Source organism: Columba livia, chromosome Z (assembly GCF_036013475.1).
Source record: "Columba livia isolate bColLiv1 breed racing homer chromosome Z, bColLiv1.pat.W.v2, whole genome shotgun sequence".
In the NCBI taxonomy this organism is placed as follows: Eukaryota; Metazoa; Chordata; class Aves; order Columbiformes; family Columbidae; genus Columba; species Columba livia.
The window spans coordinates 39,774,153-39,918,331 of record NC_088642.1 but is presented as its reverse complement, the minus strand read 5'-3'; the positions used below and the strand labels follow the sequence as shown (position 1 = coordinate 39,918,331).

Below are 144,179 nucleotides of genomic sequence, written 5' to 3'. Positions count from 1 at the left end.
AGCTAAATTTTTAACTATTCAAGAAGAGACTCCCTCAATACCTGTAACTGCAGCCTCTCCCCTGTGGTGCAAGTTGTGCCCGCCCCACCCCCCATTCCCAGAGCAACGGCAAAATGCTTGGTTTACTGATGCCTCTGCTAAACGAGAAGGCAAAACATGGAAGCTGTTGCCCTACAAGTAAAAACTGAACAATAAAACAACATATAAATAAAAACTGAACACAAATGTTGCCCTACAAATAAAAACTGAACATTAAAAAATTACCGAGGTGGGGGGCGAGTGTTCAAGGTGGAGAATTGGTAGCTGTATGGAGTGCTTTTCAACATGAGGCACAATCTCTTTCTCCTGTCTATATCTACACTGACTCTTTTTTGCTGTATTCAAAGGATGCACTAAATGGCTCCTGTTTTGGAAACTGAATGGGTGGGAACTCAATCGAGTACCTGTATGGCAAAAGGAAAAATGGCAAGACATACTAGCCCTTGCTAAACAATGGAACTTCGCAGTCGCATGGGTAGCTTCCCACCAAACTAATGAAACCCCTGCTAATCAGTGGAGCAGTAAAGTTGGTGAACTAGCTCGCTTTGCCACCTTGCACAGTCAACCAATAGCAGAAGACTAGGAACGACTTCTAGAGTGCCAGCACCTCAAAACAGGACATACTGGAGCCAAGGATCTCTACAGAGAATCCAATGCTAGAGGCTGGCCGGTAACTCAAGAAAATGGCCAAACCTGTATCTCAGCCTGCAACCACTGTCACTGCTGTTTAGACAGATACTCTCTAAAGGAAACTCCCTTGCACCTGAGACAGGGAGAAGGACTTTGGGAAGCCTGACAGAGAGATTATATTGGTCCTTTTCTGAAGTCTGATGGAAAACATGATGCATCAGATTAGTTCAAACAATGGCATTTCCTTGAGCAGCTGAAGAAAATAATCACTTTAGATTGCTGGTTTGTCACTTTTCCCCTGTCTCAACCCATCTATTCAGATAATGGCTCTCATTTTACCTCCAGAGAAGTCCAAAATTGGGTAAGCAAACAGGGAATTGTGTGGGTTTTCCACACTCCCTATTATCCCCAAGCTAATGGGATAGTAGGGAGAAGTAATGGCCTGCTCTAACACTTCCCAAAAACACAGGAAACTGTGTGGGAAAACCACCTGTGAGAAGCTGTAACTGACAAGAAGTGAGTGTAAACCATGAGAAGCTGTAGCTGGTATTGTAAGAATAGATGTCCCAAGATCACGGCACTCTGCCTGGAGCCACTGACCATAATCCCAGTTCTTTCTGGTCCTGATCGCTCCAGGAATCCCTCCTACTACCCCAGATAACCTGTGTTAGTAGAACTCCCCACAGTGGGAGAGGTACCACTAGTACTTAAAGAGCCATTACACAAATACACCTGGAAGGCAAAAGATGATATTTGAAAGGAACACAAAATTAACACAAAATGGATTGTCCTGTCTTTTTAATAATTCAAGCCCAGTTCTCCTAGGATGAAAATACTCTCTTGTATTTTGACAGAGGAAATCTGTGAGATTAAATAAAAACCACCACTGCAAAGAAGGTTAATGTTAATCTCAAATAAGCTTTGGTAATTCTCAGGATGTCTAGCAAACTATTACAGATACTGCTTTGGTTAGTTACTTTCTCTGTCCTTAGCATCTCAGTGAACCTGCAGTTTGATGTCTTAAAGCATGAATGGGAAAATGAATTTATAACTTTGGGTCACCAGGCGGCTTATATGAATAACCTCACCAGTTGCTGGGTATGCAGAGGACCACTGGGCCTGGAAAGCTGGCCATGCACCTCTGTCCCCATCATTCCCAAATGGCTTGTGAGCAATTATAGTATAATTGGCAAGAATACGTTTTGGGAAGGAAGTGCACCATCACCCTGGCTATCCAGCTCAAGGTCAATATTGTCTAAATTGAACCCAAAAGGATGGTATTTCTATGGGAATGAGTAAATGAAATTGGACTTATATGCATGATGATCATTGTATTATTCACAGCTGTGTATCGATTGACTGTTCTAATGTTAACTTGCAGTCACTGAAAACTCTCAAGGAGAAAAAACAGTATTGTAAGCTGTATGACAGCAGCAACAATTCCCTATTACCCCATATATGAAACGGTCTTGGGTAAATGCAGCCAGACACCAGAGGCCGTTTGCCACTTACTGGTCTTCAATCAACGAAACAGCAAATTGTGGGGGGATTAGTATTAAATGTAAATGGATGGAAGAAGAAGACTGGTAGCTAGTCTTGCAAAGCCACAGATCTCAGCCACAATCAGACCATTCTACAGTCTAGTCCATTAGGAGGAGCTGACTCTACCTTCAGAACCCACAGACCGCTACAGATCTGTTTGAGAATGGTGCATGAGCCTTAAAAGGTTATTATTTGATTTATGGTCAGTATGCATACAAACTACTGCCAGCAAATTCGACTGGTGTATGCTAGGTCAGAGTAACCCATCCCTTATTCTTTCTGCTCCCCAGAACTGATGATAGAGACCTAGGTGTCCCGTTGTACGATGATCTCATAGAGGGCAAAAGATCCATTAACACCACTTTAATGAACGGCACTGGCCAGAAGAGGGGGAATGATGACTGGACCTCTCAATGGATCATTCAGTATTATGGGCCTGCCACCTAGAACCCCCATTAATAGTTTAGTGGTGCTCAAGAACCTATTTATAACCTAAATTGCATTATTTGATTACAAGCCATTTTAGGAATAATTACTAATGAAACTGGTCATGCCGTGAACCTATGGGCGGACCAGGCCACACAAATGCTAACAGCAATTCTGCAGCACCACATGGTTCTTGACTACCTGTTAGAAGAAGAAAGAGGTGTTTGTAGTAAATTAAATTATTCAAGTTGTTTAAAATTTGATGACAACGGTAAAGTTGCTAAACAAATAACCCCTAGAATAAGGAAATTAGTCCATGTCCCCATCCAGACCTGGAGAAGTTGAGAATTTGATTCCTTTTCATTGTTTCCAGGTACCCCATAGGTTTGTTTTATGTATCACGTGGCTTAGCAATGTTAATCTTTTTACCATGCATTATTCTGTGTTTAATACAACTAATCCAACTCATTGTAGTTAATTCACAGTTTGTAGCCATGTCATTGCCAGACTATGTCAAGTATGTCCAGTGGGTATACCAGCCAAAATCTTCAACTGTTGAGACTGTGTAAGCAGATGCCCTTCTCCTACTTCACCATCCTCTCCTTCTATCACTGCCTGAAGACCACTAAGACATTTTGCAAACAAGACAGCAATCTTTGAGCCACAGGACGGTGTAAGAGACAGTGCCTCTTAACACACAGTGCGAGTGTGGAAGACTGAGATATTGCAAATTATTGTCTCAAAGCTTGCTTGGTGAAATAATACGTTCAAGGCCTGCCTGTTCTGCTTGCTCACCCTGATTGCTTGATTTGGCCGGCTGTAAGTGCTTAAATACAGTGAGTTAAAGCAGAAAATGCATGATCACTGTGAACTGCTAAAATTCAAAGAATTTCAGCCACCAACATCTGGGACCAGGCCTGCAGTCTGCTGAGGGACCACCCGCCAGCAACTGCCATAAAATACCCAGGTTATGACTTGCAAGTGTGACCATCCACCATCGGAAGCAAAACCTGTCACCTGAGACTGGCAGACCTGAGAACCAAGCACTGCCAGCACTACTGAGACTTGTACTCTGATACCGGCATCACTCCAGACCTGCAAACTGCCAGTGCTACGGGGCCTAAAACCTGAGAGCTGCCTGATGGAAGACAGTGCTCCTATCCCTGGTGGTGATTATCTCTTATCTTCTTGCATACTTGCTCAAATTTCCTCCAAACCCCTTACCCCTCCCTTTATTCTGTTTTTAGGCATAAAAATAAAACAGATTGTTTAGCACCTTGTTTGTATCTTAATCTCACTCTTGGGATCCCCTTCCTGACCATGAGTTCGGACCAGGACTCCACAAGTAGTAATTGCCCAACTGTCCTTTTTCTTTTTTTCTTCTCCAAACCAGATTATTTTTGGAGGAGCAAAGCTTATTGTACGCTCCTGTGAAGAAACATTGGCAGCACTTTTATAACTAAAATCACTATTAATTTTTGATGTTTTAAAAAATTAGCAGCAGTAAATAACAATAAAAGACAGTTCAGTCTCCAGCTGTCTGATTGGCTGAAATCAATTTTATGTAGCATAAGTGAGGAGTAAGGCAAATGGAACTGATATGTGAATGGATAATAGTCTTCCACAGTAAGTTAAATGTCAAGGCACTGTAAGTAAAATTATATAAATGCTTAGGTGAGGCTGAGACATCTGTTTTCAAAGCAAGAGACCATTTTCCAGTTTAATTCCACTCTCACTGTTGCTATTATGTGAAGGGCTAATGTAATAAAATCAATTAAAAAAATGAAAGTGGCTTTGTATATCAGTGCAAGAGCTATCTGTGCCAAAATCCTGCATTTTGATTGTCTCAAGCTACAGGAATCTTCCCCATTCCATACATGCTGAAGCTTGTTTAGTTACAAGTCAGAGGTATGAGAAACAAAAACTCTGAGGTGAACTTCAAAGCAGTATAAATTAACTTTTTGGGAAAGGTCCTTAGATTAAGTCTGAAAGTTTTTCAGAGGAGGGAAAAAGTAACAAATTTTACAGCAGTAAGAGCCAAATCCAAGAACAGAATGTATCATCCAGTAATTAAGAAAGGTGTAATAGAAGGAGCCCAAACTGGTGCAACATACGTGTTGAGATAATTAGAAGATGCCAATACAGATTTACTTCCAAATTTTAAGTCAGAAAATGAATTAGAGTCTTAACTGAATAAAAATCTTTGTCAGAAAACACTATTTTTAGCTATTAATGGGTTCATGTGTGGACACTGGAATTTTAAATGCATGTGTTAATGATATAAGGTCATCTAGAAGTCTTTCAGTCACTGGAGTAAGTGAATAAAACACATTTTCTTCCCATTTGTTCTTTTTCTGCCTGAGTTACTGCTGTTTTCCTTTCTTCTCACCCTAACCATGGGGTGACCTTATCTGGTGGCAGCTTCAGGAAGAAAACACATGATCTGACGCACGAATATGACCCTACTAAGGGGAGGTTTTGTCTCTGGTTGAGTGGCGCTATCTCTCTGTAGCTTCCTTCGTGGATTTTGGCCCAGTGCAGATGTCCTTGTTCAGGGAGTTGGGCTTCTCAGTTTTTATGGGGCTATTGACTTCAGAGTACATCTACTGTTTAACACTGTCTGAAAATCAATTTCCTGTGTGAGGATATAGAACCAGTTTGCTGCTCCTCAGGGTTGTTATAGTTAGCTGGAGGTCTCTCCAGCCAAACCATAGTGTGATGTTTGAGCACAGAATTATATATTAACCTGAATCTAACCAGGTTGAGAAGTTTTCTCACAACTACATGTTTTCAGAAAAGGGTGTACTTGAATACACATGGGATTGCTAGCCCGTGCTAGGGCTTCTTCATTCTGTTTTTAGAGCAATTAAAGTTAATAACACATATTGACTGTCCAGGCCTGAAGGGCTTTAGTGTTGTCCTGGTTTTGTTAAAAACAAGTTTCTCTCTCAGTGAATTTGCCTGTCAGCTAAAGCCTTCATATTAACTGCATTTTCCTGGAGAACCAGACACATGTTTTGGTAAACCTAGCAATGGAATGCAAACTTATTGATAAGCACGGATGGACATCTCGCGAGAGGGGTGACGAGAAGCAAGTGAGCGAGAAACTGACCAACTGTGTATAACATCCCATTCATGTGAATACTTCATATAAAAGTGGGAGATCACGAGGATCTCGTTGGCTTTTCCCTTTTCCCTTCTGCTTATGGCTGACATTAGAAGAGGACCTTGCTAGTCGTCCCTGCGAACTGAGGCCTAGTGAGAGACTGAATCCAGCTCTGATTGGCTGCAGAGTCTAAGCCAGGACTTCAGGTGCCGGCTCTGCAGTTTCTGAGACTTTCAAGATTGGTTTTGTATATTTTGTATTATTTTCTCTATTCTTATTAGTAGCATTAGTAAAACATCTTTAATTTTTTCCAACTCTCTTCACTCTGTGCTTCTTTTCCTCCCAATCGCCTCTCCTTAGTGAAAAGGGGGAAGAGGGAGGGGGAAGTGTGGGAGGGGGAGAGGGGGTTAACAATACATCTGCCAGGGTTTTATTGTCACCCCGCAATCTTAACCCTCGACAAGTGTCAAACATGTTTCAAAAACTTGCTAAAATGTCTTTCTACATTTTATATCACAGGCTATTAGGCATTGTGGAAAACATCTTGTTTTTACTGCTTTCAACTGGTCATTCTAGAGAGGAGAAACGAAAGTTAATCAGAAACTGTGATGTGGCTTCAATGGGTCTTGCAAAGGTAACAGCATTGGTATTGAGAGATACCAAGTGACAGTGACACTGGAAGTTTGGCTTCCATTTTCATCTGTGCCACTGATGTGCTTTGCCATTTAGCCTTTCTGTGCTTCAGTGTCAAAATGCAGCTTACAATTATTGTGTTGGGATCTTCAGGTAAAAGGCTTTATGCAATTGAAAATGTCGATCTGGTGAAATCAGTAAATTACACTTGTTAACAGAATGCTTTTGTGTATTTTTTAAGCTACCCACTTGTTCCTGCTTTGTGATATGAAAATAACTGACCAAAAGTTTTTTATTTCATTAACACATTTATGGCAATAACAGTTTTAGTTCTAATTGTATCAGAATATTTCATAGCCAGATGCCTGTGCATAAACACAATATTATTTTATTTTGACAAAGACTGGTAAGGAATATAAACAACTTGAGGAAAAATGTATCTTTCAGCTTAGAGAAGAAAATCTGCTTTTGCTGACTTTCTTGACATTTTGGACTCCACTTGGGAGATGTTTCATTTCTGTGTGTTGATCAGGAAGCAGTTAGCTGAAAACACAAAGTGCTGTGTTTGAGGGGAAACACAGAGAATATCAAGAACACACACTGAAAGCAGGGAAAAGGTTAAAGTGGTTATTTTGAGCAGTCAGTCTTCTCTAGGAAATACTAAAGCAACAGCTTATTTAAAATATCACCAACTGGATCTTTTTTGACAAAGGTACAAACTTTTTTTTTTCCCCAGTGAAAAGGGTTGATTTCATTGGAAAAGGAGTGGTACATCAGTATCAGGAAGATCTGGGAGTCAGAATCAGAGTATTTTATTTTTGACCTTCAGTGTTTTTGGGAGGTTTGTGGAATAATTACTGAGGAGGAAAATTACTGAAACTCCCTATTGCAAGTACATCTGTTGAGAACAAAGTTCTATCCACATCCTTAGCAAATAAGGCAGCTGCTCAGCGTGCAAGGAATCTACTGTCAAGATGCTCTCAAGTATTCCATTCCATCCAAAATGCTAGTTGCTGAGCTAGCCATTGTGGGAAAATCTATCCTGTGGAGAAACTCTGCTCATTATAATCTCATTTTAATACCAAAACACACCTCCATCCTGAAAGATACATGCCTCCATGCTCCCTTGAGCATGCTTTCTGAATTCTTCTAAGTCTATACCTTTAAAATTGCAGTGAGAGAATTTTACACCAATTGATAACAAAGGGATGTATAACTAGAGTCACTCAAACTCCGCCTTAACACGTAAAATAGTAAAAATATCCTAACAATAGGAGAAAGTTAGGGAAGACAATGTCGCTGGGAAGTCAAGGAGACAGTATTGCAGACTTCTGGGATAGCTGACAGGCTGAATCTGTATTTCCCCTCATAGGGATGCCTTTGGGTAAAACTTGCACACTTGTTATACCAAGTGTTTCCCTGGGAAACTTAGACTTCAAGCTCGTATTTGTAATCATATCAGTAGTGCTATATACTCATCTTAGAGTGGCACCAAAGTGTGTTTTTCACAACTAAAGTATACTTTATCACTGGCAATCTAAAAGAACTTGTACCTGTTGCTTTAATAAACCTCATTATCTGTGGATCTGGTTGTGAGAATCTCTCATTGGATGAGCTCGAACTCACAGTGTATATTAAATTACTTGTGAATCTGTGTAAGAGCCTAAATTCAATGACCATGACTCAAACATTCACTATTGGTGAATCCGTAAATGTGTGAATTAAACATAATGCTGTACCGGCTGCTGAGCACAATCGGATCCATTGTGCCAACGTGAGGACATTTTGGTTTAACCGAGCAACACTGAGAAGCTGACTTCAGCTGCCCTTTTCCCCCTGTAATATACTGACGACAAGCTGGAATGCAAGGGGGTTTGGTTTCTGTCAAATTACTCTTTTAACGCCACAAAGTTTTTATACTTTTTTTTTTTTTTTCCTAACTACAACATGAAACCATTTCAAACGAGCTTTTGATTTGTTTTCTTAACCTCCACTATGTATTATTTGTGTGCAAGCCTCCTGAAGAACTTCATCTTTGCAGTCTACTAACGGTTTTGGCTTTCCTTCCATTTGTAAACTTAAGCTTGGTGTAACCTTCTTCTCTCTGAAAAGGATTTGGCTAGTGTTCTTGCAGCTTTGGCCAAAAAGAAACCATTGACCTGCAGTCAAACACATCTTTTATTTCACATGATGAGAGCAATAAAACCAAAAAGAATATTCATTGGAGAGCACACACTCTTTTTACTTCGTATGTAACAGTTTGCATTGAACTGCAGAGAATATTGTAACCTCTCTCTGGAAAAAGCAAAACACTAGAAATGTAAACGTTCAGTAAACAAAAAAGAAAATTATAACAAGCACAGATACACTCTAAATATTTATGAATTGTGTCTGAAATAATATATTTAGTAGATTGTATGAGTTTCAATCACCTCTAGAGTCATGCATTAAAATAAAATGAAATATATTGTAGAACTGCTGTCGGACTTCAGTGTCAATTTTTAGCCTAGGTTTCAATCATGAAATTCCATTAGCTTTATTTTATTTAAATATTTTTTCTCCAAGAAGTTGGTACCTTGCAGTGAACACCGAATTGAGGTCCAGCTGCTCTTTTGTCCACTGTGAGACATGAGGTAAATCATATCATCTGGACAGTCCTGTAAACAGCCATGGTTTACTACAAAGGCTTTTCAGTTAAAGATTTTGACTGAGTGAAACTTCTGCTTCTGGTTGCTGTCCCTGAAGTTGTTGTTCTTCTACTGCTTTGTTTTGATCTGTCTAGGAGTATTAAAACTGTTACTTCTACTGTTATCAACTTAAAGCTTAGCTTAAATTTGGTATCAAATTTTGAGAATGCCATTTGCCATCTGCTGAAGCCTTAAGGTGAACATATATTTCTAGCAATAATTCACATTGGAATATTCCCTAATAGCGATCTTCATATGTATAGCTGCATTCCATTCCCCAAATTGGTTTTGAATTTGCTTATAACTGACTCTAGTCACTAGAGCAGAGTGGAAAGCACACTTTGAAAGATCTGTCTCACTTTCCAGAATTGTCCATTTACTTTTTTTCTTCCTTTTAAAAAGGGAAACTCAGAGCCATATGCTGTACAGTTACCTGTGATCTACTGGTCAAACTCTGCTTGATTAACACGTCTCTCCCCACTGGCAGAGTGCTTTCTCATCAGGGTTACAAAAATGATAGCTTTGTACTCTTAAGCACATACTCTGATATCCCCATTCTTAAATTAATCCAAAGGACAAGAAAAATAGTCAATGAATTCTTCCACATTAGAAGCTCTGGTGTTTACTCTGAAGTAAAAGAACCTTTACAGTGGGAACTGAGATACACCTTTAACTGTCCACATAGTGGCTTCTGCAAGAGCCATGTTATTGGGTCATAATGACTAGGACATGGATTATTATCTGGTTAGTTTGTTTAGATTACTATGATAGTGAGTTAAAACGTCTCAGAAAGACAACATCTAAGTATCTCTTTTTATATCTCCCATTTATAACTGCTAAATAGCAGCTGTGTGAGTGGGGCACTACTATCCTTAAAGGCTTTTGTTTGAAAAAAGGAATCATTGAACAAAATAGGAGATATAACTACAAATGTAAGAGGTAGAAATATAGGAATAATGATGTATCAGGGCTGACAGTAAAATACATTATATGTCTAGACAATAGGTGAAATGATGGAAAGAATGAACACACAAAAAAAACCCAACAATCGCAACATAAACCCAGTACCTGACATAACATGTACAAGTAGGTCAATTATTCTCATCTGTAGTTTTAGTAACTGTATAGATAGGTTCAGCTGAATTCCTATTTCTTAGAAATGGGACTGCGAATTAGGAGGTTCCCTCATGGGAGAGGGACCTCGCTTAGGAGTGGGACTTGGGAGCCATATTAAATAATTTGTTGATTAATAAAAAGACACAAAAGGAAAGCTGTGCCCAAGACTTCTGAATCCCAACTCCAGCAAAACTACTATTTTGATAGAAAAGAATACAAAGTAAGTATGGAAAGCTGTTATGATGACTTCCTTCTTCATAACCATCATGAAGATAGGAGTTTCAATTTCTGAAGCAGTAATTGTCATGGAAGCTATATAATTCTATCACCAATCTGTTCTACCTTTGATAGAAAAATGCCCCACAGTATTTTCAGGAAATGCCATTTTGACATGTAAATGTGCCAAGGCGATCATAGAACACTTTGGGTTGGAAGGGACCTTCCTTCAAAGGTCATCTAGTCCAACTGCCTGCAATGAGCAAGGACTTCTTCATCTAGATCATGTTGCTCAGAGCCCTGTCCAGCTTGGCCTTGAATGTTTCCAGGGATGAGGCATCTACCAGCTCTCTAGGCAACCCACTCCAGTATTTTACCACCCTCACTGTAAAAAATTTCCTCTTCGTGTGTGGCCTGGATCTCCCCTCCTTTAGTTAGTCTTCCCTGAGATTCGGCTTTAAACCACTGCTGTCCTTCAAGGTTCTGATTTTCATGAAAATTTTAAAAAATTTGCACTTGTTAGCAATTGTATAGGGCTAGATATAGTTGTTTTCTAATGTCACTCTATTCTATGTTCCCACTCCTGTTTTCACTATGAAGATATTGCATAGTATGTGGGAGGTAGCCGAATGCTGAAGAACCTAATATAGGAACACCTCACACGTAAATGAAGGATTATTCTGAACAGCCCTCTTGACCTGAGTAGAAAAAGTGAGGCATAACAGGATGTTTTGGCATTCCCCTGTTGCGTCCTGGAAACTTATTAATAAAATCAAAAACATTTTACCTTTAGTGAAGTAAGAAACTCCCATTAACTCAGAAAAGGTGAGGATTGTAAGTTGAATATCTTATAGATGACAATGGATGAAAAAACTTAGACATATGCTAATTGTTCACACTGTTTAATAAATTCTGTATATTATGCTCTAAAAATTCTATAACAAATTTGGTTTTATTCAGCAGGTTTTGGAAGAGGTGTTCACATTTTATGGCTGTGTCTTACCAGCAGATTAGAGCAAGAAGTATCACACAGGCAAGACCATAAGGCATGTTGTGTTTTATTCAGACAATATAAGGATAACAGTTTAAACATCTATTTGAACTGCCTCTGGTAAGTCTGTAAAATGTCATATCAAGCATCTTTAAAGCAAATAAAGCTACAAGATACTACATATCTGCAAGAAAATATTATCTTCCTGGATAGAAAGTCTAGGAAGAAGTCAGCTGAAGAAATTTATTATGTAGTAAGATGTTCATAATGTGTGAGTGTAGCAGAATGCAACCCCCCCTCTCTCCCCCTCCCTCCTTCAGTATGGAAGGAATGGGCACATCTCCCTCTTTCTCTGCTACTTGAGGCTAACAGCTTCTTTTGTTTGGCCCCAGAGCACCCTGGCCAGGGCCATTAGGAGAAGGGAGTGCCAAGGCACACTGAGCCGCGGCCAGCGTGGGGGATGTTTGGAGGCTTCAGGGGCACCCACAGCCAGTGTGGGGGGTGCAGAGAAGCTTCTAGAGTGCCTACAGTCAGATCTGATCAGATAAAAACAGGACTCTCGTCGAGACTGCACCCATTGTGTGGGTCTCTCGGAGCACGAGCAAGATGCTGCCGCCGAGAGCCCCCCTGCCCGGGATGGGGACTCCACTTGCCTTGCTGCCACGTGTGTAAGTAAAACTCACAGGATTGTGAGTATATTTATGCTTCCCGTGCACATATGTACGTATAACTTTCCGTGCTCCATATGAGCGCATGTAAAATTAATCCTCGCAGAATCGCAGGTGTATTTTCCTCCCGTGCACACTTGCACGCGTAACTTTCCGTGCCCAACACGAGCACGTGTATAAATTATTTCCTCACACAATCGCGAGTGGCCGCCGAGAGCCCCTTGCACAATCCGAGTGTATTTTTCCTCCCGTGCTTCCACATAAGCACGTGTAGGATTCCGTGCACACTTGCACATGTAAGTAAATTATCTCTCGCAGGATTGTGGGTGTATGTATTATAAATTTACCCTCGCACAATCGCTAGTGTACGCTTCCCGTACTCACTACGAGTGCGTGTATCTCTTTAAAAATAATCCTGCACCGTATTTAGGCAAGTGTGTAGTCCTCCGGGACTCAGGGACGGCTCCGGCATTGTTTTGAGTGAAGCCACGTGCATGCACACTGTGGACCGCCTGTTGTATTAGTTGATGCCTCAATAATTTTCCTCTACTGATATCCGAACCTTTATTTAAGTCACTTTTGGAGTGCTAAAACCCTGTTTCTCACCGGTTTAATAAAAGTTGGTTTTAGACCTTGTTGTCCCTTAAATTAACCTACGGGGTACCTCCGTGACAGTGAGTTATGCAAACTCTTCAGAAATTGCAACAGAAAAAAAAATACCTTAAGTACATGAAGACATATATCAATTGTTCAACAATTTTTGATGGTGAGCAAGCTAGTATAAGAAAATGATACATAAGTGACGTTGATTCTCTTCCTGTCCTTTGTCCCAGACCTCCTATTCCCTGCCGAAGAATGTTCTGTAGCTCTTCTGCAATACTTAGTATTCAGATGAGGTTAACAAAGTCTGGTCTCCAGACTTTGGCTTTGTACTTCCCTGGAGATGCACTGTGTCTTCTGTGTTATATGGCAGTGGGTAAATGACACAGCCAAGTAATCTCTTGCCTACACCATGCTGCAGTCAAGTCTTTTGTCCCTGAACAGTATTCTCATGCTTCTGTGCCAGAGGGCACCATGCATATTTGAAATTCCAGAATGCGAGAGAGATGGGATAATATGTAGAGGGAGCCATTTATCACAAAGAAGGAGACAGCAGTTGGCCAGTGTTCTCCTTCCATATATTTTCCTGTTATTTGTTTCTTAATGAGATCTAAATACTAATGGGCCAAATGCCTCCTGAAATACATCTCATCTTTTTTTGGGGGGGATGGAAATAATGTACTGAATGACTATTCAATTAATATACCTTAGAAGAATGGTTTGACTTTTTTTCCTTTTTCGCAACAAAACTCCTACTGTGTCCTTGTTTTTAACTTCTTTTGAATTCTTTGCTGTTCAGTAATTTCAAGGTAGAATTATGTTATGAAAATGTCTTAATGGAAGTGACAAAGTTTATTTTTTTTGCACTTCTTAAATAGCCTGTAAGAAAAACAATGGGGATTGAACTAGCACTTCAGGAGAGGAGAGTAAAAAGAGGGAAAAAATGTAGGTGGCAATGGTTTTCTCTCACAGTACTTTTTTACTAGGAAAGAATGTTAAACATTGCACATGCATTTTATTTACTACTGCTCAGTAGTAGGGAATAGTAGCAGGGTCAGCCATTTTGGAAAACAAAGAGGAAAACTATTTAAAAAAATCTGTTTTAGAAGTAGAGAGGTAGTTGTTCTTAAAAGTGTTTTTAATATTTCTTTTCCACTGCCTTTTTTTTTTTTTTTTAAGTATAGCAGACATGGAGAAGGAGAACAAATATATAAGAGAGTTTTCTATTTTAGTTTGGATAGAAATGGGACTTTCTTTTGAAACTATATTAGTTCCAACTTAATTGTATTTTTAATAACAACAAACTTTTCACAAAAAATTAATTAATTTTGCTAGACCTCTCTGAATTGATTGTATAGGATTGCATTCTGACAGTTCATATATTACACATGACAAGATAAACTCCTAAACCAATTGGTAATTTGCATCTTCAAAAAACTGTTTTCCATTAACACCTTCAGGATTTATGACTGGTGTGTTTGGGTTCCTACCTTCACTCTCTTATACTGGACACAAAAAAACATACGGATTTGTAAGCTTCGAACTTTAACAGGAGTTGTCCTGATATTAACCCATTTCAGGAAATCTGTATATTATATTTAGCAAGACTCCAAAGACTTGGACTTAAGCATAGGTAGTGGAATGAGAGCTTGGTAGAAAATTTGAGCTTCAATAGCTCAAATTTTGGAATAAACTAGTAAATTTATTAATTTTTGGTAGTGTGGTTTCTAACACAGAATTTATCCCTCACTGCCACCATGTGACTTGATACAGAAAGGCATGTGCTCCAACCAACCATAGAATCATTTTAGTTGGAGAAGATTTTTAAGATCATCAAGTCAAATCATTAACCTAACAGCGTAAATTACACCTCTAAACTATGTCCCTAAGAACATCATCCATGCACCTTTCAAACACCTCCAGGGATGATGACTCCACCGCTTCCTTGGGCAGCCTGTTCCACCACCTGACAAAGTTTTCTGTGAAGAAGTTTTTCGTAACATCCAGTCTAAACCTCCACTGGTGCAACTTCAGGCCACTTCCTCTCATTGTATCTCTGGCTACTTGGGAGAAGAAGTTATTTCTTTCCCTCCCTTTCTCTTCCCCTTCCCTTTCTCTTCTTCCTCCCCTTCTCCTCCCCTTCCCTCCCTCTCTCCACCCCCCACCACCTCCTTCCTTCCTCCCTCCCTTCCTCAAAACCAAAACAAAATAACAAGAAAAAGACCCACAAACAAATAAACAAACCCCAAAACCCACAAACCAAAACCAAAACATAACAACAATACCCCAAAACAAACAAAACCCAACAAATGTAGGTGAAAGAATGGACCAAAACTTGGTTGTGTCTGTAGTTCTGTTTTTCAAGTAGAAGTTGGAATTCAACAGACTTAAACCACAGCAGTGTTCAGTAGAGGAAACTTCTACCTGTATGTTAATGTCACTGTACAGCATTATCAAAAAATAGAGCAGAAAATTTATCAGTCATTTAAATTGTATGTTATTTTTTAAGTAACTTTGCAGTAATTACACCAATTACTCCCTCCTATGAAAACACATTCTACCTCATCTGACAAGGTCAGCATCCTTGTATAGTATGTGCTTTGAGGAGAAGGAATTTAAGAATGTGTATCTGACCAATGTAAAATGTTTGTCAAGTAAACAGTACAGTTATAACATTCAATCAACATTTATTTCAGTGCATTTTGCACACTTTTTCCTACACCAGATTTCTTTCCTCTTCTCTTGCCACAATTCTTTGACTGAAACCAATAGATTATGTGCATACAGGGCAATGGCTGAATAAGTAATCATGGCTTCAGATGAAATTAGCTTCTATACAATGGTATTTTGGTATATTTTAATCACAGAGATGATTCTGCTTCACTCTGTGCCTATCTGATGCTCAACAACCAGTAAGCCTACTCTAGATACATATTAAGCCAATTTCTCTTCTAGACTTTTCTGCTAGGGAGTTTAAGAAAATTTAGAACTATAATTCTTACTTTGGTTGAATGCTTGTCTTTGTTTTTATCTAACAATAATACAGTTTAAATTTAGTTTAGACAAAATAAATCTAAATTAGTTATAAAATTCACTTTCACCAGATTAAAATGTCATGGGCACTCTACACTATCAATCTAGTTATAATTTATAGAGAGATTTTCTTTCTTTTAATCTTCATTATTGACTTAAAATTCAGATCTTTCCTCACTGAAAGAGCTTCTAATCTTCATTTAGATGGTGGAATGACAGTGGTTACAGCCACATGTGACAGTTCACATGTACCTGTTTTTAGGTTAAAACATAAAAGTTTTGTATACTCTTCAGAATAGAAGAAATGGAAGAGTTCCAAAAACATTTTCTGGTGATTTTACTTAAGCCTGAGTCTTAACAGTCAGCCTGAGAGATCTCTACTCATCTCAAAGTGTAAGGATATTGCCAGCTTTCAATTCAATCAATGCAGTCTAGTAAGAAAATCCGTATGTTTACTATAGTAATTTGTCCTACTCCCTTCCTTCTGTGAAAACCCCTTCTATCTGCTGAAACAGAGAAATACCCATGTATAGGGTCTCTTGCAAGCAGGAGGTAAATGAGAATATAAACGCAACTTTTTTTCTTCCTTATTAGTTCTTGTTCTGTTATGACAGCATCTGCCTTGTTGACTAGCTCCACCCATGCACATTCTCTGCAGGGAAAAGAAGTGGTATGAACCTTTTCATCTACCTAATGTTTTAATGAACATTCAGACAGATTCTGAAAATACTTGATCTATAGCTGTGCTGTCCAAAATTCTGCTGTGTGGATTTTGGTTCACTTGTATACTTACCATGAACTACTTCAGTAGATGGACCTAAGGTAATACCTTTCAAAAATAATCTCTATGGATCTTTTTTGTAGATTAATTTTTGTTTTAAATGTAAAGAAAATACATGTTTCCAGTGAAAAAAAACATCCTAGGCAGCAGTAGAAACTTTACCTTATGTCTAGCTGCCATTTATTGTAATGGCCACAAAACCTAATTTTGCTGAAATAATAGTATTACCAAGGCTTATTTTGGTTACATGTTATATAGCCTATCACTGCTAGAAGTTCAATATACTTGTTTTGTAATTTATATAGCAAGCCACTGGCCTTGGTTTGCTCTGAAGCAGTTGGTGATGTAGGGTACTTTTGCTTCCTGATGCAAATCATTACCAGGTACCTTTATTTCACCAGTTATTTCAGCAATTTTCTTGTAGGCATGCTGTTGATTGGTCCCACAGTGTGGGTGCTTAGCAACATCTACTGAGTCAAATTAGTTTTCCTATAATTGCTACTGTATTACCTACAGAATGAAGCCAATGGTAGGTCAGAACTTTGAATATTGCTACTACAATATAATCTGCAATTGTTTTGCCTTTTCAATAACATACGTATAGGCAACTGGAGCCTTTAGCATTAGGAGTTTCTGAAGACAATGAATTTCATAACCTTACTACCTGCTACATGAGAAATAATGTATTTGTGTTTCATATATTGTCCTGAGATTTTGTGGTGGAAGGGGCTGATAAGCAGCTGAGCTCTCTCTGCTCTGTTCATGACATCTGTCATTGTTCCCATTGCTCTTCTTTGAATGCTTTCCAGGTGTGGGTGGACCAAGGATTTATACTGACAAAGTGACATTCTCTGTCTTGTTTGTCTTGCAATATGACTTTTTTTAATCACTACTGGCACTACACTGATGTTTTCATACCAAAAAAGTCTTATTCTTGAACAGTAATGGTCAGCTCCAGGCCATTGTTCTGTATGTGAAATGAGAACTGGGTGGAGCAGTGTTCTTTCATATGTTGCTTTATGCCAATCTAAACTGAAACCATATTTCCCCTTTACCAAAATGAGAACAAGGTCAAAATTGACTATGAAACAAACCATTCAGTATATTGGAGACTTGGGGAAAAAAACAAAACAAAACAAAATTTAACAAAACAAAACAAAAAACACACACACAAAACTCCCAATGAAACAAAAACCCCACAGACAAACAAAACAAAACAGAGTAGTACTGGATCTTCAGCCTTTCTAGCAAACAGTCCATGGACATAACTGTAGAAGCACTTACACAGATGTGAAACATCTAAGAGATCTGAGGGCAGAAAATCAGGATCTAAAGGTTCTATATCTTAATTCCAGACTGTTCAGGGGAAATAACCTCTGAGATTTACCATAAAGATGTTTGCAGTGGGTATTCTGTGAGGTCTGCTTGCTAATAAATACCGTTTCTGTAACTAGAGTGTCTTATTGTTAGCTATATTCTGATAACAAATTTGAAACAAATTTCTTAAGATTTTTTATAAAGGAAGTTGGTGTCCCCTGTGAAGGTTGTGTGTGAAAGGGATCAACCCAATTGTGAAAAGAATGACAACAGATTCAGTCTGACTTAATCTGAAATATATTCAAGACATGAATGGTAACTGTAAAGAGGGCTGTCCTGTTTTGAGCTGGGATAGAGCTAGTTTTCTTCCTAGCAGCTGGTATAATGCTGTGTTTTGGATTTAGTATGAAAAGAATGTTGATAAAACACTGACGTTTTGGTTGTTGCCAAGTAATGTTCATACCAAGTCAAGGAATTTTCAGTGAGAAGGCTGCAGGTGCACAAGCTGGGAGAAGTCACAGCGAGAACAGCTGTCCAAAACTAGCCAAAGGATATTTGATCTCTTATAATGTCACGCTCAGTATATAAAGCTGCAAGAAGAAAAAGGAAGTGGATACATTTGGACCTATGGCATTTGTCTTCCCAGATAACCATAATGCATGATGGAGCTCGACTTTCCTGGAGATGACTGAACACCTGCCTGCTCATGGGAAGTAGTGAATGAATTCCTTGTTTTGCTTTCCTTGTGTGCACGTGTTTTACTTTATTAAACTGTCTTTATCTCAACTCATCAGTTTTCTCACTTTTACTCTTCTGATTCTCTCCTGAATCCCACTGGGGTGGGGAGTGAGCATGTGGGTGTGTGGTGTTTAGTTACCAGCTGGGGATGGGGCTAGACCATGACAAAGGCAAGACTTTATTACCTAGCACACTTGAACATTATACTGCAGATCAAAAGTCAGTGTTTGTTGTTACCCGTTCTCTGATCAGGAAATACAGATGCATGAAGGTGTGCAAGAAATAGTATATTGTGGCTCTGACACTTGAACATTTCAGGCTGTACTCTTGCTCCCACAGTTAAGTGAATTTTCCATTGTCAACTGGCATGTACCAGATGAAAAGGTTTAGTTAGAGGGCTATGCTCATTATAAAATAAGCAATTAATACAAAAGGAAAAGTCTAAGTATACACAAACAAGTACTGTAATCCTGAGTAATCCCATATTGTGCCACTATATAGCGTCACTGTCGGTGACAGGTGCTGTAAGTCAGAATATTGATGAATAACAAAAGTAGTGCAGAAAAAGAATAAGCAGACTTGTCAATGAAAGGCAAGAGGAGAGAGAATAGGTCTGAAGGGAAATCCATATAGACTAAACAGTCTTTGTGATACTCTTCTTATCAAAAAGGAGAAATGGGTTATGACCAAATATAATAATTTTGTTTTGGAGAAAAAATCTATTTCCAGAGAACTGGAAGTGAAATGTTTAGGTCACCACTAACTAAGGTATTAGTTATGAAACTGTGACACATAGTCTTTATTTAGCAGTGCAGCACCATGCTGTGCAAAGAAATTTAAACACATGAACACTGAACACAGCAGAAAGAGGCTTACAAGAAATTATTGAACTCTAATAGCTTTCCATTGTTGGTTAGTGGCACTGTCCGCTTATATGAACAACGACGGAGACTGACCAGTGAATAATGCTCATGTCAGCTAGACAGCACTTAACGATTCTATTAATATATGTGGGGTAGTATTATCTGCTGAAGTATTTAAAGCCCACTAATTAGTTGATTCACTGAATCCCATCACTAGAATGGACAGTCTATTGATTCCGTTTGGGAGGTGACAACAGTGGAAGGACAGCAATTTTATTCTGTGAACCAAGTCATTTGCAGGCTGCTGAAATGGCATACTAAGACCTGCCATTATAAACCTGTTTGTACATAAGAAACAGGTAGTAGTCAGTAGCACAACAATACAAATATGAGGACTCATGCTAAAACCAAACAATGTCAGCTGAAGGGTCAGCAATAAGCTCTGTGATTTGTCTCCCTGTGAAAGGTAGTTACAGTAATTTCTCCTGACATACATCACTTCTCACAATGTTCAAAGCAAAGTATCTTTCTGTTCTTACTCTGAAAGAATTAAGCGGTTTCACTGGAAGGCTGTCTAGTCCGGTTGCCTTATATACCCTTCTTCTGGTCCTAGCTATGCTACTGTAATTTCCCTTTTGCAATCACTGCAGTCACTGAGAATGTGCCTTTCCTGGTCTTTCAGTAATAAGAAATGCCAGTGCTCAGTTCTTGGTATGGACAGATATGTCTTGGTAGCTCAGAAGCTCTCTAATATTCTGTTCCACTGTCAGCTGCCCAGTTATTCCAACTCTGCTGATAATCTCCTTTTTCCCTAAGCATCACGCAGCAGAATTTAGCAGAGACATAAATAAGCAACTCTTACTTCTAAACAAGTATCTTGATTTGATACTTGTGATTATTTTATCCAGTGAAATACAAATGGTGAAAACCTATAGTGAATGAAAGAAAGAACAGTCTTGATGTTACTCTAAGTACTTTTTTTTTTTTTTTTTCTATTTATAAAAATGTAGATCTGGTGAAAAGTTAAAGAATACCAGGGATTTTGGACTCACAGCCCAGATAAGGAACTGGTTCTTTTCAATCACTACTGCACAGATACATGAAGTATTTTGATTGAAGTTGTTTTATTTAGCTTTTGAAGCTTAGAAGTTTTGAAATTTTCCTAAAGTATCAGATTGGAAATATTATTGCTTTTTCTTCTTTCTGCACCACTGTTTTTCTTTCTTACAGAATTTCCTAGATGCTAGTATGCCATCTGTTTTGTGAAATCTTAGTCATCAAGCATTAAGATTTATTTTCAGCACCTTCCTCACCACCTTTTCTGGATATCGCTGACTTGCGGTGCTGAGATGCAGCATATCATCCCTTCCACAGAACCACGTGCCAAGTGCAGCTAGTTGAACAGCAAGGTGTTACACGTATCAGCTGCAATGGCTGTTCTGAGGTCTGGAGGTATGCTTACAGTGTGTCTACACTCCTTAATAAAGCAGCCTTTTCTCATGAGACATGGAAGCAGAGTCAGGCCATTTTATATAGCCTGTGTCTTCTAGAGGGTTGTATGTGGTGTTTTGCTAGGCCTGGGCTATGGCAGTTATTTCTAGTGAGCGTTTCTTTCAGTTTAAAGTGGCTGAATTAATATGAGGGTTTTTTTGGTATCCTATAGAAGTCATGTTGGCCTAGCAATGAAACGAAGGTTGTGTTGTGTGCCTTCAGCTGCAAAATGAAAGATGACAAAAATGTCTGAAGATACAGAGCCTGTTGATAGACAGCCTGAGAGATCTGCAGGAGGGAAGAAGGAGCACATATGGCTTCTGCATTTTTTTTTGTACTGCTCTCCAGGAATGATCTTCTTGTGGATGCCATCTCCCAAAGCATGGCTGGACTTCATGTCAGAGAGATTTGTATTATTTTTATTTAGCAATATATAATAGATGTAGCCTCAGTAGGTTCTGCACTCGCAAGTCCCTTATATCATGCCCAGTCGTATAATAATGTTATGCATGGCCATTTTTATCATGAGGGAAGAGTCATTGAAGAAAATTCAAAGAGGCTGTTGTCTGTAGAACTTGATGAGATTTCATGATCACATGCCAGATTACATCAAGGAGTTTTTGATGGCAGAAAAGTGAGTGCATTAAGTAACAATACAAATGACAAAAAAATCTCCTGTAACAGTAGCAGCTTGACTGAGAGACTCACATTGTGCTGATAAGACTGCCCATAATAACAATACATGCGGTGATAAAAGTATCCATCACATTTTAATATAAATTGTCAGTAATAAAGTAATTAATGTAGTACTAATTTTTTTCTTACGTTATTAGTATGGTTGTTACGATTTTTGTGACAAAATTCTGTGAAACTTTCCTCATAAAGACTTTTCTTGCTACTTGAAGTTAATTGCAGCTTGACTGTATCACAGAAATAAATGTACCTCTGTCTACCTGAAGTATAGCTGAATTTCCCAAGGTCTACATTCCTCCACAGTACCTATCACAGCTTGCTTAGTCTGGAGGATTAAAGAGCCATTTTCTACACTAGGCATGGCTGAAATTTTTGATTACATTGTTCTTGTGGGGTTCACTATTTAAAGCTTTAAATATATTTTGTGGTGCTTCAGTGTAAAGATGAAACAACTATATTGTTAGAAATTAAGGATTATAAAATTAAGACTGTTCATCTCAAAATAATTCACATGACAAATTTAAAGAGGAAATTCTGCTTTCTGATGCATTCATACAAGTTGGTAGAGTTGCTCTGCATTTACACAGTTCTGCTATAATATCAAGTGTTATTTTGCTGTACATGCAACTACAGATGATCTCAAACTAGCGCTTCAGGACTAACAACCCTCAGACCTATGGTACAGGACAATTAAGTTTCTTGCTGTACAGATGTTTATACCTAAATTTGGAATGGCATGTGGATTTGAAGTTTGTAAATTTAAAGTTTTTGATAATTTTGCAATCAAAAGCATGTATTTTGCAAATTAAAGTGAGAGGCAGGAATAAAGTGCTCCAAGCTAACTAATAGATGTGCTTCTTTTCTATGGACATGGTCAAAGTTAAAATACTCATAACATTATGTATACATAAAATATGAAAATACTATTTTGCTGTCACTTCCGGACGGAAATGAAAATGGAGTATGTGAAATTTCCCTGCCACTCTCTTCAGCTCACTTCATACTGTTGCAATGCCTGCCTGCTATCCCTCTGCAAATCCCTAGTTTTCATATACTATCTAGTTATGAAAATTTTTAAAACATCTAAAAAAAGGTGTTTCAACCTACATACACACTGCTGAAAGTACTCTAATCAGATTTATTATGTATCTTACAGTATGTAAAAAGATTAAAAGTATTAGCAATGAAATTCAGTTTTCTTACAATGTGGTTAAGGAGGTTCATATTCAGAAAATAATTTAATCTTGTGTGTGTGCTGTGATTGTGTTATGTATCTTAAAATACCTAGACTTTTTTTCCTTCTGCTTATTCATGATGGGTCAGGTCCTAGAAAAGTGCCAAATATTTGAAACTCACATGGAAGACTGGTAATTGGGACCTCTAAGGACTTGGCCTTGAATTAATCTGACAGACATCGAGACAATGGATGCCAAAATGTTTGCACTCTAGAATGTAACATCTACCACATTATTCATTAAAACAGTTTTTTTAAAAGAATGCATATTCCAAATTACATGAATGAAATTTGCTGCAGAACAACTCCACTTCTCATGTATTTCACTTTTTCTCTGACTAATTATATTGAGGAAAGGATAGTCCCACACTTTGAACATTATGTAGGAAAATATTAGTGTTCCAAACTTCTCACTAGGTTAGTATGAATTAGTGAAGGTAAAATATGAAACATAATGTAATGTCACACTTTCTCTAAGCTAGTCAAACCATAACTTCTGCTTAGCCTTGAATAACAGAATCCATAACTTAACGTTCTCCTCAACATTTTTGACCTTGAATGGATTTCAGTACTTCACCTGTGGGAGATGCACAGTATAGGGATTCTATTACATACAAAAAAGTCTGGAAAACCTTTTTGATGAATTAAAGGAAGTACACTTAGGCTTTTGTGTCTGATCAATTGTATCTCCACACTTAGCTACTTCAGGAAATTTTGATGAAAGTTGGGAACAGATCCATGAACTACCATCTCCCCTTGTAGGGCAAAGGCTGTAGCAATGTCAAGATCTCCACATGGGCAACAAATAACAGAATGCTAGATTTATGTGAGATAGCTTCCTATGTCTTCTAATGCAGAAATGATAAACGTAATTGCTTTTCTTCCTGTGTGTGCTACCAGGGTGATATATTCACTTTCTCCCAAGAAAAGGGCTTACTAGCCCTCTCCATCCCACTGTCATCATTTTTATATCATTTTGATTCATCTGACCTCAGTGATTTTATTTCTGATTTTCTCTTGATGGAGTACAGTAACAGCAACATCTTCATCTCTCCTGTCAAACTCTACGAAGTTTATGGAAGAAGTAAAAACAAAGAATGGAGACTATGCCCTTGGCAGGGGTGCACAAGAAGCTGAGAGGAGCTACATCTGGACAGCTGACTCCAGCTGACCAAAGGGATGTGCCATACCATATGGCATCATGCTCAGCAACACGAGTCATGGGGAAAAAGGGTGAACGGGGAACGCTCAGAGTTACCGAGTTTATCTTTCCATGTGTGATGAAGCCCTGCTCTCCAGGAAGTGTCTAGACACCTGCCTGCTGATGGGAAGGGGCAAATGAATTCCTTATTTTACTTTGCTTGTGCATGCAGCTTTTTCTTTACCTTTTAAACTGTATTTATCTAAACACATGAATTTTTGCAGTCTTACGCCTCTGAGTATCCCCCATCCCACTGGCTGGGAGCAAGCACGGTGCTCTGTGAGGCGTAGCTGATGGTTGGGGTTAAACCAAAGCAGATCTTTTTGGTGCTCAACATGGGGCTTGAAGGTTTCGAGATAAAGGCAGATTTGATTGGATTGTGCTAGACTGAAATTATACAGCTGTTATAGCTGTTTAGCTACTGATTGACAGGCTCCTGGGGCTTGCTTGCCCATGGTAATCCTCAGCAGCTACATGTAAATGCACTATCAGACTTAGATGTCCCAGAATTACGAAGTTCCTCTGGACTGATGAAACTCCAAACACAGCCAAAGCAGGGGAAGCTATGGTGCTATTTAGATGCATCAGATTCATGCCACTCTATGTAGTTTCAAGGTTACGGGATATGCAAAACTCCAAAGCAAGCTGGTAAGAATGAAAAGGTGCAAACCTCTGATTATTAAACAAGGCTAACAGAAGAAGAAATCATCATTGCTTTTGCAGTTTTCTATTGCCAGTTGGGGGCTTTCCTGTGACTTCCATTCCATTGGCTAGATGTTACTGTCATCTGTCGTGAGGCCACGTTGTTTTTCTCATGGATCACTATCAAGAGCTGTAGCCTTGTAAATGGAGCCTGTTTTCTTTATGGGGAAAAAAGGCACAGACTAAATGTGAAATAGTGACTAATACAGCTGCTGCTTCATGTTAAATGGCATAATTAGATATTCCTTTTCATCTAAGTAACCTGGAAAATCAGAAAAAGTCAGAAAGCAAGCCTTTAGTTTCAAATCCAAGGTTGTATAACTATAGACCACCCCTTGCTCAAGACAGTTCACACAGTCTGTGGACAGACTCTATGGACTGGGAACTGTCTTCAGAAGTACCATTTCCTATGCACAAAATTTACCTCTGCACTGACATGCTTCCTGGATACTTTATTGTCTCGGGATGTTGCCACTACCAGCTGCTGCTCTACATAATGTTTGGATGTGAAGACAGTAATAAATGGCATTTATTTTGAATTTTTTCTTTTTCTAGTTGGCAACAGTTTATGGTCTCAGTGCTGCAGACTCATACTTGAATCTACTTTTGACTTATTACAACAGCAGCCATGAATGCAGCTACAGTAGTGTAGTATGGAATGCCCCTCTAAGTGCATTCTGCTCTGTGTACTATAGTCTTAAATAATGAGTCACTGACATTACATAACTGGTGGAACACTCTGTAGAAAAAAAAAATCAACTTAATTAAAATATTTTGAAATAAAATTGACTATTGTTTCAGTACTCTGATTTTAGAGTTCCTACTTTCTTTCTGTGTAGAAATATTTGGAAGAAACTAATTAGGTATCTTAGAAATTAAGATTGCCTTCCATGGTCCAGATTCTACCACCTTTTTTATCTTTAACTGACATAAAATACCAGAGTTAGCCAATCTGCTGTATGCTACACAGGGTGAAAAAAAATCTGTCAGTTTTTAAGATACACTATTCCTTTGGGGTACACTTTTAAAGACAAGCTTGAGGAACATCATAACACTAGCGCTGGTGCTTTACCTGTTGGCAGATAAATGTAAGACTGCAATTTCCTGTGGTGTCAATCTGGCCCTTTCACAGACCCTAAATGAAATGAAAGATAACCAAACAACTATTCACAGATAGGAAACCAGCTGAAAATCCCGATTTAGAAAATAACACTTAGTATTGATTTAACAGTCTGATGATGTAACAAGAAATGTGCACCTTAAAAAACACTGAACACTGTAAGGGAGAGTAAGAAAGAATTTTGCAGAGTATTTGATGATTAGTCCTCTTCATTTTACCAACATGCTTCACAGCATATAGTGCATATAACAGTTCGTTACTTTGTTACTTGTGAAATGCAAAGGCTAAAGATTTCACTTAAGAGTATGGATTGCAATAATTGTAATTTCTGAAATAGATCTGCATTGTAGAAAATAAAGTTATGTACAATTAATGGTGATGAGAAGATAATTGCTCCAGAAGACCTTAACTCTGCCTGTGAAGAAGAGTGTGTCGGTGCAGAAAACCATGACTAAGTATATGTTGGACTTTTCTCTCATGAGCATTTAACCACAACTTTCTCACATGCAGTATGTAGATTTGCAACATTTTTTTTTCTTCTCTTTGTTTGGCTTTCTTGAGATATCTGGAATTAAAGGTAGGAAAATCATTGTTCTAGGTTAAAATTACTTTCTTCTGTTTCAGCTCAGCCCTTGATGCTTCAAATTTAGATCTGCCTTATTGCTTGCCATACCTGTGTTACTCCAGGTTTATTTTCAAGACAAAGATCTATTTTATCTTCAAATACCTCTGCTTTGTAAACTTAGATTAAATTGGTTGAAAACATCTATTGAAGTAATGCAAATGAAGGAAAGAGGATGATCACATGAGAAGTCACAATGAAGAGATAGCCTGTGTGTACATATTAAAGCATAGATGATGTATGTGAAAATTAAATCCCTTTTTAAGGCATGACCAGCCATAGTAAAACCAAATTGCTTGAAAAGTGATATATATTTTGTAAAACAAAAGCAGCAGTTTAAGGTAATGGCCCCTAATGCTACGATATCACTATGTAAAACTGTAACTGGTTTATTGACATAAAAAGGTATTAGCTTTAGTGGGTCATAGGGTATTCGTTAACCACATACACATTATGGAAGTCATTTCAAAGGAATATATGCCAAATGTTATTATACAGTTACCTTGTGGTTGCCATTACTACAACAAATCTGGGAACATGAAGACCTTGTAGCGATCTCAGATACAGCTTTGTCACAGTGGTCAGTACAAACTCTATTTTTAGTGGTATTTCCAAGATATGAGTTATGGAGCCAAGTAAGTCAAGGAGATCAGAATTTTCTCCCAGACGGTTACTCTAACTTCAAAAATATGTTCAGCACAGATTGCATACAAAACTAAACAATACTGCACTGCATTTTCAAAAATGAGATTTTGTTCCTGGAATGCTTTTACCCAAAACCGTTACTATATGGTTATTTATTGAAAGCTAGACTTACATTTCAGAAAAGTAGAGCCAAGAACAGTTAAGTGACAGCAGACAGAAAAGCCTGTTGAGAAGAGTGCATTTCTTGCATACCTTTTCCAGAAGCATTATTTGGGGGGGGGCGGGAAAAAAAGTAAAAAAAAAAAGTTAAAAAAAAAAAAAGGTAACCTAAACCTAAACAAAATTAGCTACAAAAACTACAGAATTTTGATCTTACAAGCTATTACTGTGTGTCTTCTAGGGCTTTTATAGTATTTTCTAAAAAACTCTTGATAGCTTTTGCTTCATTTTACACTGTGACTAAATAGTTGTTTAAGTGATTCCTTGATTCCTTCCCTCCCTCCAATTTTTTCTCTTTTTCTTCAGACTTTTGCACACTGAATAACAGCTTTGTTTAAATCTTGACATGCAGTATTCTACTCTAGCTGAGATAATTCAACAGGAAAAGTTCATTTATATCAGCAAAGAGAGAATTGTGCAGAAACATGGAAGTATTGATCTAGGCAAAAGTTACATTGCTGAGCTTTACATGCCACAGTATAGGTTGCAACAAGAAAGACTTATTTTCGACAAGCTTCCACTGAAGATACATATATATATATTTAAATATATGCTTACTGAAAGGGATATAAAAATGCCATAATATCCACCTGTTTCATTAGAATAAACAATCTGTAATCTCAGAAATGGGCTGGCATTAAGCTGCTAACACATTATACCATTAGATATTATGTGATATTTGGAAGTTAACACATTTACTGGTTTGTATTATTGCTAGTTCTAGTTTCCCTATGCTACCACAACGTGTTGTCCAAACTCATTATGTGCCATTGTGGTCAACAAAAAAATAGAATAACTCACAACTGAAACTGTACTACCATGGGTATAGGAAATGATCCCTTGTGCAGCAGCAAATATTGTCTGTTCAGGAGTACAGATAACCTCTGTGTAATCCACATAGGAGAGTTGCATAAATAACATATAAAGTGTTGGAGCTGCTTAAAAATAAGACACACAAAATACATTTTGTCACTCCATTAAGGAGCAAATAATATGAATCCATCCTTGTTTCTTTCTTTCTTTCTTGTCTTGTTGCCAACTCAGCTTTCATCATTCATTAGGAATCCTGTTGATGCTGCTTTATAACATATATACATAACATATATAACATATATAACATAATGACATTGAAAGCAGTAGAAGGACTTTACCTCACCACACTTTTCCTCTATTATAAAGACTAGTTTAGCAGAGTTAATATCTGCCATAACTGATGATAGATGCATTTTCTACTATGGCACTTTTTGGAACAATAAAATCAAGATGAGTGGGTGTCATCTAGCATCAAACCTGTTTTTATAGTATTGCTTTGTTTTTTGCTTATTCTGAAAACACACAGGGTTTTTTTTCTGTGTAACTTTTTGCTTTTTAAGTCAGTAAATAAAATAGTGTCTTAGGCAGATACAGAGATGTCAATGAGTGACAACTGGAGTGTGAGTGATACAGTTTAGTATTGATAGTATGTGATGATCAATAAATTGTTTTCTAGGATTATCTGCATCTCCTAAGGAAGCTAAGAATAAAAACACTTAACTCCTTACACAGGTCTGAAAGCTGTAACTACCTAAAACAAGTCTTGTGCCTTGTTGTGAGAGAAAGCAGGCTCCTGAACTGGCTATAATAACAGTATGTTCCGTCTCATACTATAATAGATATAGTAACTTTTTGTCCATTTTCACATAAAATTGGTCTCAGGTAAAGGATTTTTTTTTCTCCCCCTTCATAATTCTTTCTAAAGTATCAATGTCAAGCATTTCCTTCCTTCTGAATATGCAGACAGTATATTTTATATTAGCCACAGTTGTGTAAGTGGTCACCTTCTAAATGCTTCAGTATTACTGAGTAAACAAAGACTAGAAGGATTATGTTCCTGAAAACCTTCTTTCCCACACTGCATCAGTAATTTTAATATAAGAAACTTCCTTTCTCTACAAACATTGACTCATTTTTACTGATAATTGTTATGAAGGAAGTAACCATTGCTTAATCTTATTGTCTCTAGTTAAGGGCTCCAGAAGGAGCTTTTAAGGACTTAAATGAAAAGGGAAAAGTTCCAGAGGTTCTTATGGCCTCTGTAGCTGGTGAGAGCTGTCAGCTTCCTAGAAAAAGCAAGTCCTTTGGCGACACGGTACGCCAGAAAAATTGAATCAGACAATGGTACTAATTTCAAAAACAGTCTTATAGACAATTGGGCCAAAGAACATGGTATTGAGTGGGTATGTCATATTCCATATCATGCACCAGCCTCTGGGAAAATTGAAAGGTACAATGGTTTGTTAAAAACTACACTAAAGGCACTTGGTGGTGGAACCTTTAAAAACTGGGATTCACATTTAGCAAAAGCCACTTGGTTGGTCAACACCAGGGGATCAAACAATCGAGCTGGGCCTGCCCGACCAGAAATTCTTCATACTGTAGAAGGAGATAAAGTCCCTGTAGTACACATGAAAAATATGTTAGGAAAGGCAGTCTGGGTTACTCCTGCCTCAGGCAAAGGCAAGCCCATTCATGGGATTGTTTTTGCCCAGGGACCTGGCATCACCTGGTGGGTGATGCTTAATGATGGAGAAGTGCAGTGTGTACCTCAAGGGGATTTGATTTTAGGTGAAAATATGCAATACTGAACTGCATGATGTGAACTGCCATACTAACAGTGTTTAATAAGTGTCTTTCACATCAAGACAGTGATGATGAAACCAGAGCTAACTTCTTCGAGTGGCGCCTGATAACTTCTTCGAAGTTGATGTCTTTAACCCACAAACAGTGGTCATGAGATGCACTTGTATCATTTTTCCTGCCCTGGGAGACTGTTGTGACAAAATGAACTTAATGAACTTTTCAAAGGATGGTCCACTGATTAATTACTCCTGTGTATATATGTACATATGTAAATATATATAGTAATAGTGATTAATTAGATTGTGTTGATAGATTGTATTGATAAGGTTTAAGTATTCAGTGAATGGCATATTATAAGGGGTGGAATGTCCTGGTTTTGTTAAAAAACAAGTTTCTCTTTTAGTGAATTTGCCGTTCCCGGCAACGTCCCCTTTATATGTTGAGTGTGATGTTCATGGTACAGAATACTTCCATTGCCCAGCTTGGGTCGGCTGTCCTGATTGTGCTCCTCCCCACACTATACACCTGCTTACTTGCAAAACATGGGAAACTCAGTAACAAACTTGGTTAACCTAGCAAGAATTATCAACATCAGTGAGTTCTTGCATTCTTTTGTACTAAATCCCAAACACTGGAAAACTACCTGAAGAAAACATTAACATTATCCCAGGGTGCTATCCATACTACCTTAGTACTCTCAAACTAAATTAAAAACAGAAAAACGCCCTAGCTACCAAGAAGAAAATTGGCTAACTGCATGGAAAATTACCTTGGTTAAGCCAAACCAGCACACCAGTACACAAATAAAAGCCTTTCTGTATTTTATCAGTCCATTTCTTAAATGCAGTATAAAATTACACTTGTCCTAGTAAAATATTTGTGGAGGATGTGATGGCAAAACTAACAGTTAAAATCTTTTACCATGTTTTAAGAGTGAAGTTTCAGCCTGATAAGATGGTAATGGTAATTCAGATCCCACACTGACTCTGTGCAGGTTTAGCTAAAATTTGAGAAGAAATACTTATTTCTGGCATAGATTCTACAGGTGAATGAAGACTGACATCCACAGCAAATAACAATTTTCATCCTAAAATGGCAAAAAAGAGATTTCTACTAGGAGAATTTCCAGTAACTGACCCCGATAAGCTGTCTGGAAGACCTGAAAGAGTGAATTTGACATTCTCTTGTGATACATTGAAAAATGACCTGGCACATCAAGTAAGGACAAGACTACACAGTACAGTTTTGAAACTGCCAGTGTTTTTAACAATACCTTTGATAAACTAAAACATTACTGTCTATTTTTGTAATACATGAGGAAGAATTCAGAAGAAAATTTCACTGACACAGGCAAGTTCAGACACTTACTTTCTCACCTGAATAACGTCTTCTAGCAAGATACTGTTGCCAGTGGGAGTAGTTTGAAGAATCAACTCATCATTCATTCTAAATCTGAAATATCTATTGATTTGATCATATGCAAAGCTTTACTTAATATTCAATTGTAGTTGAACTAGCAATTTTGTACTAATGCTTACAAGACCTTCACAGTCTAAACTAACCAAAAGAAATTAAGATACTAATGGAAATTATTCTGCAGAATTGTGGATTCTGAGAAGCACTCAGCCTGCTGTCAATGGAGAGTGCTAAATAACAACTTAGTAATGGCTTTTTGCTGCATGCAAGTGACTAAAATCGTTATTAGATGCCAACATCCTTTGGTCATTCTAGGAGCAGCTTGTTTTAACTAACGACTATATGTGAGATCTCAGAGGACAATTCAGAAATGGAATAAAACAAAAATCAAAACAGATGCAGAGATGGTTTCCCTTTAGTAGACTGACCCAGAATAGGGCTACAGTGTGGATAATTTGCATGACTAATGGTCATACTATCTAAATTTTGTAGAAGAAATATTTATATTTTCTAGCCAGGCATTCTGATACCTTCCAATAGGAAAAAGTTACGTAAATACAGTCCAGTCACAGCCATTACTTCTCACTCACCAGCTGACATGCTTGAAAAATCTTTTGTTTCTATAGTTTCTGTCTGCTTTCTTGTCTTTTCAAACAATAGATAAGGACCAGAAATTTACTACTCTGTATCTTCAAGCTGCAAGACTTTTGGTTGTGTGAAACATTTGCAGATCCAGTTTCAGAAAGGAATGAAATAATGAAACCACCAGGATGAAAACAAAAAGAATATTAGCAATATTAGGCAGTATGCCATCATATTTCCTTTTAGATATTTTGCAAAAATCACTTATTATCCTCTTGATAGTTTTATATGTTACTGTCCTAGAAAACACCATTTGTGCAGAATTATTTTTTGTTCTGTATTTAGAAATGTAAACCATCATTCTGCAGTCTTTGTAGTGTGCTGCACAACTGCTTTGCTTTGCTTTGAGACCCTGCTATTAAAAAGTTGTTATGCTTGCTTTGATAGGATATTAAGGTAAATACTTTTATAAAGCCTATTTAAAATAAACATACAGCAAAGCACTCACCAATTAAATCAGGTACAATAGTTTTAGTTACTCTTCTCATAATACAAAAGCACTTTTGTATACAAGAAAGTACATATTTAATCATATAAATTAATACCTACAGGTGCACCCACTCTGAAAACACGCAGTCATTTTCAAAGCTCCTTTCACAATATTTTTCAAACAGGCTAATTGGTGTGTTACAGAAAAAAGTCTTCTGTTTGTATGGTGTATGATACCTAGTCAGGAGACAGAATAATGATAGACTCACAGAATCACAGAATAATTTCAGTTGGAAGAGACATTCAATATCATCAAGTCCGAACATAACCTAACTCTAGTGCTAAACCATGTCCCTAAGAACCTCATCTAAACATCTTTTAACACCTCCAGGAATGGTGACTCCACCACTTCCCTGGGCAGCCTTTTCCAGTGCTTGACAAACCTTTCCCTGAAGAATTTTTCCTCATATCCAATCTGAACCTCCCCTGGTGCAACTCGAGGCCGTTTCCTCTTGTCCTATCTCTTGTTACTCTGGAGAAGAGAACAACGCCTTCCATGCTACAACCTCCTTTCAGGTAGTTGTAAACAGCAATAAGGTCCCCCCTTGGCCTCCTTTCCTCAAGGCTAAACAGCACCTGTTCTCTCAACCATTTCTCATAAGATTTGTGCTTCAGGCCCCTCACCAGCTTTGTCACCATCCTCAGCACTCTATCTAGTACCCCAATGTCCTTGTAATGATGAGTGGCCCTAAACTCAACACAGTATTCAAGGTGAGGCCTCATCAAAACCAAGCACCATGGCACAATCACTTCTCTAGTACTGCTGGCCGTGCTATTCCTGATACAAGTCAGAATGCTGTTGGCCCTTCTGGCCACCTGGGTACACTGCTGGCTCACATTCAGCCATCTGTCAATCAATACACCCAGATCCTTTTCTGCCAGGCAGCTTTCCAGCTACTCTTCTCCAAGCCTATAACATTGCATGGGGTTGTTGTGACCCAAGTGTGTTGACCTGGCACTTGGCCTTATTAAACTCATGTAACTGGCCTTAGCTCAACAACCCTGCCAGTCCAGATCTCTCTGTAGAGCCTTCCTACCCTCCAGCAGACCAACACTCCCACCCAACATCTGCACAGTTACTGAGGGTGCACACAATCCCTTTATCCAGATCATTGATAATGAGATTAAACTGAACTGGCCTAAATACTGAGCCCTGGGGAACACCACTCATCACTGGCCACCAACTGATTTGTCTCCATTTACCACAATTATTTGGGCGCGGCCTTCTAGCCAGTTCTTTACCCATGGAAGTGTACACACATCCAGCCTATGAGGGACTGTGTCTAATTCTTGTCCTGCTCGTGTTGTGTGGCATTACTGAGGCAAATGAAGAAAAGAAAAAGGCTGTATATTACCAAAGTAGAGGAATTCTCAAAACATATATAACTGATGTAGCCAGTTGCTATCGCATTCTCATCTTCAGTTCCTGTTACAGCATTAAGATTGGCCAGCATGTGTTGCTTTCAGGCTAATGCCAAATGAGAAAGAATTCTTAGAGAGCAACTGTAAGTTGCCAGAGCTTAAAATACCACCTGTGCTCTTTTAAATGTTGCTACTGCATGTGCACAATTTGATTCAGAATCAGAAAGTTATAGCTATATATCTGATGTACTGTGTTTCTCAGAAGAAAGTGGCAATACCACATAACTTGTCTTATGTGAGTTCAATGAAAAAAATACTCATTACAGTAGAAGGCACACAACACCATACTGTAGATTAGAATGTGTTCTTGTGAGCTCTTGATTGAATAGCTGAAGACAATGATCAAACTCATGACTAATTATGATTTGTATGAGCAATTTACTAGAAAGGCAGAAAATAAGAAGAAAAAAAAATATTTCACTTACTGCAACAATCTATTTCAATGAATAATTATTCTATCTCAGCTGTTAATTTTTTTGTATTAATTTATTCGGCTTCCCGGAGAAGCCGGTATTACCATTTTATTTTGCCACTCACCTTTTACTCCTAATGGCTAACATCAATAAGTCCCAAGACAACATCCTCCAGACAGGAACTACCTGGGATCCACCAGAATTCATTGTTGGCATATGTGGGACTAGACAGCAATTGGGATTGAAAAATACATGAAATTAGTAACATACAACAATTGATTCTCTGCTTACATTGCATTTTTGCTGTAAACTTATAACATGAACAAACAGAAATGAAACTCAAAATGCAACCTCTGTAATTACTAAACAGTGTATCAATAAGATCTTTGGTAATTGAATGTATATGAAATACAGAGGAGTAGATCCAACTCAACTTCCTGATACAGACTGTTCTAGATTATGATTTCTTTTACTCTGTGGGCAGATTTGAAACCCAGCAACGATCTCTAGTGAAGGTTGATTTAAGAATGAACGGTAATTTATATAGCGACTAGATAATAATAAAACTCTGGAAAGTTGCATTTGTACACAAAAGCAGCATTACTATGGCCCTAGTTCCCCTTTAACTGGCAACAAAATGAGATGTGCAATACTCTCCTCTGAACTGCATGAAAGTCCATAGACAGTTTTGGTTTGGGCTTTTATTGTGTTACCTTACTTAGTATCCAAAAGTATGGTAAATACTTTATAGAAATAAAAGCATGAAAGCCTCTACTGTCTAACTTCTGAATTAATGAGTTGTGGAATAAATGAAAAGGAAGTTTCACTGTCACAGTTGATTATGCAGTATATTCAGCTCTTATTCAGCCATAAATTGGAATAAGAACCACTCTACATATACTAAAGCAAATAACGGTCAAATAACAGAAGAGTGAAAGAGAAGATGAAAAGAAGTTCTCAGGTAACTGATTCCACTATTAGTAAGTTGCCTAGATTTTTCCATCATCTTAGAGAACTAGAATAGGTGGCTGGGTAGAAACATTTGAGGAAGTATCATTCCTTGGCAGAAGCAGCATAATTTTGGCTTGTGAGGGTCTGTTAGGTAATACAAGTTCAATGAAAAGTCTGCTGAGAAATTTTATGTCATAAGGTCAACCAACTACCTGATCCCTTGCTGCTTACATACAGTATAGGAAAGGAGAAGAAAGAGAGTGGGACTGTGAAGGAGTATCATAATGCCTTCAGAATATACATGCTCATAATGCTCATAAGACTTCCATATATAAAATAATAGTATTTGTTCTGGAGTTACTACAGTGGATGCAAGGGATATGAAATAAAAGTACATGTGCATGTAACAGTGTCACACATTTATACATCTTCCTTCATGGACAGTTGTTCACATCTTTTACAAAGAGTTCAGCATCATGATTCTGCTTAGCAGCTGGATCAACTGAGAGACACAGAAGGTTCCTCAGCAGGTCAAAAGCAGAGACAAGACTAGCCTACCTGCCCTGTAGTCTATTTAGTAGGTTGTGTCAGATTCACTTAAGATTGTAGGATCTAGGTTCTTTTTAGGCACTATTTTTTCCAGTAACAACCACCATTAAAAAAAAAAAAAAAACAACAAAACCACTACAAATTATTGCAGTGGTCGTTTTTGCACTGAATAGTCAGAAGGTGGAATTCTTTTTAGTAACTAGTAATTAATAGATGAAAGGTTTTATGTTAAACTACAATGCACATATACTGTGCTATTGCTTTTATAGTAAGACAAGAAAAGTATTTTAAAATTCAATGTTCTCTGTACTGTGCAGGCTCTGAAGGTGGTGTTTTTCTTGTCTGGAGTACAAAACGAACACTGTATTTCAATTTTGAGACCTCTTTTGAAGTTATCTCTCAAAGGGAAGTAGAGCTTCTCAGTCTCATTACTACAATACAGGCTCGTATCACACCTCCGCTGAAGATACATTTGTATAGGCAAAAGAAGAAAATCGTCAATGAAGCTGGAAGGAATTATATAATAGTGCTTATTTAACTTCTTTAATGGTGCTGAGATTTCAGACCTAAGCTGAAGCTAAGTGTGGCTTCATATCCAAACTCTCCATCCCCCCACCATTGTTATAAAGAATATCTACCTCTGTACTTCAATCCAAGACTAAAACTCATTCAATGGGTCTCAAGAAGTACTGCCAGGACAATGGTGTGTAAAAAATATTACAGTAAAGTGGTAGTTAAGCAAGGACTAAGGCTGAATAGGAATACAGTAATATTCAGAGGCCAGAAAGCCAATATATGCTAAATATGAAACCTTAGCTTCAGTTATAAGAGGATTTATTTATTTTTGAACAACTGGAATATTTAGGAAACTAAAACATGTAAAATGTTTTGGAAGGAACACCTGGTATTTTTTTACTCAGATGCCTAATTTGTCAGTTTTCTACTCATATCAGCTTCTGATTACTGCATAGCTATAGTACTGCAATGATGTCTTCTGACTTTGAAACTTCTAAAGGAAAGAATTTTTATTTTTCGGCTATGTGAAGTGCACCAGCTTCCAGATGCCACGTTAAGACAGCACTGTACCCTAGGTAATGCTCCAGGCTTTCACCCTGCTGAACAGTCATTACACTCTAGTGGCTACATAGTCTAATGTCAATACAGAGTTCAGTGCCCTTCAGCTGCACTGGTCTGAAAACACTGTATTAAATCTGTATTAAATGATGATGACCTTTGTTGAGGCCCATCTCTTCTACCATCCAGTACCTATGTATTTCTATGAAAAATAATATTATTTTAAGTACTTTGTTCATTCTGTTGTCAACATTTTCACAAGGTACTAAATAACCTACTTTTAATTTTTGTCCCAGAATTTTATTATTTTCCAACCTAAAATGTAAGACCAAAAAAACATTACTCAACTCTGGTTAATGTTGCTATTCTTTTTTTTTTTTTTTTCTATTTTAACAACTTATTTTCTCTGGCAATATGAGGAAATGAACAGTGGAAGCATAGGTATTAGATACTCTATTCAACAGCCTCAGTTATTCTACACTAATTGCTCTCAGTCTACAAAAAAAAATATATACTGATCAACTTTTACTTATTAGACCTTGCTTTTGTAAAAATCCATTTTTTCTTTAGACTTTCTCAATCATTACCAGTAAATTTATACCTGTTAAAATTTTTATGGGCTAGTGTATACACTGTGAAGTGACTTGAACATATTTTCAGAACAGCTGTCTCCAAATTAATAACAGTCACAGATTTGTAGTCCCCTGAAAAGCCTCCTTTCTTGCCATAAGAAACTTCTGAGAACCTATGCAGACCTACAGGAAACATAAAGGTACCAAGCACATCTCTAAATCCCTTGATACATGAAACCTCATCATTAGTTTAGTAAGTATAGAGAAGTATGTCACAGGGGAGTAATATGGGGTTCTGCTTAGATTTCTTAAAGGGAAGTGCGACCTTCAAGAGTTCAGTGGTGGGTGTGCTCTATTATTTACTGCATGGGGGGGACATATACCAAGCCAAATGTCACTTTCTTTCCAGGTGTGTGTATCCATCCATGAAGCAAACCTTCAGGCATCTTCTTTCCCTGATGAACGTTTGCTCCAGGGACTGTGTTTTGAAGCTCTAGAGGCAAACTCTCAGATGAATCTTCTATCTGTCATGATGCAAATGTTCAGGATCCATCTTTCCCTGATAACAATTACCTCTGGAGCCTGTACTTAGAGGTCTGAAGGCAAACTTTCAGGGAAAATCCATAACTGGATGCAAAGCAGATTTTCAGGAAACAAAATTCTCAGAAAATAAAATATTTAATGGAGCAGTGTAGCAGGAGGGCTGGCTCAAGCTGGGTACTTGCGCAGAGGTCTGCCCAAGTAATGAAAACTGCAAACTCCTATATCTTTACAGACCATTCACACCAACATCCAGTCCAATAGCAAAATTTCACCACCAGGTCCTTTGTTCCCCATTGGCTCCTTTTTCTCTGATTCCACATGGGCCTTTGTTTTGTTCAGTTGTAGACAATTTTTTCGGTCCATATCCTTGACGGTGCCGTGTTGTCTAGATAAGCCCTTTCTTCTCAGTGGAGTGCAAAATAGGCCCCGCTCTCTGCGTTAGCCTTGTTTTCCCAGTCAGTTCCATTTTTTCCAGCAAAATGCAAGCAAGACTTTGTCTTGCAGGTGTTTAGTGTAGTCTGCAGTTGCTTTTGGTAAATAAAAGCAGGACCCTACAGCCTCAAGTTTTAGCAAATCTAGTCTACCAAGTAACATCAATCAAAGAGTACACTAAAAATCAAACAACCTTGTATCTCTAAATAACCCATTACATTTGGTGTGCATCTACTTTAGCTAAATGATTAACATTGAACTTGAATTGCGCTCATCCACTGACCCGTGAGTAGTAAAACCATTGCCACACAGCTCACTTATTTAGCAGGGAGAGCTCAAAGTGGGCTCATCCAGGCTGCTGTATCTATAGAACAAAGTGGTTGACTCGTAGTCAAATTGCATACAGTACGAAAAGTATGCACGAGACTCCCTGTGCCCACAAGATACCGGCATTCGGTGTGCTGTTCCGCTTCCCTGTAGGTCTACTGGAAGGAGTTGTTGGCCTGGCTGGGGCTCAGGCCTTTACGTCCTCTGGAGCCTGGACAAAACTGCTGCTGGTTTGGCTGGGAGGGTCAAGTGCATCCACCACGAAGTAATGATCAGAAAATGAGAGTTTTTTTCCTCCTAGGAAAAAAAATATTCCCACGCAAGAACATGTAAAGCTGAAACGTTTTGGACTATCATAAGAAGTCTTTTGCCAAACGGGAAATATTTCAGCAGTGGTGCCCCAGTGCAAACCATAGTCTAATTCTCTCATGCTTTTCTTTACCACTCTGGTCTAGCTATGCTGGCTGCAAGGGACAGCATTGTCTACCTTCTGAGAGATACTTTGCCACTGGAGGGCAGAGGATCTATGTAAGAGTGACCCTAACACTTCCCTCCAGGTAGTACAGACCAAATTTGAGACAATTTTTGGATGAAATGTTTTGTTTTCAGAAGTAGTTTTTTAATAAAATGAAACATAAGATGAATTTCTTGATAGAAAGCACTTCTGTTTCTGTCTCTTTTGCAGACACATTATTTTTTTTTTTGAAAACAGAGTTTTCATTGAAAAAAAAATCATCAGTTCTATTCAAGGATCCTTGAGCCAATATTTAACTCTAACTGAAGACATTTAATTTACATGCACAATGCTGAAAATAATCCCTGGTTTTTAGTGTCTTTCACTGTGATATATGTCATGAGTAGTTGCATACACATTCTATATTAGACATGATTCACACAGCATCTGTCATTAATTTCAGTAACTATAAATATCTGTACACTGGGAAAGGTGCTTTGCTCTGGAACAAATCCAGACACTCTTTTTTGTTCCCAACTTTATTGTGTGGAAAGAAAAAATAAATATCTGTTGTACTCAATGCTAATCAAAAGTTCATGTACATTGAGTAAATTTAGTGCCAGTCAAAAGATGGATTTATTAGAAGAAAAATCCTGCAAGGATCTTTCAATCCATCTGCTTTGTTAACATTGAGAAATTTGCTACATATTTCACTGTAAGTCTCATTCTCTGCATCTTCCTTTTCTTTCTTAAGCTGAAATGTGTCACATTTGGGGAGACTGAGCTTTATCATTATTGCAAAAGGAGCATTTTCCTGCCAATCTTAAAAGGATCTCAGAGGAACCCTGTGTCTTTTTCAACCCTGTGGATTGAAAAAAACGTTTTCCAAAGGTTTTCTCTAGTTTGTATCCAATTAATACATGCATCCTACAGCTGTGTTTTCAATGCTCTGTTTATTCTGCTGCATTTTACGTAAGGTAGCTAGAAGAGCTCCGAAAGACATAAAATGATTATTCTAAATTACAGAGGTAATAAAAGATTTTTTAATCCCTTTTTTCTTTGTCCCAGTGCTTTGCTCCCTTCTTTAATTACCAATATGTATTTCCTACAGCGAAGTAACACTGACAGTAAGATACTTCAATTTTGATTCTCTTCACCCTAGTTTTCCAGAGCCTAAAACTTATTTTGTATGCAGTCTCACCTTCCCATTCAATATCAGTTCATTCTAACTAGTAGTGACCATCACAGTCTCTTGATACTTATTACTAATTTGCAGTTTGTCACCACTAGAGAAGTAGGAATGAAATTTTCAGGGGCACTAACATAATTTATATGACAGTCAATGAATTCATTCACTCAGTTCCCTATTCTCTTTGATTATTCAAGATTGAAGGACAAGACTAATTCAGTAATCTAGAAAGTATTCCCCTTTGAACCACGAATATATTCTGGATACATAATATTCCAGGAAGGGCCAAATTCTTCTGTTTCTGCAGCCTTTATGGGTGATGAAGGCTCATGAGAAACCATAGTAGTTTTCAACCGGAAATCTTTGCCCTAATCATACTTGTAACACTGTCCTAATCTTTCAAGAATGATTAGGATTCTGCTGGATTTCTGTGCCATGGTTTTGAACTGCTCTTTCTGACTTGACAGATAATTATGGGGCTTTTATTACTGCTACAAATTTTGGAGTTAGATTGCTAATTCGCTTGGAACTCGTTGCCAATTTTTGCTGATCTCAGTGCATTTAGCTGCCTAGTCTGAGAATGGAGGCTATGACTGGGCCCATATTTGCCCTTAGTTTCTCGCTTATGTTCTCTAGATGATAGCTGACACATAGAGTTTGTTGGAAGATGAATTTGGTCTTGCATTACATGGGAAGTATTCCACCTTGGGACAACTATTAACTTATTAAAAAAAAAATAAAATACTAGAGTCATTAATTTCTGGGGAAAATGTTGACCTGCCATCAAGGGCTGTGTATAGTTTGACAGTTGGGGACAGTTTTGTCCAAAATGTTTTATTTTTTTTCAGCTTTTCATTATTTTTTTTTATAGTTGTTGAAAGAGCGCAGGAGGAATTTCCTTCCTTTTGAAGTAAAATTTAGTTTAGCAAAAACCCTTTGATGAGTCGTTTCAGCAGAAAATCTTCAGCTAGACATATATGCAACACTAAAATAAAACAATAAAACCTTATCAACAGATTCCTCTAACGGTACACTTCACAGCTTGCTCAGTGACAGATGTCCAGGTTCCAGTATAAGCTGGGGAATGACCTGTTAGAAAGCAGTGTAGGGGAAAGGGACCTGGGGGTCCTGGTGGATAGCAGGATGACCATGAGCCAGCACTGTGCCCTTGTGGCCAGGAAGGCAAATGGCATCCTGGGGTGTATTAGAAGCGGGGTGGTTAGTAGGTCCAGAGAGGTTCTCCTTCCCCTCTATTCTGCCCTAGTGAGACCACATCTGGAATATTGTATCCAGTTCTGGGCCCCTCAGTCCAAGAAGGACAGGGAACTGCTGGAGAAAGTCCAGCGCAGGGCAACAAAGACGATGAATGGAGTGGAGCATCTGCCTTATGAGGAAAGGCTGAAGGAGCTGGGCCTCTTTAGCTTGGAGGAGACTGAGGGGTGACCTCATTAATGTTTATAGACATGTAAAGAGTGTCACAAAGATGAAGCCAGGCTCTTCTCGGTGACAACCAATGATAGGACAAGGGGCAATGGGTATTTGCTTCTTACAGCTTTTCTATGTAGGGTTTATATAAATCTGTCATACATGACAGTTCCTGCTACTCACAGCTCCTAGAAGAAAACCAGCCTACCACTTAAAACACCCTAGCTGGTGTTTTGTTCTTCTGAACAAGTAGAGGTTGAACAGGGATTTGCTTGCTCCAAACTGTTGACCGCAGTTTCTTAAACAGCATATATGCTTAAGCTTTTTCCTCCTCCTCCACATTATACTTTACGACACTGGTGTTTACCTGGGCGCTATGGAACCCATCAGTTCTCATGGTGTGTTTTCAACTTTATGTATTTTATTTTTAATTGAGACATTCGTACTGCACCCATTGACATCAAGATCAGCAATATTTTTTTTGTTTTTTAAATCATACCCTTGAAGTGTACTTTGTGAAGGCATTTAGAGTTACCACTTTGTGTATCATAGTAATCAAGGGGGTGCCATTTCCTTATAAAATGAATATGAGAAAGAAGGGCATTATTCAGTGCTGTGATTTGATTTGTATCATTTAGAGTAATGGCAATAGAAATTAAGGAAAAACTGAACATCAGATATCTATTGGAGTTTTCAGTATGACATCTTCCTAACTACAGAGACCACCAGTACTTACCAGAACATTAATCTGCTGCGAGAATCACTTAAAATACAAAATGGGGACATGAAAATGTACTGGAAATAGCAAAATCTGGGCAGTTTAAATACTGCAATACTTAAATGCATTGCACAGGAAACTGAAGAGCAAGTTACTGGAAAAAATAAGGAACATTCACACTCCGCAAATTTCTGTAAATTGAGGTCATACTGTTTTGGCTAGTTCTTAAGTTGAAGTTGGACACTTCGTAGACAAATAATAAATACAACAGACATATCCTGTTAATTGGTATACCAGTAGGAGGCTGACCTAGATTGCTTCTTTTTGGAATAAAATTTCCAGGAAGAGAGAAATAGACTATATTAAACCAAGCCTTTTCCAATTTATGTCAGTGAAAGAGAGAAGGGTACACTTCATTACCCATGTTATATGAGTTCACTTTTGGCTTGTACTGTCTGAATAGCCTTTCTTAAAAGGCAATTTGGGGGATATAAACATATACATTTTCAAACTCAGTGAACTTTAGTGCTCAGAGAAGCTTTTCCACACAGGTTTCCCAAGGCAACAGCAGCTGTTATTAAGGCCTCCCACGTGTGCACAGAGATAATTGTGCCAATTTATATGTTACGTGGCGATTTTCAGATACGGAAAAATGACTCATAAAGATAAAGCAAGTCGAAACAATATTCAACATTCTTAGATATAGTGATATTGTACAGTTCTCAGTAAAAGTCTCCAGGGGTGAAAGGTAATTTTATGAATCCTATACACATGAATGAAGATATTTTTTGCATATTTTACAGAGACTATAAGTCCAATCATATGAACTTTGTTTATAACAAAAAATTAATGCTCATGTAAATAATCCTATTAGCACTGCCCAAGGAAAGCCTACTTGTGTACATAAATGCTCTTATGAGCTATGCAAACAGATAGACCACGTTAAAAATCCTTTTGTTGCCTAGATTTTCCACACCAGTCTGTTTCTTCATTTACCTTGACCATCTTACCTTTTATACTGTGAAATCTTTTGGGAAGAGGTTGCAATTTTATTCTGTTTTTACAGAACCTAGCTTAATGACATCACCACACACAACAGAGAGTATGAGACGTACAGCACGAGAGAACATCATTAAGTAGCTGAAAATACAATCCATTCTTTTAATATGAAGCTTTCTGGAACAGAAAATCCAAAAATTGCATTGCAAAAGACCAAAATTCTGTATTGTAGACTGCGTATTAAAATATACTGTGATTTGATGACAGAAATTGCCATGTATATGAAAACCATAATGAGACAAAAAAAATTTCTCCCTCTATCTCTTCATTCTTCCTGCCCACTTCTAGATGTCCACATAATGGAATAAAACTCTTGAGCTTACATATCGATGCTTTATACCCAGCCATCTGCTAAGGAGCTTAATTAATCTCCCAGAGCTCTATCTTAAAAAAAAAAAAAAAAAAGTCTTATCAATTGTAATAGTAAGGATGGAAGCTGCCAATACTCATTAACATAGAACACAGAGGAATCCTGATTATCCATGTAAGGCTTTTTATTTTGCACTCCAAATACAGTGAAATCATAATCTTCATTATTTTCTCATAAAATTTAATGCTTTTCTCTCATAAATGCATCCTTCTTAACATAATCCAAAACATCTCAGATTTTATTCACAGCCCATTGAGAACCAAAAAGGCCAATTATAAGTGAGAATCAACTTAATAAAATCCCAACCTACACTGAGAGAATAGGGCTGTATACTGTATCTTTATTACGAAGATATAAAACCAATTTAATTTAATCACTTTGAATTACTAAGCGCTGCCAGAGTCACAGCCAGAAGAGTATAAATTAATTAATGCAATGCCTACTTTGTAGTTTATTCCCTGAACTGCACCATTACTGCATAGTTATTATATTTTTATTCACTACTGTAGTTACTGTTATGGAAAAAGGACTTAAAACAAAGTTTCACAAGAAGATATCCATTGTAGAGAGATACAGCAGTAATAAATTCTGCCTGTGCTTCTTCAGTGTATCTCAGATGTAATCTGAATTAAAGAAACAAATGCTACTTCATTCTCCATGACTTTTTAGCTTGAGGTATATACAAAAGATTTTGAAATCAACATGCTGTTTCCTACTGATTAAATATGTCGAGGACATATAATCAACAGACTTCCAGATTTTCGGTCAAATGTTGTTCATGTGGATGTGAAAATATATACCAGCACCTCCACAACTGGAAAATGGGTAGCAACTAATACCCATATGGGTTCCACACTGGCCACTGGTGATGGGCAGTGCATTGACATGCACTAGCTTGTACATATTTTCTTCCACCTGAGTGTTAGAGGCTGGTAGGAATTCATACTCAATATCTGGCCATTCTTCTGCTGTGAACCTAGGTATAAGACACATGCTGCCATACTGCATGTGAACTTAGATGCAGCTTCACAAACATCTGTTTGTGTAGCAGCTTTGATCCTAACCTATAGGTTTTGACTTTGATACTGTAGTTGTACATAGTCATATTTAAAGACAGCTTCCACTTTTAGGTCCTCTAGAGATTTAAGATGCGTGTTTAAAGTAAAGAATATCCTGGAATTCCTGTCTGAATGTGGAGGAAATGGGTAGGAGTGGACACTGTTACCAACATGGACTTCCCATCAAATTGGCCACCTCAGGGCAGTAAACCCCTTACCTATTAAGTATTTTAATAGTTGTAGTTGTCCAGTAAGTTACCTTATCCTGTATGGAAAATACTGAACTAATATGGTATGTAACAGTGGTGTGTTGACACAGAGATGAGTGCAGCTTTGTCCAGCCAAGTCAGTGTACCAGAAGACAAAATCCGCTTGGAGCACAACATGTAAAATAATGGTAGATTAAAAAATGAGGTAAAGATGCAATAAAAAGCATTTCTCCCTGCCTCTAAAGCTGACATTTCTGCTCTGCTGTGCCTTCTGAACTCCCACATATACCTGTCTAGGCATGAGAAACTCATTGTATGTCATGTTCTTGACATATCCTTGCTCCTACTCTATTACACATTACTAATGTAGCACTGAGCAAATGTGTTGTAATATTTGGAGACTCAATACCTGAAAGTCTTGTTGCCCATGGAATTGTATGTAGCAGTTGTACTCCTGATCTTCTGATTGCACTATGACAGGCTGACCTTAAAAAATTAATTGGAAATTACACAACATTACGGATTTGTCAACTGTCTTAATAGGTATTGAGAAACTCAGAGAAACCTTTGTTAGCCCTCCAGCCCTCATGATTCTGAATGGATTGCTCAATGACATAGAAAGGCAGTAGCCATTTCAAGGAATCAAAGTTATTATAGATGACAAGATGATACTTTTTCCCCCTTTATTCCTATTTTTAAAAAATTATTATTTTATAAACAAACGTGCCTGTTTGCAGCTTTGTCTGGATTTACAGCACAGCTGGTGAGATAATCCTTTGTTAGTGGATAGGAAAAAGGTGGATATTATTTCCAGACACTTCATTAAAGAATGCACAGTCACATTAGTTCGAACCAAATTCCTAACAATAATCCAAATCTCTTTGTAAGATCACACTGACAATATTCACTCTAAATGTTGCATGATTATGCTGGTTATTGCTTTTCTCTCCACTGTAAGGAGCACAGAGAGCTGAAGTGTGGTTTTAAATTTAAGTTTTCCCCAGAGGAAGATAATGGGCTAGCTTTTAAAACCAATGCTCAAGAAAAAGCCTCCCACTCCCCCCACTAACCAAGTACCCCTCCTCTTAATACATATAAAAACAAGTTTGCCCTCAGAAAGAAAAGAAAAAAAAAGAGAAAGAAAAATAAAAATCCATGTTACAGCAACTCAAACCACATCCAGATGCTCTCAGGAATTTTTTGGGGCATGCAGAAATGTCATTGTATTCATTATACTCTTAGACAGCACTTTCATTTTCAGTATGAAAGCTGTGCTGATATTGCCAGTCCATTAAACTCTAACAAGGGTCTCCACAGTTTCATAGTTCCAATTATGACTTCAGTTTACAGGACCCTAGCAATAAATACAGTTTGATTTGCTCCTCTGTGAGCTGATCTTTGCTCTTGCAGTTGTCAAATAAACAATGGGCTGGAGGTGAAAACTCAAACGTCTTTTTTGTTTTCAAAAGTATAGGAACACCTCAGATAACATGCAGGTAAGATACAAAAGGAGGCTTTTTTTCTGGGCTTCTGGTGAAGCTGATCACTTCTTTTTGGCTGATATGAAGACTTTATATCAAGTGTGAAAATAGCATTAGAAAAGGAACTAAACAAGCTTTCTGAATATGTGCATAGCATGTTCTACACCATGTGTGATAGCATACCATTATTGGCTCATAAAGAGAAATGAGCAGGTAGGCAGGTATGTACTGTATTATTCAAGTTATGATGTTAGAAACTGGGAGTCAGATTTTCAAAGTGTATATGTGATGGAACTAACACCTGATGTTCTGGTCTGTGGTCAGAAGTCAGGAAAAAGATTTGACTCTAGGGCCAATATAGTTAAGAAATTAATTTTGACCCAGAATTGTTGACTATGTTCACAAACATCAACAGGAAGACTAATTTAACTGAAGGTATAATAACTGAGTTGCAAAATTTGTGTGCACAACTAGCACTGCAAAAGAGAGATGAGTCTTATGAACATCAATAATTTTCATTCCAAATCTATATAAAAATTTTACACTGCCACCATAAGAAAAAATAGATTTTTTATGATAGTAAAGCTATAAGTAATATCCTTCAGAAAATGTGACCATGTTATCTCAGAGTGATGATACACATTTTTTTCGAAAGTGCCCTTAGGACATATTTCAAATATATTTAAGCCCTTACAAAATGCAAATAAGAGCTTAACTTGAGTTTCACAAACACTGAAATAGGAGCATATTCTCTGCCTAGTTCCCAAGAAAAACAGAGATATTTTGTCTGTATAGGGAATAATTATATATTTGTGTTGTGTTCTAAAATGAGGGGAAACTGATACATTAGGGAAAAACAAAGTAATAAATATAGCCAAAATACTATGGAATGATTAAGTTTTGTATATTCAAAAATGCTGAAGGAAAAATTATACTTAATCAAGTTCATAACTTCTGCCTTCAGAACAGCTGCCACAAATCCAAACATTTATTCTGTAATAGAGGTAATTATCTTAAACATTTCTCCAAAGCTCATCAAGCAAAACTGACCCACAATATGCTGTAGTGAATTCCTGAATTTATTTTTATAATTAGAATAAGAAAACATTGGCAAATATCATTAGTGGGAACTATGAATAAAAGGAAGATATAATCTCTGTGATTCTTGGTTGTCAGAAAATACGTGTTAATGCATTAACTCCCACACAGAAAGTTGGGCAAAGCTTTGTGAAGCTCAGGAATTATTTCAATTTCTAAACAAATAGAAATGCATGTCGTGAGAACACTTAAATAACAAGTGGTAACACTCTGCCAGTTTTTTGTGTATTGCAGTTTTATGTTTAGAGTAACATGTGAGTGCTATGACTGTAGTTCTACAAAGTAAATATGATTAACTTAATAACACTAAAGTTCTCCGCTCAGTTCAAGAGTCTGAACAACCTTGTCCCCCCCCACACCCCGCATGACAAAAAGTGGAAGCATTTCCAGAGTATCTTTTCTTTATATCTTCTATAGAGGCATTCAACTAGTGATTTATACAGAACTTTCATATACAATTTCTGAATGGCCATCACATTTCAAATCTGAAAGGTCTACAAAATGCGGTATGGTCATGCAGACAAATTACGTATCTTCTTTACAGGTATGTAGATTGCTTGATTATAAAACCTCCAAGATTAGTAGTCAGCCATGCAAGCTATACATGATCTGATGTGATATTCTGAAATTCAGTCAATAAAAATATCAGATATCTCTCAAAAAAAGAAAAAGACATGAAGAACTATAACAATAATACCCCTCATAAAAATCATGTTAAACGTTTATAGCAGGTTCATTTATACCTAAGGAAAAATACTGCCATAGGAAGTAAAACTGTTTGAATGCTTCCTTTGCAATTTTTTTTTCTTTTTTTTAAGCGGAATAAACTATATCATGGACATATTTCCATGAGATGCACATGGTGGAATTGAAGGACAGAAAGATAGGACTGATATTGATATTACAGTGTTAGAGTTTTGTCGTTTTATCATTATTAAAGCAGAATTACTTCCTTAACTACTTTTTCTGAATATGTTTTAAGTTTAAAAAAACTCATGTTGTATTCACTATTTTTTGCTCTCAGTTTCCTAAGCAATATCATAATTAGATGTTATGTTTATGTGCTTTCAAAGTTGTCAAATTTTTGATGTCCCTGCATTCTGTTTTTTTCTGGCAGAAACACAAGAAGCTATGTTTCACAATCAAAATATCAACACAAATCAAGTACACAAATGAAGTTCAATTTTCTTTTATTCCCCAGCTGCTCTTACTGTCAAAACCAGACAGTAAATAGAATGAATCCATGATCACAAATGCAACTTTTCAGATTTAAAACAGCCAAACTCACATGTATTCAAACAAGATCAACAGTAGGTAAAAATAAACTGTAATACCTTTTGGAAGCAATAAGTCCAATTAATTCAGAAGTTCAAATCCTTACTTACTAAACTTTTTGTGTATCAAATATTACTGCCCAGTTGAGATTCAATCTGTTGCATTTTATGCTTCTGTTACTGAATTTAAGTCAGTAGGCACTCTAGGCCTAGATGTCAATGAAGCTGAAGAAATTCAGGCAGAGATGACGAAGTGGGGAAAAATAACCCCATATAGATTGGAAACGGTGGGGAAGTTCATGAAGCTCTGAATATTACTCTCATTCTTCTGATAAAGTCTCTAGTGATTTGAATACAAGATTCTAAACCTGGATTTTTATTTTTTTTTTAATGTTTTTAGACCATACAACTCCAAAAGAACTTTATTTTCAGCAGAAAATAATGGCCAACAGAATGGCGAAAGAAGAGTGTTATTGAAGACCAACAACCACTATGGTAAACAGAACATAAATGTGTCACTTCTACACGCCAGGGCTATAGGAGGCATATGCTATGTGACCTCAGCGTTTCCCAGGTTCCTAGAGGTGACGTTCCCTATAGAACACTGGCAGATATTTTCTTCTTACTCAGGCCTTCTAAACACTCAGAAATTGCTGTTTCTAATGAGTGGCATTGTGTAAGGGATCCTATTCAACATATGCTATTTGAGGAGATCATGACCATTATTGTGATGGGAAATACGGATCAGTTATCGCCAGCACATTTTTTTTAATTGTTACTTGTGTACCTACTGCAGTTTGTTGTGTATTTTCTGCATGTGTATATTTGGTCTTGTAGACATAAGCAATTACAGCATTCAAATGAGTTGATGACAAACAATTATCAAGTCTCAGTCAAACATGCAGCTTCACATCCAAGAAATCTGGTTGAATAGAAGCAGAAAGGCGACAGGCTGAAGCAAGTCATCTACTCTGTTACAAAACCTCAAAATATTATCACTGATAGTATTAAACCCACCATATATAGACAATTGAGGGAACTTCATTAAATAGAAGCAACATTTAGGAAAACCTTCTAAGGTGAGCCCAAAAGAGAGCTGTGGAAGAAATTATGAAGTGAGAGGCCTTATCTGAGTTATATGTGTTGGAAGGTAAGCCCATTTTGTAGAACAGACAGGGTAGATTAGCCTTGCTACTAGTGTTTCAGCTGTCATTGAAGGTAACTTTTGATGTGGCTCAGCTGTGTAACCTTCGCTCAGGCAGCTGAGGAAATTGCCAAGCTGTGAGGAAATGCATAGACTAGAGCCACATATGATAAGTGAGGTAACACTGCAGGCAGAGCAGATTGTTCAGATAGGGCTAGTTAGCAGCCAAAGGATTCAAGTGGAAAAGCACTCCTGTCAGATGATATAAAATCCTAGGGTAAAAACAAACAACAACCACACAAAACCAAAACCAAACAACCAAACTGGAAATTGGATTAATGCAACTCAGGAACACTGTTGCCAGGAGAAAACATGTTGCTGTCCCCCTGGTACCTGACTCATGGCTGCCTGGCCAGAAAATACTCTTCACGGGGTTTCTTAGTAGGTGTACTAGTGATGCATGTTTTCTCTAGTCCTAGCCGTCTGCCCTGTGCTTTAGCCAATAGGGAGTTGCTTTGTACTTTCAAGTTGTGTTCAAACTGCTGGCAGTGTCCCTTCTCACATAGTAAAAGCTTCCCGCACATAGCAAAAGAGCCTAGGAAAATAGAGTTACAAACTGGTGGTTAATGTGGGCAACCAATATCCTTTGGCCTGGAGTGGTGTTATCTTGCATTTTTCAGCTTAGAAACTAGAAATATGAAAGCAGGATAACTGAAGTTAAATAAACTTGTATTTTGAAAGGAAAATGTGTAACCTATCATGGCATTGGGGGTTACAGTGCATTGTAGAGTGGTGCTAACTAATGCTTCCCTCCATGATTGTTAAACTAAACAATGAAACTCAAAAGAAGTTATGACAAAGCAGCAGCATTGTTTTACTGGAGTTAAAAGGCTGTTTTAGCTCCAGTATCATCGTAATCTACTTTTGCTGCACGTAGAGTGTATTTTCATTGCTTAAAAATGTGGCAACAATATTTCCAAGCTTGGTAATACAGATTCTCCCTCTGTAACTTGGTATGGTTGGCTGGCTCCTTTGACCTGTTTGTCTCTTTCTTTGAGCTATTTGTCTCTTTCTGCTTAGCTTTGTAAAGTAACAGAAGGACTTCTGCAATATTTTATTTATTTGAAAACAGTTTTTGCTTGTTGGTTGCTATTTTTGTGGGAGTGCTTCTGTGTCATATTAAGACCATTTTATACCTGCCTTAAGGCCACTTCTTAAAGCCAGTGAGAGAGAGCCGGCACTAGCATAATGGAAGAAATATATTTTATGCTAATGATCTATTTTATTAATCTAGAGAGTGATGATATGATGAAGAAAGACACAATTACACAAAGCTTTCTGAAAACAGTGCAAAGGTAAAAAATCAACCATCCAACCAACCGCCTGCTGTAAAGTCACTTCACTGTAGTTTCATTCCTGTTCTTTTCATTTCTGACTCCTAAATTCCATTAAGTGGTACAAACCATGGAACTCCATCCTCTATTTTGCAGGATTTTTAGTGGCAATAGTAGCAAAATCAAGGGTGCAGACAGAGGAACAGTGAAAACTGTGAAGATTTTCGAGGCTGTGATTATACAAGGAATCAAATAAAATGTTCCAAGTGTTGCATGACAGAAATGCAGAGGTTGGCCAATGGCACCTCAGCCTTAGAAAGGGAGATTGAGTAAGATGGGAGAACCTTTGAAGAAAAAGATGTTGGATAATCTGGTAGCTTTACTTCTCTAATCATGTTTTGGGCATTTAAAGTGATGTCTTTTTCTTTCCGTACTTCAGGTACGCTCCCACATAGTACTATGTAAAATGTTTTAGCTGAAAGAAATACTTTGATTCAACACTTCATATAGTTAATTCCATCTATACCTCTAGCTGTCCTCAAAGTAATTGTCTTCAGGATGTTCATATTCTTCCAGTATGTGCAGACTCCTATGATGCCCATGTTCTGGTGTCACTTAGTCTCCTTATATACATTAATTTAGTTCCTAATCTTCCAGCCTTCCATTCCTTTTTGTCTCTGTCCTCAGAACTCCCCTCAGTATCTCCCTAGTAGCAAGTTGTTCAGAACTGAACTCAGTATCCTAAATGTGGTCGTAGTGGAGTGGTATAGACAAGACCTGTTATCACATCATCTCTACAGAGCATCCCGGAATACCATTGGCCCTCTTACTGAAATATTATGTGAAATTATGTCTAAATTTCTGTCTCAAGTCTTTACTGGCTCGATTGCTTCCCGAGTTTCTCTGTTCCTGTCTGCTTGTTTTTATCGCTTTTTCCAGGTTACTTCTCCCTCCTCCCCCCACTATCTGCTATATTTTAAAATTATTATTTTCTACCTTTATTTCTATTCTTGTAAGATTTCTGTATCTCATTGCTCTCCACAGAAACATTCACAACACTCATGAAGCTCATCATGCAGATTTCACTAAGATGCCTTCTTATGTGACTTACATTCTCACATCTTTAAAATACATTTTTAAAACCAGCTTTCTATTTATATATACTCTTCAGTCTTCTAAAATGGCAAGCATCAACACTTATTGTTCTTGGTCCTTCAAAATATTTTTGGCCTGTTTCATAAAATGGACATTGCATTTCACATTTCTCCTGTGGGAATAGCGAGACATGCAGTTACAGCCACTTGGATGATAAAGGACGATCAATACTAATATGACCATCCAAAAGATGAGGAACAACGCATTCTTCCATGTTTTATTTCCTTCTTTTCAGGTAATTAATAACTCTTAATCATTAATTATAGTGATCAAAATAGATTGTGATATTTCCATTACAATTATGAATACGTTCTTCTCTATAATAAAAAACTGTTTCAATTTCTGAACCAAGTGTTCCTTTCCTTCCTAGGATAGACACATTTGAAATCTGAATCAAATATGATTCCTTATTTTTAATAATTACCAAACTTGTGGCTTTATAGATCCTAAGTTTTGCAGTCCATATCTCAGACTCTTGCTGAAAATTTCAGAGCAGAAAACAACGTGTGGCATCTGTCTATATATATTCAAAGTAGTAATTTTACAAAAAATAATTCTTTCCAGTTGTCCAGTGCTTGGAGAGATAGACCTGTACTCAAGATGGCTGAATCTGAGTACATCAGCTCAGTAGGAGTGACATTAATTGATAATGTGCTGTTAAAATTTATTTCGCTAAGTTAAAAAATAGCAAACTATTGGCAAAGCACAAAATATGAGGTTGAAAATGAAAAGTTCATTATGTTTTCAGTATCATTCAGGAACATGTTCACATGACACATGTTTAGTTATTTCATGTGCATGCATCCTAACATGCACAGAAAAAACCTGAATGAATTTCTATTTCAGAGGCACCAAGAGCTTAAAGGGAGCTGCTCTAGCTTCTCAGTTGTACATCCTTTGGTGAGATCCAGTGCCTTTAAGAGGGCAGTTGATGGCTCTTTTTGTGCCCCACTGTGCCTGTCCTCATGTATACACCTAGGATGATGCTGACAGTCATGTCATCCCCACAGCTGGGGACAGGGTGACTTCACCTCCATCTGGCTGGAGGGGTCAGGAAGGAAGAGACTCTCAGTCAGCTGACATGGTCCTCAACACAGGAGGTGCCCAGAGAAGCTGAGAAGTTTCTGGACCATGTTATAATGGCCATAACCAGATCTGACCAGGCTATAAAATGGGGTCCCTGCTGAAGACCCCCTTTGAGTGGTCATCTATGAGCAGCAGGCCTGTGAACTGGAGCCCTCCCCTTAGATTGGGACGCCATCTAAGGAGGCTTCCCAGGATTGAGTGCACCTCACCTCCTTGCTCGGTGAGTGGTTATTTTTCTCTGCTGGATATATCCCTGAGTGAGTCCTTGCCTAACTCAGGCAAGTGATTATTTCTCTTCTGGGTACCCTTGAGTGAAAGAGGCCTCTAGTTTTGCCTCTTGTGAGTGAATGTGTGCATGCTGTGGATCCTCATTATTCTTCCGTTGTCATACCCCAATAACCTCCACAACTGGTATCCAAATCTGTATTTTATGTTGTCAGAGTGCTAAATAATTTGTATAAAGCCTGTTACTAGTTGGTTTATTGGTTATATTTTCTGGCTAGAATAAAGTCTGTCTTAGAACTTGTTGTCTGCCTAAACTGTTTTCAGCATTGTTCAGGAACATGTTCACATGACACATTTTTTGTTATTTCATATGCATGCATCCTAATGTGCCTAGAAGGAAACCTGAATGAATTCCTATTTCAGAGTCACCAAGAACTTAAATGAAGCTGCTCTAGTTTCTCATGTGTATGCATGTCTAGTCTAATTTATAGTGATGTAGCTTTCCCTATCCAACTCAGAAACAATGAAGTTAGTACAATGTAATTTATTTTGGGGAGTCCTTACATTCATGCATCATTTTTACACAAACAGGCAAAATCATTGCAGTGGGCTGACCCTGACTAGCAGCTAGGTTCCCATTGAGTCACCTCCCTTTTGCCCCACAGTGGGATGGGGGAGAGAATAAGGACAAAAGTGTGAGAAACTCATGGATTGAGATAAAGTAAAGCAAACTGTGCAAGCAAAAGTTAATAAGGAATTCAGCCTAGAGAAGCAAAGGCTTCGGGGACACCTTATTGTGGCATTTCAGTAGTTAAGAAAGACCTATAAGAAAGATGGGGCAGACTTTTTAGCAGGGCCTATTACAATAAGACCGGGGGGCGATGGTTTTGAACTAACAGAGGGGAGATTCAGGCTGGATGTGAGCAAGAATTTTTTTACAATGAGGGTGATAAAATACTGGAATAAGTTGCCCAGAGAGCTGGTAAATGACCCATCCTTGGAAACATTCAATGCCAGGTTGGATGGGGCTCTGAGCAACCTGATCTGGTAGATGTCCATGCTCATTGCAGGAGGTTTGGACTAGATGACCTTCAAATGTTCTTTCTAAGTCAAACTACTCTATGATTCACTCCCTGTTCCCCATCTTTAGGCAGGTCTTTAGCCATTTCCAGGAAAGCAGGACCTCAGCACGTATGTCAGTTGCTAGGGAAGAAAAATGCCATAAACCTGAACATCCCTGTTTCCTCCTCTTTTCCCTGACCTTTTATTATTGAATGCAATGCCATACGATATGGAACAGCCCTTTGGTCAATTCGGGTCAGCTGTTCCAGCTGTGGCCCCTCCCAGCCCACTCACTGGAGCAGCTTGAGAAACATAGGAGGCCCTGATGCTGTGCAAATGCTGTTCAGCAAGAGCTAGAACATTGGTTTGCCATGAACACAGGTCTGACCATAAGTCTATAACATGGTATCATATGAGCTGCTTTGAAGAAAATTAACTCCATCCCAGTAAGATCCAGTACAATAATACAAAATACTAAAATTCAAAATCAGTTTTTCAAAGACTAGTAAACAAACTCAAGCCTATTGTATAGCCTTAATTCTTCCTCTTACATTTATATTTAATATATGGTATATACCAACTATTGCATTTATTATTCTATGTATGGATAATATAGATGCAACCATGTACTGTTTTATTCCATGGGAATCCTAGTACTTCAATGCAATTAGATCTCTAAGATTGACAGCATATTAGGATCTGGCCCTATTTTTATGTAATTATGTATTTTACTATACTTCCTGTCTCAGAATGATTTTCATATTGTGCATCTTCAGCTGATTTTTATGGTATTTTATTAAATACAGACATTGGCTTCAATCTCATATCATTCTGCGTATGTTGTCAAAGAAGATCAAAGTAGACTGCTGCTTTGCTTGATACTTATGGGCTAACTGACGCCTACACAAAGTTTCACTGCCCTTCTGATTCCTATAGCTGCATTCTGTGTTCCCATTTGCTTCACACTGTGCAGCTAATAGAGCTTCTCTTCTGAATGTTTCCATCTTAAATTTAAATGGGATTAATGCTGTGAGAAGTTCTTTTTAAATGATTAGATTAATCATCTGGAAATTATAGCTCCCCAAATAAAGCACTGTAGCTAGTACTGGTCTTAGTATTTATTGCAGTTCAATGCAAATGCGCGTGTGTGTGCATATGGTTACCATTTTCCCAGGTCATAATTCCAAGACACCCTGACTGTAGCCATAACCATGATTTATCTCCTTTTTATTTTACATGTGGAGACTTAGCAAATAATGAACATGTTCTTGATTGCAGCAACAGCTGCATATATTTCCAGAGGTCATATCATAAGCTAGATATCTGGCATCAATCTTGGATTAATTAAAATTTGGGTTACAGCAAAACTGACATCTCCATTATTAATTTCCAATTCATCTGAGCTTCTGGTTTCTCTTTAAACCGTATCAAAAGAAAAAAAAAAAGTAAACATCATTATTCTGAAAGGTTCTATCTTTGCTTGTATTGCAGTTAATTTTCCTCTTGAGAAAGCTTGCTTTGTTGAGACGATAGTGAGTGACTCATTACTGGGGACGCAATTCCTGTACTGGATATACCTAAAATTAACTAGATGCCTACATGCAAGATTGACCCATTATCTCTAATTTTGAACTCTCCTACCAATTTCTCTTTAGCATTTGAATTGCACATCACGTGAAAAATACAGCCACCTTTCCCAGGTAAGCATAAGTAGGAATATATGTTGAGTGCATGGTCGTAGTCAAGGTTTAGAAGAAATGAGAGATGTTCCAAAAGCTGGATTTATAGGCAAAAATGTGGATATTGCATATGTCTCTTTTCTCGCACTCCATTTCTGTGTATGGGTACATAATCCATCACTATGATCACAGTCACAACTTTTTTACATTGCTGTCTTTCAGTAAATATAAAAATATCTTCTCACACATATAATCCGTTTCCGCTATCAGAGCAAAAAATCAAATGCCTGAAGAACCACCATGTGTTGAAAGGTGTGCAAAATCCCATAGTTTTGTACACAAGTATGGATCTTCATAACCTATGTAACCTTGTGGCAGAATGCAACCCCCCATCCCTCCTTCAGTATGGCACATCTCCCCCTTTCTCTGCTACTTGAGGCTAACAGCTTCTTTTGTTTGGCCCAGAGCACCCTGACTCCTGGGACATTAGAAGAAGGGAGTGCCAAGGCACACTGAGCCGTGCCCAGAGTGGGGGATGTTTGGAGGCTTCAGGGGCACCCACAGCCAGTGTGGGGGATGCAGAGAAGCTTCTAGAGTGCCTACAGTCAGATCTGATTAGATAAAAACGGGATTCTCGTCGAGACTCTGCCCATTGCCGCGGGTCTCTTCGAGCACGAGCAAGATGCTGCTGCCGAGAGCCCCCCTCCCCGGGATGGGGACTCCGCTTGCCTTGCTGCCATGTGTGTAAGTAAAACTTCTCGCAGGACTGCGAGTATATTTATACTTTTAGGGCACATATGCACGTATAACTTTCCGTGCACATTTGCACACATACTTTACATTATTTCCTCCACAATCGCGAGTGTATTTTCCTCCCGTGCACATATGCATGTGTAACTTTCCGTGCACATTTGCACGCGTACTTTAAATTATTTCCTCGCACAATCGCGAGTGTATTTTCCTCCCGTGCACACTTGCACACGTAACTCTCTGTGCCCAATACGAGCACGCGTACTTTAAATTATTTCCTCGCACAATCACAAGTGGCTGCCGAGAGCCCCTCGCACAATCGCGAGTGTATTTTCCTCCCGTGCTTCCACGTAAGCACGTGTAGGATTCCGTGCACACTTGCATGTATAAGTAAATTAACTCTCGCAGGATTGCGGGTGTATTATAAATTTACCCTCACGGAATCGCGAGTGTACACTTCCCGTACTCACTACGAGTGCGTGTATCGCTTTAAAAATAATCCTGCACCGTGTTTAGGCAAGTGTGTATTTCTCCGGGACTCAGGGACGGCTCTGGCATTTTTGGGTGAAGCCACGTGCATGCACACTGTGGACCGCCTGTTGTATTAGTGGTTGCTGCCTCTTAAATAATTTTCCTCAACTGATATCCGAACCTTTATTTAAGTCACTTTTGGAGTGCTAAAACCCTGTTTCTCATCGGTTTAATAAAGGATGTTTTGGACCTTGTTGTCCCTTAAATTAACCTACGGGTGCCTCCGTGACAAACCTCATGAAGCCCTCGTGGTAGTTTGAAAATTATCTCCCCTTAATAAGTACCAGTTGAAGGACTAAGTTGTTTGTCTGGACTTAACTTTTCAAGTAAAGACGGGAAACAGAGGTCCACGTGTGGGGTTGTCATAGTTCCACGGACTCCACTGCGGTTACATCAACAGCAAATTTGGCCCAGTGTCACTGCTACCACTGCGGCTTTATGTGCTTGGAGATGAAACTTCAACTTGTACTGAGGTGATTTACTTTTATACATAAACCTTCCCAAATCACTCCCTTTCCATTTTGCCAATGTAAGCTGATCACCCATTCAGCTATATATACCCTAGTGAAAGAGCAGTGGGAGGACTGGTAGTAAGAGCCAGTCTTTAAAAATAACTATAAAAATTCATTTGAGGCTGATGGTGTCAGTAAGACATTACAGTCTGAATAGCCGACTGTAGTCTAGAAGAATTTATGAGATGGGTTCATCCTGGATGGAGTCTAATAAAAATTATACCCATTACTTAGCATGGTTAAGATAACATGCAGAAAAGCTTTATAATTCAATATTGAAATTTGCTGAGTCCCCTGTGACATAATATGTAACCTCTTGCTTAGCTGTGAGGACAAGAGTAGCTGTAAGGGTAATAAAACTTCTCATACGGCTACAGTTAAGCACAAAATTATGTGTGTTGCTGGACTGGGAGCAGACTGAAATGCATAATTTATTTTAAATTTCACAGCCTGCTCCCAAATTCTGCAGTTTTGGGGGTCCTATCATCACCAGCAGTAGAAGGAGTTCCTGTCCTTGTGTTAGGGCATGCGCATGTGCAGAGTGTGTTTAAATCTACTGGCATAGGATCTGGAGATGAAAATTTAAGATTGCTATTTTGCACGGTTTTAGAGGAGTTCCATAAAGTAATGAGTAACTTTGTTAAGTGGATATTAATGAGTGAAAACTGGTATGAAACTGGTATGTTAGCCCTGATACTTATTATAGCCTAACACCATCCCAGCCAGACCCAATACAGTAACAAATCCCTATATTAATTTCAGATGTCTCCTCTTGTGGAAAGTTGTGTCTGACTAAGAGATGTAGTGATGTTAACATGGAGTTTCCCCGAAGAATATGCATGTTTCTGAAAGCAAGAATTTGCCTACATCCTAGGAAATCTAAGCAAAGTCTTGTGTGGAACATCTGCTGTTTAAGAGTCTCAGTCTCAGGTATCTTTAAAGAAGCTTTTATTAAAAATGATTATTGATTTTTTAAAAATCAAGATCTTGTAATGTCTAACATATTTTAGAACCATTTTAAGGAAAGCTCAAAGAAATTACTCCTAAAATTGAACAGCTCCACTATGCTTGCGTAACAAAACCAGATATTAACTATTATGCCACCTGTTATTCTTTCAGCGTCTACACAATTCTCATTAAATTACTATTCTTTTTATATCCAGTCTCAGGTATTTATTTTTTACTAGTTAACACAGCTGACATCAATTATGAAAAAACTTATGATGAAGCATATTAGTAAAATATCCCTTGCGATCTGACCCCAACAAATATGAATCTCCTAGACATGGACTGAAGGCAGCTATGCAAACCAAAAATCAACAACTGTAATGATAAAGGTAATCTTATAACATCTGATAGAAGCAAGCCAATCTAAACAGCCAAACAGAATAACCACTATCAGCTAAATGGATTATCCCAGTCTCCAAATGCTGTGTTGAACAGCCAATCTGCTAATTAAACAACAGATCCATAATGATATGGCTTGGCTCCAGAAACACAAAAAGTCAAAAGAACAGAATAAGTTGAAGATACATTGACACTTTTTTTTTTTTTTTTCCTATGAAGCCCTGCTAAAAATATCACACAATTATCTCACATTCAGAGAATAAATAATAACAGATGCTGGGGTGTGTTTTTTTTTTTTTTTGTGTGTGTGTGTGTGTGTGAAATATTCAGATGATTTTTTTTCTGTGAAAAAGTAAAGCAAGTGAAGCTGGCACGTGCAGGATCAAACCTAATTCTTCCCAAACTGTTCACATGCTATCCACTTCATTAAGTCTCCTGTGTAAAAAAAGAGTTTTGCTCTTTGAAGTTTTTGCTTTCTCATTGACTTCTTTGATACAGTCAAATGATTCTCATTTTGAATCCCCTTGAATGAAGGAAATGCAATATATTTCAGTTATAGTTGGGCTAATCTGTCTGAAAAATTTACTGGTCTGTGTAAAACTCTGACGAGAGCATTGAATGAAATTGATAAAACTAGACATCTTTGGCTGAATTACTTACATCAGAATTACAAGTTTAGATGATAAAACTAATTTAAAGAATAGACTTTGCTGATCCCTACTTTATAGAAATATAAATGCCACCAAGAGTCAGTCCTGATGGATGACAGCATTATAAAAACACAGCAAATGGGAAACTAGCAGGGTCCATTGCTCAATTAGATTTGTAAATTCAACCATATGAAAGCAAGCTATGTAGCTCGCCCCACATTAAGAAATGGTTCACATTAGGGGGAAAAAAAAGAAGAAAAAAAGATCACGACGTCTCCCCTGTATTAAATTATCACATGCACTCCTCATCTTTCACCTTTGTCTCCATATCCAAAGGCTCATGGTTTAAGTATTGTAAAAGTCAGAGCCCCTCCAGAGACAACTAGTGTACAAGCTCCTTACATGAAACAGACTTGACTTAATGCAATAAATGCATTCATATTTAAACAAAAACAGTGATGATTTCTAGCTCAAATTAAGTAACAGAAGGTATTTCATTAGTGTGGTATATAACAGTAAAACAGTATGAAGAAATAGAACTGTAGACAGGCTGAAATTGTATGAATGAAAACGTAATACTTCTATTCCTCCTTGCCAGCTGAGTATGTTATTATAGCAAAAGAATGCAGCATTTACTATAGCTATTAACTGAAAATCCCATTCACTGGGCTCATCTACATAAGAAGCTCTATGATTCCTTGTGTTTAAGTATGAACCACTTTCTCTAGTGAAGATGCCTATGTCAGCTTTGTTATTATTAATCTAAGACCCAGTGAAGTCTTCGCCAACATTCACTGGATTCACTTATTTTGGAAAATTGGCTTAAAAGCTTAAGAAAACTAACCACCACTTCCTTTAGATATGAAAAGCTCTATAGCCACATCAGCTGAGTGGTCCACTCAGGTTAAAGAGCCCTACTGCTGACACTCAGGCTGCATGGCCTAAGCTGACCATGTCACACCGTGCAGGTCTTTCTCTCACCACTCAATTCAATGTTCATTTACGTCTCTGTCAAGGAGCACTGCATTGCACTGGGTAGGTGTATCCCAGATGTTTCTGTTAATTAAGCAGCCGTCTCTCTGATATGACAGTCTCTGAAGATAGGTAGGGGGTGGCTTGTTCCTATAACTTTAGAAATGCGGTAGTCTGAAACCTGATATGTTGATGGAAAGGCTGCTCCATCAAACTGTCCTTTTGGGTGCCTGTCACCTAGAATAGTGGTATCATTCTGTGTCTACAAATACAACTTTTCTGTTTCCTTACTAGGAACCTGGTCTTCTTTGTGGTTTGGCCTCTTACATCAGGCCAGACATGTGAAATCTAAAGCACTGGTAGGCTTTACTGACCTTTACTGTGACAACACTATGCAAAATTGCCAAGAAATAGAAAATGCGTTATAAATGAAGAGAGCAAAACCAGAAAGAGCCTGCTGTTAGAGACAAAACACACACACAAAACAGGAAAATGATAATCTCAAAACAAACTTCATTCTGACCAGAGTGGTTTAGTGGACAAACAACTAGGAAAAGGGTTTATTCAAAATAATTCAACACTCCAACAAGATTATAAAACACACATTCTGATACTGGTTGGGAGTTCAAATACTTCACAGCTGATTGTTACTTGGGATCCCCAAAACTTTAAAATATTGGTTCAAAGTACGAATTCACATACTCAGAAAAAATGAGGACTCTTAAGGGTAACCCAGAAGATAATACACTCACCAACGAGGCCAGGTGTCTTAATTCTTGAGGAGGCTTCTGTAGATGGTGTCCCAGATCTAAGGAAGAGTCCTCAAACACAAAATTTGCGCTTAAAGGAAAACCAACAGAAATAAAACCTTCAGCAAGCTCAATTTATACTCTAGTAGAATCTGAGCTTGTGGTCATTTATGGTAGTGGTCTAGAAACTTCTCTCAACCAAGGCATTTCATTGGCCAAGGGCCCTACCTGTCAAACAAGGGGCATGTACCTGATCATAGTGGTTTATCGGTCTGGAAGTTTTTGGTGCTTTCAAAGGTGGCAGGAAGTGTGCCCGCAAGAGGCATTGCTTTCTAGACCCTTCTGTCCTTGATTTTCTGACTAAATTCTTTCTGCTCCATCCCCACATCAGACTTTTGCTTTTTTACTTTTCTTATTTGCTGACAGAGGTTCAATTTGTGGAGCCAGAACAATGAGGTTCAGTTTCAGATGCCGTGGAAACTTCAGGCTGGCAAAGAAAAATAAACCCTACACTTGGCAAGCAATGAAGGAACAAAGTATTTTAAAACATTTTGGTTTAAATTGTCAATGTAGTTGCAATTTTAAAGTATTACACATCTGCAATCTTAAAAGTTCTTCTAACAAAAGCTTTAAATTTCTCTTTAAAATTTTATGTAAGGCTTGTCAGCTCTTTGGGTGTGCATTTTCCACAGTTAGCATTCACTAGCTTTGCTAAAGGAAAGACAAAAAACAATGCATGCCAATTGTAATAGAACAAAAAAAGATAATAAAATCCCAGTTCCTTTTAATGAATTGCTATTACTCAAACATATCCAGTTGTGTTTGTTTGTTTGTTTGTTTGTTACACTCCCAACATGCATACAATAGTTACAGTTTTATATTCTTTGTGCACAGTGTTTTTCATTGAGGGGGTAGGAGAGAGAATGGAAAGAGTAAAAAGAAGTGTGAAAAGGTAGAAAGAACAATTACATGACTGGAATGTGAATCAGCACTTTGGCTGAGGATCCAAACCTGGTAACTTTTCTGAATATAAGTACAAACACCCGGCTAATGATGCTTCAGTATTTCAAAAGCTGAGCAGATATAAACCAACAAAACCAGGCTTTTAAAATTGAAACAGTTGCCTGTGTTTGATTTGTTATTCCCATATAAACACACAACATGAAGTACTTCCCATTGGCACCATTTTTGCCATGAGGCATGAGCTGTATAATTTGGAAGCATGAAATGTGAAACAAGCCATTTTTATAGCAGAAGCCATGAGCTAAAACCATATTAATACAAAATAAGTGTTCCCTTTTCCTGTTCCGCAGTCATATGCCCAAAATGCACATTTTTTTTTCGATATTATAAAGCAGGACTTATCCCAAGTTATTTTGGGCAGGTTAGACTTTCATTTGAAGGGATAAAGTTAAAATCCATTGTGATGTATCATGATTTATATATGCATCTTAATATCATCCTGCTTTGTACTGTCATAAATTTGCACTATCTCAGACCTGTAATAGACTGCTCAAGCTTCTTCTCAAGTTCATAAACTAGAGGGAAGAGGAGCATATCCTTGGGCTCATCTCTACTCTGCTTCATACTACTGACCACAGAGATAAAACAATGCTTTTTAAAAGCCTCTATATTACTGTAGGTATAGGTCTGTTCAATGTCTGTGTACATAGCTATTTTTTTCTACAGCTTATGTTTGCTTTAGCCTTCTTAGGTGATCATGCCTGAATGTTTGGTCTTTCTGGAGAGGTCTAATCTTAGCAAAAGGATGTCTAATCATCCAGAATTGACTGAATTTTCAGAAACATTGCCTGGGCAGCTCATTAGACACACAGCAATTCTAGCATGCTGAATGTGAAATGGCTTCATATTTACAAATCAGTGGAAATGTAATTCTTCCTGGGAATTCTAAGCAATCAGTAGAATTTACGTGGTGAACTTGCATATTTAAAGATTTAAGCATCTGAATCATGGCTAATGTGACCTAATACCTAACATAAAAATAGTGGTGTGGAGGAAGTTTCTTGCTGTTTAAGATAGTGTTTTACTATGAAGCCAGATGGTCAGTAGAGCACAGGTCACAGCTGGACAGGAATTAAGTGGGGAAAAGGTGTAAAGTTCTCTATGAGCCACAACTACGGTAACTGGCTTGGCCATACACAGTGGTACTGTGTTTAAATATGACAGGGTTCAGTTCTTTCTTGAAGGAACTCACTGAGGGTTTTTCAGGAGTCAGAGTAAGTCTATGGAATATTCTTAAAGAAAGTATACAGCTAAGCATCACTGAGGATGCTGGCCTCAGGAGATATGATGATGTGCATAGTCTATGCCACTACAATAGAGAAAAACACCTGGAGATTTCTAGTGTAACAGTTTACTATGTCTGTTACCCTATGCACAGCATAACATTATTATTGTTCTCTTATCCTATGCATTGCATTTTTTGTTACTAATTTCATTATTGAGTATATGCATCATCTGTTTTTATAACTATTCCTCCTTACAGAGAAATGGATAATATTGTTCAAAGATATACTATATAATTTTGTGATTTCTCTTTCTGCCAATTTTATTATCTCAGTTACCTAATAACACTATTCCCAGAGCTGAAGATATGAATGCAAAAAGAGAGATATGTTGGCATGACAAGACATTATTATAGATTGAAGTTTTTATTGCTGTGTTATGGTTTAACCCCAGCTGGCAACTAGGAGCATGCAACCACTGACTCCCCAGCCCACCAAGTGGGGTGGAGGAGAGAATCAGAAAGGGAAAAAAAAACCTGTGGGTTGAGATAACAACAGTTTAATAGGACAGCAAAATATAATAATAATAATAATAACAATAATAACAATAATAACAACCACAACAACAACAACAACAACAACAACAAAACAACAACAACAACAACAACAACAACAACAACAACAACAATAATAATAATAATAATAATAATAATAATAATAATAATAATAATAATAATAATAATAATAATAATAACAATAATAATAATAATAATATAGCAACGACAACAATAGAATATACAAAACAAGCAAAGCACAGTGCAATTCCTCACTGCCTGCCACACTGATAACCTGTTCCTTGCCAAGCAGTGCTGTTTGCCTCCCGGCCACCTCCAGTTTATGTACTGAGCATGATGTCACATGGTAAGAAACACCCCTTTGGCCAGCTTGGGTCAACTGTCCTGGCTTTGATCCCTCCCAGCTTCTTGTGTACCTGCTAGAGCATGGGAAGCCAAAAAGTCCTTGACTACCCAGCAACAACCAAAACATCAGTACATTATCAACGTTCTTCTCATATTAAATCCAAAACATAGCTTCTAGAAAGAAAATTAACTCTATCCCAGCAGAAACCAGGACATGCTTCTAAACAAATTAAACAAAGAATTAAAAATTAGATAATCGTCCTGCAATTCACTGACCTTGGTAGGCTTGGTTGTAAGTTCATTTACAGTTTTTATGAACAGGTAAAAATTAAAGTAAAAATTAAAGGGTAAGAGTGGGGACAGAAAGCCTAAATGGTCTGACCAGATTAAAAAAAAAAAAAAAACAAACAAATTCTTGTAGGCTTTCCTTTCTTCCTCTGGTACTATATGAGGGTAACTCAATTGTTTTGAAAGCACTGCTGAAATCACAGCAGTTTTTCTGAACTGGCAGGAAATAAGCATACAGGAAACATAGAGGAAATAAGCTCCCTGTGTTTAGATGGGGCTCCCTTGTTTCCATTTCACTGACAGAATACCTGACCTGGAGTTGAATGGTGTGTGATGACGAGCAAGCACTATATTGAAGTAAATTTTACAAGTAATAATTTACTGTAAGATAAATGTACTTGAGGAAAACAGGAAGAGTAAGTCTACAAGGCTGTTAATGTGACATCTTTATGGAAGGCAGCAAGTAAGTGGAGAAATGCGACAACAGTTGTCATTACTTTTTTTCACAAACTGGGAAGTGCATGAGTCTTTCAGTGCACTCTGCCCTCTAAACTCATTAGCACTGGTTTTGTGTTTGTAGTTACCACTCAGAATAGATTGCAGATTTTGTTGGAGACTGAAATCATCTATATCTCTATAAAACATAGAGATATGGAGATAAAACATAGATATGGAGAGAAAATTCCTTTCCTAGCAAATATGTTACAGTTCCAAGGGCTAGGATCACCTGCAGAATATACATCTAGTCTCATGTCTTTTCTCTGACAAGTGAGAAGGTATCCCGTCAGTGTCAAATGTACTGAGAAATTTGTGGAGAGACACGTTTGTCCTTTGAATAAGACAAATACCCTCATCCTATCGAGTTATTATTAATCAGTACTTACATTAGATCAGTGACCTACAATGTGATTTTGTTAAAACAAAGCTTCCAAGAGAGCTGGCTTGGGTCCAAGAGAGCTGGCTAATATTCAGACATTGAAGTGATGGACTCGAAGCTCAAGACCAGTGCATCCCTGTGATCAAGAAATCGAGTAAAGGAAGTAAGAGGCCAGCATGGATGAGTAAGGAACTCCAGTCAAAGCTCAGGTGGAAGAAGGATGTTTATGAAATGTGGAAAAAGGGACAGACCACCTGGGGGGAATATAAAGAAGCTGTTAGAATATGCAGGGATGAGATGAGAAAGGCCAAGCTTCACTTGGAAGCAAATCTGGCCAGGGATGTCAAAGACAACAAGAAGGGCTTCTTCAAGTACATCAAGTAGCAAAAGGAAGGTTAGAAAAATGTAGGTCCGCTGCTGACGGAGGAGGATGCCCTGGTGACAGATGATACAAAGAAGGCAGAGTTACTGAATGCCTTCTTTGCTTCAGTCTTTCCTGCTAAGGCCAGCCCTCAAGTATCCCAGACCCTAGAGACAGGAAAGAAAATCTGATTAAAGGAAAACTTTCACTTGGTTGAGGAGGATCAGGTTAGAGATCATTTAGACCAACAGGACATTCACAAATACATGGACCTTGATGGGAAAGAGTCCGGAAGGAGTTGACAGATGTTATTGCTAAGGTGCTCAACATCATCTTGAAAGGTCTTGGAGAACAGAAGAGGTGCCTGAGGACTGGAAGAAAGCCAGCATCACTCCAGTCTTCAAAAAGGGCAAGAAGGACAACTCAGGAAACTACAGGCCAGTCAGCCTCACCTCCATCCCTGGAAAGGTGATAGAATAACTTATTCTGGACATCATCTCCAAGAATATGGATGAAAAGAAGGTTATCAGGAGTAGTCAGCACAGGTTCACCAAAGGGAAATTATATTTGACCAACCTAATAGCCTTCTATGATGGTATGACTGTCTTGGTAGACAAGGGAAGAGCAGTGGATGTTGTCTACCTTGACTTTGGCAAGGCTTTTGACACCTTCTCTCACAACCTTCTCATAGACAAGCTCAGAAAGTGCAAGCTGTATGAATGCATGATGAGATGGATCATGAACTGGCTGGATGGCAGAGCTCAGACAGTTGTGATCAATGGTGCAGAGTCTGATTGGAGGCCTGTAGGTAGGGTGATTCCCCAGGGGTCAGTATTAGGTCCAGTTCTGTTCAACCTGTTCATCAATGATCTGGATGAAGATACTAAGTGCACCCTCAGCAAGTTTGCTGATGATACCAAACTGAAAAGAAGGTCTGACACACCAGAAAGCTGTGCTGCCATTCAGTGAGTCCTGGACCAGCTGGGCCCCATCGGCCACGCTGGTGTTCCCGGTCCGGGTGACGGACGGGGGACGAAGGGTTCACACACCGTTAAACCCTAAGGATATACAAGCGATCATAAAGCCATCGCGGATAGAGGGCTTAATTCTGCCCTGGTTTCCACCCTCATAGACAGTATTTTTGGCGGAGACGACATGCTCCCGTATGACATTAAACAAACCTGCAGGCTGATCTTTGACGGGGCAGGGATGATAGTTTTTAAACAAGAATGGGAGGATAACTGTGCAAGGCAATTAGCCCAAGTAACCGGGGCGGATCACCCGCTACATGGTTCTAACCTGCAGCGGCTAATGGGCTCGGACCCAGCAATGATGACCCCCCAGTTACAGGCCCAGGGTTTGCGGGCTCAAGAAGTCACGGCAACTACCAGTACAGCCAGAGAGGCCATTCGCACAGCCTCTAGAGTCATTGCCAAGCCATCGCCATGGTCAACAATAAAACAAAGTGAAAGCGAGAGCTTCACGCAATTTGTAGATTGCCTCCAGGCAGCGATCGACCCCTCGACACTGCCTGTGGAGGCAAAAGGCCCAGTCACAGCAGAGTGCCTGCGCCAGCAGTGCAATTCAGTAACCAAAGGCATTTTGCGATCACTGCCGGCAGGGTCCAGTATCGCAGACATGATCAAACATGTCGAGAGAGAAGAGCACCTAGCCCCAATCCAAGCAGCTGTTTGCACCGCAATAACTAACATGATGATATGCTTTAAGTGTGGCCAGTTGGGCCACATCACAGCACATTGCCCTCAGTTAGGGGACTCGTCAACAGCCCCCCCTCAACACCAAAACCAATCTAGAGGGCCATGCTGGGCCTGTGGAAAGAGAGGGCATTTTGCCAGGGAATGCAGATCCAAGGCCCAGGGAAACGGGAGGGGGAGGGGGCAGTCGGGCCATGCACAGCCCTCTCCCACTTGGCATACAAGACGGCCCAATTATGCCAATCCCACATGGAGTGCAGCACTCCCAAACTCGGCGCCCCAAAACTTAGTGCCTCAAAAACCACTTCCTTCGAGCCCACTGCCTCTTCAACTGGTGACCAACTTCACAGCACAACCAGCTGTTCAGCCAAACCCACTGCCATCTCAGGGACAGCAAGCACCACCCCCTAGGGGCGAGACCCCAGGGTGGCTTTGGCCATAAAATGTGATACCCCACCAATGGTGTGGGGCATCTGCTCCCTTTATAACACCCCAAATAGCACCACCATTAGTGTCCCCTTCTTGATCGATACCGGAGCAGACGTTACAGTTATCCCTGAGGCGAACTGGCCTCCATGCTGGGAATTGGAAGAAGCTCCCATGGTAGGCGGAGTCAGAGGACTAACCAGGGCTCGGAAGAGTGTTCATTTGGTTGCAATCACACTCCACACAGAAAAGGGACCAGAAAAAAGCATTACTCTTTTCCCATTCGTCTTGCCAGGAATCCTACCCCTTTTAGGAAGGGACGCTCTAACCCTACTGAAAGCCAGGGTGACAAATTTATAGTGAGGGCCACTGCCGCATACCCACTTCCACCGATCAGACTGACATGGAAATCGTCTGACCCAGTGTGGGTCGAGCAGTGGCCCCTGTCAAAGCCTCAAATGGATGCTCTTCTCGAGTTAGTCGACCACGAACTGCAACGGGGTCACATAGAGCCTTCTACCAGCCCTTGGAACACTCCTGTATTTGTAATACCCAAGTGAACCGGTGAAGGGTTCTGGCTCCTCCATGATCTGCATGAGGTCAACAAGACAATTCAACCAATGGGTCCTGTTCAAATGTTGTTGCCCATGAACTCTATGATACCAGAGGGGCAACCTTGCGCCATCCTTGATATTGAAGACTGTTTTTTCTCAATACCTTTGCATGATGAAGACAAGGAGCGGTTTGCTTTCTCTATCGTGTTTCCAAACAGCCAACGTCCTAACCTACGCTTTCAGTGGAAGGTGCTGCCTCAAGGAATGGTCAATTCGCCTACCATCTGCCAGATCACGGTGGATCGGGTGCTGGAACCAGTTCGGCACACTGACCTGACCACAACAATAATTCAATACATGGACGACATCCTGATCGCCACACCGTCAGGAAGTCAGGTGGACCAGCTGGTGTTAACAGTCTCGGAAACCCTAAAAACAAACGGGTTTGAAATTGCGAGTGCAAAAATTAAAAAGGGACCATGTGTGAGCTTTTTGGGAGTGGGAATCACAGACTCTTACATAACCCCTCCTCAGATAAAAATCCGTCGGGACGTGAAGACGCTTCATGATGTGCAACAATTAGTGGGATCTTTACAATGGCTCCGTAACATCTTCCTGATTCCTCCCGAGACCATGGCTCCCTTGCACGATCTTTTAAAAGGAAAAAACCCGTGGGAACAGAAGACCCTGACAACGAAAGCAATGGACTCTCTCGATTTTATCGAGCAGCAAATATCATCAAGCACACTTGCCAGGTGGAACCCACATGAACCACTCGATCTGTATGTATCCTTCACAGGAGGGAGAGTAGGGGCACTGGCTCAGGGCCCTCATGAAAAAGCTCTACCAATACAGCGAATAGTCCTGGGGAAACCGTCACGTGCATTTTCTCCAGGAGTCGAGTGCCTTGGCAACCTCATCACGAAAGGCCGAAAACTTGCCCTAAGGCACCTAGGCATCGAGCCTGCCAGGATATTCTTACCCTTGCGCAAACAGCTTTTAGCGCAATCAGTGGCCATGTCGGAATCTTTAGCCGTGGCCCTTGCAGGATTTTGCGGAGAAGTCCATCATGTCGTCAAGCCTCCTTGGGCTCAGATGCTGAAAACTGCTAACATCGACCTTCCTAAGAGGATCATGGACCGACCCCAGCAGGGACCAATGGTCTTCACAGATGCATCCTCTGTGACCTCAACCGCAGCAGTGGTATGGCAGTCGGAAGAAGAATGGCACTGCGTTAAAATGACTGACAGTACACTCTCAGTCCGGTTGCTGGAAGCGATGGCCATGGTACTGGCGTGTGGACTGCTTCCAATGGAACACCTCAACATAGTGACTGATTCGATGTTCGTAGCCAAACTTTGCTTGGCCGTGTCGGGACCTGGCGTGTCAACGTCCACAGCTGCTCTAATGCTAGAAGAAGCTCTTTCCTCCCAAAAAGGAACCATATCAGTCATCCATGTCAACAGCCATGACCCAATCAAGGGGTTTTACCAAATCGGTAACGATAAAGCAGGTGCAGCTGCAAAAGGGCTATGGACACTGAGAGATGCCCGTCAGCTACAAGAATCCCTCCACATTGGAACTAAGGCCCTAGCAAAGAGGTGTGGGATTTTGACCACAGACGCAAGGCACATAGTAGCTACATGTCCCCACTGTCAAAAAGCACCACTGTGGTCCAGTGGAGTCAACCCCAGAGGTCCCAAAGCCTCTGAGGTGTGGCAGTCAGACATTACGCTCTGCCAGTTGCTGAAACCTCGAATGTGGCTAGCAGTAACTGTGGACACATATAGCGGGGTAATTGTAGCTACACAACACCTTAGGGCCAACTCCAAAGCAACCATCCAACATTGGCTGACAGCTATGGCATGGCTTGGTGTTCCTAATCAGATCAAAACAGACAATGGTTCACACTTTGTGTCCAAAACAATCCAAGCATTCATTCAGAAATGGGGTATCACTCTAACACATGGGATCCCATACAACAGCACAGGACAAGCGATAGTTGAATGAGCAAATCAAACTCTGAAATCTAAGCTGGAAGTCTTAGCAAACTCAGAGGGTTTTGCCAACGCCATTCCCTCGGGAAATCAGGCTCGCTTCCTGGCAACTGCTTTGCTAGCACTAAACCAATTTCCCAGGGGGGAGGAGGTGAATAGTCCTGTCCAAAAACATTGGGACACTCGAGCGCTAGAGGAAGGCCCATCAGTTGTGGTCAGAAATGAGTTAGGAGAATGGGAACTGGGGTGGAAATTAGTTCTGACAGGGCGAGGGTATGCCGCGGTCAAAAAAGATGGCGGAATTAAATGTTGTCCGCTTAAGTCCATTAAGCCGGATCTTCAGGCTAAAACTAATGAAAACTGTGAGTTTCTGTTTTCAGGACCAGATCATTGGACGCCCTCGTGACCCGTGTACCCCGGTTACCAGAGAAGTCAACAGGCCGACAAACATCCCATCCAGGCCCGAGGTTCTTATACTGATTGAATTCAGAGAGCAGTGAAATGGCTTCCGAAGAGGGAGGCTGTGACACTTCTGTGTGATCTTGATTCTGGGGTTTGTTTCTACAGGTAAAGCAGAACCAGGTTACAATCACCATCAGCCATTTAAGTGGCTTCTACAGGATGCCTCAAATAATCGAGTGATTAAGGAAAGCATAACAGCAGGGGCTCCGACTTTCACAGTTACATTCCATGACCTGTTTCCCACATCTAGTTCCATATGGGGAACATATTGGTGTCCTAGTTCAAACCCAGGAAAGAGTTACTGCAACTATCCAGGATATATGTTTTGCGGATATTGGGGGTGTGAGACCATTGTTCTCAGCAATAAATGGAGGCCGCAAAAAGAGGATGAATTTCTGCGAGTAAGATGGGGACCAGAAGGATGTTCCCCTCCAGCGTTTGCGTTCAATCAAGTGTTAAGACAGAGAGATGACTGCCCCTTTATAACTATAAAGGTCCAAAATCCGAACAATGTGGGTTGGGTTGTAGGTAAAAATGTGGTCAGCATTCCTTCACAAAACTTTCAAGGATTCAGGAACACTAATACAAATCATCAAAGTCAGGTTACATGCACCCCAGACACTTGGGCCTAGTTCGGTCCTCAGCCTACAACCATTCATGCCCTTAGTAGATAGTGCCAAGGCATCGAGTACCTCAACACCTGAAATGCCTCCCCTGTGGAAATTGCTGAATTCAACATACCAACTCTTGAATTCTACCAGTCCCAATGTGACAGTAAATTGCTGGCTTTGCTATGACATAAGGCCCCCTTTTTACGAAGCAATAGGTATATCCTCCAAACCAGAATTGATAGATGAGTCTAATCCACCACAATGTCTGTGGAACTCTACAAACAACCCGGGAATAACAATGCAACATGTATCAGGGCAAGGCACATGCATCGGTAAAGTACCCCCTAACAAAAAGGCGTTATGCGCAAACGAGTTCACATTAGTAAAGGGGTCAAAAGCCAAATGGTTAATTCCTGTTGACAGTACCAAATGGATATGTTCAAGAACTGGAGTTACGCCATGTGTGTTTCTTAATGTGTTTGACCAAAACAGTGAGTTTTGCATACAAGTGATGATCGTTCTGAGATTCATGTACCATCCCGAAGAATTCATGTATAATCACCAACCCTCCTCAACTTTAGGTCACATACAAAAACGAGAACCCATTACCGCTCTAACCATAGCTACCCTTCTTTCCATTGGAGCTGCGGGGGCGGGAACAGGGATAGCATCATTAGTGGAACAAAATCAAACTTGGACCGGATTGAACAATCGGTCACCGCTCTGGAAAAATCTTTGAGATCATTGTCCGAGGTTGTATTGCAAAATCGTAGAGGACTGGATCTCTTGTTTCTACAATGAGGCTGACTTTGTGCAGCGCTAGGAGAGGAATGTTGTGTGTACGTGGACAACACAGGGATTGTCAGAGATTCAATGGCCAAACTTAGAGAGGGTTTAGAAAAGAGGAAGAGAGATAGGGAAGCCCTACAGGGATGGTTTGAGTCATGGCTTGGTCAGTCACTGTGGCTAACCGCCCTAATATCTACCTTAGCAGGGCTGGTCATTGTAGGTCTAGTAGCATTAATCTTGGGACCCTGCATACTAAACAAGCTTGTAGCATTTGTTAGAAGCCGACTTGAGCGAGTTAACATTATGCTGATTGAACGTCAACAACTCCTTTAAAAGGAGGCATTTACCTAGGGTTATCCCCAGTTATCCCCAGCTACCCCTTAATTACAATCCATTACTAACCATCACTTTCTAGTTTTCACCAGTATATGGTATCTTGCTGCTAACATTATTTAGTCTACCTCAAAAAATTTACTTTCATAGTATTGTACTCTATTACCTCCTAGTTCTAACCAATTTATAGTGCCTTACCATTCATTGTAATCACTTTACTCACAAAGTACTGCACTAAGGTAGAAGCATAACTTTTTCAGACTGTTACATTTCTTAGCTAGTTTAGTTTTGCATAGGGATTGGGGAAATGTAGGTAGTTAGGGTCTGGTGGCCGGAAGACCTCGCGCTGTACGGAAAGATAGTAGCCCCTCCCTAGGTAGGTAGGAGTATGTGAGGCAAGCAGACAGACGTGATGTTGTTAACCTAAGGTATATAACACCATGTTACTTGTTAATAAATGCCATTTGTCGTCCACCACATTGGTGTCTGCGTGCTGATGGACCGAGCGACCTGGGGTGTGGTCGCCATGCTGTTGCTGAACCAGGTCGTCATTGCCTACTGAGAGGCAACAGTAAAGTAGTCCTTAGATTCAATGCTTGAGAGATTCAAGAAATTGCCAGATTATGCTATAGATATTTCTGAGTTAGGCAACCTAATAATGGTGGTTCATTTGGTATGATTTCATCATTGTATACTTTAGCTGGATGTAGACTCAGCCTTAGAAAGTTACCCTCCACATGGACAGACTTAAAAACCACAAAAAGCCTTGCTGCATGCAGATAGCATTGTGGAAAAGAAGTGACAGCTTGAGGCCTGCATGACATGGCCTAGCAGTTTTTTATTTCAAGCAGAGGCCTGAACCATGAATGTGAACCACACCACCCCTGAACTTCCAGTTACATGGGTAAGCATCGCTGTGTGATCGTAGAATCATAGAATCATTTTGGTTGGAAAAGATGTTTAAGATCATTGAGTCCAACCATTAACCTAATACTGCCAAGTCCACCACTAAACCATGCCTCTAAGCACCTCATCTACAGGACTTCTAAACACCTCCAGCGATGGTGACTCACCCACTTCCCTGGGAGAAAGACAGGGAAGAAAACTCAGTGCTGTCCCTATGTTTGGTCTTATTGTGCATCCACATCTGTTCTTCACTAACTAGCATACATTTGAAGTGCTGTTGTCACCCTGCTGTTGAGTTGACAGAGCCTTCACAAGAGGATCCTGGTGCTGCAAACTACAGAGGCAGCAGATATCTGTAGACTGCCTGAATCTAAGGTATGTGACAGACTGGGTTGCAGATCTGTTTTATGGTTACCAGGCGCACAAAGATTTTGGGTCACTTCTGTGCTCGGCTGGTTTCCATCACTCCAGAGAAGCTTTAAATTGTCATGTGCAGGAACCTGTTGAATGCTGCGTCTCCCAGACCTTTAGCCATCGTATCTTTTGCAAACCTTTAGAAAGTGTGTTGCACAAAAGCTAAGTGATCCCTGGCACCATCCAAAAATGAAGAAATAAAGTACATGTCCTGAAGTCAGTGATGTATTAGGTACTGGATCAAGACCTGATGAATAAGGACTTCCTTAGTTTTAAAATGAATGCATATTTCATTGGCAGCTGACTTAACTCCTTTAAATTGCTCAAATGTTTTGTTTGTTTGTTTGGCTTTTTTTTTTTTTTTTCTGGGTCATCTACCCTGGACTACTTGAAATACAATAGCTGCTTCTTTACACTTTTTAAAGTGCCAGAGTCAACTCTTCACAGAAAGACCTCGTATTAGGTTTGACAGATAAGGTGACTGATTACTCTATCAGGTTCTGCACTGAGGTCTGGCCAAATCCTGAAGTCTTTATTTAAACATAATTCCTACTGATCTTATAGTTTTACTTGGGAAGGGGCTCATGGATTTGGTACTGGCTACATATTAGACAATGTGGTACTTTAAAGAGACTGTAATAATAAAATCCCACTTCATAAGCCAAATATGTGACTAATATAAAACATCACATTAACAGACTGTTCAGCAACCTTTCCTCTCACTAGAGGAGAACATATTGTGAGCATGAGCAACAAGTGTTTTCATACTCTTTATTTTTCCTTTTTGTGTTATGAAGTCCAATTACAAGGATTACTGGTTTACCTACAGTTGAATATTACTTCATCTGATCCTTTGAGCTGTCTGCTTCACAATGTTTTCTTGGGAATTATATGTGCAATCTCAGTAGTTATTTTTCTCAGTAAAATGATTTTTAATCAAACAAAACAGTAAAAAAAAGAAAAAAAGCCAAAACCAAATAAAAACAGTAGACCTCAATTAATCCCAAGAGTGGCATAACTCCAGAGCCCCCCTGCTCACTGTACACAAGTGGCTGACTGCAATGCAGGACTAAGTTTTTCAGAAGCAACCATGGAAGCAGTTGAACATTAGGCCTGTATTTGGTGTCATACATAGATGTTCCAGATGTGGAGAAGTAAAAATCACCTCTGTCATTGGGGACATGAAATGTTGTATGTTTCTTTAGATCATGGATTCCATTTATCTTATTTTATTATACAGCATGATTCCATGGAATAATTATTACAGCATTGATTCTGGGTTGAAACCTCAGATTCTGTTCTTGTCCTTCTATGGTTTTTCCCACATAATAGCTAGAAAGAAGCCAGAAAATTATGTTTAAAGGATGACTGAAGATTCTCCAACTCTAAATGAGTTCCCATGATGGCAGAGCATCAGAGAAGCATGCATGGAAAGGGTCAGTTAAGGATAGATTTGAGATGTCCTACCTGGCTGCTGCAATCAGTGTAATGTAGATCAAGTCAAAGAAAGCATATCTGCTATGATAAGCAAGACTGGCAAACTGTTAACAATGGCCGAGGAGAAGGCTGAGGTATTCAACAACATCTTTGCATCAGTCTTCACGTGCAAGTAGTCTTCCCATGCCTCTCAAGTGGATGAACTGCAAGATGGGTGCTGGGAGAGCAAAGTCCTTCCCACTGCAAGTGAAGATCAGGTTTCTGATCACCCAAGGAACCTGAACATACATAAGTCTCTGGGACCTGGCGAGATGCATGCCAGAGTCCTGAGACAATTAGCTGATAGAGTTGTCAAGTCACTGTCCGTGGTATTCGAGAAGTCATGGCAGTCAGCTGAAGTCCTTGGTGGCTCAAAAAAGGGCAACATTGTACCTGTTTAAAAAAGGGTTCAAAGAAGGAGCCTGGGAACTACTGCTCTGTTGGCCTCGCCTCTGTACTGGGAAGATTGTGGAATAAATCCTTCTAGAAACTATGTTAAGGCACACAGAAGACAGGGAGGTGATTCAAGACAGCCAGCATGGCTTCACCAAGGGCAAGTCTTGCCTGGCCTTCTATGACAGAGTAACTACATCACCGGACAAAGGAAGGGCTATAGCTGTCATCTATCTGGACTTCTGTAAAGCCTTTGACATGGTAACCCACAACGTCCTGCTCTCTAAGTTGGAGAGGTGTGGATTTGATGGGTAGACTGGTGGATAAGAAACAGGCTGGACGGTTGCACCCAGAGAGTAGTGGTCAATGGCTCAGTGCCTAGGTGGACACTGGTGACAAGTGGTGTCCTTCAAGGGTCCATATTTGGACCAGTACTAATATCTTCATCAATGACATAGACAGTGGGATTGAGTGCACCCTCAACAAGTTTGTGGGTGACACCAAGATGAGTGGTGCAGTTTGGGACACCTGAGGGATGGGATGCCATCCAGAGGGACCTGGACAAGCTTGAGAGGTTGTCCCATGCAAATCTCATGAGGTTCAACAAGGCCAAGTGCACCTGGGTGCAGTCCTGCACCTGGGTGCAGTCAACTCCTGGTATCACAACAGGATGTGCGGTGAAAGGGTTTAGAGCTGCCCTGCTGAGAAGGGCTTGGGAGTGCTGGTGGATGAAAAATTGGACATGAGCTGGCAAAGTGCACAGGCAGCCTGAAGACCAGTCGTATCTTGGGCTACATCAAAAAGTGTGTGGCCAGCAGCCTGAAGGAGGTGATTCTGTTCTTCTACTCTGGTGAGACCCCACCTGGAGGGTCCAGAGGAGGGCCACAAGAATGGTTAGAGGGCTGGAACACCTGTCCTGTGAGAACAGACTGAGACAGTTGGGGTTGTTCAGCCTGGAGAAGAGAAAGCTTAAGGGACACCTTATTGCAGCATTTCAGTACTTGGAAGGGGCCTATAAGAAAGATGGGGAGAGACTTTACAGCAGGGCCTGTTACAATAAGACAGAGGGTAATGATTTTAGACTAACAGAGGGGAGATTCAGGCTAGACATGAGCAAGAAATTTTTTACAATGAGAATGGTAAAATACTGGATTAATTTGCTCAGAGAGCTGGTAGATGACCCATCCCTGGAAACATTCAAGGCCAGGTTGCATGGGGCTCTGAGCAACCTGATGTAGTTGAAGATGTCTGTTCTTATTGCAGGGGGGTTGGACTAGATGACCTTTGAGTGTCCTTTACAACGCAAACTACTCTATGTTTCTATGATTTTATGATCCATTTCAGTAAAATTACAAATGGTAGCTTTGGATCACTGCCCTTTCATAATAACCTTCTCATCTGTGCTAAATATTACCTCAAGATAAACTGAGACTTTGCATGTGATAACTCTACATTGTTTCAGGTTTTCTACAGAAAGTCTGTCTTACAGCAATAAATTCTTTGATACAAGAAACAGATAAGTTAGCTGCTCGAATAATTGGATCAGTCACCAACTCTGAGCTTACAAAAGGTTTGTCTTTCGGGATAGAAAAATCTATTCAAATAAATATTTTCTTGTCCAGCATGTTTCTGCTTTGCTAAGGATAAATAAAAAAGGAAAACCAACCCCACTGTACTTCTGTCTGTCCTTTGGTCAGTTGTCCTTACAAAGAGATGCCAAAAATAATTCTGAAGCTGTTTCCCCTTAAACAAAATTCTGGCAGTGGTACATTTGCAGAAATGTCACCATTTTGTTGTTTTGCTTTGAACAAACCTTCTGGTCATGCTTTCCTGCTTTTTCTTCTGTTCTACAGAGCTTTCAGAGTGGCATTGTGCTTAAACTTTAAACGATATTTCAACTTACTGCAAAACCCTAAGGTGCTGGCACACTTCCAAGGCATTTATGACTCCTTCCCCTTTAAAAAAAGAGAGGAAAGAGAGTGTGTAATGGGACGGGCAGGCAGAGAAACAACTTCTAATGAAGTCCACACCTGCATAGCTGAAAGATGGTTAATGTATTAAAGGTCTCTAGGGTTTTCCAGGTCTGGAGATTGTAATGTAGCAATTAAAGTGGGCATTGTAGTAGCATCCATTATTTTAGCAGATCTCTGTCATCTGTAATTGACAGAAAATATTTAATTTGAGACATTTAGTAAAATAATGTCTGCAACAGTTATATTAAGTAGAGGGGGAAAAAATAGTTGTTGGGGTTATATTACATTTTGAAAGATGAAATAAGCAATATTCTGTGGAAACTTCAGTTTCCAAGGGAAAAGAACAACATAGTTGTGGTTCTTGCAGTAAGAATTAATTTGTTTGGCTGATGCATTAATAAAAGAACTAATTGCCAAGTTTCTCGGTTTTGACTTCTAATAAGTAATTTATATTTTTACTTCATTTTTGAGTAAATGCTTTATAAAAAGAAAACAGTCCTGAAAACACTGAAGGAAGAAGGTAAGCAGAAAGATTTCATGAAACAATGTTTGTTCAAAAAGTGAACATTAGCCCCATCAAAGCATCAGCAAACATTCTGAAATGCTCTAGCTGGAGTCACTTTCCTAACAACAGTGGCTATGTTTGAGATCAGTTACACCCATGTCAAGGGGAAACATGCTCCTTTATGTAAAAGTTGTTTTTCTTTTTTCCTGCGACTACATCATATCCCATTTTCATTTATTTCTCTATGATCTAGAAAGAAACAAGTGCTATTACAATGTTCCTGTTTGGGTAAACAGACCACAGTCCTGCAACCACACTGTTAGATTTGTGTCTATTCATAAAATAGACCACAGGCTTGGCTACATTAGTTTCTTGCATCTGATCTCTTGTCCAGTGTGTGAGAAAAGCTGCAGATATCAGCACAGCTAGTGTTGAATACCAGGTCACAAGGACTGAAAGAATTAATAGATTCCAGTTACTCCTGAGTCAATAAACAGGAAAAAACAGAGTAGTTGAATGTGAAATGGAGGAAAGTTAGGATGAAAGGTTAGAGTTTACACATCAGAAATTCAGATAATTTTATTTGAAAGTCTTAAAAGCAGACTATCAAATAAACAGCAAAAACAGTGATACCTTCTCCACCACATACCTCTTTATTGTAAAAATGTGGTTTTATGAAGTTTGGTAAGCTGCCACATTAAATGAACAAATATTATTATCTACAAGTGTTTTTTTTCCCAACCATTCTTCCACATTATCTCACAATCTCATTTGCCAGATTTTATTTGCTATAAAAACATCTGTGGGACATATATTCAAAAAACATACAACAACAACAAGCATTTCTTAGCTGTTACATAGTATTAGAGGAATGAAGATAATGTGGAAAATGTAGTCTAAAACTTGAAAGTGGCTGGAGTAGTTTGTTTCTTAAATCCTTTCACAAATATCTTTCTCAATGGAAGCACAATAAGACTAATTCACAGCTTATAAATTATACTCCTCAGAGAAGTACACACCGTGCATGCTCTAGTGGAGGGTGAATCCTTGAATGAGAAGAGTTAGTTATTTGCAGTGCACTAAGGAAAACAAATCTGTACCCTGTCCTCCACAGATGCACTGACTTTCTGTTGCTTTACTTAGTATATTCTAGCTAAAGCAAGTGAGTGCAGTAACCTGGAAATTCTCCCATGCATGAAACAGCCATTATATTTTAGCCATTCAGCTCACTCACCTCTAATTCATGGGACACTGAAAAGTCACTGACCAAAAAAACCCATACCAATCTCAGGACAAAAGATGAGCATCCAGCTCATTGATAGCGATACTGAAAAACCCATTTTATGTTTCCAACTTCTGGTAAAACTTTAGGAGATGTTGTGGTTTAACCTGGCAGGCAGCTAGACACCACATAGCTGTTTGCTCACAGTAAGATGCGGCAGAGAATTGGAAAACAAGGTAAAAACTCATGGACTGAGATAAAGACAGTTTAATAGGACAGAAAAGTAAGGGAAAATAACAATAATAATGATAAAAGAATATACAAAACAAGTGATGCACAATATAATTGCTCACCACCCACTGACTGAAGGCCAGCCAGTCTCCGAGCAGCAGCCACCACCCCGCCCGGCTAACTTTCCCCCTAGTTTAAATACTGAGCATGATGTCATGTGATATGGAATATCTATTTGGTCAGTTGGAGTCAGCTGTCCTGCTGTGTCCCCTCTCAGATTCTTATGCGCTCCCAGCCTCCTTGATGGAACGGCAATATGAAAAGCTGAAAACTCATTGAATTCATGTAAACACCTCTCAGCCACAACTAAAACACCAGTGTGCTATCAACTTTTTTTCTCATCCTAAATCCAAAACACAGCACTGTACCAGCTACTAGGAAGAAAGTTAATTCTATCCCAGCTAACACCAGGACTGGAGAGAATAACAGGAAGCAATCTGAAGGAGGATATCAGGAACAATAACACATAGTCTGACTCATAAAACACAGTTTTTTCATAAATGTAACAAAAAAGAGCTGGGTCTTGGCAGAGATATGCAATTATTGACCAAAAGGAGATTATATGGATACATACCTACAGAAAACCCAGAGCAGGAGGAAAACCATTCAAGAAATGCAAGTTACAAAAACTAAAAGTAGAATTCCAAAATAGCGTGCTTGTTGGTGTCGCTTCTAGACATTAGTGCTGGGTGGAAGTAAAGAGTAGGATCAAAGGTGAGTAGGATTTTTGATGAGCTCTTTACTACCATCGGTAATGCCATCGGTAATGCAGCCAGATTTATTTTATAGCTAATCTGTATCTTGTCCTTGCCCTTTGTCTTATAATGTCTGCTTCTTCTATTTTTCTCTCTCCTTTTTTTTTTTTTTTTTTTTTCTTAATAGCTTCTGGTCCCTTTAGGAATGAGAGAAATGGGAACAAATAAGCACGGCTTCATGTTTTTTTCTTCCTGTGTAAGCTCTGACATCAATAGTTTCCAAGGCATTCAAGGCATTCTAAACATGTATGGTAGACACAGTTTTTGCTACTGCAGGTGCTTCCCAAGCTGATCTTCTGTCTGTTTATTTCTACATTTCTCCTGACTACCATGTATACTTGATCTTGTCTGACTGTCATCTATTTATGATACAGACCAAAATTATTTCTGAAAGTCAAAATGTCATCCTCAGTTCTCCTAACTAATTCTTCTGTGTACAAGTATGAGTGTTTCCCTCCTTTTGAGTGAATGTTGTAGTATCCAGAAGTTCAATGGAAATCTCCATGGTAAGATGACAGATCATCTCCTGAGAAATTCTTCTTAAACACTTTACTTTCTCTCTGACACTACCCCCATTATCAACAATATTTTTCTCCACATATCAAGAAAAGAAAGCATTCTAATAGAAGCTGAAATAGTGAGATAAGTGTACTTGGAGAACTTTAAATGCATATGGAAGTACAGAATTTGTTTTTCCCTTAAGTACTTATTGTACATTTTCAGATTGGTTCCTTTGTGTTCTTGAGTAACTCAGAAAATGTCTAGTGGGGGAGACGTAAGATGAAATTCACAGGGCAAGAGAAAGCTCATTCATGCAAGGTGCCTGCTGACCTTGGAAACTGATGCCAGAACTCTCCTGTCTGCAGAAGACAGGCCTGCCCCAAACAGGTGCAGGGACCCTTTGCCAGGACTGGTTATCCCAGATACAGTTGCTTGATTCACCAGCTGTTTGGGTTCCAGATGAACTCTAGCCATATGAGCTTTTCCAGGATTTGTCTTATTTAGTACTCAATAATTAGTTATGACAACATTGTCCAGTGTTTCATGTGATGAGGGAGAGTGAATTCAGAAGAGTTTTATGAATCCTGAAGCTCACCGTGATTGATATTTTGTTTTCCGAAGAACGGAATCCTTGCAGCCTGTGAACCTTGCTTTTGTGGCCTTTTAGTCCCTAAGTGCTGCTTACACTGGTAGAAATCTGCAGACACAACAGTCACAGTGATAATATAAAAAACTGAACATGCCAGTTTGTCTCTAGAGTTGGAAAAAAGGTTGAGCTGTGGCAGAGACGTACTCTGAAACCACTCTTTGAATATATAACAGGAGCACTTGATTAGATTTTTTAGTAATTTTGTGGAGCAAAGGAATCTAAGCTGGCGTCTGCTCTGACTCTTCCATATTATCTTTATCATGTTGAAAATTCACATTTCTATTTTAGTTTTCAATATTGCAGGAAATAGCCTGTACCCACAAAAAAACCACATGTGCATATGATCTTGGAGAAACCAGACCCAGAACTTAAAGCCCAAATTAGTACATATGACTTGTGTCAGCAAATATTTAATTTATGGGAATCAGATTTAGACAGCTGGCTGCATCTCTATAGTTAGTAGCATCAAAATGTTTAAATTTCTGAACAACCTATTTAACAACATTAACAGTTTGTGTCTCCGCTATAGGCTGTTTACTTTGAAAATGGTCTTTCAAGCTCAATATAATTGATTTCAATGACATTATTACCTTAATACTGATGATGACACATTCTGGAATTTTCTTCAGTAACGCTTCTGTGGGTTGTGAAGTATCTTACAATGGAATAATGGGAACTTAAAATTAGCAAGCTTAAGTATATAATAACGTAGTATTTTACTATATTAGTAATAACTTGATTATAAAGAGACTTAGTGAGCAGAAAAAAAATGAGGTTCTCAGTCGCTTATGTAGCACTGAATGACACGATATAGAAAAAGGAACTCCTCCTTAAAAAGAAATCCATGCCTCTCTCCCCGTTTCTCTTTTAAGTAATTTTTTTAATTGAGAATTGTCTGTGCCTCAGCCTGATAAATAACCACTATAACTTACAACATTAAATATAATTAGTTTTATCTACTGAAATAATGTATTCTAGATTAAATATCGTTTCTCAGCATTGTTTTCTCGTGATGTTTCTTTTCCAGTTGTATAAGACTTATTGCTATTGAGCTGCTGAGAAATACTAAATATAAGTGTTTTTCCCACCTTCATAGCTTTCAGATGTAACAAAAAGTGGGCCGTGACCTACAGTCCTGTTTCTGGTAATTCATTGAGTGTGGGAATATCAAACTATACTGATGCCAATAATGCGAGCCTGTTCATCTAAATTCTTTTTTTCCCCCTAACGTATTTATAAATGGAAATATTTTCTCATGGGTTATGCCAGATTATTCATTATAAGAAAACAAATGATTTCACTGTTTACTAAATTCTGTAATTTTAGGGTTGTGTCACTTATTTTACTTAGGTTTTATACTAATTTCCTGTTATTTGTGTAGTAAAAGCTTGGCTTGAGGTATCTTTGGCTGAATTGCTTCAAGGCACTATTGTCTGTAAGAATTACTTTAAACAAAACATAGAAAAATACTGTGGCTCATTAAACTTTCTCACAATAACCACTTCTGCAAGGAAAAGTGAAGGTAAAGACACACCTCTGTACAAATAAACACGATCAAGTTTGATAGGAAAGTACTTCAAAAAAGCTTCCAAAATATTTAGTTGCAAGAGAAATCTCACACCTTCTAGTTTCTGGAAAAAAACTAACAGCCCTATTTTAGTGCAAATCACAAACTGATGGTAATTCCAAAGGGAATAAAAATATTTCAAAACTTTTCACACATATCTTTAAATTTACATGGAGAGGGATAGAGTGTGCCTGATATGTATGAAACCCAGAGTGAGGGAAGGGGGCTTTCTGCAGGGGTGATTGTCTGCTCCTACAGAAGTGGCTGCAAGTGCCAAATGCATTGGTTTATTTTAGTCCAGAAGCTTCCTCGCTGTTTGTACAGTACCTGAATGGAGCAGGATCAGGATTCTGGATATAGCTTCTAGTTACAAGGTTAATAACAGCAGCAGCAGACCTGGATAATTACCTAGTTTTCTAGTGTCTCATTGCGTAGGTTTGTGGAAGGTTAAAAGGCACTTATTACATTGAAGATTTTGGACAGTGAAAGTGGATTTTCTAGTACTGAATGCTCTTGGTCAGCTACCTCTTCACTTAAAAGCCTCAGGCAACTGCACTTGTATTTTTCTCTTGTACAGGGACAGTGCACTTCAGGGTAGGTTGACACCTGACTGGCCTCATTTGGATTCCCAAGCTGGATATTGCCCCAGATAGAGTCTCTTAATGACCCATTGAAAGATAATGCAAATGAACAGGATGGGGCACTGAACAAAATGAATTTGTGGCTACCCCTTTTTTGAAGTGTATCCACAGAAGGAATGGAAGTTTAGAGTTTCTTTCTCTTCAGTGGTTGATGCACTTGTGCATGAAACTGGAGACCCCCATTTGCTCTGTAACCTGCAGGAGTCTAGTCTCCTGTGTTCCATAAAACTGATTACCTGTGTTTTGGTTACTCTGCATTAGCTGGGATGAGGAAGTGAAGGCAGAAAGAAAGATATCCCTCACACACCCTCATGCAGCTGTTCCACAAATGAACAGAAAAAACTTCGTGGTTCAAAACTGTTTAGAAACCTATGTGCTAAGAGTGTAGGTATTTTTAAGTGTTTAGATTTCAACAATGTTACAAGAAAGTGGATGTTCTCTAGGAGAAGGTACTTAGTGAGTCATTGAGGTCTCTCTATTTTAGAAATATAATGTGTAGATCCTTAGACATTCTCAGATGATGACGATGATGATCTCTTGGTGAAATCAATAGCAGTGCTTTTAATTTTTCCAGTCTCTCCTCATTTTTCTTTTTTTTTTTTTCCTTCTCATCTAGCTGACAGTATTTAAGCCACCAGTAGGAGATCTGCTTTATCCTTTGTCTGGTGACTACACTTACCAAATACAGTAACAAATGATAGCTCCTAAGAAGATACTCTTTGTTTTCATTAAGCTCAGTGCTTGATGAGTTCAGTCCAACAGCCACAATTATTCTGGCAGACATATTCAGAAATCAAGATTATTATGAAAAACAGGTTTTTAGTTGGCAGGTTGAAATTTAGCATAGACAAGGGTGGGATACCTTAAAATAAATGAATGAATCGACAAATACATCATAGAATCATAGACTCATTTTGGTTGGAAGAGACCCTCAGGATCATTGAGTCCAATCATAATTTAAACTAACTCTAGCACTAAACCATGTCCCTAAGAACTTTGTCTAAATGCCTTTTAAACACCTCGAGGGATGGTGACTCCACCACTTCCCTGGGCTGCCTGTTCCAACACCTGAATGAGGCTATCTGGGTAGGTAGCCATTTATGAGCAAATACCATGTGGTTCACACGCTACATAAAAGTCACAAAAAGATACTTTTGTGAAAAAGTCATCCCTTTGTTGATCCTATCAGAAGGATTCTATGCAGTATATTAAAAAAAAAAACAATGGCTTGTCTTCAATCATGTTCTACTTATTGCAGTCAAACCAGTAGTACAAGTTACTAAAATTACTTAGAAGAAAGTTGTTAATAAATATTACAGGAGACACAATATCATTTGTCTCTGCTCTAAACTTTCATCTTCCCCATCAGAAAACTCCAAAACTTTATGACAGATTACTGCATAAATTAGGTGACTCTGTTGTAGATAGGAGGACCTGATGACCTCTTGAGGCCCCGTCCAACTTTACATTTCATTGATACTAGGGTATCTTAGTTTTAGTTTCAGTGAGACTCTGTAAGACCCTATGCCATAACAAACCCATTTCCCAGATTTAGGAATGAAAGTTAATAGCTTATTGAGATTTTAGCGAGATATATGATAAGAAAACCAGATGTTAGTCAAGTTCAATACTTCTGGAAAAATAATTGCAAGGGAGATGAAGACAAAATTCAATGTCTGGCAAGGAAGCAGTATGTTTCATTTATCCCTGCAAGTCAGTCACGCTTTATACCTCACAAGGTACAAGTTCCTTAAAGTGTCCTGTCAGTCTAAAAGAGCAAAATATTCCTTTCTCAAGCAGGAGAGAAGGATATGTCTGACACATACAGATAGTTGGTAGAGTCTGTCTGTTGTCTCATAGCACAAATATGGTCAAGGCTGGTATGTGTCTTAGAAGAAACCAGGGAAAAATCCAATCCCAGAGATCAAACTATCCATCAAAGACAAATCCTTCATGACCTCTATATATTATTAAATGAAACCCTGAAGTATGGAATGTGATTAAGTTAATTATCATAATAGAGAGCTGCAGCTGCTAAAATGATGTTATCTTTTGTGTGTGTGTGTAAAAATTTTCTAAGAAATTATATCTTAGTGTAAGGACTATTTAATCTGATTTTGATTCCTGGTGTTATTTCAGATTTAAGTGCCTCCTGCACTCCCAAAGTGCTTTGGTAAACGATTGAAGCCTTTAGCCTTCATCTGCACATCAATCATTGATCCTTGCGAGAGGCAGGAGACCTGGTTGACCAAGAATCAGATCTGTTACATGCGTCGTCCCTAATTGCCGCAGTAACATATTCCTTAGTTCTATGTAATTTAGAGTATCTTACTTTTATTGGAAAAGAAAAGGGTATTTCAACCAAAATCTAGCATGAGCTATCTTTTGCAATCCCATTGTTGGCATCCTGTTCTTGCCAAGGTCTACATTTAGCCCAATTGTGTTAAAAACTATGGAAGGAAATTCTCAGTATTTCTTTACATGTTAATGTTAATTTGTTTATTAAATCTTACTGTTAATTAAATGTTCATTCTTGTTAAAATGTAGTTGTTATTAAGTCCAAGATTTTGATCCAGGTTATTTTAAAACTCTAACACGATCTTCGAAAAGTTTTTGAAGTAGTTCCTGGCAGTGAATGAGGATCCCCTCTCCTAAGTCGTTCTGCATGCCCATTATCCACACAAATATTTGATAGATTTGCTCAGTTCCTCCTGGATCACTTCCCATATTACTAGATGGTACATTTCCATACCAAGCCTGTTTAAGCCTATATTTACAAAATCTAGAGATTTTACTTTGGTCATGATCTTTTACCTGTATGAAGTGTGGCAGGGAGGTCTAAGCCACATAATTAGAATCATAGAATCATTTAGGTTGGAAGAGAACCACAAGATCATCAAGTTCAACCATAACCTAACTCTGGCAATAAACCATGTCCCTAAGAACCTCATCTATGTGCCTTTTAAACACCTCCAGGGATGGTGACTCAGCCACTTCTCTGAGCAGCCTGTTCCAGTGCTTCAGAACCCTTTCCATGAATAATTTTTCCTAATATCCAATCTGAACCTTCCCTGGAACAACCTGATGCCATTTCCTCTTATACTATCCATTAATTCAGATATTCGGAAAAAAAAATATTACTTGTTGCTTTTCCACAGAATCAACCTCTTCAGTTTGTTTTGACCCACTTTTAGCACAAAAAAATCAGCAATGAAGAAAACACTGTTATACTTCATTCTTTTGCGTTAAGCCTACTGAAAGAAAAACCAGTGACTGAATAGCTGTGAGCAAGAAAATCATAACAACAAATTATGAAAAAGATATGTGGCCTTCAAAATACCAGAGGCAGTGCAATACTGTCCACTGAATAAGCAGTAGTTCAGCAATCCGAGTGAGGGTCAGAGCTGGCTGACTAATGGCCTGGTACTTTCAGCTTAGGAGCTTTTCAGAAATCAGGATCAGAACCGGTTTGTTTCCTAGCAAAGCCAAGCCTTTCTTATTTAATTGGTGATAACAAGCTTTAATCTGCAATCATAAAATGACCATATAATATTTTTATCTATAATTATGTTCTGGTTTGTGAAAACATTGTTTTGGTAGTCAAAATGCTCATGGGAGATCAAATGAAAAAAACAGCCCTGCCCTTGTGTAGTAAGCTGTGCTTTTATGTCACACCAAAAACTATATTTCAATTTAGGTGAGCATTTCTGTGCCTCAGAGATCATGCAGGTATACTTGTATAACCTTCCTAATATTTTACATGTTTTGCTTTTCCTTTAGATTAGACCTTGTGTCTCTTCTTTATAAAAAAAGGATAGCACTTTCATATATGTGTTATGAAAGACAGGAGGAAAATTTCTTAAATGCAAACTTTTCTTTTTTTTTCATAATAGACTAATGGTTTCATGTAAAGTATTGATTAATGTGTTGGAGACAGATGTATAATGCAAACTATAAGCCTGGTTGGTGCATTCAGCTAATATATTTCTTTATTCCAAGAATTCCAAGAATATTTAAAGGCTTACTTAATAAATATTTCACATTTTCCATTGGTTTTACTTCAATACATCTGCTGTGATGTCATAGCAGGCACCAGATAGTTTATAGCTTAAAAATTCTAATTTTTTGACACTGTCAGAAATTTTAGTGTATAATAAAAGGAAATATTGGTTACTACCAGATACACAATAATACTTGCCAGACAAAGATACATGAGTATTTATTACCAGGGAGTATTGAGCTTCGCATTAACTCTGGGCAAAAGCATCAGAATTCTTGGGATTATAATAACACATTACAATCTTCATTATTCACAGTCAAGAATTATGGCATTGCTGCTGTGGACCCTCAGACCTGTTCTGAGTGTTTCTAGGATGAGGGCATTGCTCATGTGAGTTTGAATTCGTTGATGTAGGCCAGCTCACTATTTTTGCATATTTTCTTCAGCATATTGAGTTCACACCTTCCCAGCTCTCTACTTCTCTTTGCCTAAAGATGTGAAGCAACATTTGTCAATTATTGCAGGACTATGATTCATTCATCTTCAAGGATCAGATCATCCATAACAGCTAGCTCTTCCTGGAACATCTAGAGCTATCGCTTTTGGCAGAGTGAAATGGAGGACCCTGGAAACTATTGATCAGTCAGCTGCACCTCTCTGCCCAGTCAGATCATGGAGAAGACCCTTCTGGAACACATATGGAAGACAGAGAGGTCATTAGAGACTTTCAAGAAGGGCAAATTATGCCTGACTAGTTTGGTCGACTTCTGTGATGGGGTGACTTCATCAGTGCACAAAGGAAGAGCTATGGCTGTAATCTACCTAGACGTCTCTGAGGCTTTTGATGTGATCCTTCACAACATTCTTGCTGTTAGATTGGAGAGATGTGGGCTTGATATATTGTTCTGGTTTAGGCTTGGATAGAGTTAATTTTATTCACAGTAGCTGATATGGGGCTATATTTTGATTATTGATGAAAAAATGTAGATAATACAGAGATATTTTTGTTGTTGCTCCATAGTACTTACACAGATCAAGACCTTTTTTGCTTCTCACACCATCCTACCACTGAGTAGTCTTGGAGTACACAAGAAGTTAGGGGACATAGCTGAAACAGTGACCCAGCTGACTCAAGTGATATTTCATACCTTTTGACATCATGCTCAGTATTAAAACTAGGCATAGGTTGTGGGGGAGGCCACTGCTTGGGGACTGATTTGACATTGGTCTCTTGGTGGTGAGCAAGTGTTTTCAGTTGCATCACTTGTCTTCTGTTTTATTTCTCTCTGTTATTTCCATTTTCTTACAATTTATTCTTACTCTTACTCTTACTCTTACTCTTACTCTTACTCTTACTCTTCCTCTTCCTCTTCCTCTTACTCTTACTCTTACTCTTACTCTTCCTCTTCCTCTTACTCTTACTCTTACTATTTTATTTCAATTAATAAACTTTTTGTCTCAACTCATGAGTTTTCTCACTCCTAGCTTTTCAGTTCTCTTCCTCATCTGGCTGCAGGGGAATGAGCACATGGCTATGTGGTGTTTAGTTGCCAGCTGGGGTTAAACTATTACATGGATGGACTCTTAGACAGAAAATGACTTGGCTGGATGACCATGTCCGGAGAATTACAGTCAAGGGCTCACTATCTGAATGGAAACCAATAACAAGCAGTGTCTCTCCAGGGCCTGCACTGGGATCCATATTATTTAATATCTTCATCAATGGCATAGTGGGATTGAGTGCACCCTCAGCAAGTTTGCAGGTGACACCAAGATGAATGGTACAGTTGATTTGGTAGAAGGAAAGGATGTCATCTAGGAGATCTTGACAAGCTTGAGGAGTGGGCTCATGTGAACCTCAGGAAGTCCAACAAAGCCAAGTGCAATTTTGTTCACTTGGGTTGGAGCAATTCCCAGTATCAGTACTGAAGGATTAATTGATTGATATCAGCCTTGCGGAGAAGAACTTGGAGATGCTGCTTTATATAAATTGTACATTAGTGGGCAATGTGTGCTTGCAGCTAGAAAGCACATCATACCCTGCTGTACCGAAAAAGAAATCTGACCAGCAGGTTGAGGGAGGTGATTCTCCCCCTCTGCTCTGCTCTTATAAGAACCCACCTGGAGTACTGCATCCAGCTCTGGCGTCCCCAGGACACGACAAGCATCGACCTGTTTGAATTCGTCCAGAGGAGGGCCATTAAAATGATCAGAGGGCTGGAATACCTCTTCTATGAAGAAAGGCTGAGGGATTTGGGGTTGTTCAGCCTGGAGAAGAGAGTGCTGCAGGAGGGCCCTATAGCAGATTTTATGTATACAAAGGGGGATTATAAAAAAGACAGACAAAGACTTTTTACCACAATGTGTGGTGACAGGACAAATGTCAGTGGTTTTAAACTAAAAGAGTGTCAGTTCTGATTGGATATAAGGAAGAAATCTTTTTATGTTTTGGTGGTAAGACACTGGAACTAGTTGCCCAGAGAAGTTGTGGATGCCCCATCATTGGCGATGTTCAAAGTTAGGTTGATTGGAGCTTTGAGCAATCTGATATAGTAAAAGATATCCCTACCAAGAGCAGAGTGGTTGGTTTAGGTGGTCTTTGAAGGTCCCTTCGAACCCAAAACATTCTATGTTTCTCTGATAAACAGAGTGGAATGGAATGGAATGGAATGGAATGGAATGGAATGGAATGGAATGGAATGGAATGGAATGGAATGGAATGGAATGGAATGGAATGGACTAGACTAGAACGAAATGGAATAGAATAATTTCGGTTGGAAGACACCCTTCACATCGAGTCCTACCATAACCTAACCCTAGCACTAAACCAGGTCCCTAAGAAGCTCATCTATATGCCTTTTAAACACCTCCAGGGATGGTGACTCCACCACTTCCCTGGGTAGCCTGCTCCATTGCCCGACAACCCTTTCTGTGAATAATTTTTCCTGATATCCAATCTGAACCTTCTCTGATGCAACTTGAGGCCACTTCCTCTTGTCCTATCACTTGCTACTTAAAAAGATAAAGTAGTTTAGTTATTAATAACTATGCTTTTTAAGCCAAAATTTTAATTCATCTCTACTTAGGTCAATTCAGATCTATTCTACTTTTAATGAATATATTTGACCATATTAATTTCTTGAATCTTGTTGTTATGCAGTCTTTTCAAGTTTATTCCCCTATTCTTGATGCAGAAGGGAGTAGTGTAAATGGTCTTTACATTTAAGTACTCTCTAAGATAAATAATGTAAACATTAATGAAAATTTGCTCATGTATATCACATGGACATGTAAATGAAAGTAATTTAGTTATTGCAGATACTCTGCTAAGCTTTCAAATCCATGGAAGCAAAATGTGTGATAGCAAAGTTAAACTGGTTTTGATATTACTGGGAGAGGTTCCATTAGATCACAGAATCACACAGAATCACAGCCAAATGCTTTTGATTTTATTTGCAGGTAGATGTCAAAGTAAAAAATGCCTTGTTTCTGGTTTTTGTACAAATTAAGGCAAAATTTTCAATGTTATAAAGACTTTTTTTCTTAGGATAAATGCCTAAAGCTAAAGTTGTCTTGTACATTGTTACCTAGTAAGCAAAACTAAACATCAAGGTATCAAAGAATGTTTCTTCACATTCTGTTTAAGGGTGTTAAAGACTCATTTAAAATCTGTTACCTGCTTTTATAATGTTACCTAATAAAATATTTTTCCCAACTGTTAAATTCTGAAAGTGGTTTAGCATATAATTTTCTTATAATAAAAGTATATGATATTTTAAAGTTCATGGAATTTGAAGCCATGTATCTATGTGAATAAAACATAGTGTTGAGCTAAGACAAAAAAAAATTGAGTCTCAGTAACCCTTGTGCTACTTAAGCACTAATGATGTCTTACCAGTTAAGAGAGAGATCATGTTCCCTTCATGCTCCCACAAAGAGAACTGACAGTAAGAGATATTAGGGGACAACCTGCCCTTCCACTAAGTTCCTCAGCTGAATCACAAAATAGGTTTGGAAAAAGTTACACTGATTATATGTTTATATCTGATTTACTTGTACGTTTGTGTAGTTTTTTGCTGTAATTTTAACTTCAGAAAATTGCACAACTTATGTGAAAGATTTAATAGGCCTCATGTATTGAAAGTCTATTGACATTCAGAGAAACAAGCTCATGGCAACGCCAACAAAATGGGATGAAAAAGGAGGTCCTGCCCCTACTGGATCCTAATACACATTTCAGAACTCTGAAGAGAATAAGGCAATATCTTGCTTTACTTTCTTGACACACTAAGTTCAAAATTAAAATCTCTTTTTCCTTTCATCAACTATAATTCAAAAAACTGCAGAGCAGAATGGATCTATTTGCTTCCTCTGGTGGAGAAATCCAACTCTAAAAGTACACCTTTTCTTATATCTTCTACCATTAGATTCCTTCTTTTCTTCACTTTAGCCAACATCAGCTCCTTTTCACATTAGTATAATTCAGAAATGGAGAACAGAGAACACCATGAGGGTGATATCGAATTACTCAACTGATTTTTTTTCCTTCTATTTAGTACCTCCCTCACATACCCATTTTTTTTCCTCACAGAACATATGTGACAATTACCAGGAAAAGAGCTATTATAAGTAAAGGTTTGACAAGAAGAATTTAAAATTAGTCAGAACACTATATTGTCTGACATTTTCCCAACGCTTGCTCTGTGGTCATTTTCTGCTTCCAGATCTGTTGTAGCACATTCGAAATGCAGAATTCTAGCTATCATTTTTCACTGCTTACGTATACTAAACATTCTTGCTGAGGTCACTTCATTCTTCAGTTTATTTTCCAAAGCTATCATTATTCTTTTGGTGTTTAAGTATGCACTTCTTTGTCCTCAGCTGTTCAAACTCCTCTCAGGTTGGCAGTCATGTTTCTAAGGATAATAGTAAAATGATGCAGTGAACACTAGTAGCATGCAGTCCTTCAGTCCTTGAAAGGCACAAATTAGAGAAGCTTGGTATATTTATTTTTTAAAATGTTCAATTTGTTATGCAGTTATGCTATGCATTATCCTTTCTTTCTCAACAAACTGAACCAACAGTCTGTGTCCCATACAGTGGCTAGACTATTTTATTCCTCCCCTTCTATGTTGTCAGCCTGTGCTAATTGAAATGTTTACAAAATGCTGATAGTGAAACATTGCAGCTTAAAACTTCAATAGTTCTTTAATGAGCCCTCTGTTTTATTAATAAAATGATTTATTGAAATATTTAATCTCACTGATTTACCATTAGCATTAATGAGTCTAGTTATTAAACAATTTATTTCAGAATGCCACAAAAATACAATCCCTGTAAAAGAAGCAGTATCTTGTATGAAGTTATTTTTTATTTAGGGGGAATCAATGGCATAAAAATCTCATGGTTTTTCCTCAGTGAAGCAGAGTTATTCATTAGCATAGAACTAGATAATTCTTTTATACAGTTTCTCTGTCACTATTATCAGATTTTATGCAAATAACTTAGCACAGGGCCATTCACAAAAGTAATCCCAAAGATTGGAAACAGAAGTGCATATCCACTCATTAAAAATAAAGGTATTTCCATTGTCCTTGACTATTAAGCAGACTGCCTGGTTATCGGCTATTAGTAAGAATCTGATTCTTTATTACTTTCATTTTAATTTATTGAGGGAAATAATTTGCTATCATGTTGTATGCTATTACAAGATATTTTAAAATAATACAGCCATCACTTCTCTTTATATGTACCTTCACAATGTTGTACAAATGAAGTACTATTAGTTAGCTTTCATCCAGCCTCTTGCATTAGGAAGCTCATAAAATGATAACTTCTGGGAGTAGCTGTCTACCATGATGGGTTCAATGAAGAAGCTGCAAAAGTGACTTTGAGTCCTGATAGATGCCAGAGGTAATTTATTTCCCTCACTGACCCCTCCATGCTTCAGCCTCAGACAACTAGGAGGAACAAATAGGGAAAAAAAACATATTTTTTAGTTCCATTAGTGTATTTGACCTGTTTTTTATGTTCTCCTGTGGTTTTAATGCTTTTGGTTTTTCCAGTCAAAGGACTGGGACTTTCTTTTTCTTCCCCACATATGCCGGCTTTAACAAGTAAAATAGCATTTATGTGTTTTCATCTGTGTTTTCCTTATCTGGAAAATTTTCATAATGGAAAAATTTGGCATAATTAAGGCAATCCATTTTCATTGAAATAGTTATTTCTGTTTTTCCCTAGTGAAACGAGTCAACAAAATAAAGCCTTTTCACAAAACCCACTAGATTCTCTGGAAATATGGTTTTGTGTATATTTGCTGAAAGGTTAAACAAGGCCACCCTAAATGTCTCCGATTGTCACTAGACCTTCTGAGAGATGTCATAAACCAGGATGTATGTAAAATATTTATGTCACGTATAACCAGAGTACTCAGTGAATTTTGTAGGCAATTTGTGAGGTCTTAGGTTCATTCTGCAGAGTCTCAGTTTTCCTAGTTTGCCTTTTTTTAGGGACTCAGTTCTCCTGATAAGAGAGAAGTGGTGCTGTCACAACTGTGATTAGCAGAGAACATTCATCTAGGATGGCATGCAGGCAGGGTCTTATGTATCCTATAGAAAGTTTTAATTACACAGAGAATGACATATGCATTACTGTAAAAATCCATGATTTTCAGTGGTTGACTAGGCTGCCACTTTTATAGGAAAAAGGACTTATGAAAGGGTCTTTCTCTGACTGGAGGAGGTTTTCTCTGACTAGGCAAATGTGCTAATATGACAGTTTCACCAGAATGTAAGCTACACTGTCTGGTTCTAATTGGAGGAGATAGTGGGGGGCATAAAAGCTCCCTTTTCTGCAGGGAAATAATTTTCTGATCTCAACTGAGTCTTCATTACAGAATTCACTTTTTCTATTGATCTGAAGTAAATCCAGACATTCGGAGTATATTCTGTAGTTATTATCTGTTGCTGCATTCTAAATTACTGCATCTATTTTTCCTGTACTTTGAGGCATTTCTGGCTGGTCTGAGGATGACAGGATGTTGCCTGCACTTCCATTATTATTATAATTATTTCAATTATGATTGCTTTTACTTCTAGTATTATAATATCATACTTTCAGAGCAAAAGAATAGTGCTAACTCTACTTGCTTGACTTATTGTATTTAGAAAAGAAAAAAAAAGGTTATTTTGAAGCTTAGAAACATGCAAACAAAGTTAACAAAACCCTCAGAAATAAATATTTTCCATTTCTTCTGTTAAAGATTATTTCCAATTTCTTCTATTAAAGAAGATTGCTTTTTCCCCTAGTTGCTTTCTTTGTATTTTCTGTGAGGAGAAGCAGACATTATCCTTTCCAATAAAAGACAGAACTGAAGGGAAAGCTGGTGAGTTTAATTCATTTTGATACTCTCTCTTTGCATGAGCATGTGTGTATGAATGTGGATGTTGATTACAAGGTCCTTTCACTTTAGGAGTGTGTTCTGCACCATTCATCTGGGTATTTAAATAAAGTTGTTGAATATATAATACTTCAGCCTTAAGATGTCAAAAATGAGATTCCAAAGTATTTAACAGCACAAAAATAGCATAAAAAGACCTTTGCTACTATTTATCTCTGCTTGCCAGCTTGTAATGTTGATTTATGATATGTCAGAATAAAGCACTTAAATGAATACAGCAACATAAAAAAGAGAAGCTACATGGCCATAGACACTGGAATATTTGATTTCTCTCTGTTTCTGTCCTCCATATACACTCACACAATACTGGAAGACACACATTCTCACTGTGATCCTGTTATAAATCTGCTTTTTGCCAGCATACAGATAAGGTGTACACTAGAGCCTTCCAAATAATCACAAAGGAAATGGTAAAAGCTGCCTTATATATAACCCAAATTCATAATTTCCATTTGCCATAGTTAGAGTGAGGAGGATCAACACCATCTGAAACCCAGGTCTATATCTGATTTTCCCCTTCCTTACAATTCTCTACCATGTAAAATATTTTAAAATTCTTTAGATATGTATCTGTATGTGTTCATGTAAGTTGTTTTTACTTTAGAAAAATGAACAAACTTTACCTTTTTTCCTTGTTACGTGTTGGTATAAATACATACTTGGAATATATAAATAAACATAATAAACAAAGCAAGAGGCTCCATCTGGTAATTTAATCAATTTTAATGTATTTTAAGGGAAATCCATTCACAATAAATCATTAAATCACAAGTTTTCACAGTATTTGTGAGAGGAGACAGTATGCCTGTCATTTTCACGCTTACTAAAGTAAGTTGCTCTGCAAGGATTTGAATTCAGTAAAAAAAAATTCTTCCAGAATTGTTAATAGGAATACCAATAAGCAGAATCCCTGTGTTAAATAACACTTCATCTTTTAGCAGTTTACCTGGCAGCAGATCTCTATCACAATCCTAGTATGAAAACAATAGCAAAGTATGAGATTACTAGCCTAAATAAAATAAATGCCACTTCTATAAATTAATAAAAAAAAGAATAGCTTAAAATCTATTTCTTTTAGCACTACAACTAGTTTCTAACCAGCTCTCAATATTATATTGTCAGATACTCTACTGACTGGAGAAAAGTCTCTATGAAAATCTGTCCCATAATCTGTATTTTGTCCAACCACCAATACAACCTTAACAGTTCTACAGATGATTGACTTTCAGAACAAATTTAGTTGCCTGGGTATAATAGGAATATTTTTTTATTTTTTTTTAAGTAAAGTGAGATTGTTTATACACCACAGAAGTACATGTTCCTTCATTTCCACTTATTTTAATTTTTTATCTTTATTCTTCTGTTTTGTGCTTTGAATATGCCCATTCCATGTGGAGTCCAGCCTTATTTGCAAGGTTATTATTCTATGGCAAGCACCTGCTTACATTGAAATTTGCAATAGTATTTCTATGTGCCTAATAAACAGAAATATAGCAAAAAGACTATTCACACTTGCCCAGATGTCTCTCCGTAATGTATTATGGGAAGAGTAATTGACTGTTGTAATTATATGCAAATATTACATCATACAAATTATGCACGTATGTACACACACATGCACAGAAATGACATATGTTTAGTAACTGTTTATGAGCACAGAAAAGAAGAATATACCACAAGAGGAACACACAGCATGTGTGTCCATTGTTTGAAAGCAAAAAGGAAACAGCATATCTGAGTGACATGTCTCTGTTGGAGAGTATTAGAAAAAGAAAATGCCCTGGAGGCACTTGCTACTTGTCTCATTAGACTGTGGATTTTTTAAAGCTTACAGTCCTTAGACATTCAGTGAAGAGTTACTGCTAAGATGTTTTTGTTATGATATTTTTGTGAGGATATGGATTTTGACACATTTCATTATGGCACATTGAAATAATTACTCCTGTCATCCCAAAATATTATCAAAGCAAAGCAACCACCTGTCACAGGAAAGAGCATTACATTGGCCATCCTCCATTTTAAATTGCACCTCCTCTTGTCACTGCATCTCTCTAAGGTGACCAGTACCTCCTCAATACAAGGTTCTCATTATGGCAGCCGTCATATGCTGTTGCTATGGCCATAGATATTGTGCTGCAAACCCATAGATTTTAAATTTCCTAGCATTTTCTACATGTGTCAGGCTTTAGTTTTAAAAGCAAAATAAATTCTCTGAACCTATCTTGTATTTAGTTTATGAAAAAATATAAGGCACAATGTCAGATAAAAAGCATTTTTTTTAATTACCTGTTAACGTGTAAGAAGAGAATTGTTGTATTTTACCATTACAAGTCTTCCACATTAGGACTTTAACACAGGTTAACAAATGTCCTAAAAAGCATGATCAACCAACCAGTGATCCTGTTTTAGCAGACCAAGGGAGGTAAGCATCATGAGAAGATGAGACCTGAAGATTCAGTATGTTCTGTTCCTTGCCATGAATCAAGGAAATGGAAATACATTTTTCAATGTTTCGTATAGTCCATCTTAAAATTATTAATAGCTAGATTTCTGTTAGATACCAGGTAAATTATGTATGAAGGCAGGTTTCTTTGAAATTTAAATCCTCCAATAGCAAGATGTTTTTTTTCTTACAATCCATCCCATGCATCCTTTCTTATATCAGCTTACAGATTCATTTATGCATAATATTTCTATATTTGTGGAGATTCATTTCTAGGCAGAACTCAGATCCTGTCTTTTTATGAACAGACTCTGAAAGTCAAATTTTTCTTGCTTCTTCTCATAAAAAGGATATTTCTCTCCCTCAAAAATCCTTGTAGCCCTTCTCTCCATCTTCTCTAAACCAAATTTAATTAATATTTCTTCAGTGTGGGTCAGCAAAGATATACTTTGAATATCTCACAAGGTCTCAAAATTTATTGTATAAGGCATGAATACTCCCTCAATTCTCTGAGGAACAGCTGACCTATCAACCTAAGGTAAAATGTTACTCCTTTTCATTCATCCCAGACTGAATGGGTCTGGAAGGTGTGAACCTCTTGTTCAACAAAACTGAAACCTATGGTGCTAGAAACTGAAGACTGACTAGTGATTTTGCAAGAAGAGTCTGTCGGTGCTATTCGATAGAAACCAGACTATAAGGTGTGAAATTCTAAGACTATACAATTTAAAATTAGAGAGGTCATAATAAAATGTTCAATATGTCACAGATTTCAGGGATAACTTTTGCAGGTTCCACCAAGGTAACCAAGGAGTCTGCATAATGATGGTACTTTAAATAAAGACAGAGAAAAAAAAGAAAAAAAACCTTAAGATGTCCAAAATAACTGTGCTCAGCTGGCTCCATGAAAAGCCTGTACACCAATGCACGCAGCATGGGGAATAAGCAGGAGTTAGAAACCTCTGTTTGGTCAGGAGATTATGATCTGGTGGCAATTACAGAGACATGGTGGGACAGCTCACATGACTGGAATGTGGTCATGGCTGGCTTTGTCCTTCTCAGAAAAGACAGGCCAGCAAGGTGAGGTGGTGGAGTTGCTCTTTATGTGAGAGAGCAACTACAATGTGTTGAGTAATGTCCAGGGGTGGATGTGAGACCGCATCTGGAATACTGCGTCCAGTTCTTGGCCTCTCAGTTCAAGAAGGACAGGGAACTGCTTGAGAGCGTCCAGCACAGAGCCACAAAGATGATTAAGGGAGTGGAGCATCTCCCTTATGAGGAAAGGCTGAGGGAGCTGGGTCTCTTTAGCCTGGAGAAGAGAAGACTGAGGGGTGACCTTATTAATGTTTATAAATACATAAAGGGTGAGTGTCACGAGGATGAAGCCAGGCTCTTCTCGGTAACAACCAATGATAAGACAAGGAGCAATGGGTACAAACTGGAACACAGGAAGTTCCACTTAAATATGAGGAGAAACATCTTCGCAGTGAGGGTGCCAGAACACTGGAACAAGTTGCCCAGGGGGGTTGTGGAGTCTCCTTCCCTGGAGACATTCAAAACCCACCTGGATGTGTTCCTGTGTAACCTCATCTAGGTGTTCCTGCTCTGACAGGGGGGTTGGAATAGATGATCTTTCCAGGTCCCTTCCAATCCCTAATATTATGTGATTCTGTGTGACATTAGAATGGGATCAGGTGAATTAGAAAAAAAATGTAGAAAAAAAAGATAAAATTCCTTTTAGACTATATTTTTTAAGAATTCCTTAAACTATCTGTTTCTTCATATTGTTGCCATTGTAAAGTCTTTTTTGTGTATTATGAGGTCTCAATAACATCACTATAAAGTACTGTAAAGTGAGTTCTCCAATTAATAGTCAGTTTTGGGGATGCATGCATGGGAATTTTGAATCTTGTCCATTGTAGATGGATTTATTTGAATGGATAGTTCAAAAATGCCCCTTGTATATAAGATTATAAAGGTTAATGCTTTTCATTTTTAAAACCTCATGTCAAAATAATCACATGACTACATTTAGGTTATATCTGAGAAAGCACCACTATAAAAAAGCTAATGGAATAGCAAAGGTTTTTTTTTTTTTTTTTAGAAATTACACCATGTAATCTGCTGACATAGCAGCAGTTAGAAAATACTAGGAACTATGTATGTTCAAATGAGCCAATTACTAATTTCTTTCAGTTTCATTAAAAAATACTGCCCAGTTCTGGTGTGCTAAAATCAATCAGTTCACTGATCCTAACTGCAGCATGATAAGGACAAGTAATAGTAATACTTGTGAACTCCGAGCACTCACATGTGGTATTGGTAAATGCACAGGACTACATATGACCTTAAATAAACAGTGAAGGAAAGCACATAATACGTGTGCATAATAGAGGTTGCCATCTGCCAGCATGCTACTACGCAAGGCAAGGGAGAGGCTGCAGGAAGAAAAGTGTACTTATGATAGGCATGGGTTACAGAAAGGGAAAAAAAAAAAAAGGAAAAAAATATTGGTATATATTATCCTGCATATTAATGAAAGAATAGACCACAGTTCAGGTAGTATAATGTTTATTTTGATTTGACAGGTTGAGTATTGCTCTATTTAATTTACATGTAATTTAATTAACATTTTATTGCCAAGGAATGTAATAATAGTAAGTTTATAATTTAGAAAACTGCACTAAGTAGAAAACTGCATATATGCTTTCCTCAATAAACAATGTACAGGGCTTATAAGAAAATATTTAATTCATCAGAAGGATATCTAGAACACAGCTGCTATAATAGTCATTAAATCTTTGAAAAAGTACCTATCAAAGGGTATGAAATACTTAGCTGGCCATGTTTAAGACCTAGGTTAGACCAAGTTTCAAAAAATACAGATGTATGAGAATCATACTATGACTGAAGATATCTGGGAAAAGAGGTTTGGAGAACAAAGTTATCTAAATAAAACATTAAGAAGTCAAAATACTTGGATGGAAAAATAGCTCAGAGCTAAGAGCAGAGGAGAGATTCTAACACCATTGAGTGCAGCTGGTATGATGAGTTCCTATGGGAAAGCTTTATATATATGTAAACAAAATAGATATAAAACTCCCATAGATGTATATGCTATTTTTTCCTTTTCTGTGATGTGGAATATATGTGCAGTGGGTGGCAGACAGAGGGCCAGGGAGACAAAAAGTGACAGAAGTTTTATTCCTTCTCTATAATTTAATTTGTAAATGTTCAGATGTTATATTTAGGAAAGTCTCATCCAGGGACATAAGCAAACTTTCCATACATTTGCTTTTCCTCTTACACAGTGATATTTTTTAACAAGCCCTGACTTTTGGAAATACATTGGTGAATGTTGGAAAAATTCAACTCATTTTTTCCTGGAGGATAAGAAGTATCCCACAGTTATGTGAAGGAAAACATAAGGAACATAGGAACCAATCCAGAATCGTCTTTTGGCAACCCAAATCTTCAAATAAACAGTGATACTCTGTTTTGTGTGGCAGTCCAACTGTTGACAAATCCTCAAAAGTACCAGTGGAGAGGTAAGAACTGGAGGGTGTGGTCAGCATTGTGCTAATTAATGTTGTTTCTAATGTTTTCATTTGTGCTCTACACAGGAGGGTAGTTTTAAAAATACACTGCAAAAAATGCAGTTGTAGAAGTGAGATATTCTGAGAGACAACTGCTCTTGCTTTATTACACAGTTCAAAAGATTTTCCGAGAGAAAGAGCCCCAGGTTTAAGATGTAAGGCTAGGTTCAGAGGACTCTAATGCTCTAACGCTCTTTGCTATGACTCCTAGTGTAGTCTAGTTATTCACTTAGAAAGTCAAGTCAAAGAGCAGACAAAGGTTAAAAAGCTGTCTTCATGATTCTTTGAGATAGTTTAAAGCCTGTGGATTATAGAATCATTTTGGTTGGAAGAGACCCTCAAGGGCATCAAGTCCAACCGTTAATCTAACACTTGCCCTAGCTATGCCCCTATCTATGCATCTTTTAAACACCTCCAGCAATGGTGACTCAACCACTTCAGTGGGAAGCCTATTCCAATGCCTGACAACCCATGGAAACATGAAGAAATTCTTCCTGATATCCAACCTAAACCTCCCCTGGAGCAGCAAGAGGCCATTTCCTCTTGTCCTATCACTTGCCACTGGGGAGAGGAGGCCAACACCCTCCATGCTACAACCTCCTTTCAGGTAGTTGTAGAGAGCGATAAGGTCTCTCCTCAGCCTCCTTTTCTCCAGGCTAAACAGACCCAGTTCCCTCAGCTGCTTTTGTAAGACTTGTTTTCCAGACCCTTCACCAGCTTCATCACCCTCCTCTGAAGTGTCTCCAATACCTCAATGTCTTTCTTGTAGTGAGGCCTCCCACACCGAACCCTAGTCCTGCTGGTCACACTGTTACTCATAAAAGCCAGGATGCTGTTGGCCTTTTTGGCCACCTGGGCACAATGCTGGCTTCTGTTCAGCTGGCTGTTGACTAATACCCCCAGGTCCTTTTCAGCCAGGCAGCTTTCCAGTGACTCTTCCCTGAGACTGCAGCACTGCCTGGAATTGTTGTGACCCAAGTGCAGGACCTGACATTTGGCCTTGTTGAACCTCATACAATTGGCCTCAGCCCATCAATCCAGCCAGCCCAGATCCTTCTGTAGTGACTTCTTAATATACGTCTTCTTATTTGACTGTTCCTAATGGGCCAACTTGAACTACATTTGACCATATTTAGATACTTTTTTGAATCATTACATACTGAAATGAGTATTTCTTTTGATTACACTGAGTTTAATAGTATGTGATCTCATAGTCTAGATTATACTGTTGGGATACACATACTTTGCCTTCTTCACATCCCAGACTTCTACAATTTATGTTCTTCTTTGATCCAGAGGTTTATCTGGATCAATGCACTTAGTGATTTTGAAAATCTAAAGCGAGTCAATAAAAAGTCAGGTCCTCTTCAGTAAGAATAAGACCAATCTTACATTTATTCACAATGGATTTTTCGATGCTTGTTTCTATTTTATCCAGTTAGTGAAATTTCTTCCAGTATTGAATTACGCAACGTGGGTGTACAATTGACAAGAGTTAATACATATATAGTCCTTCTTACTCTGATTTTACCATACTCTCTTGTCTATCTGATTTTCTACTTCAGTGCAACTTTAGTGGGCAAACTATTATTTTCCAGATCCCTCTGTAGAGCCTTCATACCTTCAAGCAGATCAACACTCCCACGTAAGTTGGTGTCATCTGCAAACTTACTGTGTCTGCACTCAATCCCCTCAATCAGATCATGTTAAAGAGAACTGGACCCAATACTGAGTCCTGCAGAACACCACTCATGACCATCTGGATTTGACTCCATTCGCCACAACACTTTGGGCCCAGCCGTCCGGCCAGTTCTTTACCCAGAGAAGAGTACACCTGTTAAAGCCATGAATTCTGTGGGAAAGTGTCAAAGGCTTTACTAAAGTACAGGTACACAATATCTGTAGCCTTTCCCTCATCCGCTAAGCAGGTCATCGTGTCATAGAAGGAGGTCAAGTTGGTCAAGCAGGACCTACCTTTTCCAAACCCATGCTGACTGGGCCTGATCACTTGGTTGTCTTTTATGTGCCATTTGATGGCACTCAGGATGATCTGCTCCATGACATTCCCTGGTATCAATGTCAAACTGATGGGCCTGTAATCCTCCTTAGCCCTCCTTTTGTTGCTGATGTATTTATAAGATCACTTTTTGTTTTCTTTCACAGCAGTAGACAGGCTCAGCTCCGGTTGGGATTTGGCCCTTCTAATTTTCTCCTTGCATAACTTCACAGCATCCTTGTAGTCTTCCTGAGTTATCTTCCTCTTCTTCCAAAGGTTGTAAATTCTCCTTTTATTCCTGAGTTCCAGCCAAAGCTCTTTATTCAGCCAGACCAGCCTTCTTCCCTGTTGGCTTGCCTTCAAGCATATGGCCACAGCCTGCTCCTTACCTTCTTGAAGAGAGACCAAGCTTCCTTGACTCCTTTGTCCTTCAGAACTGCCTCCCAAGGGACTCTGCCAACTAGCGTCCTAGACAGATCAAAGTCTGACCTTCGGAAGTCCAAAGTAGCAGTTCTGCTGACTGCCTTCCTTACTTCTCCAAGAATTGAAAATGCGATAATTTCATGATCGCTATAACCAAGGCAACCTCTGACTGTGACTTTACCCATGAGTCCTCCTCTGTGGAGGGGTTTTGATAGATAAAGATTTGTTGCTGAATTAGTCAGGCTCAAAGGAATCTCAAGGCCTCTTAGAGAAGCTGAGAACAGAATCTGCTGTGAGAGGGAGGGGCGTTCCTCAATCACCGGGGTCCTGGCGTGGCGTGAGTCATCGGATGTATCGTCAGTGAGACTCCAGCGCATGGACAGCCCACGATACTCATTTAGCGAATCCATGCTTGGAGCGTGGACGCGTGATTAGAATATAGTTACGTATATAAGGAGACTTGTTTCTGTAATAAATGGCTTTAGCGTGATTCACATAGAATCGACTTGTTTTGCTGAGTCCTTATCTCGTTCCTACAAATGGTGACCCCGATGTGATACTCTGAACGGCGTACCACTGAGGTGGGGGAAAAGCCTGGAGCGGCCCAGCTGGAGGCGGATCAGCTGGACTGAAGACCGGGCAGAAGCGTATGGACATTCCGCATTTTTTGAAGAAGTCACTGTAAAGGGTGAGCGGCTGGGAGCAGGAGGAGGGAAGAGTGAAGTTATGGGGCAAAATATATCCTCTGAGGAAGAAGCCATAGCTAAACTCCTCCTGCATATTCTCTCTATGAGAGGACTTAAATATGAAGAAAATAACATCTGTAGACTGTTGGTTTGGTGTAGAACTAACGGCTACCCGATAGAAGCTGAAAAAGCTTTAAAAATTGAACTTTGGGATGATATAGGGCAGAAGTTATGGGATAAGGTTAGCGACGGAGATAAAAAAGCTAAATCACTAGCGACTACTTGGAAGCTTATATTGTCCGCTTTAAAAGAACTTAAGGCCGAACGGGCTGCGGTTACTGGAATTTTTACAGCGTTACAGCCTGATAAGAACTCTAAAAATAACTGTGAAGCTTACCCAGTTCGTGTCTTTGATCCCCTTCCTGCCCCAACCCCTGTTGTGCCGTTGGCACCCCCGATGATACAGCAGTCTGGGGCAGAGGGAGGAAAATCACTCAGCAGATGGGCCCCCATACCATCACACGACCCTAAAGAGACTAAGCAGTTCAAGGAACTGGAGTCAGATTATTTGTCAAAAGAACTGGTGAAAGCTGATAATGCTAAAGTCGTAAATAAGTCTAATATCAGTCCTTTTACTGATTCCTGTCTGCCTTTACCACCTTCTACCCCTCTAACTCCTACGCTGGAGGAGAAGCAGTCGCCGGATAAGAACTGGGCAAAAGAACTGTGTGAAAAATCAGATCAGTTATTAGCGAGTGAATCCAACAGTCAGCAACGCGGTCATGCTGATCATGACGGGAAAGGGTATTCATTGAAAGGGGCAGGTATCCCACAACTCCTGAAAGAGACACTAATTGACACACCACAGCTACAGACATGACAAGTTTCTGAAATCCTGAGGCAGTCAACAGATCTTGCATATCAAGCCATGAGAAAGGTGTCTGAAACCAACAAAGCAGCCAAATCATTTGCAACTATTAATCAGGGTCCCAATAAGAATTACGTGCAATTTATTGACCACCTTCAAGAGGCCATCAGTAAGCAGGTCGAAAACTTAGAAGCTAAGGAAGCACTAGTGTTGAGATTAGCAGTAGAGAATGCTAATGTTTGCTATCAACATATTATTTGCGAGTTTTACAGTACATATTATGTGCTCCTGTGTATTGCCTCTCTGAAAATCAAGCAGCTTGTCCAGAATGTGAGTTAATTGTTTTACTAGTTGCAAGCAGCCCTGTGCCTCTCCCCCGCACTGCAGCGATGTAATACTGAATGGAGCAGTCCGAGGGTGAAGTTTAAAGGCATCCTTAGCAGACCCATAGTTCTAATGAAACTGGAAAATTAAACCAAAAATTTGTTAATAGACTTATTCTGTGGTAATTAGTTGTAAGAGACTTCTTAGTAAATTCACCATGCTAGTTTTTGAGGTCATGGGAGAGAATGAAAGAAAGGCCGTTTTTTGAGACCAATAGAATGCCAAATTTGGAACAAAGTTTTAATACATGAATTCTTATAGTTGCCAGAAAGTCCTATACCTCTCTTACATTAAGATTTGTTAAGCAAATTGTAAGCTCAAATAATGTTTTCTGAGAATTCTGTTCAGTTGCATGGCCTACAAGAAGCTGCTGGGATGGTGCAGATCTGCTTGCTGCAAGTGAGAAATCTCCAAGGAAATTTCAAATGCTGTATTTCCACTAGTATTAACAGCCAATGTTTCTATAAAGCAAATACTACACTGATTGATCTGAAACAGGACTTCGATCCGGTAAGGGAAAACAATATCCAATAAATATGACAGCCAAAATGGAGTTGCAAACTTTGAGGAATGAATTTATGGCAACATTACAGGCTGACTGCAATCGATTGGACTTGCAGATTTGTCTATGAAACAACCTGTGGCTGTTGTGGGACAGTATGATGAGAATGCTGACAGACTGATATACCAATTGTCACTCTAATCAAGAAAATGCAGGGAATGAATTTAAGTCTTAATAGGCCACGATCCTTTTGTCATATATGTACCATTTGTGAAATTGAATTCTGATTTTTTTAATTTGTAATCTATGTCTTTGTAAATTGCACTAGCTGGTTTTCTTAACAGCACAGCTTTTGGCATGCCTAAATGTAAATTGCTGCAGAACCTGCAAGTCTTTAACATCAGGTCATAGGCCATACTTGTATTTGGTCTGATCTTACATACTTGCAAAGTTTTTGTTGCTGGTTCTGGGAAGTCTCATAAAACTGTAGTGGTTTGGTGTGAAGATAACAATTGGCATCATTCTGTAAAAAATATTGAAGGTTCAACCCAATTAGCAGAACTTGGCACAGCTTTACATTACTTAGAGCTTTTTAAGGAGGAACCTCTAAATTTAATTTGTGATTTTGAGTACGTAGTCAAGATCCAACGTATGTATCTGGTTCTGAATTTTTTTTTTGTTTGTTTGTTTTTATATAAAAAAAGGGGGGAAGTAGGGGAAACGCCACAAAACAAATTATCAAAAGCATTGTATGTGATGAAATACTTTGCAAGTATGACCCAAAACCATGCTAAATCAGAAATAACCTACACTAGTTATGGTCAAATTACTAGTCAATGAAAAAGGCCTCATCAGTTGATAACCTGGGGAAAAGGTTATGTTTGTGTCATTACAGGCTGAGGATTGAAGTGGATTCAACAAAGATTCAATGGATGCATATGGGCAGGAGGGAGATAAGTTGTGAGGGCTGTTTCAGATGTAAACCATGGATCCTAATTCTGTGTTATAGATGCTCACAGACCTGGTGGTCTAGAAGCCTATTAGCAAGCAGGTGGTGTATCTTCTGTGGAGAATGGCAATTTGAACAATCAGCAGGAGATTCAAAAGGGTGATATTATGATCAGATAGTCAATGCATAGATAAGATAAAACTATGAGATATCTCTTCCATAGTAATCTAAGTTTAGCAACTGATAAGGTTTTAGAAGGGATATTAAGGTTAAGCTATTGATCTTTTAAATAGGTTAAGATAACTTTTAAGATATTAATTCAATTATTAGTATATACTGATGGTATTAAGTATATTACTCTATAAAATGCGCAGTTATAGATATTTAGGAGGTTAAGAGAAAATATTGTATTAACTTGTCTGGTTATTTTGAACCTATTAAAATAGTGTGTTGATAATGTTGTTACAATGGAATTAAGGTTTTAAGAATAGGCAGGTAGTTGTTTGATCTTAGTAAATAAGGTTTAACTGCATTATATGTAATTGTAATTATGTAGTTAATCACGTGTTCTGTGTTGCAGTACATTTCAAAAATGATTCGCCGTGTGGTTGATGGGGCCTAATTCAAGAAAAAGAAAGGGGGAAGTGTGGAGGGGTTTTGATAGATAAAGATTTGTTGCTGAATTAGTCAGGCTCAAAGGAATCTCAAGGCCTTTTAGAGAAGCTGAGAACAGAATCTGCTGTGAGAGAGAGGGGTGTTCCTCAATCACCGGGGTCCTGGCGTGGCATGAATCACCAGATGTATCATCAGTGAGACTCCAGCACATGGACAGCCCACAATACTCATTTAGTGAATCCATGCTTGGAGCGTGGACGCGTGATTAGAATATAGTTACGTATATAAGGAGACTTGTTTCTGTAATAAATGGCTTTAGCGTGATTCACATTGAATCGACTTGTTTTGCTGAGTCCTTATCTCGTTCCTACACTTCTCTGTTTGCAAACAAGAGGCCCAGTAAGGTGCCTTCCCTCATAGGCTTACTAAACAGCTGTGTTATGAAGTTGTCTTCCATACATGCCAGGAGCCTCCTAGACTGCTTCTCTCTGCTATGTTGTATTTGCAGCAGACATCTTGTAAGTTGAAGACTGACATGAGAACAAGGGCTACCAATTGAGAGACTTCTCCCAGCTTCATGCAAAATATTTCATCTGACTTTTCAGCCTGGTTGGATGGTCTGTAACAGGCTCCCACCAGGAGTTGCCCTTCCCCTTGATTCTCATCCATAAACACTCAACCCTATCATCACCCTCATATACCTCCCGAACTTACAGGGCTACCCCACCTCCTCTTCTTCCTCATCTGTCCCTTCTGAAGATTTTATAGCCATCCAATGCAGCACTCCAGTTGTGAGAGTCCTCCCACCGTGTTTCTGTGATGCCTAATACAGCATCATTTTTCTGCCTCAAAATGGCTTCCAGCATTTGTATAGACAGACTTCAGGTGGGCTATTGATCCTGCCACCATCTTTTTTGCAGTCAGAAACCCTAGTTCCTTTGTGACCATTCTCAGGTACTGCTATGGTTTCTAACACAGCCATAACCTTTGTGTCTTTGCTACTGCATCTCTCTCCATCCTCTGCGCCCTCTGAGATGGCACACTGAGGAGCCTCACTAGCTCCTCATCCCTCAAACACTGGCATACTGCCCTTGGGTCTGCCTCTGCTGTGCACGTTTGTCTCCTCTTCCCCCCTTCAAATCTAGTTTAAAACCCTCTCAATAAGTCCTGCTAACTCCTGCCCCAGGATGGATCCTTTTCCCCTTTTGAGACAGGTGTGTCACATTTGTTGCTAGCAGGCCCAGTGTCATGTAGTCCAACCCATTATTAAAAAACTTCAAATTCTGCCACTGACATCGGTTCCATTTCAGAATTTATTTCTGGGGTCAGCAAGTCAAAGAATGTTGATAGTATGGAGAAAGAAAGTCTCTTAGTTCCAACTAAAATGCATAATCCACACTTACTAAAATTAAAAGAAAAATATTGTTTTGAATAAAAGAACTGATGTTTGGGTTAAGCCTTGTCTGGGAAGCTATAACTTCCAAACTTACTATTTATGAGGATTTTCCAGTACTATTTACTTACATATTCAATAAGAAAAAAATAATCGTTATCCTATTCCTTTCATTACATGGTGCAAATACTACCTCTACAGTACAGAAATGCTTCTTCGAATTGGATGTCAGAACATAGGTTTTATCCCAGTAGTTAGAACATGCATTTAAGGGGCAATAATTTTCAATGAACAAACATTATTCTGATTTTATTTTAAATTCAGTTTTAAAACAAATAATTGTATTGAAGATAGAAATAAGAGGAGAAGAAAATTTAAAAAGGGCATAGCTGGTTTATCTTTGATATATACTACTTAGTTTCCCTATATTGACTTCTTTTTTTTTTTTTTTTTCTGACAGGTAAATTAAGTTCTTTATATTACAACTGACTATAGGTATATGGAGTAATGGGCTTCTATATCAGTCTTGATGCAAAGTGAAAGACTCTCACTGTTGATTTGCAGATGCTGGCCTAAACACTGGTATGTCTTCCAAGAGAATGAGATAAGCTATTCTTCTTAGGACAAGCTGTAAGCTACAAGCAGCTTAAAATCAGATTTCTCTGATAATTCCTGGAGTAATTGTAATCCAGGAAAAGGAGAAAAGAAAAACATTTAGTTCAAAGCTATTATGACCCTTCTAGGGCAGCTGTATGTAACTTAGCCCTGAGGCCAGCTCCAGGAGGAAAGACTTGCAAATGTGTTCATAGAATAGTTTGGATTGGAAAGGACCTTCAAAGGTCATCTAGTCCAACCCTCATGCAATGACCAGGGCATCTACCACTTCTCTGGGCAACCTGCTCCATTATTATACCACCCTCATTGTAAAAAATTTCTTCCTCATGTCTAGCCTGAATTGCCTATCCTTTAGTTTAAAACCATTACCCCTTGTCTTCTTGCAACAGACCCTGCTAAAAAGTCTGTCCCTATCTTTCACATAGGCCCCTTTTAAGTACTGAAGGGGCACAATAAAGTCTCCCCAGACCCTTCTCTTCTCCAGGCTGAACAACCCCAACTCTCTCAGTCTGTCCTCATAGGAGAGGTGTTCCAGCCCTCTGATTGTTTTGTGGCCCTCCTCTGGATCATCCAAGTGGGGCTCCACCAGAGCAGAGTAGAGGACAGAATCACCTTCAAGCTGCTGGCCAGGCTCCTTTTGATGCAGCCTAAGATATGATTTGCCTTCTGGGCTGCCAAAGCACATTGCTGGTTCATGTCCAATTTTTCTTCCACCAGTAGCCCCAAGACCTTCTCCACAGGGCTGCTCTCAATCCGTTCATCCCCCAACCTGTTTTGATACTGGGGGTTGCCCAACCCAGGTGCAGGACCTTGTACTTGGCTTTGTTGAACCTCATGATGTTCACATGGCCCCACTTCTCAGGCTTGCCCAGGTCCCTCTTCAGGGCATCCTGTCCCTCAGGTTTGTCAATTGCACCACTCAGCTTGGCATCATCTGCAAACTTGCAGAGGGTCCACTTTATTCCACTGTGTCACTGATGAAGATATTCAATGTTACTGGTTACATTGTGTTATGGATCTACTGCTGTATTCTCTGGTTAGCTGTGTTCTACAAGAGAGTTTATCATTGCATCAGTCCCACTGCTGCTGCCAGTAGCTGTTACTGGATATACACAAGTATGGTGTATCAGAGGATATTGGGGTATGAGAGGTCAAAGACAAGGGGCATGAGTTAGTCTGCATTTGCAGAGATCCGTAAGAACACAGGTCACATTCACAACAGGTCTTACTCTCTTCTCTGCATTGGCTTGAAAAGAAACTGATATGGTCTGCTTTTATTAAGTGGTCTGCTTTTATGAGTTGAGGCATTGCCATATGTGCATAATTCACATTTCTTAACCAATTACATTTGGAAACTTCATTTGATTTTTTTTTTCCCTCTTTTGACAGCATTTTGATAATCACAAACAATATATTCATGTTGTAGTTTACTGGTTGAATGTCCTGAACATATTTGTGTTCAATAGGCACTGCAATTACTTTTACCAAGAAGTGGTATCCATATCTGTAGGTATGGAGAACAAGTACAGAGAGACTTTATTTCAACACCTCTACTGTGTCTGAAAGCATTTTGAACTACCTTTGAATTTTGATGAAGCAGCACACAACATCTGCACTGAACACCATTTGCAGCTGTACCTGATTGAAAACACCTTACATGATAAGGATCCAGATACTGTAGGAAAACAAAGCTGCAAAATGAACTCACATTATTTATCCCTTATCTTTTCCTGCACTAGAGACATTAATATAAATTGGAAAAGTGTAAGCACTCTGCCCTGAAAAAGAAAGAAGTGTCCTGTAATAGGCATCTGCACCTCTTCTTTGGAAGTACTGAGATACATTTGCCGGATGATTTTGGAGACCCAAAGCGCTTTTCAGTAAAAAGGTCTGCTCGGTGTGATAGAGCATCTGTGACCCTTCTGTGACTAAAAAAATGTTAAAGAATGTTCCAGCTTCTGTCTTTGTCAAGTAGAGAGTAAATAATAGCTCAGACTTTCCTTGCTTGCCACCTGCACTCCAACACAGACTTTACCTTTGGTTGAAGGAGAAAGACACAGTGCCTTATCTGTCCCTAGAGAGTAAATTGACAAGGGATTTTTATGATATAAATGTGGAAAATACCATCAATATATTAGGAGTGCAAAGATTCCTCAGTTGTAATAAAATTCAGTGGAATCTGTATCACCACCTGCCCTGTCTGGCTATTGACAAACAGGTTGGATAAGTTTGAACAACCACTTCTGTCATTTCTATCTGTTCACTCTTTTTCAAGAAAAATGTCTTACTGAGTTGAATGATTGCCATATCATTCAGAAAGACAAGTAAGAGAAAAAAAATATAAAAATTAAACCTTTTAAACTACTCTAGGCAGTAAGAATACCATACTGAGATTTTCTTAATCTCCTTTGAAAGTAGTGAAAATGCATTAATATGAATGCCTATTCTGTAAGCAAGATAATTGAGTATTCAGATTGAATAATTTATTCTGAGAAATCTGTAACCGTGAGAATGCTGATGCTGAAACAAAGAAGGTGTAAAGCAGAGCTGTTTAGCATCATTAAAACAACCTTCTGTGTACTAATGCAAGGTTTGGTGGGAAAGTGTAGAATGATTTTTTGTCATTGTCTGTGGGGAATGCAGCTAAAGTATTATATTTTTCCTCATTATCACTTCTGGCCCCCTGGAGCCAGTGTGTGTATGTGTGTCATTCCTGCCTCCTCATCCCAATTTCTGTTCATTATACAGTACTCAACAAATCACGTGAAGAAAAAAAAGAAAAGCAACACCCATCTAGGCACTCCTATATTAAAGATAGATTTAGGAGTTTTGCTACATAAAGGATGCCCAGTAATTTCTGTGGCTTTCCAGTGGTCCACCAATGTCACACGTTTTAAAAGGCAAGATGAGTTGGTAGATAAAGTACGTGGCTTTTCACCTTTGTTGAACATTCCCACAACTGAGTGTTTTAGCCTCAAATCCTTCCCTTTTGAGAGATTATAGTTTTTATCTTTAAAATGTGATTTAACATTCTCAAGTGTTTGACTTAACTTTCTGACTAAAGAAAAAGCTGGAATACAACTTTACTAAAAGTTATTTTTGATAAATGACAAATAAATGCATTTATTTTTCTTTTTAGCATTCTAAAATAACCTTTTCAATTACCTAGATAAACCAATTTTAGAAAATCTGCACTAACTCCCTTTAAATTGTTATAAAACCTTGAATAAAGGGATCAAAAAATAGCGAAGGAACTATACACAGGATTTATAGAAATGCTGCATCTTTAGCAGAGATGAAATTATTGTTTGTGTGAAATACACTTCAGAGTGCATCACATATTAACAAGTCTGGAGTGGAAAACTAAGCACAATAATAAAACTAAAGTTGTAGTAAGAGTAAGAAAGCCTTAACAGATTTTTTCTTTTTTTTTTTTTTTTTTTTTTTTCCTTTCCTGTCTTTTCTGTATTATGACATAGAACTTGTGGCATTTTTGAGATGGAGAAAAGTAAACACATAGAGTTCTGAGGTTTTGGAACATGGTGGAAAATCCAAGAATCATGCTGTAAGTTCCATTTGGTACTGTTACTTCCATTGTGAGTTAGAAGCTACATTTTCTGCTGTCTGCTCTGGGTCTTACATCAAACCCTGCTGGAGTTAAATTTATTAGTAAGTGTGTCAGAAGTTCAGTCCAGTGATCTCAGCTATTAAATCACAGTTCATTCTTGTGCTTCCTTGAAACAAGGTCAATTCCTTACTGCTGGTCCAACTCCTGGAAGAGTACCACTTGTACTCAGCTGGCCAAACAGCTGCTTTCTCCTCTTCTTTTCCTGCTCAGCTTTTGGCTGGGAAATCCTCATTTTTGAAGTATCTGGTGAATAACCTTGGAGAAGCCAGTAAGAAGGTTGTGAAATTACACCTCAATGGCTAGTCTGGTTTCATAGATCTGGTTCATAGATCTGGTTTCAAAGATCTGGTTTCATAGAGGTTATTGGTCTCTGAGTACACCATGAGGGACACAGCAGAAGTAATGTGTGGTTTATTTAAGAGGGTTTGCTTTTCTCCTATGGCAATCTAACTCTCTAACATGCCAGAAAACTGGAATGAAGACAGAGGAAATGGAAACTATATTATTTTCACATTATGGCCTTTTATGAGTACTTTATAAATAAGGTGGGCATTTAATATAACAATGTAAAAACTGACAAACATTATGGGTGTAGCTGATAATGGAAGAAATATACTCATGTTCTCCTTGAGGTTGATAGCCATGTATGTTACTGATTTAGCTGGATTCATGCTGCCACACTGAACCCAACCCTTAAACAGAAACATGTTGCCATAAGAGGAAATCTGACTAGAATAAAATGCCAACAAGACTTTAGGTTACTTAGATAAGTCAGATTTGAGATGGGTAAAAAGAAGCCAAGGATCAACACAAATCTGCAAATATATTAGTAAGCAGTTAAGGAGTATTGGGACACTAAGGAAGTTGATATACTGTTTTCCAAAGTCTAAAGATCATATATTTCATTGAAAGAAAGATTTCAGACAAAAAGTGCTCCCAAAGCACCAGCAGCAGTGACTATCCTTGGCTGATACACAGTAGACCCAGAAACAAACTGACTGAACAACTTATGTTAACTCATACAAACAGTGAAAAGAATTAAGTTGTACATGTAATGCAGCAGCGCTGATATGAAATAGGAACAATGGTTTTAATATTATTTGGATACCTGAGTTTAAATTCAAGAGGCTTACCTTCTACCTACATATTTCATTTTAAAAAATCCACCGTTTGGTGAAATTTATATTTCAATATTCTACTAGTTTATGCTTAAAAGAGGTAATGTAACAAAAAAGATGGAGTAATTTTACAAATATTTAGAAGTTATCCTGTAAAACATGAGAGAGAGAGAGCAAAAACTAACTGTTGTTTGTTTGTTTGTTTTTCTTTCCAAAAGACAGTTTACCTTTTATTAGTTGGGATTGGCATTTGGTAATGAAGGAAAATTGACAGGTAGACAGTGGATAAACTAGTTAAGCTGAAACATTTAAAACTGGAATCTTAAGGCAATTCTTACATTAAATGTTCTCTTTCACCCTTTCATATTAAAAATAAAATTTTAACCAGTATTGTATTGCCAACATGCAGTGTTTATAGTAACCTTAGAAAAATCCCACAAACACTTCCCCCAAAAGGCAATGTAAGGATGACTCAATATGTATTCTTCTGTTTATAGTACAAGTACCAAGAACAAAAATGTAATTTCAATTGTTTTTATTAATAACAATTTTCCATAGTAAAAGGGCATATAAAATTAGAAGGAATAATGTATTTTTATTAATTTTATATAGTTTCAATGCATTTAGAGATTAGGAAAGCTCTTATGTTTCTGAATTTAATGGTGGGTAGGCATGTTTCAAAGACATTGCTGAAGCACTGATTTGAGCAAAATAATGTTTGTTGCTATGAAAATAATCCCTGCATTCCTCATCAGTTTTCACACACTATAGCTAGTGACCTTTTCCCAAGACAGCACAGACATATCCCTGATTTGAAAATTTTAAAGACCTACATTCACACTGATCACAACAAAAGTGTGTATGGCCACATGTCTTTTGAAACTAGCTCCTGCTTTTCTGTGCTTTATAGGAAGGGAAGAAAATTAAGAGAGAAAATATTTATTTCCTACTTTATTTAAACTAGTGAACCCACTCATGTCAGCTTATCTAACAAGATCTAGAAAACATTCAGGACCAGTATAGGCAGTTGCTCTGTTGTTCCACAGGCAGTGGTGTGGCTGTCCATCTCTTGCAGCAGAAGGGCCAATACTTTGTTAAATGTTTGCATTACAGCTGAGCTGATGGTCCTCAGAATTGCAGCCACGTCCATGATTCTGTTAAGAAATATACTGGCACCACTGGCCAGCTGAATAGGGAGAAAAAACTCACAAATGGGGAGGGTTAAAGAACCTGGTTTAGTAAGAACAAAAGTCAGTAATCTTAAAGACAAAATGGGCCCTGTATCATTAACTCTGAAATGGCATAAACTACTTGTTACTGACTGTGACATTACAGAGAGTTAATACAATGCCAGTCAGCAGGAACTTAAGCGCTAAACCTTCTCTTCTACTCTGAACTGTGTGGTCTGAGAGCACTGCTCAGATGAAAGAACAGGGCAATTAAAGTCCTCCAAAGCTGAATAGCCTTGAAAATGTGGCAGATAAACAATAAAGGTAAAAATTGTGCTTTATTCTGTTACTAAAAGCAATAAGCTTGAATAAAAACTCCATATCAACAGATTTACATTTTAATACAATCAGTGCTGAAGCCACCAATGTTTTTAGTACTTTGAAACAAATTTGAGCAGAGGAAGATAAATACGGATGCATATTATATTTCTGCGAGGAGTACTGTCTTACATCAATGAAGGAATTATATGAAAACCATATTTTTATGAAAAGGAGAGGGGGAAATGTACAAAGCTTTTAATTACCTGAGCCTCAAAAGACAATTTTACGATTTTTCAATTCTTGATAAGTCTAAATCAAAAGATTCAGAGAGTGAAGGAGATGCAGAAAAAAAAAAAAAAAGCCTTACCAGTACAGTGAAAACTTCCCAGGCAAAGGAGACTCTCACTCCTCATGGAAGCTTACAGAATGTCAACAAGACTCTGAACAACAGAGGGAATAAAAACAACTGGAAAAGAGAAGTGAGACAAAAGAGTTTGATAATCAAAACCAGAGTCAATGAAACAGGACAAGATCAAGCTTCAAATGCTTTTGTAAACAATACAAGATCTGATTTTTTTGGAGGAGGGAAGGAGCAGAAGGAACAGAAGAGCATCAGATGGCATCACTTTGAATTAGATTTCATGTGACGTTAAACTGACTTTGCACAGTGTTCAGGTTTCTTCATATGATAACAGTGTGGTAAAATGTGAATCCAGCTCAGAAATCCCAACGAAGCAAAAGGATTTTAAAATTATGACTAGATTTAATATATGTGCATGAAAAAATGTGATGTTTGAATGACTGGTTTTACAAATTAAAGACTTCCCCTCTGCCCAGAAGTAGAATGAAAACCAAATAAGATGTAGGCTGACAGTGTTGAATTCTTGCAAAGAGCCTTGAATAAGAAAAATGTGAGAAAATTACATACTTGAGTTGTATTGTTATGGCATTATGGAGGAAAAAATATCAAATATTGAAGTATATGTATGTGTCACGGAGAGTCCTCGCAGGTTAATTTAAGGGACAACAAGGTCCAAAAACAATTTTTATTAGACCGGCGAGGAACAGGGTTTTAGCACTCCAAAAGTGACTTAAATACAGGTTCGGATATCAGTTGAGGAAATCATTGAGAGGGACGGTCCACAGAGTGCATGCACGTGGCTTCACTCAAAACAATGCCAGAGCCGTCTCCAAGTCCCGGAGGAGTACACACTTGCCTAAACACGGTGTGGGATTATTTTTAAAGAGATACACGTACTCGTAGTGAGTACGGAAAGTGTGCACTTGCGATTCCGCGAGAGTAAATTTATAATACACTCACAGCCCTGCGAGGGTTAATTTACTTACACATGCAAATGTGCACGGAATCCTACACGTGCTTATGTGGAAGCACGGGAGGAGAATACACTCACGATTGTGCGAGGAAATAATGTAAAGTACGCTTGCAAATGTGCACGGAAAGTTATATGTGCATATGTGCACGAAAAGTATAAATATACTCGCAATCCTGCGAGAAGTTTTACTTACACCCGTGGCGGCGAGGCAAGCGGAGTCTCCATCCCAGGGAGGGGGGCTCTCCTGGCGGCAGTGGCTAAGCTCGTACTCCAAGAGACCCCCACACAAAAATGGGGCTGGGTCTCTACGAGAGGCCCGTTTTTATCTAATCAGATCTGACTGTAGGCACTCTAGAAGCTTCTCTGCACCCCCCACACTGGCTGTGGGTGCCCCTAAAGCCTCCAAACATCCCCTACACTGGGCGCGGCTCAGTGTGCCTTGGCACTCCCTTCTTCTAATGTCCCAGAAGCCAGGGTGCTCTGGGCCAAACAAAAGAAGCTGTTAGCCTCAAGCAGCAGAGGAAGAGGGAGATGTGCCATACTGAAGGAGGGAGGGGGGTTGCAATCTGCCACAGTATGTCAAATATTAAGTCTGATATATTCATTGAAAGGAGAGGGAACTAAAATAATAAAGAAAGAGCTTGATAAGATTAAGGAAGCTTTCGATTAAATAAAAATATGATTAAATGAGAACATATGTTGTTTGACCATTGGCCTTAGAATTCCAATGCCTTCAAGCAGATAACTGCTGAAGGACTATAGAGTATTTTATTGTTTTTGTTGTTGTTTTCCATTGGAAATCACTGGATGAATAGAAGAACTAAGTACCAGTACAATTGTTCATCACTGTTGAAGAATATTCATTAAAAACATTATTTAACTGTAAACATCACATATCTTCATGAATGTATAAAGCTGAAACATTTACTGCTAACTGTAATGGGGAAATTATTGGTGAAATGGCAGCTGCTGATTATTTCTCTCTGCTCTCTTGTCTGTTGACAGAGTTCTGAATAGTGTAATTACAAAACAGTGTATACATTCCATATCTCATTAAGAGACTTAATTTCTTTGTGCAGCTGTTTTCTTTGTTTTAGGCTCTTGATTTTTCTCATGGAAAGAAAATTAAGGTTTGTGTGTGTGATAATACGAATATAGGTGAAACAACAAAAGATTCAGAGAAGCTTGGAGGTACCACTCCTGTAGCAAAGCTAAGCAAGGGATTATGTCTCCTACATAACGAGAAGAATCTACGTCTTCAATACTAATATAATAAGGTATACTTTAAGAATCTATGGGATTGAGGCTGGCAGCCGGGCATGAGTGGTGTTCCACAGAGCTCAGTATTTGGGCCAATTCTCTTTGATATTTATAGCAATGATCTGGATGAGGGTATTGAGTGCACCCTCAGTAAGTTTGAAGACGACACCAGGGTGGGTGGGGCTGTTGATCTGCTGGAGGGCAGGAAGGCCGTACAGAGGGATCTGGACAGGCTGGATTGTTGGGCTGAGGCCAATTGTATGAGATTTAACAAGTCCAAGTGCCAGGTCAACAACCCCAGGCAGCGCTACAGGCTCAGGGAAGGGTGGCTGGGAATCTGCCTGGCAGAAAGGAATCTGGGGGTTTTGCTTGACTGCTGGCCAAACATAAGCCAGCAGTGTGCCCAAGTGGGAAGGATGATGACATCTCTAATGGGTCAGCATGGGAAAAGGATGGAGAAAGCTCCTTCCCTTCTTCTGACCCTCACAACTTCAATAAACTGCAAGCTGGTTTTTATTCCACAGTTTATAGCCTGATACCTGATTCACCATTTTCTGCAGCTTTTAATATTGGAACAAACTCAAGACTTTCTAATTAAGGAGACAAAAAGTTGTCCAATAATTAGCCTTATTTTATGTTAATTGCTATTAACTGGTCATTATGTCTAGCAGACTCTTACTACATGGAAAAAACAGTTGCTTGCTCTGCAGTTATTGATCTGGCTTCTGGTTTGATGGGAGGTTCCACGTAGGTGAGAAAAGAAAGTGGATGCCCCAAAGATTCTATCTCCATATGAAACACAATTGCCTTTCCCAGACTTGTGGGTCCAGGTTTCCTGTTAAACAGAGAGCTGTGGAGTTTCAACCTCAGTATGAACTTTCCTGAAGAGCAGCGATATTCATATCCAGAATTTTGGTTTGCACAAAACTCTAATCCTATTATTTGCTCAGCTAGTCAAAGATCATCTTATTCATCAAATAGCTATTTAAAGTGTGCTTTTATGAATAAATTGTTTTCCTGCAGAGAAATCTGTAATGACTTGCATTTTGTAGCCTTTGGTTTGTGCGTGTGTTAGTGTTAAATTGAAAATTACAGTTTGGCCAACTGCTTCTGTCTACTGCCTGTGACTTGTGAGTGGACTTTGAAAACCAGATTCTCAGCTCTCTGTAAATCTCTCAGTTTCCAGTGAATCAAAGAGGATTAGGACTCACCTAAAACTCAAAAGAAAAAGGCCATTTTTTCTTCTGCTTATAGGGCATATACCACTGGCAGAAAAGGGTCCTATAGATCCTGTACTGTTAGTTTCTGTGAGGGGCAACTGGATGGTTTCAGGTAGTACTTGTGTTTTCTGGTGGTTTCAGGACTGGAAAAAAAAGAGATTTTGAAGGGATTACTCTTCTTCAGGAAAAACAAAACGAAACAAAAAACAAACAAAAAGACACAAACAGAATAAAATCCTAGGGTTAGCTTTCAATAGGTGATGTCAGATATGCAAAATTACTGACATGATTCAAGTCTCTAACCACCTGATTAAAATGAGAGGGAATCACATATCCAGAAAGTAGCTGTTTACAACCATAAACATGAAAATGCCCTCAGTGAGTTGTACCCCCTTTCTGGAATGCTACAGCACTGTGCTTTTCCTGTGTTAAAACCCTGTATGCTTTAATTTTGTAGATATATTTCTCTCTTTTCTTTTCTTTTTGGAAGTATTTAGGAGGTTGTGGAATCATTTGGAAAGGGAGAGGTTTGCCTCTTTTGTAAATACTTGTTTTTTCAGAAAACATTTATGACATTTTCCTTCCTTTTGATCTGTGTATTGGCACTGGGATTAGCGGTAGGAATCAAACTTTAACACCAGCTCTTAATAAATGCTATCTGAAATGTCCAACTACCCACAAATCACCTGGTTCCCACAGGCAGGATTCCTGCATTTCATGGGAGAGTCTGAGATAACTGTTGGTAAGGATTTGATTTTTAATGGCTGTGCATTCTCTGCAAAATCCTTGCAAATTAAGTTAAAAACATCACTGCCACATGGAATGTTAACCTGAAGATCATCATTCTTTCTTTCTGGATGGCAAAATTCATGACTTTTTAAAAATTATTTATTATTTTGGGAGTCTATTTTAACAGTAACTAACTGAATTGAAAAGGCTTAGAAGCGCTGCATTAAGATGCCTGAAAACTTTTAACGATACTGAGTTTTTTGTGTGCTTTTGTTTGTTTGCTGTTGTCATTTGTTTGTTTTTTTTTTTTCAGGAAGGGTAGGACTTTAAAATCTGGTTCAGAGCCCCAGCTGTGCTCATGTCTGTATTTCAGTTTTGCAGTTCTATTACACATCAGACTGTAGGATGCAGTGTTCCAGTTGCAGAGGCTCACCAGGTGACACACACTGTTTGGACCTTGTGACACCTACTGTGTCCTGCATGTACTTCTTCCTTGCAGTGCCACTGTAACTGCGAACTCCTTTTTTACCCAATTAGGTATGTTTAGAACTACCTATGCCTGCTGGTACTCACAGATTTGCTTTATTGTTTTCTATTATTTTGTTCTTAAGATAATGAAATTATAAATAAAAAGAAAAATCCTTTGTATTCTATGGCTGTTACAGAAAAATCAGACTGACTATGAAATGAAAGAACAAAATGATAGGAAACAGCTAAATAAAGAGTAATATTTAATGCAGATATTTACTGAAGGAGCTCTTATCAGCCTTCACATAAACAAATGCTATATGCGTGAATGGTAACAACTAACTGAATTTATATATTCTTAAACGTGTAGTAGACTGAAACATTTGATCCATTTCAGTTATTAGGAGCTGGTAAGAAAAGAAAGTTTTTCTTTCTTAATCAATATAGAGAAAAAACATTTCCTTGAAACCATTTAAAGTTAGAAAAGGAGCAGCCAGTTAATCATAGGGAACTATGCAAGTAGCATAGAGCTTTCTGGGATGACTGACATAACACCTATATTAACACATAAATAATACAGAAAGAACTGTGATGTTAAGTAAATGCAAAATGGCAATTTTTATGCATCTCAAATCAGCTTTGATTTAATAATTCCAAATTATCAGTTGATTAATTACACAATCCTATTAAGAGAGGCATATAAATGAGAAGTTAAATTTTGCCTATTTTTCCAAGTAAGTTAAGTCTGCTGGAAAGTAAAGTGTAGAAAAGTACAAAATATAGAAGCTGATTAAACATTTTAACCTTGACCAAATATTGAAAACCAAATCCTAGTTTGTCCCATCTTAAATTTTACCTTTTTTTTTTTTTTTTTTTTACATAAAGCTCCAGATGGCTTGTATTTGCTACTGAGATACATATTTGATTGTATTTAAATATATTGCTATTTGAATACAAATTATTTTATCTATTTTCCTTCCTTGCAATACAGGAATGATAATGAAAGACAGATTGTGAGTGTTTAAAAAACTAAATATTTCTCAATACTCTTTACAGGACATTTGATCCAAAACCTAGCCCTTCATCTCTGTGACTCATAAGGATCCTCTGCCAGTGTCACAACTCTTTATTTGGCTACACTTTGCTCTTTAACTTCCCAGCCAGGTTGACTTTTCTGTAGCACACTGCGTGAGGAGTATAAACATCTCTGTGGGATGTGGAATTTCACTTCCTTCCAAAATGTTTTGAAAGATGCAGCTGATACAGAGACATGACATGCAAAGCTTGGATGGCAGCAGCAGTGTGGCATAGTCATCAGGCAGCAGTAACTTGGTAATAAGTGTGCTCCCCTAAGATGCTGGCAAGGTGCCTGCCCATGTGATGTCCTGCACAGAGCGTTGCTCTGAGCAAAGAAGATTCACAGTGATTAATGTAATGAGAAGAATATATACATCTCAGCCGCTCAGCAACTGCCATAAACCTGCTTTCTCAGTTGTTCTTTATTCACAGTTCATCTCAGAAAAATGAGACCTTTATTTTACTTCTACTACAAGCGGGATAACTCAGTCCATTTTTATTTGCATGTGTATGTAAAGGATTCCTCATTTTTTTCTCAGACACCATGTGTCAAAAAAACATGAGGGTAAACATTCATAATCAGACAAAGTTGTACAAATCAGCTGATCTGTATTTTCTTCAGTGTGGAAGCTGCAGTTGCCTCTGTAGCAATGACAGGCTATGTCAAACAACAGTTATAAAACCAGCACACACAAAATAAGTGAATATTGGTGACAGTTTTCCAAAGTTCCTAGAGGAGAAAACAAAAATCATAAATTGAAAAGTAGTCTTTTGTTATTTCAGATGCTCACAGCTAGTTTAACTCTCAGGGTGGGTACCATTGTGTCCAGATGAACTGCAAGGTGAGGAGTGAAAGTGAGGTCATTTGATCCAAATAATGAAATGTAACATTGCAGAACTCTGAAATAATTGTGGATGTTGAGAATGGAGACACTTGATTAGTTTTCAAATTATGGCCATTGGTGAAACTTTTGTTGTGTGGAATGAAAGAAATACTGTGTAAAGGAAATGATTAAGCTTTAGAACCGTATATACTAAAGTCTCTCTGTTGCAGAATAAAGGACCTGGTATTAGGTAAGTAGTGTAATTGAATGTGTTTGAAGAAGAGCTAAAAATATTGATAAAAAGGCTGCAGGGAGAATAAAGACAGAAGATGAAAACTTTCTGTAAAATTGGATTCTATGAAAGGACTTTAACTTAAACAAAACGAGAAGAGAAAAAAATAAATACAAAATAGAGATATATAGTAAAAATCAAGCTAAAGCACTTCTCAGAAGAATTCATAGCAACCAATTAAACATCGTATTCACTCAAAGATGAGAGAAATTGGGTTAATGTTTAGCATAATAAAAAAGGTTTAAAATCAAGGTGGGTTTGTTGTTGTTTTTAATTATTATTATTAGTAATAATAATAATATTTTTATTTATTTATTAATTTTTTAAAAAGAAAAAAAAGTCATGTAACTCTACAGAAGATTTAATGAGTACCTTCTGGATGGATATTAGAGGAATTTACAGTTTCTAAACTAAGGCCAAAATGTTGTTTTGGGTTTTACTTGTTTCTTTGTGTTTGTTTTTTAATTTTACTGTGGGCAAGTATTTGGTGAACTGAGGTGCAATGGGATATTACAATTGGCTATGAATGCACAAGTATGGAGAGTATTACTGAAGTCTATGGAATACTGTCTACATTTTTGAGCCTAAGAACTGTAATTCTTACAGGCTACAGAAGGGAGAAGAGCCCCAGCAAATCATACCTCTCAAGCCAGAAGCAGATGCTGGCCTTAAGCAAATTAATATAATAGTGAAACATTCACTATTTATTTTAACCTTCTAAGTATGTTCTCAAGTCCCTTTTCAATCTGTGGTAAGCAGGAAGGGGAAGTGATCTAGTAGAATGCTGGACAACTAATAATAAAAGTGAGCTACGATCCTTTATTAAGCTCTCAATACATGTACTGGCATTTATAACAAGGCCTATTGCAGTTAAATTTTGAAAAGGATTAAGTGCTTCACAGAAACAAACAAGCAAACAAAACGCAAAGACCATCCAAACAAAAAAATCCCCAGCAGTCACTATTTCTGGTATCTATTAGGTTTATAGTTTCTTCAAACAAATAAACAAAAGCAGGCCTATTCTTCATGCAAATTTCTTATACTTCCAGTGCAATCTAGAAGATAATTTTCGGTAACTTTGTTATCATCACTAGCCTGAGTTTTATCTTCTTCCTTTTGAACCCACATTATTGATGTATCTGAGCACTTCTTTAAATCCATACATTCTCAGAACATCCTTCCGAGGTAGGAAACAGTTGTCATCACTAATCTTAACACAAAAGAGCACTTATCAAGTTATTTGGGAGTAGTCTTTAATCCTTGGTATTGATTCATCTTTTTGATTAGGAATAGAAAACAGACATGTGGGGAAATGTTTCCTTTAAAATCCGTTTTTTTGGTGTGTTTTTTTTTGTTTTGTTTTGTTTTGTTTTTTTGGGTGTGTGTGTGCTGTTTTTTTTTTTTTACCCAGTTATCCATATGTGGTTTTAAAAACAGATGTGTGTGTAGAAGTAGGTTGACATATATTAGGGAACTGCTTAGTCCTTGGCACTTTGCTGTTGTTGCCGGACTAAGGCTGCCTGTGTCTATGCAGATTAGATATTTACTGCAGAATGTGATCTGGTAGCATCAGAATGTGGATACAGCATGTGGCTCTCTGCTGGAAGCAGATCTCGACAGGGACCAGTAGCTTGGCTTCTCCACCAGCCTTGATTCAGTGTGGCTGTAAGATGGAGAGCGATGCCATCCCACTGTATGTCTGTGCTGTATTCTTCTCACCTTTGTTCATGTATGTGTACATATGGGTGGGCAACTGTCTGACTTGCACCAGGAAGCTAAACTTTATGCTACGTTCCTGGGATCAGGAGGACATAAACAGACATTTCTAAACCTGTCATGACCTCGGGATTCACTTCAAATTATTCTATCTTTTCCTGAAAGAGAAATAAGATACATTTTGTTAATGTTTACTGTTTTTGGTGCTGAACATATATGACTCAACTTCCCATCTCCTGTATTGCAGTACAACTTCTGATTTTTTTTTTTTTTTTCTTAAGAAAGTTGTATTTTATTGTCCTTATAAGTTTGTAGCTCCTCAGGGCAACATTTTACAAGAACAGAAAATGTCTGAGGCCAAGAAAAACAAGAATTTAATTTCTGGAAGAAAAAATTACAGCTTTTGCAAACATGACCCGAGTGTCTGTTTCTTTCTAAAGAATCATTTTGTTCCATTATACACAGTTTATTTGCTGTGCTTGCTGCATCACTTTGCTGTTATTTTGTATCTGTGTGGGACAAGATGAAACGTTTATTTTCTGTGTTCAGAGAACAATATGTTCTATAGCATTAGTATATCAAAGTTCTACTGAATTAGTATATCAAAGTTACTAATCGCTTCAAATCAAAGTTGTGTAAATGTTTCAATTCACAGTGCCTTAACACATGATAAAACTTTTCAGAATAGGCCATAAGTACATAAGGCCATAAGTACATAAGGCCATAACTTCTTAAGGCTGTTTGCTACTACATGATCACATTCAAACTTGGTGTAGGCCACTGTGTGTGTGAAGGTATACTAATTTCCAGCAAATTTATATACAAAAAGAACAAAGGCAACCTCTCCTGTCATAGAAGGTACATTAAAACTAACAAAGCAGAAAGGGGGCTTAAACTTGAAGCAGTTTATAAAATGACAGTTTAATGAAAGCAGTGTGAAAATACCATCAGTCTGATGGGAAACATCTGTCCTCGAGTATTCCTGAATGATGGAACATTGTGAGACACTTCAAGAATTTTTTACCAATCTATGGTTATATCAACAGTAGGTCAGATGTTACCTGTCTCCTTTAATATCAGAGCTGTGACACTACACTGCACTAAACTTGTCAGATGATCTGTAGATCCTGCATTGGTCCTTCTCTGCTAAAGGAATCCTTCAAAAGTATTGCATATCATCATTCACGGATTTATCATGAAGTTACCACTTGCATTGCTATTTTAAATACAAATTAGAGTTTAAAATAACTGCAATGAAATATGACATATTGTAGTAATGTGCAGAAGATAGGAAAATAAGAGCTTTAATAAATTACATTATATAAATTTAGTACATTACCTATAGCACTATCTGGATCTTTAAGTACTGCCTACAAACCGATGAAAGTGATTTGTCATTTTGTCCTTATAGAATTTCTCAGCCTGCTGATGTTTGTTTAATAATTTCAGGCAACAATTCTTATTGATCATTTTCCATTTCTGCCTAGTAGTTTTTGCTTCATGTTGCATTTTCAGAGCGGTATTACACTTCCAAATTCTCATTGTAACCCACAAACTACCTTGACTGACAGTAGCAATGAGTTAGTCACTATGATATCAATGATGTCTTACTGCCAATGTACATAAAATCATTTTCAATTCTAGTAGATCCACTCCTGCTGCTATGGTCAAGGTTATACCATTACTTCAAGTTTAAAATCCTCTGAAATAACTCAACAGTGCAAATTTGCTTCAGGCGGATGGCACAGAGGTTCTCAGGTTCTGTTTTCTTTCTCAAGGATATGAAAATAATTGGTCAGGCTTATGGGGGTTTCAAAAGGGAAAGAAAAAAAATCAAGGAAGAAGTTTGGAGCATTTTGAAAGCGACTCAAATAAGTACTGTTAGAAAATGAATCTGTACAGGTGATTAGTCTCTGATTTATAAAAGAAACACTGAGGAGAGGGAACTAATTAAATAAGAACAGACATTGGGGACACTTCCCTGGAAAACTGCTTGTATATCAATGTTGATTAGTTAATGTCACTTCGTTTATAATATACTGCATTTTACATGTTTTCGCATACAAGTTTCTGAAGTCAGCAATGAGCAATAAGCACAGCAGCATCTACAGAGCAACCATTGGAGATTTAAATGTGAAATGACAAGCACAGCAGTGGCTATAGTAAGAGCTTGAGGCTGGGCATGGATTGAGGAGATGAGGAGGAGATCCTGGAGCCATGGTCCTGCTGAGAGAATCACTGCAACCTGGCTGATCTCATGAGAGGGGTTGACATGGACAGGGTGTTGTTGCCAGGAGCAACTGAGGGAGATTTAAACGGCCTTCTAGGGAGCACAGGCAAACAGGAGCACAGTGACTAGGGTGAGCTAACAAGGGTGAGACTTTTCATGCAAGCAGGGAGAGCAGGAAGGGTGAGGTAGCTCTGCCAGCTCAGGTGATGACCTCAATTGATTGTTGTCACCCCTTGCAGAAGGAGCCAACTATGGTATCCACTCGGGGCAAAGGTAGGTTCTCTGCACTGAACAGGAAAGAGGCAGCAACCCAGACAGAGTTGCCATGGGAACATGCAACCACCCAGACCTCAGTTCTGCAGCGAATGTCAGAGCCTTTCACTGTTCTGGAGCGGCAGTAGAGAAAACAGTTATTTGAGGTGTCAGCAGGTGGATGATGTGCTCAGCCTGCTGGCAGATCTGAGAGAGAAGGTGGAAAGGTTGAGAAGTATCAGGGAGCTGGAAAAGGAAATAAAGTGATGGGATCAAGCTCTGGTCGCCCAGAGAAAGGAAAGACCACCAGCAGGAAATGAAGACAAAGGAAGTCCTGTATACTCCCCTTGACTGACTGAAGAAAGCAGGTCAAGGGATGAATAGAAGAAAGTCCACACTTGGGGTGGCAGGAGAAACAGCCACTTACTCATCCCACCTTCCCAGGTGCCCTTGTCCAACAGGCATGAGGCTCAGTTTGTGGAATGCAGTGACCTGAGGAATGGGTGCAATGGCATGATGTTCCTACTGGGCGTAGAAGGAGGAAGGTTCCTGCTGTGACCACCGCACCCTCCCAGGTTCTCTTGCAAAACAAGTATGAGGCCTTGCAAGTGGAACCAAACAACAACATTGAGGGAGGTGGTTCCACTAAGTTGGAAGTGCCACGAAGGATAAGTCACCCTGCACCCCTCATTAAAACAGCTCCCACAAAGTAAAAAAGGCAGGTTGTCGTCATAGGGGATTCCCTTCTAAAGGGAACAGGAGGCCCTGTATGCAGGCCTGACCCACTTCTTACGGAAGTTTGATGCCTTGCTGGGGCCAGGGTTAAAGATATAAAAAAACCCCTTCCTGCCCTGGTTAGGCCCTCAGACTAGTCTATCCCTGACTAGTCTTTCAGATAGACAGTGACGAAACTGAAAAGGGGAAACATAATGCAATCATGAGGGTGATGATAGTTGAGAGTCTGTGGGTGAGAATCAATGGGAAGGGCAACAAGGCAGGCAAGCTGGTGGGAGTCTGTTACAGACCACCTACGCAGGCTGAAAAGGCAGATGAAATATTTTGCAGAAAGTTGGGACAAGTCTCCTGATTGCTAGCCCTTGTTCTTTTGGGGAACTTCAACCTACCAGATGTCTGCTGGAAATGCAACATAGCAGAGAGGAAGCAGTCTAGGAGGCTCCTTGGGTGCAGGGAAGACAACTTCCTGACATGGCTGGTTAGTGAAACAACTAGGGAAGGCACCCCACTGGATCTGTTGTTAGTAAATACAGAAGGACTTGCGGGCAACGTGTCAGTTGGAGGTCACCTTAGGCACACTGACCACAAAATGATTGCGTTTTCTATTGTTGGAGAGGTTAGAAGGGTGGTCAGCAGAGCTGCTACTTTGGACTTCCAAAGGGCAGACTTTGATCTGTCTAGGAGGCTGTTTGGCAGAGTCCCTTGGGAGGCAGTTCTGAAGGACAAAGGAGTCCAGGAAGGCTGGTCTCTCTTCAAGAAGAAAATCTTAGAGGCACGGGAGCAGGCTGTCCCAACATGCCTAAAGGCAAGCCACCGGGGAAGAGGGCCAGCCTGACTGAGTAGACATCTGTGGCTGGAATTTGGGAATAAAAAGAGAATTCATAACCTTTGGAAAGAGGGGCTGTCTACTCTAGATGGATACAAGACTGCTGTGAAGTTATGCAGTGGGAAAATTAGAAGCACCAAAGCCCAACTAGAGCTGAGCCTGGCTACTGCTGTAAAAGGCAACAAGAAATGTTTCTATAAATATATCAGCAATAAAAAGAGGACTAAGGAGAATCCATCCCCTGATGGATGCATGGGGAAACATAGTGACAGAAAATGAGGGAGAGACATAGGTACTAAATGCCTTCTTTGCATCAGTCTTTAATAGTCAGAGGAGTTGTGCCCCAGGTACACAGACCCCTGAGCTGGAAGACAGGCTGGACAGTTGCCAGGTGGTAGTGCTGATCAGCAGCCAGGTGAGTATGAGCGAGCAGTGTGCCTAGGTGGACAAAAAGGCCAACAGCATCCTGGCTTGTATTAGGAATAGTGTGGTCAACAGGACTAGAGATTTGATTGTTCCACTGTTCTTGGCCCTGGTGAGGCCACACCTTGAACACTGTGTTCAGTTTTGGGCCACTAATCATAAGAAAGACATCGAGATACTAGATATAGTTCAGAGAAGGGTGACAAAGATGGTGAAGGGCCTGTGTGGCAGAATGCAAAACCCCCTCTCTCCCCCTCCCTCCTTCAGTATGGAAGGAGTAGGCACCTCTCCCTCTCTCTCTGCTACCTGAGGCTATCAGCTTCTTTTGTTTGGCCCCAGAGCACCCTAGCCAGGGCCATTAGGAGAAGGGAGTGCTGAGGCGCATTGAGCTGCTGGGCACCTGTGGCCAGTGTGGGGGATGTTTGGAGGCTTCAGGGGCACCGCACAGCCAGTGTGGGGGTGCAGAGAAGCTTCTAGAATGCCTACAGTCAGATCTGATCAGCCAATATAAAAACGGGATTCTCGTCGAGACTCCGCCCATTGTCACGGGTCTCTCGGAGCACGAGCAAGATGCTGCTGCTGAGAGCCCCCCTCCCCGGGATGGAGACTCTGCTTGCCTTGCCGCCACGGGTGTGAGTAAAACTTCTCGCAGGATTGCGAGTATATTTATACTTTCTGTGCACATTTGCACGCATACTTTCCATGCTCAATACGAGCACATGTATAAATTATTTCCTCACATAAGTGCGAGTGTATTTTCCTCCCGTGCTTCCACATAAGCACGTGTAATATTCCGTGCACATTTGCACGTGTAAGTAAATTAACCCTCGCAGGATTGTGAGTGTATTATAAATTTACCCTCGCACAATCGTGAGTGTACACTTTCCGTACTCACTATGAGTACGTGTATCTCTTTAAAAATAATCCCTCACTGTGTTTAGGCAAGTGTGTACTTCTCCGGGACTCAGGGACGGCTCCAGCATTGTTTTGGGTGAAGCCACGTGCATGCAAACCATGGACCGCCTGTTGTATTAGTTGCTGCCCCTTAATTTTCCTCAACTGATATCCGAACCTGTATTTAAGTCACTTTTGGACTGTAAAACCCTGTTTCTCACCAGTTTAATAAAAGTTGTTTTGGACCCTGTTGTCCCTTAAACTAACCTCAGGGTGCCTTTGTGACAGCCTGGAGCACAAGTCTTATGAGGAGCAGTTGAGGGAACAGATGCTGTTTAGCCTTGAGGAAAGGAGGCTGGGGGGAAGACCTTATTGCTGTCTACAACTATCTGAAAGGAGATTGTAGCATGGTCACTTCTCCCAAGTAGCAAGTGATAGGACAAGCATAAAAGGCCCCAAGGTGCATCAGGGAAGGTTCAAATTGGATATCAGGAAAAGATTTTTCACTGACGCTGTTGCGAAGCACTTGTGCAGGCTGCCCAGGGAAGTGGTGGATTCACCATCCCTGGACATGTTTAAAAGGCATATAGACAAAGTTCTTAGGGACGTGATTTAGTGCTAGAGTCAGGTTAGGGTTGGACTTGATAATCTTGAGGGTCTTTTCCAACCAAAATGACACTATGGTTCTATGGATTGGCTTCACTGGAATTGGTGGTAATCATCACTCCTGAGAAGACCTGGCATCTGAATCTTAGCCCTGCTGAAGACATGACTGGCAGGATAGTTTCTCTGTTTCTTGTCTTTATAATATATTATATAGACCTGTATTTAACATATATCATCTAAAGACAGCCAGAAAGCCATCAATACCTTCTTCCTTCCTTCAAAATGACCCAGGTTCTGTACACTTGTGTGTGTGGTTAGCCATACCTATTTTTCTGTGTTGTACAGAGGATGGGAAAGATTTTACAGCTACAAAAACTCTTCCAAGAAAGGCTTTATTTCATGTCTTCCTTACAAAAAACCCTTTTCAGCTAAAGTTTGTTTTAGTTTATGTGTGGTCTACTATGGTAAGAAGTGTGATGAGCCTTAGGAACTGGAAGGGTCTTAACTTGTTAGCATTAGGAGGGCCTGTTTGCACTGCAGTAGCACCTTCAGGTTACCTGCTAAAAGTTCTTCATCTTAGATATTACAAAGACAAACAAACAAAAACCACACCAAAACCAGAAACCAAGTAATGAAACCAAAACCAACCAAAACCAAAACAACAATCTGTGCCCTAGAAAGAAAGGAAATGAGAAGTTTGAGATAAATACAAGGCAACACCATAATTTGAGAGAAAAAAAAATAAAGTGCTGTACACTGATAATTTAAAAATAAATGAAATGTTGACAGCCTTCTCATATCTTCAATCAAGATTATTTCCAAACTTGCAGGTTTATTTTATTGGGTGTAGGTGGTAAGTGTCACGGGGGAGTTATTTAGGGTTCTGCTTGCTATAGAACAATCTCTAGATTTTTCAAAGAGAAGTGTCACATAAAAGGGTTTGGTGGTGGGTTTATTATTTACTGCATGGGGGAAATATGCCAAGCTGAATGCTGCTCACCTTCTCTCCAGGAGGCTATGCCCATTCACAAAGCAAACTTTCAGGCATCTTCCCTCCCTGATAAACATTCAGTCTGGAGTCCATGTCTTGGAGCTCTTGAGGCAAACTTTCAGGTGAGGCCTGTATCCATTACGGTGCAAACTTTTAGGATTCTTCTCTCCCTGATAAGTGTTCTCTCTGGAGTCTGTATTTTAAAGTTCCAAAGGCAGACTTTCAGGTGAGGTCTGATAACTGTATGCAGAGCAGACTTTCAGGAAACAAAATTCTCAGGAAAAAAAAGTATTTCATGGAGCAAAATAGCAGGAGGGATGGCTCAAGCTAGGTAGCTGTGCAGAGTTTCCCAGAACATAGAAAACCATAGATTTTTTTATCTTTACAAACCATTCATACCAAGATTCAGTCCAATAGCAAAATTTCACTTTGGGGTCTTCTTGCTTCTCACTGAATCTTTTTCACTGATCTCATATATGCTTTTGTTTTTTTTTAGCTGTAGACATTGTTCATGGTCCATAGCCTTGCAGGTATTGTTTTGTCTGAATAAATCTTTTTATTCTCAGTGAAGTGCAAAACAGGCCCCATTTTGCAGATGTCTGTAATGTTTCCTTGTTAGCCTTTAAATTGTTACTTTTATCCCAGTCAGTTCCACTCTCCCCAGAAAAGTGCAAGTCGGACCTTACCTTACAAGTGTTCAGTGTAGTTTGTAGCTGCTTTTGGTAAATATGAGCAGAAATTTACAGTTTAAGATTTCAGCAAATCCAGCTTACTAAGTAATATGAAGCAAATAATATATTACAAATCATACAGTCTTATACTTCTAAATAAATGTCTGAAGGTTTACAGCATTTTGCTTAGTGTAGGATAATGACAAAAACTTTCTGAAGTGCCCAAGGCAGACAGGTCGCAGCTCCAGTGAGACACAGATTAGTTCAGAAGCCAATGCTAATATTATGCTATGGATACTAGTGGGGCAAGACTTTAGCCATACTCAAGTGAAACCATCACAAAAGTTGAAAAAAGCCTAAACAACATAGAACAGTTATTTACACTATTGTGGTATATACAGCATATGAAGAAACTAACATACAGGGTTAGGACAAACTGTCAGTATCACCATGAATGATGAACATAGTAGGAGAAAGATGAAAAAATGTTTCTCTAAAGGTAGATATGAAGAAATGGAGGGATAAAAGTACACAGGTGCATATTATGCACATATAGACACACACACACCAGAAATATGAAAATATAGTGAGCTTCCTAATGAACGCTGTTTGGAGAGGAAGAATTATTTGCCTGTGTTTGTAGAAAAATCTTTCCATTTTGCATTTTTGTTTTGAAAAAAGCCCTATAAATATGTTGCACATTCAGCACTCTGCCACAATCCTCACAGTCACAGTGTCCTTTGTCAGTGTGCCAATAGGCATTGTAATAATCTAGCAATTAAGTCAACTTTAGCCTCATCATGAAAATGTAAGGATACATAAGTGCTTTTTTTTTTTTTTTTTTTCTTTTTTTTGGATACAGTGATGTAAGTGTAAAGCCATGTCTTTAGATCAAAATTTAACCCTATTTTAGGAGACACGACTGAGGTTTATCCACTAAAAGTTAAAGACTGAAAATACATTTTGCATACCAATCTTTCTGTCTGTTTCCCTGCCTGTTTGTAAGTGGCTAGCATGGTACTGCTGAATGGTTATACTTGTTTTAATAGCTTTCTTCAGAAATATTCACTTACAGACATTATAGTTTGGAGCACTACGTTGTACATTTGGAGAAAGTGATGTGGTGCACAGTATGTCAAAGGGCTCTTGCACTGTGAATGCTATTTGCTCATTGCTAGGAGCTCTGGCTGACTAAAACAAGACTGTCGTACCTTGCAGGTCTAGGGTGAGTCTTAGATCTGATGATGATCTAATGCACAAATAGAAGGATCAGCATGGGTCTTTCATTAAGAAATTGTCTAAGATGCTAGCTGCATCCCTAGCTACCTGGCAATATGGTGACAGCTAGAGCAATTGCCTAGGAACAGTAAAAAAAGAAAAAGAAAAAGAAAAAGGCTTAGGCAAAGCCCCTGAGCTGCAAGTAGACAACAGAATTTAAAGTTCCTAAAATATTGTAACAAAGTTTGAGAGCAAAATTCTCAGACTAAAAATAGGAAAACTGAGTAACTAGGAGTAAGTGACTTTGCCTTTTACGTCATTGCTGAACAACGTCCTTTAGCAGTTGAACAAGTTTCCATACAGTGTATGGTCCAGACTAAGAAAATTAAGTATAATAAGGGGAAATAAAGGTGAACAATCATAAATAAGTTGATCAGAAATAACACCATAATATTTCCTTAACAGAGACCTTGAAGAGAAGTCTGACCGCTCCCTCCCCCCCCAGCAGAGTGTGAGAAAAAGCAAATCTAGCCACCATTTCAAATGCTAAAAGCAGTTTTCTGAAGGTTTCGTAAAATAACTTTGGAAACCACTGGGCATAAGGGTGTGCCGTACTTGATCTAAACCTTTGGTTGTTTCAAGTTTTCTAGCCTCCAGGCAATGGCAAATATTTCTGTAACAACTTATGCAGGATGAAACTGAGATCGTACCTAAGAGACAGTGACTTACACAAGGGAATAGCTTATTTGCCATCATTGCAATGATATTTCCTGCCTATTTAAGCACATTTGTGGTGTCCAGCTAGAGCGGGAAATGAACATAACAATAGAGACTTCTTGCAGATTTGTATGTACAGTCATTCTGCCTTAGTTTTCTTAAGCACACTAAGCCCTTAGCAGTCTTTGGCTTCTAGTCATGTCTTAGTACATTGACCTCTTTACATTTAAGTAAGTTAGTTTGCTTAAAAGTAGAGGGCTCCTTCTATCCAAAGTTCAGCTAATCCTTGCACCTGATGGCAAATATCACAAAAAGATACAGTAAATGCAAAACCTACATGGACATGACTTCTACACATAAAAAATAGGACAGTTTTGACTGAACCTTACAAATTCTGTTTTCCACTCCATAAAAAACTTACCTTGAAAATCAGTATTAATATTAGTCTCTCAAGCAGACATGATTAGTACAGATGAGAAAAATGGGGGAGAGGAATAAAACAATGGGGAAGAGGATTACCTTGCTTGTAGGTGAACACAAATTTTTCACCTTTGCCTTTGACTGGTAGATGGAGTTTCTGGTGTGCCCAGCCAGTGATAGGAAGGAATGAGACAGGATGCAGGACAAAAAAAAAGCATTGCTTCCTGGCAAAACAAGCACCTGTAACAAATTCTGTAGTGTATTTTCAGGAACAACACTCTCCTCTTCTTTAGAAGCTATTTAAATTCTATCAGAAAATCAGCCCTTTGATGAAAAGCACCTGGTTCAAATTGAACTATGGCTTTAAATAGATCTTTTCTTTAAAGTGCTCACAAATGCTTTACTTCTGAATAAAATATAGTCTGTTTTCCCCAAAATACTGAGAGACTTGGATCCTGCTGTAATCTTAGCAAAAACTTGAATGGTCAGGTAACATCAACTTCTAAAAATGCCTTTTTTTTTCTGCCACATCTCAGTTGAAATTAACACTTCTTCTTTCTGATATTTAGCAGTGCTTGCATAATTGCATTGCTTTCAAAGAAAGCCTGTGTGATGTTTAAACAGAAACTGTCTAGCTACAGAGCTGACACTAATGGTAGCTTGGGTTCAGGGGCTTTTGCTACAGCAACACTGTGTCCCCTGAGCTGATTATTTTACAGCTTGCTCTGCCGTATGTGCAAGAGTTGTTCAAAGTTGTCTTTGATTGCAGGCTTAGCAAAACCAAGTGCATAGGACAGGCGAGCTTCCTTAAGGTTTTGGCTGGTCTACACTTTTGCTATATGCTTTGTATACAGCATCACTCTGCTCCAGGTCATTTCAGAACCTTGTAAAGCCACAGTTCCCCACTTCTCACCTCCCCTCTCTAGGCTTAGCTGAAGCTTACAAAAGTTAGGACAGCTGCTGCAGTAATTGATCTGTTTCCACTTCTGTTACAATACCAGGGAAAATCCAGCTGACTTTATTGGAAGTAGAATCACAGCTGTAATAAGCATAAAAGAAAGGGAAAGGGGTGTGGTAGGAAACCTAACACTTTTACCAACTTTTGTAGAATTATTTCTGGTGAGAAAACTGCACGTGCCCACACCAATCAAAAATACAAGCTTATTTTTATTTACACCGAGGTCTGTAGGAGGAAGCTGTGTGTGTGAATAAAACCATACATGAAGATTGATGTCTTTATTTAAGTTTGGCTATAGGAATTCTGAAATCTTAATGACCACTTCATACCAAGATGAGATATTAAATGTCTTACCTAGTTTGCAGTTATGATTATTTGCTCAGAGGATCTTACTTTGAGTGTGGTAATTGCATACTATCCTTTCACAGTGGAAACAATGTGTCTGGGAATGAATACTAGAGATCTCTGGAATGTTTGCTGAGAGAACAGAGGTAATTGTAGAATCAAATCTCCTTTAAAACTAAAGATTGTACTGGTTAATATTTTATACAGAAAAGTAGTTATACTGCATAACAAAGCTGATGAGAAGCACATACTCTTGTAGATTTAAGGAACCAACCCAAACAACTTGTAGCCTTTGAAAATAACATGAAGGTTTTAGAAGAGTCTCTAAGTGTGGGCATACAATAGTTCAAGACAAAAATAAAGTGAATAAATGCTCTTTTATGACACTCTTTGGGGGTCAACAGCTATTTGGAAGAGCTGAGATCTACTTCACTATGTGGGGCAGAGCTGTCTTTGCCAACAGCCTTGTATGGCTGGTAAGGAGAGCTTTAAACTAGGTATGAGTGGAGAGGAAGACATTCCTCAAGAAGTGAAGAAGCTGTGGGTGGGGTAGGCAAGGCAAAGGCTTGGGGTGATGGGAGGAGAAAGGACATAGTAATACAGAAAACAGAGCTGAAGTGCAATCTCTTTTAGCATAGACATGTAAATAGGAAGTGCTTGCAGAGCAATCTTTTGGGGAAAGTTCTTGTGTCTGTACTGGAGAATCAGCACATGTGAGTGTCTCTCTGTGGTGGGTTGACCCCATCTGGACACTAAGTGTTGGTTAAGCCACTCTATCACTTCCACTCCTCTGATGGACTGAGAGAGAAAAACATGACATAAGGCTCACGGCTCAAGCTGATTGACTCAGCCTTGGACAGAGGTGGCTCCATTTTTGAGCCAGCTGCCATTGGCTTTTTTGAACAAAGGGGAAGCTTCTGGCATCTTCTCACTGAAATCGTGTCTGTCGCCCCGTGCACACAAACCCAAAATACTCTCTGAAATTCTTCTGATGCATGCTGCACGGAGAACACACAGGAAGAGGAGTTACAATTCCGTGTGCAGTCACAGGGCTATGACTTCACTGGGATCAAAGAAGTGTGGTGAGATAGCTCACACAACTAGAGTGTTGTAATGGATGGATACAGGATCCTTAGGAAGGACTGAGAAGAAAGGCAAGAAAGACAAGTTGCCCTTTGAGTTGCTCTTTATGTGAGAGGGCAGCTGGGGTGCATGGAGCTCTGCTCAGGTGTGGGTAAGGAGCCAGTTAAGAGCTTGTGGGTAAAGATTAGGAGGCAGACTGACATGGTTGCTTTTGAAGTAGGTATCTGTTGCAGACCTCCTGACCAGGAAGAAGTAGTAGCTGAGGTCTTCTTCAGATGACTGGATGAGGCACCATAATCCCAGGCCCTGGTACTTATATGGAACTTCAATCACCCTGATAACTGCTGAGGAGACAACACAGAAGGGTTCAAACAATCTTGGAGATTTTCTAGAGCAGATTGATTACAACCTCCTGACACAGGTGATTGAGAAACCAACAAGGAAATGTGCTCTGCTGGACAAGCAAGGAAGAACTGGTCGTAGATGTGAAAGCCAGGGACAGCCTTGTCTGCAGTGACCATAAGATGGCAGGGTTCTTGTTCTATGAGGAGGAAGCAGAGCAAAAAGCAGGACCATAGCCTGTGTTTCAGGAGAGCAGACTCCAGCTTCTTCAGGGGTCTGCTTGCCTAGTAATGTATTATATATTGTTATGGCATTTCAGGTTTTCTGACACAGTTGTGTAAATACTAGATTTTTTTTTTTTTTTTAAGTATATAACTATGGTAGCTTGCACTCCTATAGTAGGAGAGTATTTTCTGCATTTTTGAAAGAGAGAAACAATGATTTTGTAAGCTGCTTTGTCTTCATTTATACTTTAATGTCAGTGACTGTGCTGATATGAACAAATATGAGTAGGTTCAAAAGAAGAGAGCTATAATTATTCACCCCAGCTCTCTCTATCCAGGCAGGAGACTTCGAATATCTGTGTAATGTTGTTATTATTTGCTTTCAATCCTTTCTCAAACCCCTTTTTTTGGAACATTGCCTACAAACAAATGCCACGGCTAAAGCAGTCAGGAGTGGTCTCTGCTGCCTAGCACAGTGATCAGTTCAGACTTATCATGTCCTCACATTCCTTTGTGTATCTGTGCTCATAGTATACTTCTTCCTCTTGCTTGCTTTGTAAGCTCTTGTAAGCAAGACATTGTCCACAATGGTCAGATCTTTCATTTTGTATTTCTGTTCTATATTTGTACAGAAGATCCTTGCCTTTTGATAATTCTGTGTAAAATAATCTTGTCTAGATAGAGTGAAATTAGAGTTACTAGTGCTAATGCTTTTGCTATTATTACTGTTTTTACCAGCTGAGGATGTGATCTGTTTGCATAAATATATTATTTGTCCTGGAACTGTCTCTCCCTAAAAACAGATGATCTCTCACAGCTTCAAATACTTGGCATCCCATACTCTCCTTCACTACTCAGAATTCAAAATCAAAGTACTGCCTCTTTAAATTCAATTTGCCAAACTGGGTGGGGTTTTTGTGTAACACCCTGCTTCAGTGCTTCATTTTTCTCTCTCACTGTTAGGTCTAATGGGCAGAAAGCTACTCCAACTACTCAAACTTTTCTTCTTTTTAAATTAATTTAGTACTAATCAACTTAAAGTCACTGTTCAGGAAAAATTAGTACAATCTGGTATCACTAGGATTAAAATCCGTGGCACTAAAATAGGTGTTTCATAACAAAAGAATTACAATGGATTTATAGTTGCGGATGAGATTGCATCAACTTCATGTTGTTTATTTTCTGAACTTTGCTCCATTCTTTTCCTCAAAAAAAAAAAATTGTCTAGTCATAATATCTAACATATATGTCAGTCCCACTGTGGTTTTGTAGATCATACGTTGTCTTTCTACTACGCCATTAAACTATAGAACAGTTCTTGAGGATCCCACAGAAACTCCTTTTTGACCTTTCTCCAGATAAGAGGAAACAGCTGGCTAGGAGACTGAGGAAATATAATAAAAATAAAAGAAACCCAGGATTTAAATATTTATATGCACAATACATTAGAGAATTTAATCTTTAGGAGAAACTTCATAATTAGTTCCCATCCTAATTGCTTTATTTCATTTTTTATGTGTCTTGAAATGATGAAACTCTAAATCTGAATTCTGTAGTTTTCTGTGATATAAAATACATTATTGTGTCAGTAATGACTGCAGACTACTTTTTTACTCTCTGAAAGCACATAAGTGGAGATGTGCTTTAGCATCAGCAGGTTTTGTTTATCATAATCCAGGGACATAATGGATACCTGATCAGCTAACCAGGTATCCTGTCTTTCCTTTGGGGAAACACACCAGTTTTCATAACAACATTACAAATGAGGCATTTTTTTCGGTTTTGATTTTTGCAATTGGAAAGATTCTGGGTTACAACAAAAATGAAAAACAAACAAACAAACAAACAACCTAACATATATTTCAAATATAACAAATACTGTTTCAAAAATGACTGCACTTACTCAACAACTCAGTGAGCTTGCATTAATGTAATAATTTCTATGTGCTACCTGTTAAATGTAACAGAGCAACTGTCTGTTTCTGCCCTGTTTCACGTCTTTTCTCATTATTATAATGGATACCACTAAATATCCAATCCTATCCTAAGCTAATTTGCGTCAGACTTAATGTGATTTGGAACTTTTACGGATTATGGATATATTGGGTTTCTCATTACTTTCTGACAATCAAAATGTGCAAAAGAAGAGGATTAGTATTACTATATCAGTATATTTAGTTGCTTTCTTTCTAACACCCTTTTTATCTTAAGGGGATAAAGGGAAGCAGCTGAGTACTTTATCAAGTAAATTAAAACCTACTCCATACTTGGATTTTCTAAGCAAATTTATGAAGAAAAAGAGGGAAATATCCTCTCTGGTCAGTCTGTCAAGTCTTCTACTAGTCTGAGCATCCAATCTCTCTTAATTTTTTTCCCCTAGTACAGTCATTGAGCTAGCAAAAGATACCCTCTGGGAAATGAAAACAATATTTTAAGACTTTCATTTGCTACATTTATTTTTTTTGTTGTTCTGTCTTTTTTATTTGCTTGTTTGTTTTTGTTTTTTTCTCCAAGTGCTTCCCTTGTACTTGACACTCTTCCTCCAGACAATTAGTGAGCTCTGAAGTGATGCACTGGGATCACTTCAACCTAACTGTAAACAAAACCAGCCCTGGATGTCAAAATGAGTGATTTCTAAGGTGCTATTTGTCATCTGTGGAGATGATTTCACACCACACTTTCTCCTGTGTGAAAAACATGAAGAGATTTCCATTTTTACATATCATGTCATTACACCAATGTGTACTGAACTGACTCAGCCTTTTTCTAGTTATTAAAGTGAGACCCCTTGAGGACTTATTTCTATGAATAACCTACTTTGTGTGATTCACATAAAATAAGTGATTAAAATGACTCCAAGAGGACCATCATTCTTCAGAACAATTCTTGCAGAGCAGAGGATGACAGAATTATTTTTCCCCTCCTACATGTGAAACAACTTGGATACCTTGAGGTATACTTAAACTTTAAAGGTTGATATTATGGAAGGTATTTTAATTTGGTAAAATTAATCAGTTAATGAAGAATACCTCCTTCAAAGTGCTAACAACTCTGATCAAAGACTAAGTCGTTCCAATTAGGTAATTGTTCAAGTAATGTCTTAGCTGTTTTCTTTAAATCAGTTTCATTACTCTGATCTATGATCAGAGTAGTAAAGTCTGTTCCAGATAGTAAAGTACAGTACATCTTAAGTTAAAATGATGCTTTTCTTTGACAAGACGATACACTGTTATTTGTGCTGCAATGAATTATGTCAGTGTATTTGTTAATATAAATTTTCTGGCAACAGTAATAAACTATTCTATCATTCATTTTATTGCTGCAGAAGATAATATTTTCTTATTCATACTGATGTAGCATTTCCATTAGTCCTTAAACAAGACTTGGCAATACTTCAAAATGCTTGTTATTTTATTACTGCTCAATAAATATTTTACCTTCTTTTCCATTATGCGTGCCGTTCTCCAAAGAAGGAGTGCTTTGATTACACTTGTTTGCTCTGGCGTAGAAGCAGCCTACTTCAGAATCTGTCCGTCTCTAAAAGTCAGTGGCTTTCCATGGAAGCACATCTCACATACACAATGACATTGCAGTGGCACAGATCACAATATTCCTCCCACTGTACAATCCTAGCTCTCCTACAAATGATCAAAATAGCACAGGTGCATATTTCTAATAAGAAGATATTAGTCAACTTTCTATAGTTGTCATACTCCGCTAATTTTAATGTATAGAAATGAATATTATGTGCTCTGACTGAGGTTTCTTCTCATTCTCGTTAGACAAGAAAACTTCCAGAGTATTTATTCAGCATTCAGTTTTCAAAGGTTTTGAGTAGAATTAGCAACATTCACATTTTGAATTGGTAATATTCTGTGCTGTATACCACATCCATTCAAGCCTCAGCAATGCCCTGAACAGACAGGTCTGCAGTGTCAATGCTGTGCTCTGAGCTGAACATCATCTACAATTCTCCTTCAGGTAACAAAGAAAAATACACATTTGAGTCTTTGCTAAAGACACAGTATTCAAAACTGGTGCCATGAGACTTCAGAGGTAACATACATGACCTACACATTTAGTATTGCTGTACTTAGCATATATTTTGGAAGTTGTAACTTATGAACATGAATTTAATTTTCAGTTGGTCTGAAAATATGCAAAATAACATTTTAGATTAACAGATCTATGGTTTTGTTTTCTATTTTTGTTAGGTGGACAGCAAATATTGCTGGAGACTCTGGAAAAGGAAGACAAGGAATGTAACAATAGTCTCATTCCTGTCCAGTGAGACTTTTTTGCTATGTTGGTCAATAAACTATTTTCATCCCCTCCCCTGTTTTGTATCTTTCTTCCTGGAAAATTAGTAAGAAGTAGAAATCAGTAAAATTTAAGTTTTGTCTGGATTGCCCCACACGTCACAATTGAAAACTGATAAAGTAATCAATTTTAAATGCGATTGTTCAAAGTTACTGGGGTGTTCTCTATTTCATTTTTTAAAAAAGAGGTCAGTGGGGCAAAAGTCATGGCCTCAGGGCAGTGGTAGGTCCAAGGGAACACATTTTTAAGTGTTAAAGACCATGTTAAGTCTTCAAAACTCAACATGAGATTGCAGTGGCCAGTCTCAACCCATGTTAAGAGTGTCAGTTATTTGCTCCTTTGTTTTGCCATAATTCCCTAATACAGCCAGGCTATACCCAAGCACCCTGGAGGGAATGATACAGCAAAGTAAAATAGATGAAGGGCTCATGCATTTCTGATGGATATACTTTAACACAGGATCTCTACACACTTTTTCATAAAGAGAATTTTGTCTACTTGAATGTCAAGTGCAGCTTTGCCTGCTGTGCTTTTTTTCCAGCTTTCTTGTTTTGCTGGGTAGTTGCAAAGCTGTAAAGCAAGTAAGGAAGAATCTCATTCTCATTGTACATCTTTGGTCCCAGACAGATTCAGCATTATAGACAGGTAGGGATAAGAGTCACCTTCCAAGTGTT

General features: G+C 38.6%; 1 long non-coding RNA gene across 1 annotated transcript; it reads right to left on the bottom strand.

The window, feature by feature from the left end:
- Positions 1–34,448: 34,448 nt before the first annotated feature.
- On the bottom strand, positions 34,449–119,050 carry LOC135577396 (uncharacterized). The gene is made up of 4 exons (XR_010469170.1): positions 118,858–119,050; positions 117,698–117,796; positions 62,297–62,384; positions 34,449–34,538 (listed from the first exon to the last, which is right to left on the bottom strand). It is a non-coding gene; the product is annotated as an uncharacterized LOC135577396 (long non-coding RNA).
- Positions 119,051–144,179: the final 25,129 nt, after the last annotated feature.